The sequence below is a fragment of the Callorhinchus milii genome, unplaced genomic scaffold (assembly GCF_018977255.1).
Source record: "Callorhinchus milii isolate IMCB2004 unplaced genomic scaffold, IMCB_Cmil_1.0 Scaffold19, whole genome shotgun sequence".
Taxonomy (NCBI): Eukaryota; Metazoa; Chordata; class Chondrichthyes; order Chimaeriformes; family Callorhinchidae; genus Callorhinchus; species Callorhinchus milii.
In genome coordinates, this window is record NW_024704760.1 from 11666082 (window position 1) to 11797760 (window position 131679).

Below are 131679 nucleotides of genomic sequence, written 5' to 3' on the forward strand. Positions count from 1 at the left end.
CATTCATTTACAAGCCACTGACTCGCTAGTTTCAGTCATAATCTGTGGCAGGGCACCAGTCTGAAATGTCACGTTGAAGTCACTCAGATAGCTAGTCAAAACCCTCCTTTCTTTTAGAACCTATAAAGTGGTAATGACCACATCCAACTCCCAATCCTGGGACTGCCCCCAGATTGTTAAATTGAAAGCACAGCTCTTGTGTTCAGTCACCCACTCATCGTATGAAACCTACAGCTCAAATAGCAATACTGTGTCCTATAATGGAATACTGTAGTCCTTTCACATTAGGGATGCCGTGGAAGAAAAACAACAGAGCATTGAAGGAAGTTACAGGACTACCTCCAAGGGGGAATGGTCCTATTTCAGTTCACCAATGTGTATTTTCTTTCCTTTCCCACCATTATTCAACCACATGCAATGCAACCAAAAGAAATAGGGGCACAGAATGCCAACAAACACAGCGGTATCGGTACATAGTCCAGTCGAGATTCCAAGAAGTATGGTAAAACTTTTTATTCTAGTTTCTTTTTCATGACCATTAACAGGGACACAGGAGAAAGCCAGGTGTTTCTTTCTTGTAACAAAGCCATCTCCCAGCTTAGACAAACCCCAAACTGTGAGTAGAGGCGAAACAGAAACAGGTACTTGCCTCTGTCCCACATCAACATCAATTAGATTCCTGATCTTATTTGGTATAGGAACACAGACCAGTTCTTCGATTACGATCGCTTGATATCAACTAGTCTCCCTGTTTCTATGCAAAAGGCATATATACAGTACCAACGATTAAACATTGTTTTCATTTCCACCTTGATGCATTCATATACTTTTTTTAAAAAAAAATCAGCCGTTCTTTTTCATTCGGCATACACAGGGTGCCCTTCATGGGAAATAACAGTGATATTCTTCTTTTAGGCACAAATCTGTTAGTTTCTTGAATAGGGGGAGGGGAAAAAAAGTTCTAGGGCTGCAGTGTACTGCAGCGTCAGCAAGCTTGTACTGAGAGGTTTACAATAGGCAGTACACATGGCACTCACTCTTCAGTGTGTTTCAGTTGTACAGCTTCTCTTTCAATTTTTTTCTCCAATCACTAACATAAAAGGCAAATAAACTTACAAATTCCAAATTAGCATTGATGTAAGATGCTGTCAATTTTAAACCAAGCTCCTATAAAGTTGTGAGAACTAGAAGGCTTCCTGCTCATTCACTGCCCTGAGCCTGTGCGTGACCTTTTTGGGTTTGTGTTTTTTTGTGTTTTTTTTGTTTCATTTTGTATTTTTTTTAAGCTTTTGATAAAAGCACAGACAACTGGTAGAACTGAAGGTTTTGCTTGAAAGTAGATAAATTGCATTCCGTTTTCATTTTGGATTGGGGGGGGTAACGAGGGAGGCAGAGGCTGACTAATCTTGCGTAAACCCTCCCCCTCCCCGAGGATACTGCAATGGGTAATGTGCTTGCTGGGGGAGGGGGCGGGGAGGGAAGGGAGAGAGGAGGAAAAGAGAAGAAATCAGTCCATGACTCCAGGTTGACGGATCTTTCTCTCTGCAGTAAATCCCTGTAGAAAGAAAATTAGAAAATTAGTTCATGTTTTCCAATGTTTCTGTACCTATGGATAACACATTTGTTGGAGAGCACATCAATTCCAAAGCTGCCAATTATAGTTTGAAGCCAAATCTTGCCAATCAGAAAATTGTAAAGTTAGCCTACCATATATAATCACACACACTACTTCACAGTAAATGCCACTGGGTTGCACTGATCCCCAATGCTACTATTTGCAAGTCAAAGCAGCAGCAGTGAAGCTTAATTTGCATAAAGGCACTGCCCAGTGAAGAAAGAATTTGCATTTGATACAACACTTTAATGAAACTGAAACTCAAGAATGCTTTGCAGGTACTTAGGGTCAAATATAATAACTGTTTTTTGAGAGAAATGTAGTCATTAGCATCACAAATAGCCATGAGGTAAATGACATATTCCTCTGGAAGATGTTTGGCCAGGAGAAACCCTTCTCTTTTCTAATAATACCACATAATCTATCCAGGAAGTCCACCATAATCAGAACCTTGACTCACCATCTCAACGAAAGAATAGGACCTCTGACAATGCAGTGTTTTCCCAGTACTGCACTGCTGTATCATTTGGACTACGAGCTCTGGTACTGACTTGTGTCTTGAACCCATAGCTTAATGCCACCAACAGAGCCAAGCTGACAAATAGAAGAATGCTAGGCTAGGGAAAGGAGGTCAGGATAAGGAAAACTAAATGAATTCCTATATAGTGACTCACTAAAGTGGACAAGGACCAACTCAAACTCAGTTGGTTGAAAACACCGGTCCTGCTCAGTCCAGGGTAACCGTTTGGGCAAGGTAGCCAAAGGCCAAAAGGCCTGAACCAATCAGCACCTTCAGAAGAGATGTTATGTCCCACTTGTTCAATTTATGTTCTCTGCTACTCATTACAATCTTGGTGGTTTGGTTATTTGATATACAAAATAAGCACATGGGCTGCAGGTACAGAGCAAAAGCAACAACAACTTGCATTTTATAACGCCTTTCACATTGGTAGGACATCCCTAGACGGTGGATAGTCAAGTGTTTGCACCCAAGCTGCCGGCTGCAGTCCAGCTGGATGGAGAGCAAGGAGGGTGGTAGGAAGATGACCAAAGGTGCAGTCAAACAGGAAGGTCTTGAGACAGAACTTGAAGGTAGGCAAGGGAGGGGGCTAGGCGGAGGGACTTTGGGACAGAGTTCTTGGGGGTGGGTGCGGAAAGGCTAAAAGCTTGACTTCCAATGTTGGAGCAGGCAGGGCAGGGGATGTAGAGCAGGCCAGAATCCGCCAAGAGGAGGGAGCAGACAGGTTGATAGGGTTTCAGGATGTCACAGGTAAGGCGGAGCAAGACTATGGAGAGCTTTAAAGATTAGGACAAGCTAAGAAACTGAAAATATTTATGAAATAATCCTTTGAAGTTCTTTTGATCCTAAAGGTGAGGGTAAGGTGAGATCGAATAATGTCGATAATGCCAGGTCCACAAGAGCAGCTTATCCTCAATTTATAAGGAAAAAGTGACCAATTGCAAAAGAATTTTGGAGGATGATGAATATGGCAAAGCAACTTGCGATCAAGAGAATTCAGTAGGTTCGTCTGACGAAAAATCATCGAGCTGAAACGTTAACGCACTTTCCCCTCTCCATATATACTTCCTGACAGTGATCTCAGCAACTTCTACAAGTTTCTACTCTTCAGTTATTTCAAGTTGAATCTTCAGAACCAGATAGACCTTTGGTTATATGAATTCTCATTAAATATTTGAGAAGCAACCCTTTTGAAACAGCAGGTGTACTTTTAGCTTTTTAATAATTCAATGATAAATGTTGCACCAGTCTACATTCTGCTCATCTCTGGAGTATGGAGCTTCAGCATTCTGAGTAAGTGTTGACAAAGCAATGCCGGAAGCAGTCTTAGTTCTCAGGCCAGATGTCTCCTTCAATAACACTTTATTTCAGTACATCTGCACTCTTCATAAATTGGTTCATTTCTTTAACTTGAGATCATCATATTTAGTAAACTGGGCTAGCTGCTGGAGCTTCAGATGACTAGCTTGAAATTAGGCTGTTAGAACGACTTCACCTTGGTTCCAGTAGTGAGTTCACTAAGTGATTATTTGCATTTTGAAAACAAAATAATGCTGATGTTCAGCATTTTTAAAAAAATAAATACTATTGGGGGGAAAATTAGAAATGTCACTAGTGCTCAGCTAATAAGCAGGGGATGGGCAGTGGTGTTCCACAAGGATCGGTATTGGGACACACTGTTGTTCACAATATACATTAATGATTTGGATTCGGGAATCAGCCATACAATTTCAAAATTTGCGGACGATACCAAATTGGGGGGAGTAATTACAACAACTACTTGGATTTATATAGCGCCCTCCACGCCAGACGGCGTCTCAGAACGCTTCACAGTAACGGTTCCCGGGGCCGAGCCAGGATCCGGGGGAGGGGCCGGGCGAGGGGGAGGAAGGTGACCAAAGGCGCGGTCAAAAGGAAAGATCTTCAGCAGAGACGTGAAAATAGGAAGAGGAGGCGAGGCGAAGGGAGTGAGGAAGGGAATTCCAGAGCCTCGGGGCGTAGTGGCTGAAAGCACAGCCGCCAAGGACGGAGTGGAGGACTCGGGTGACAAGGAGGAGGCCAGACCCGGAGGAACGAATGCAGCGGATACTGTTTTGAGGAGAGAGGTTAATAGTTAATACAGAGGAGGATGGCAACAAGTTACAGCAAGACATTAAAAAACTTGCTGAATGGGCATTTAAATGGCAAATGTATTTCAATGTAGAAAAGTGTGAGGTGGTACATTTTGGTAGAAGCAATAAGGAAGACACATACATCCTGGAAAATAAAAGCCTAAATAGGGTAGAGGAGCAAAAGGATCTAGGGGTACACATACACAATTAATTAATAATACAAATATTCACGAAAAGTAGCAACCCGGGTTAATAAGGCATAAAAAAAAGCAAACCAGGCATTGGAGTTCATTTCTCGGTGATAGAAATGAAAAGCAGGGAAGTTATGATAAATCTCTATGGAATCTTGGTTAGACCACACTTAGATACTGTGCAGTTCTGGTCCCCACATTATAGAAGGGGTGTAGAGGCCCTGGAGAGGGTGCAAAGGAGATTCATGAGGATGATCCCAGGACTGAGAGGTTATCCCTATCAGGAAAGGCTGAACATGCTTGGACTCTTCTCTTGAAAAGAGGGTAAGGGGTGACCTGATAGAGGTCTTTAAAATGATGAAAGGTTTGGATAGGGTCGACATAGGGAAGATGTTTCCACTTGTGGGGGAGACCAAAACCAGGGCCATCAATATAAAATGGTCAGAAATAGATCAAATAGGGAAGTTAGAAGAAATTTCTTCACACAGAGAGTAGAGGGAATGTGGAACATACTGCCACAAGGAGTTGTTGAGGCAAATAGCATAGATGTATTTAAGGGAAAGCTGGATAGGTACATGAGGGAGAAAGGAATAGAAGGTTATGCTTGAGGAAGGGCAGGAGGAGGCTCATGTGGAGCAAAAACACCACCATAGACCAGCTGGGCTGAATGGCGTGTTTTTGTATTGTATATTCTAATGTAATATATCAAACGATGTGATGGGTAGCTTCACTGAATGGAAGGAATGTTTCGGGTTTGACTCCCTTATCAATATAGAGTTAATTCATCTCAGCCAACACTACAATTAGTTCAATGCCCCAGGTTCTGGAATGGATGAAAACAATGATTCCTACCAAGACAAACAATAAAGAACCTGTTTTAGATAGAGTTCAATTTAATTTGAATATTCTCTAACATCCTTCATCCCAGTCAAGAATTTGCTGGCAAAAGAAGACCAAGGTCCATCTCATTCGCTATCCACCATCCTGGTAGTCGCTTGACATGTCGTGTTAAAAAAAACTCTATACTGTATTCCAAGGTATTATTTTCTAGCAGAAATCTATCTAATTTGTTCTCGAAACAAACAACACTTTCTGCTTCCACCATCTCCCTGGGGAGTCTGTTCCATAAGTTTCCTACTCGCTCATTGAAGTAACGTTTCTGCAGATTTGTTCTTAATTTACCCCTTTTCATTATCAAGGCTCAGACCATGGCACCTTGGCTGAGGTATCATGGGACCGGCTTATTGAATGACTGTAAATACAAAACAACAACAACAAGATTCCATTTATAGAGCGCCTTTCACGTCGGGAGAACGTCCCATATCTCAGTATATAAAAAAACGTGGGTAGAAAATAGCAAAACAAATAAATGCAGGTCAGAATGTTAGACAGATTGTCCAGCCTTGGACTGAATACACCAAAAATAATCAAAACTTATCAGGCACTAGTTTGCTTTTACCTTGGTGGAATCGGGTCCCTTTGGCTGGCGAAGCACAACTAGTTTTGGGGCACTCGCGTCATCCAAGGTGATGCTCTTCAGACGATGGACTAAACGGTCAGGACGTGGGGCTGCCACAGCTTTAATACCTTCACTGTAAGAACATTAAATTGTGACATGACCATACAATTCCTAAGTAGTTATTGAACTGCAAGAAGTGTTGGATGTCCTGGACACCATCCATTCCTAATGTAAAAACCATGGTCTATCCAAGATGTTCTGCAGATGAAGATGGGATTACTTACGTCCTCACCATAAACCGATGGTGACAAGATTTTAGGAACGTTCATACTCTTAATTTTGAGGCATTCGTTTTCTACACCATTAATTCTTAAGATGCAATGTTGTGGTTTGGTCATGTTTTCTCAACTTCAAGTGTTTTGGGTGTAATAAAAGATTAAAACTGAGAAAATCCAATTTTGCTTCCTTATGAAAGGAAGGACAGAGAAAATCCTATTAAGGGCCTTTAATTTAAAATTGCATCATTTTAATCCAAATTGTATTCACAAAATTATGAAGTACATTTGCCTACAGAGCAGGTCATCTTATAACTACAAATGGAATGAACTTCATGATACCATCACTCAATAAGTTAGAGTCAGCTGCTCTTTACCAAATCACTGCATTGGCTAGGCTGTACTGCACATTGTATTACTCCCACATCTCACACTCTTAAGACGTATTAGAGATACTATAATATAATATTATAGTATTATAATACAGTGATGCCACAATGATCTTGAGAAAATCAAATGTACACAAATAAAGAGAATATGGAAATGTATTAGATCCTCACCTGACACGCAGCACATTGCAGGCACTACACTTTCCTGTGCGTTGGTTTAGGATGACCGAAAACTCCACCTCATCTCCAGGCTGCAACTCCACACCATCCAACACCTCATTTACGCGGAAGAACAGCTTCTTACTGTCACCAACTTCATAGTTAAGGAAGCCAAACTACGAAAAGTAAATAAAATTTAAAAAATCACCTTCAAGGTAATTATATTGCAAAGATTAGTGGTTGGGTTAAAGAGCTTGGTTACTGTATACAACTTCCTCCCTGAATGGCAATAATAATAAGAACATTTGCTACAGCACCTTATCACGTCTTCGAGATGTCTCAAAGTGCCTCACAGAATATACTGTGAAGTGAATTGACTGTATTTTTGTGGGCGAAACGAAGCAGCCAATTGGGTACAGCAATGTCCCACAAACAGTTGTGGATTGAGTGACCAAATTTTTAAAAATATATATTTTTTGAAGGGATTATTACCCCCAGAAAAGTGATCTGCCAATCGACTAACAACCAGGTTCCCACTTACTACTAGGTAAACAGACGTGTGTGGAGAAAGGAACATTTCGCCCTGCCCGGGAATCGAACTCAGGTCCTCTTACTTGAGAGGCGGGTGCTCTAATCAATACGAAAAATAAGCAACCCTTTGTCTGCCTGACACTGTCAGGATGGTATCATGCAGTTTGGTGAAAGAGTGAATGACTAGATAACGATGCAGCATATTCACAGAGAAATGTATACTCTCCGATACACCCTTCTGAAAAATGTAGCCTAAATTATGGATTACTATGGAAATCACTGCTGCAGTGCTCATCCCTAGCGGCCATTCTGTACTCAGGAAAGCTTTGTTGTCTCCGTCTTTTATAATGTACATCGGGCAACACTTATAAATTGGAAAAGTGCTCAAGTTAAGGGAGGCGAGAGCAAGCAACTGTTTTAGGAACAGTAAATGGATGAAATGCTGCTCACTATAGCATTTCTGACAGCATCAAACTACTTGGATCCACTCCATCTCGGCGACTTGTTTTACTCTGAACTTTCCTTCAAACCTCACATTCATGCTCTGACTCACTCAGCTTTCCCCCATCTCCGAAACATTGCCTGCCTCTGCCACTATTTCTACTTCTCCCGTCATACTGCTGCGACCCTAACTCACACATTCCTCATGTCCAGGCTAGATTTACGCCAACTCAGATGGCAGCCTGGCTCAGTCACTCGCACCTGAGAGGCCCGCCCCGCGTTGGGAGTTTGCACTCGTATTCTGAGCTGCTTTATGGTCGACCAAAATAAACAAACATTTTTTCGATTAAATATTTCTGGATTTATTGCAAAACTCAAGGAATATTCAATCAAAAAAAAATGGAAACGCACTACTGACCGAACACGGATTTACCTAGACTTGTCTGAATATTGGGGGACCTTGGGGGGGAGAGGGGGTGCACGGACAGCTATGCTTTCAGTCACAACAACAACAAGATTACATCTGTAGAGCGCCTTTCACGTCGGGAGGAAGTCCCAAGGCGCTGGACAGAGTACAGCATTTCAGACCCGAGCTGGGGTTGGGGGAATGCGGGGGGGGGGGGGGGGGGGGGGGAAAGGGGGTGGCCGATGGCATGGTCGAAGAGGAGGGCCTTGAGGCAGGACTTGAAGGAGGCTAAGGATGGGGTGAGGCGGAGTGACTGGGGGACGGAATTCCAGAGGTTGGGGGCAGAGTGGCTGAAAGCTCTCCCGCCAATGGTGGGGCGGGTGGGTTGTGGGACATGAAGCAGGCCAGAGGCGGCTGAGCGGAGGGAGCAGGCGGGTTGGTAGGGGGTTAGGAGATCGCAGAGAAAAGGTGAGGCGAGGCGATGGAGGGCTTTGTATGTGAGGACCAGGATCTTGAACTGGATCCTCTGAAGGATAGGGAGCCAGTGGAGGGCAAGAATGGGGTCACAGAGTTTGGTGCGGGAGAGGACACGGGCTGCAGAGTTCTGGATTATCTGTACCTGTGGAGGGAGGAGTTGGGAAGGCCGACACGTTTGCATAGTCGAGCCTGGAGGTGATGAAGTCATGAATAAGAGCTTCAGCGGCCTGAGGGGTGAGGTAGTGGCGGAGTCTGGTGATATTACGGAAGTGAGGGAAAGTAGAGGGGCTCATGGCTTGAATGTGGGGGAGAAGACAGTTGAGGGTCGAGCAAGACACCTAGGTTCCTGACTACACCTGAAGTTGAGGGACTCTGCCTCTACCCCTCCGTCTTTGCCCCTCTTCAGATTGCACCTAAATCTCTTAATAAAAAAATCACAATAATTTGGTCACTCAATTCACAACTTTTTGTGGGACACTGCTGTGCGGCATTGGCTTCTGTGTTTCTCCCACAAAATACACAGACACTACACTTTACGGTATATCCTGTGAAGAGTTTTGAGACCCATCAATGAAGTGATGAAGCAAGGATTATTTGTATTATTATTAACTCTCTGCTCACTGGATAACCCATCTTTTCCTTTTACCGCCGACTCTCCAGAACTTTGCCACTTGTGTCCTTTCCTGCATTGGGGTCCATCACATCCTCGCCCAGCTTCACTTACTCAGCAGATCACATCCAACATCCTCATAACCTTTAAATGCCTCCACGGTCCTGCCCCACCCTACCACCGCAACCTCCTCAAACACATCCTCTGCCCCCACCATTGGCGATCTGCCCCACCCTCTGGAACTCCAACTCGGATTCCCGTTGACTCACCCCTTCCCTCACCTAATGCAATGTCCACCTCAAGATCTTCCTCTTTGACAACACTTTTGGACATTTTACTCCCCTCACCTCCCAAGCCCTAAACACTACTGCATATCTGAATGGCATGATGGGCTAAATGGCCTATTTCTGTGCTGTATATTCTTTGTCAATAATTGCAGGTTTGAAAACAAATTCACATACATATTGCTAGTTGGCAACCAGTCCTACTCTGGGGTATCCTAAACCTTACCTCAGACACCACAATTAAGCAACTCAATATTTAAGCCACTTTACCCCTTATTTGAAACAAACTCTCTAATAAGGGCATCTCTCTCAGCGGTTCAATCAACTAACTGCTTAACCGCAATATCTGTACGTTTCCTCCCACTTTATGTAGCTTTAAAAAATCTCATTTGATGCTAGGTTGAAGATGTGAATTGTTTGTGGAGGTATCAAATCTATTATGCAGCAATGATTGTATTCTGCTTTTAACCTTTCTGTTGTGTATAAACCCTCTCGAGACCTGGGGTTACTTTGGTTACACAAACTCCCCGGAGTTCAATTATGCAAATGTCTAAAAAAATCATGGGTGCTGATATGTGAAATTCATTTAACATTACTTTACAGCCATAATCACAAATGTGAGTGGTTAAACAAAAACAGTGGTTCAATAGGTGAAACCAAGGCTGGAAAGTTAAATGAAAACTATGACAGTAGAAGAAGGTTCAGTGTAGCCCTAATCCCAGACTCAGTGGCTCAGAGCATTAAATGCTTTATGAATCCCAGCTGCTTATTCTTAAACAGTTCTCAGTAATCCTATGGCACTGATTTCTTTCAGCAAATAATATCTTGGGACATGACATGTGCAAGCAACTACCAAGATGGTGGAAGGTGAACTGGATAGACCTTGTCTTCTTTCGTCTTGCAATTTTTATGTTCAATACAGACAAAATCGCCTCCAATGAAAGACTTGAGCCCCGGTAGGAGAGTGTGAACAGCCAGTAGTACTACTGCAGGTGAAACTAAATTCAACCCTGAATGTATACAATTGGCAGTTTGCATTGGTGTTTTTAAAATGGAAAAGTGAAATATCGGAAGCTCAATTTCCTCAAAACTATAAGGAGAAACTCTAGAAATCCTTAACCCTGAAATGCCTGATGCCAGTGCAGCAATGTACAGAGTGAGCAGCCACAGGTGCACGCACTCACCTGATCTTTCACACAGTCCACTGTAGCCTTGCGTAATGGTGTGGCATTGTAGCCCATTTTCTGCCCTGTTTGGGTGACAGTACATAGCTGGAATTTGATGGTTTCCCCCTTCTGCAGGCAGTCTGCTTTGTTTGCTAGGCTGACGATACCAAAAGGGAACACTTCACCTTTCATGCTTCCTGCAAAGACATAATGTAAATAGCATAACAGCAATAACAACTTGTATTTATATAGCACCCCAGAGTGCTTGACAGTGGCGGAGTGCAACATCAAGCACAGTTTTTAAAATAAATTATCTTCAAAATGCAGTGCTGCAAGAAGTTTTCCCATTTTTAACCGTTAAAAACATTTCAAATTAGAAAGCAGCTAAGTTGTACTTGAGCTAACGGAAGCACAAATGTGCAAATTGTGTCTATTTGATGTCTTGCCACCAGGTACAATACAGATCAGTGGCCAGGAACTGAGTTTTAAGATAATCGAATACTTAAGGGAGGACGTTGGAAAGAAAGTCTAATAATAGGGTTAAGGAGGTACAGTGTTCACAACGTCCTGTTATCCTGTGTTTTTTCTTACAATGAATTATTTATCGTCTGTTGCAGATGAGTGGAGTCTAACAATGTCTGACACCAGTAACTTCCTCCTCACTCACTCCATCATGTTACAGAAGATGTCACACTGACCGAACATGGCGATGGATCATTATCTGCCATGAAAACGAGGGGACTCACTCGCTCACGCTCACTGATCCTCTGGACACCTAAATACAGTTAAACACTTGAACTGAATACAATTAAGTATTTTCTAATACAATTATCATCATTCTCCACATGTTTCAGTTGTTGGTCAGTGCACTGTCAAAAAAAACATAGGGGTATCAGGACTTTGTGAACACCCAAATATGTACACTAAAGAATAAATACTTTCAATCACTCCAGCCAAGTCAGTTTTGCTCAAAGATTTATAGAAGACTAACAGGCTGGTTTAAATGATTTTGCCCCTTTCCTACATCATTCCCTGAATGCTCAGTTGTCTTTGTCCCTGTGATTCTCACTGTTTGTATTCAAAGTTTCTGTCCTGTTTACATGTTAGTGAAAAACTTACCTTCCTCTACAATCTCAATGAGTCCCTGATACTCTGCCTGCTGTGGATCCACACTGCGTAATGGCCTGAGGACTTTGCCAAGGTATACTGTTGGATATATTTCATCACTGGGACCATTCACTGTAAAAAGAATCCATTATTACTGGGGAGATAACATTTTCATATAATTTCAGACTTATGAATAGCTAATATTGGTTAGATTATTATACACTAGCTGTACCCGTTACAGCTACGTTTGCAACCAGTTTCATGTAATTGTCCACCTGTCTTCTGGTATTTTTATTTGTCCTTGAAAAACTTGATCTTCACTTCTTAGGCATTCTTTAACCCTTAAGATTAAGAAACTGTGCTAATGAATTCGTTAAGATCCCTTGTGTTCACATATTTGCAACCATATTCTTTTGAGGACTCCTGTTTGGGAGGAATCCTGGTTGAGAGGACCCTTGTCGGTGTCTCTATGTCAATCGGCTAGGCAGACACACAGACAGACATTTTGTCTTTATTAGTATAGTTGTATCTCCCTAAAAGGATGTGTGACCTCTGTCTCAACTTTGTTGCAGAATACAATGCATAACTTTTTGGGGGCTTAATTAAAGCATTTTTTAATATGTTTATAATATAGCGCATCAGTGATGAGTTCCCGGAAAAAAATATGCCCATGACACTCTCCCATTCAAGACCTTTCCGATGAGGTATAAATCATGTCTCTACGTCAATTAGTTATCGCATTCTTGGCGGACAGACACACAAACAATGTGTCTTTATTGGTATATAGATGACAATGTATTGAAAGTGGAATATGGATAACAGAGGACTTGCATGCAATATATTTCTAAGTAGTTTTAAAGCATTGAACACATTTACGGAGGGATGCAGCAATTATCCAGCAATACTCCTTCACAATATTCAAAATTCAGATGCCATCTTATAAACTGATTTACAACAACAACAACAAGATTCCATTTATAAAGCGCCTTTCACGTCAGGAGGACGTCCCAAGGCGCTGCACAGTTGGGTCAGGACCCGAGCAGGGGGGAAATGGTCAGGGTGAGGGGAGGGAGCGAGGAGGGGGAAATGGTCAGGGTGAGGGGAGGGAAGGGAGGGAGCGAGGAGGGGGGAAATGGTCAGGGTGGGGGAGGGAGCGAGGAGGGGGAAGAGAGTCGAGAGGGGAGCTGAAGGCTCGGTCAAAGAGAAAGGTTTTGAGACCGGCCTTGAAGGAGGAGAGGGAGGAAGCGGCGAAGGCACTGGGGGATGGAGTTCCAGAGCCTCGGGGCTGAGAGGCTGAAGGCCCGACCACCGATGGTAGGGCGATTGGGGCGGGGGACGTGGAGCAGACCGGAGCCGGAGGAACGGAGGGTACGGGCAGGTAGGTAGGGGGATAGTAGGTTGGAGAGGTAGGAGGGAGCGAGGCCGTGGATGGCCTTATAGGTGAGGATGAGGATCTTGAAATCAATCCATTGATGGGGAGCCAATGGAGGCGAGCGAGGGTGGGAGTGATGTGGTCGCGGTGTCTGGTGCGGGACAGTACACGAGCTGCAGAGTTCTGAATGACCTGCAGTGTGGAGGGAGGGCCGGGAAGGCTGTCGAGGAGAGAGTTCCCATAGTCCAGCCTTGAGGTGACAAAGGCGTGGACCAGGGTTTCAGCCGCGTGAGGGGTGAGGTAGTGCCGTAGTCTGGCGATGTTCCGGAGGTGATGGAAGGCGGTGCCAGTTGTGGTGCGGATGTGAGGGAGAAAGGACAGCTCAGGGTCGAACAGAACCCCGAGGTTCCTGATGGCTTTGAGAGGTGGAGAGTGCAGCCATGGATGCTGATGGTGTCGGCGCCTGAGGTGCGGAGGCGCTGACGCGAGCCAATCAATCTTACATTACCCGATCAATCTTACATTGTAAGTACTTCCAAGAATTTCTAGAATGCAACGAGTTACATGTTATGCAGAGCGACAAGTAAAGCAAAGTCCCTCATCAATATTTTGCAAGGGAAGCAGACAGGATATTGACAACATGGTGACTAAGCGTTAGTGACTAGTTAAGACAGGGTCAAATTTTCCGGAGTTTACTGGAACACCGTACTCCCCCACCCCCACAAACCAACATAATTTAAAGGCAAAACAGAGCTTTGCCTGATTATGTCAGAGGCACAAATATTTCACAGAGGGGCAGTTCTTCTGAAAATCCCAATCTAGATGAACCCAATGCCTAGTCTGTGTGTGTGTGTTTGATTTCAAGATCCTCATCCTCACCTTTGATTTCAAGTTCCTCATCCTCACCTACAAGGCCATTCACGGCCTTGCTCCCTCCTACCTCTCCAACCTACTATCCCCCTACCTACCTGCCTGTACCCTCCGTTCCTCCGGCTCCGGTCTGCTCCATGTCCCCCGCCCCAATCGCCCTACCATTGGTGGTCGGGCCTTCAGCCTCTCAGCCCCGAGGCTCTGGAACTCTATCCCCAGTGCCTTCGCCGCCTCCTCCCTTTCCTCCTTCAAGGCCGGTCTCAAACCTTTCTCTTTGACCGAGCCTTCAGCTCCCCTCTCGACTCTCTTCCCCCTTCTCGCTCCCTCCCTTCCCTCCCCTCACCCTGACCATTTCCCCCCTCCTCGCTCCCTTCCCTCCCCTCACCCTGACCATTTCTCCCCTCCTCGCTCCCTCCCTTCCCTCCCCTCACCCTGACCATTTCCCCCCTCCTCGCTCCCTCCCCTCCCCTCACCCTGACCATTTCCCCCCTCCTCGCTCCCTCCCTTCCCTCCCCTCACCCTGACCATTTCCCCCCTGCTCGGGTCATGACCCAACTGTGCAGCGCCTTGGGACGTCCTCCTGACGTGAAAGGCGCTTTATAAATGGAATCTTGTTGTTGTTGTTGTTGTGTGGAGAAAGTTGTGTAAATTAAACTTTAGACTGATGGGTAGAGTCCATATCCAGGCCCTCCAGTTGGAACTTCTTTGCTAGTCTTTTAGAGGGCAAGAAATGTGTCATCATTATTGAACCTTAATAATCTAAATGGAATGAAGACAATTAAACCCAAATAAAGAATTCTTTGCCAAAATTAAAGATAATTCAGAAATAAGCTGTTCAGTTCATCCCTATTATATAGAATATCAAATTTAATTTGAAGCGAAATATTTCTCAGAGCAGCAATTTAATGCTTGACTTTAATCCCAAAGACCTTGGTTTAAAAAGGTTTACACCACTAGTTCAAAATATTTACCTAACTCAATGCAACTTGGCCTCAGTTCCACAATACCTGTCTTTACATGCACACGGTTTATAAAGAGCACATGAAGAATTGCTGCTCCACATACAGGGCACTACAAAAATGCAAGTTGTTGTATAACCAAACTGAAATGTAAATTAATATTAATTTTTGTAACTTTAAAAGTCAGGATACTGCTGACACAGAAGAGGTATTTTAATGCTTAGAGCCACGGCAACATTGCAAAAGAATCAAATTGGTGTCTTAAGGGGCCATGATAATAATGCCTCATACCTTTGGAATTTCAGTTCCTTAACTGTGTGATCTGGAACTGAGCCACACCAGCAACATTCAAAGATTAATCTAGGTTTATGCTGTCAGCTTATTCTAGCAGGAGTGGTCAAAACAGCCTCAGCATTTAAAACTGGGGAAAGGCAGTTTTGAATCTGCTACCCACAATAACAGCCTCGTGCACTCCCACGATTCAAGGACTTATCAGGCATATTTCCAATATTCCACCACTGAGGATAGCACCAGGTTTGGCTCCAATATCCTTTCTTTCCTCCCACTGCAACACACTAAGAGCTGATCGCTCGCAGGCATTAGCCGTCTAAATCAATATGAAGGATGGCCACCTGGTACAACAGGCAGCTGCGGTTGCTATTGGAGCTGTACTCGATGTTTCCAACCTTCAGGATTGTAAGGAGAAAGAAAAAGGGGGAAAAAAAAAAGTAACGTGGCTGACGATCTCACAGGCCTTATTTGTGGTAGCATACAAGAAAGTTTCTTTACTTAGAAAATCATTTTTGACATGGTGCCATCTCATATTGCAATGTCTCAAAGCACTTTAGAGTTTTCCACAAAAGTGCAGTGACTGTGTATTTGTAGGCAAACAACCTCAACTCCCATCAATATCTGAGACTGAAAGCAAGGATCAATAGTGGGGGGAAGGTCCTGGAAGTTAAGGCCCAAAAAACACTGCCCATTAAATCTTGCAACACCATGGAAAGAGCGACAGGAGTCTGGCACAATTTTAAATAGTTGGCGCTTAGAATTGCACTGCTCCCCATCATTCCAACATGAAGGAAATGGCTTCATCCTGAAGTGTTCTTTTATCTATCAGCCACAATGACGTTTCACCTTGCCACTCTTCCCTCCTATAAATATATTTAAAAACACTAGATGACCCAATGCTATTTGTGTGGAAAAATGAATGTGATTTAAAAGAAGACAACGCATTATGACTTGGCTCTTACCTGTTGTTATCTTGGCAACTTTATCAGCACTCACTTTGTTCCCTTTGCCCTTTGACAAGCTGTACTCCACAACATCACCAACCTCCAGTTCATCAAGATCTCCAGAGAACTCACTAAGGAAGGACACAGTTAGATGGAAGAGTTTCATTGTTAGAGTATTGCTTAAAATGCAATTGATTTTAGGAAGAAATAATAATAATAATCCTTGCATTTGATATAGCGCCTTATCTCGTCTTCAAGACGTCTCAAAGCGCTTCACAAGATGCATTGTAAAGTGTAGTGACTGTATTTTGTGGGTGAAACGCAGCAGCAAATTGCACACAGCCATGTTCACAGACAGGGGTGGATTGAAGTGACTAAATTATTACTTTATTATTATTATTGTTTTGAAATCCCCAAAGAAGAAATCTCTGGACAGTCAGTGCTGCCCAGAGATTAAAATATGTACAACTTGAGCATGGCTGCAACTTCTCAGAGCCCAAGCATCCAAATATTTGTAATCAACTAAAACGTTACAAGAACTTGGATTTATATAGCGGCCTTCATGCGGGATAGTGTCCCGGATGGCTTGACTACATTGTATAATAATAATATTTGCGTTTGATACAGCATCTTATCACATCGTTGAGACGTCTCAAAGTGCTTCACAGTAAAATGTAACGTGAATTGACTGTATATTTGTGGGCAAATTAGTTGGATCCAACTTCTATTTTTACAGACTTTTCAAACTTATCATAACCCCTTGCAATGAAGGTAAGTACTTAAGAGTGGAGTTACGTGGGATAAACTGGCTTTGAGAAAAATGCCCATCTCATTCACGAGTTCTGGAGTTGCTGATGTGTTGTTCTCAAACCCTAAAGCCAAAGTCCCAATGGATTGTGCTGCACGAGTCCCAAGACCCATACCAGTGCTCCACTGACTACCCTTCAAGTTCATAGATTCGTACAGCACAAAAAAAGAGGGCATTCGGCCCATCGAGTCTGTGTCGGCTCTTTGAAAAGAGCAATGTAATGTCAATCCCCCTCCCCGGCCCTTTCCCCATAACCCTGCAAACCCGTCCTCCTCAAATACCCATCCACCGTGTTTTTAAAAGTTATTATCGAATCAGCCTCGACTGCCCTTTCAGGCAATGTGTTGCAGATTTGAACAACTCACTGCGTGAAAAAATTTCTTCTCACCTCCTGTCTGCTTCTTTTAGAGACTATTTTAAATCTATGAACTCGAGTCACCGACACACCCACCAGTGGGAACAGTTTTTCCCTTTCTAACCGATCAAATCCCCTCATGATTTTGAAGACCTCTGCTCCAATGAGAATAATCCTAGTTGTCAGAAAGGCTTCTCCTCAAGGGCAGATTTTACCTAGACTTACCTAATGTGATCACTAGAAGTTATTCAGTTTGATTTAAAAGTATAACGGATGTCCCATGTTACACTATGTTTACACAGGTCTGCATGCTGATGATTAACTTTATTAATCAGGAATCTCATTCCTAGCATTTCAGCTTTCAACTCTCATCACCTTGTGCCAATGAGAACAAGCTCAGAGATCAAAAATGACACCACAACCTTATTTTATTTCATTTTTCTGGAACATAGATGTAAGCTGCTCCATTTTCTTAGATCATGGCTGATCAGTTAACAATACTATTTACCTGCTGTAGTCCCTGGGAACACTCAGCAGGTCAGACAGCATCTATTTCCAGCATCTGCAGTTTTTTGCCTTTTGTTTGTTTATAGATGCTGCCTGACCTGCTGAGTGTTCCCAGTGACTTACCTTTATTTCAGATTTCCAGCATCTGCAGTATTTTGCCTTCCATTTACCTGCTTTGCCAGACTCCGCCACTGTCTCACCCCTCAGGCTGCCGAAACTCTCACCCACGCATTCGTCACCTCAAGGCTCGATTACAGGAACTCCCTCCTCATCGGTCTCCCCAACTCTTCCCTTCACAAACTGCAGATCATCCAAAACTCTGCAGCTCATGTACTCTCACGCACCAGTGACCCCATCACTCCCACCCTCGCCCGACCCCATCACTCCCACCCTCGCCCAACTCCACTGGCTCCCCATCCCCCAGAAGATCAAATTTAAGATCCTCGTCTTCACTTTCAAGGCTGCCCATGGCCTCGCCCCCCCTACCTCTCTGACCTGCTGACTCCCTACCAACTTTTCAGCCTCTCTGCCCCCACACTTTGGAACTCCATCCCACAGTCCCTTCGCCTCCTCCCTTGCCTCCTTCAAGGACGGTCTCAAGACCCTCCTCTTCGATCGTGCCATCAGTCGCCCTCCCACGTCTCTGCCTTTCCTCAAACCCCACCCCTCCCCTATGCTCGTGTCCTGACCCCTGAGTGCCTTGAGACATCCTCCAGACGTGAAAGACGCTCTATAAATGTAATTTTGTTGTTGATGCCTTCTTTCCATAATCTTCACATAGCAAAGTACTTATGTGCTTTTCTCAAACATTTCCACCAAATGTGCACGAACAGTTCTTTGATGTGAATAACACATTACTACAACTCTGAATAAAAAGATGCATTACTACTATGGCTAGCTGCTATTTGAGTAACATTGGTCTCTGTAGGGAAACTATTCTTTTTGTAATGCTTCCTTCTTTATTTCTAGTGAAAATAGTTGAACAAACAATACTGCCTTCAAGCTTACTCCCATCTTAAGGCAGGTTGATAAAAATTAGGAAACTGGTAGATCTTACTAAACAACAACTAATTACATTTATATAGTGCCTTTCACGTCAGGAGCAAAGAGCAGCCTGTAAACAAGAGTGACCACCAATCTTGCAGGTTTGGGTACCGAGTTTGATTTGCTGCAACCTAAACCAATCTATCTGAACAGAGAAGGTAAGTCCTGTACTGTGAAGTAAAGCTACTGTGTGAGCTGGAGAGCCGCAGCCTGAACTGCTTCTGTGTAAACATCAAAGCCACATTGTATTTCCACTGACAAAACAAGTTTTGGTAACAGCAATCCAGAAAAACTGACAGGACTGATTTTGTCGAAGTTGGTATCTCACTAATATTAGAATTTGTCCAAATAGGACCCAAAAGGATAAAAGAGTCAGGCAAGGCCACAGCTCCTTGTGACTGCTGGTAGGGTACATAATAATCTTAAACCTAGCATTTGATATACATTGACCCTTTGATTTACAAAGACCATCTCAAAGCTCTTGACATCATTCTACTGTAAAGTGTAGACATTTAATTTGTAGAAAACATGTCAAAACATTGAAGATTTGGCTTCTCAAGATTCATTTTCCTCTTCTAGTTAATTAAAAACTATCTGGAATGAAAAGGAGCTTCAAGAAGGCACATCACCCCTAACAATAATGAAGATAATGAGCTGGAGGGTGAGAGAATAGGGCAAAGTAGCAACCCTCAAATGGAACTGCAAGTCCTTCAGAAACATTCCTCAATAAGAGTAAAGCAGGGTAAATGAGTAGTTGTCATGCAAGAGACAAGTTTTTCATTTAATATTTATAATTTATAAACCTTAAAAATTATAATTTATAAACGTTGTGGCAGTAGGAAGTGTACATCTTCTGATCTTTGCAAAAGCATGAAAATATCCATTATAACTAAGTATATTCGCTGGGTATTCATAGGTATATGTAGATCACTACATACTCTACACTAGAGAGAAAGAGAAATGGGTGAGTCACATAAAGAAAGGAAGGTACTGTGTCCGTGTTGGGGAGATGGGGGGGGGGGGGGGGGGTGGGGAGGAGGAGGGAAATGATAAAAAGACTGGCTCTACAAAAGACAATGAGGAGCACTGTGTGACATTATAGTCATGGCATGACAACTGGTGATCAGTACATTGTTGACCTGACATCCACACTATTTCCACAGGTACAGCAGGCCCAGTCCTGTTAGTGCAAACATTGATTCTCTGCTGAAGTGATACTATATAATAGGTATAATACTTGAATATGATACAGCGCCTTATTACGTCATTGAGATGTCTAAAGCGCTTCATAGAATATGCTGTAAAGTGCAGTGATTTTTCATATTAATATTTAATAGTAATATTAAAGCAACAATTCCAGAATTTGTAAGCGTCACATTGAATGTGACAATACTCTTAAAATATACCAGTGTATTGGTGTTTTGGTACACAGTTTCCAAATATAAATTAGGGAAATATTTTCAGTTAATTTCACTGAATGATAAATTCCATCATCCATCCTCAGAAATGTAACTGTCAAGACCATATTGTATAAAAGTATGTAGGCTCAAAAAAGAGAACATACTTTTTTCCCCCAGAAGTGGCATTATAAAAACAACAAATGCTCTGCTTAATATGCTCCAATACAGAGGAAAACTAGCTTAAATAGAAACATTTCACTTGCAGCTCATTCACTCATTATAGTTGTACTTAAACCCATTTTAATGGCACCATCTACTGGTAGGTGCTCACCCATATAGCTCACCTGACTTTTCTTAGTCAAACAAAGTTCATACCCTTTAAGTTTGTAATCACACAAAATGTAAAGTCTTCTACCAAGATATTTTCACCTCCAACTGAAATATTATGCCTTTGTTCTGAACACATTTTCCTTGCAAGACATTGAACATTCTACGCACCTCCTCCAAACTAATACATTGCTGTCTCTACTTACGGTGGTCTCCTCCAGACCAGGCATAGACCGGGAGACTATTTTGATGAATATCTTGAATCTTTAAACCCACCCTGAACACTGTCTTCTATCCTTGGCCTCTGACACTGCTCCAACCACACACTGAAAATTTCAAGAGCAGCAACTGTTATCTGACTTTAGTATGGTTTTGTCCACAGGTCTGATCAACTTGGCAGATTCAAACCTTACTCATCTATTCCCAGAGTTCCCAACTTTCCTTAATGCAGTCTCTGTTCTTCTTCCTAAATCACCAATAAATAGCACTTCACATCTGTTAATCAAGCTGACTTTTGGCATGTTATTTTTTTAAAAAAAAACCAATTTGCACTTATATAGGACCTTTCAAATAGAACAGCGATACAATGCAAGCAAGTTGGGAAGAAAGGGGGGGTACAGAGAAGGTGACTTTTTCACCATTTATATAAATGACTTGGATGAAGGAATAAAGAGTTTTATATCAAAATTTGCAGATGACACAAAGCTAGGAGGCACAGTAAATTGTGTAGATGAGAGCAGGAAGTTACAGAGGGATATAGACAGATTAAATGGGCAAAACTGTGGCAGATGGAATTCAATGTGGGGAAGTATGAGGTGATCCACTATGGATCCAAAAAAGCAAATTGTGAGAAACTAAGAACTGTGGAACGGCAAAGAGATTTACACAAAGCACTAAAAACAAGCTCACAGGTACAATAAGTTATCAAAAAGGATAATGGGATGTTGGCCATTATCTTAAGGGGGCTGGAATATAAAGGAGAGGAAATAGTGCTTCATTTATATAGCCTTGGTCAGATCCCATCTGGAGATTGTGTTCAGATTTGGGTATTGCACCTCAGGAAAAATATATTGGCTCTGGAAGGGGTGCAGCGCAGATTCACCACAATGATACCAAGACTTAAAGGATTAAATTATGAGGACAGGCTGCATAAATTTGGTCTGTATTCCCTTGAGGTTAGAAAGTTGAGGGGTGATCTGATTGCCTGACAAGGTGGTGGAGGCTGATTCGATAACTACTTTTAAAAACGCGGTGGACGGGTATTTGAGGAGGACGGGTTTGCAGGTTATGGGGAAAGGGCCGGGGAGTGGGATTGACATTACATTGCTCTTTTCAAAGAGCTGGCAGAGACTTGATGAGCCGAATGGCCTCTTTTTGTGCTGTACGAATTCTATGATTCTAGGTTTTTAAAATAATAAAGGGATTTGATGGGGTAGCTACAGAGAAACTTTTTCCTCTAGTGGGGGAATCCAGAACAAGGGGCATCATCTTAAATTTAGAGCTAGCTGGGCCATTTAGGAGTGAAATCAGGAGGCAGTTTTTCACCCAAATGCTGGAAATCTGTCCCATAAAAGGTTGTGGATGGGGTAAGGGCGGGCAATTGGGAGTTGGGGTACAGATCAGCCATAATCTTACAAAATGTCAGAACAGGCTCGAGGGGCTGAATGGCCTACTCCTGTTTCTATGTGACCAAAGGTATAAAGAGTCAGGTTTTTAAAAATTCAATGATTTCCTTTGTCTGGTCTTACTTGACTCTCCTACATCTGGACTCCAACACACTGCAGTTACAATGGAAGGTCATTAAGCTAACTGTCTTTGAGGGGCTGATTGAGCTGCTGTGGATTTCCAGCATTTACAGTTTTTCTTTTTATTTCTAAGATCCACCAAGAACCATTACATTAATAATAATGTGGTCACATAATCCACGACTGTTTGTGGGACACTGCTGTGCGCAATTGGTAGCCCCGTTCACTCACAAAGTGGTCAATACACTTTACAGAATATTTTGTGAAGCCCTTTGAGATGCATCAAAGACGTGATAAGGTACAAGATACCTTATCAGGTGCATTTGATAAGATCAAATGCAAGGATTATTATTATTACTATATCTTGGGACATAATCAAGTATTAGTCAGTCTAGTGCTTCGGGACGTCTTCCCGACGTGAAGGGCGCTATATAAATGCAATTTGTTCATTTGACTTTCGCACAACATACCCACTGTAAAATTCACCTCCAATCATGTTCATTCAGTCTCCACTGCACTTCCCACTTCTGCTTTTTTTTTTAAAACACAGCATAAGATTGTAGAGGAATCTCACCTATAGTGGAAGAAGATTTCTTGATCATGCTGAGAAGTTTCTATGAAGCCAAAGTTATCCTTCAATGCTGCCACATATCCTACAAGTCTCTTGGCATTGGGTTACGGTTTAGAATTTTGATTGCCACTGCACTCTGAAGACCTGTTCTTTTAACTTCACAAATACTAAATTCAATCTAGGGAACATTAGAGAAAAATAGTTATTTCACTGGCATTGTCAATAAAATAATGACCAGGGTTGACAAAGAAGGAACTTACAACTTACCTTGTCACCAAGCTGTGGAATTGCACACCCTTCCAGATCCTTTATGTGGTATGGCACAGTCATTCGTATTCCAGAGTCATCATATGTAATCATTCCTTCCTCTGAGTCCTAAAAAAAAGGCAGAACACACACAAGTTCAGTAACTCATTAACCAATAAAGGTGCCATTTTCTAGCCTAATAATCCAATGTTTAACCAACTCCTGTTTGAAGTTAGTAATGGAAAGTCATTCTGGAAATTCTTACAAATTCCAACTGTTAGTGTACAAACAGAAATTCACATGCTGAACAAATTAAAAATATCCACACACCAAAGTTCTCTCCAAAAAGCAGTGCTCCTAGATCAATTAAATATAAGCATAACTGCACCCCAAATAAATCCTTAAGCAGGTCATATTTTTGTAGTCAAACAATATTGCACATATTAACATTCCAGTTAATTTGAACATTTTGTAGGTTAAATTTTGTAAATCACAACAGGTGTCACACAATGCCAAAGTGTTACTGTCCAGTACGTACAGTTACATCTAATGTGCTACAGCTATTTCCTTGGGTTCAGACTGCCAAATATTTGCCTATCCCAAGATCAAACACAACAAGTTGGATTTATATAGCAACTCCACTCAGGGTAGCGCATCTTCAAAACCAAAGAGCAGGGAAACCAAAAGACAAATCCTCTACTGTGAACAAAAGCCTAGTGAACCCAGTCCCATGGGCATACATCCTCCAGCCCAGAAGGGTATTGATAAAATTAAAATGGAGTAATTATAGGAGTTACCTTACACTGATCTCATCTCTCATTTCTAATCATTTCTTTATTCCATGCTTCATTCAATCATGTACAAAAACTTTCCTTCAGCGAACCAAATTCTCTAAATTTGTTCTTGAGGTCTTCATTCACTCAATGGGAATACAATGGTATCAAGATATCATTGGTAACTACCAATACTGCTGATAAATCATTCCATCACCGCACTGTGAAACTGTCAGCTGACAATGAGCCCAAGCAGCACAACCTTGGGTCCACTGATTTGTTCACACCCTTACAGTGGTATAGCTCACTGCTTCTCAGAAAGATTTCAGGAAATCCCCACAATGTGTATGCAAGTGTCCACCCCGCCCCCACCCGGGAGTCAGTACTTGCTCACTTGACGAATCCCCCGGTTTAGCTATCCGAATGCGGAGAGGAATAAAGTCCTTGGCATGAATTCCCGGCAAAGCTACTGCTGGGTTTCTATTTTGAAAATGGGCAATGCAGCAATTATGTGCAGACATTCAGTGTGCTGAGACACAGCAAGGCAGACTATAAATATCACACTACTGCTTCAGCTAAACAGTTGGGAGCGTTTAAAAAAATGCATCCCACCAACTATACAATAGAGGCTATTCCTTGCTTATGGAAATCTCCACAGATATCACAAGAGAATGGCACTCAATCCTGCTTTCCAGTAATTGAGCAATGGATTTCTGTTTGTGCTCTTTCATTCAAATTACTTTTTATATAAAGGAGCTGCAGACTCAAAATCATCATAAAGTTTTTCTTCAGTTATTTCAGGGACAGAAAGGTTACCTCTCGTGGTATTCAGTCATTTTTTAAAAAAAATCTTCTAACATTGAACCTGAACTATTTTATCCCTGCAGCCAACCAGAATATCTGTATGCGCCAAGGATTATATTATAGTGCATTAAGTTAGGTAAATAACCGAAAGCGGTCACCATGTCAGACTGAATTTGTAAGAGTTACACGTTGATACGAGAACACAGGCCATCTCTGATGGACTTATACACAGCTTCTCTGGCTTATTCTGCAATTAATTCAGTCATCCCTCCAAAAAGATGGGAGATCGACAATTCATTTTAGAAGTTGTTGTACAAAAGATGAATACAATTTAACAAATTAACTTACAACTCAAGCTACTTCACAATCAATGACATGTCATGGTTAACTAACCAAGTTGTCTCAATTTTCAAGTTATTTACATTGAGCGAAATTCTTGCCTCATGACAAGGAACATTTTATAATCTTTCCGAAATGACCATCTCTCATTAATTCTCCACTGCAGGGCAATGTGCCCACTGGATGCTTGAGGCATTATACAGAAAGCACCATTTGAAAGGACTTAAGATGCTGAAATAATTCAGTTCAGGGAGGAAAGCATTTAGGGTCTCACCATGTCTTCCCAGGAGCACAGGCGAGATCAGAAATGCAGCAGGTCGGGAATCCAAGTTTAGAACCTGCCTCTCTAGGCTGTTACTGACAAAGTATACATTTTTGTATCTCAGTCTGGATTTCAAATACGAAAGGAAAAGGTTTGGATGAGCCGTAGGAACAGAACAGAATTGAACAATGCATCCCCAGAAAGTGTCAAAATTCCCACATTAAACTAGAGCCGAAAAACATACTGTTGTTGTGCATGTGCCAAGATACATAGTGAAGAATAAAACAACTTGGCTCTTTTTAACAAAAGGCAAAATACTGCAGATGCTGGAAATCTGAAATAAAAACAGAAGTCACTGGGAACACTCAGCCGATCAGACAGCATCTATGGAGAGAGGAAAGTGAGTTAACGTTTCCTCTCTCCATAGATGCTGCCTATCCTGCTAAGTGTTCCCAGTGACTTCGTTTTTTTTGGCTTCTTGTAATGTCTTTGGGCTATTGATAGGTCAACTTTCAAAATCATGACCCACGCACCCCCTAAACTGAATCCCTACCTTCTGATCACCATCAGATCTGATGAGTTGTTGGTTCCTGATTATCAATTTGTTACTTAAGATTGGAATAACACTACAAATAAATTAAAACTTATCAAGAGCCCAAAACTTAATATAAGCACCCAATTTGCATTAAGGCTTAAAATCATTTGCTTGTATGTTGATATAAATGCTAGAAGTGTTTAATCATGTGGATTTGATGTGTTAGGTATGCAGCACTCAGTTTACCAAGACATTAGGGTCCCTAACAATACTACATCAGCTTATTGGCCAGACAGTACAAGGTAAATTACCCAATCCTGTGCACCTTCCATGAAAGCAGATATTCCTCTATTTGAGCAGATAATCGAGGTGACGCTTATTGAAATAAGATCACTGAAGCAGCCTCAACTACACTCCACTGAATCAATTTCCTCACAGATTTCAGTTGAGTAACTCTTCCCAAGCAACTCGCCAATGAGGCAAAACCATCATTAATTCGCCATTTTAAGTCAGAAAACAATCTTTGTACTCATTACACTTAAACTACATCGTTAAAAAACTATTCCCCCCAACCCTTTAACACTGATTCATTAAGAGTTATCCATCCACTAGATATTCGTTGACAGGACTCTGCTTCCTTCAGATACATGGTGATGAGCTTTTTGGGTATGTGTTTTTTTGAAAAAGTAAAGTCCTTAAATACATGGATATCGCTTCAAGTTCAACATATGATACTTTTACAAGATGAAACCAGGGAAAGGAACAGCACAAAATATGTTTGCACTTTCATTGAAGGTATTCACTGCATAGTAAAGTGGATTTTCTCTCTCCCAGCCCTTATGCAGTCAACAGGTTTGAATATCTCTACAAACAAGGAATACTTTTATCATTCACCAGAATGTTATGAATAAAGTAAGAGCCACTACAACAACAACAAGATTCCATTTATTGAGCGCCTTTCACGTCAGGAGGACGTTCCAAGGTGCTGTACAGTTGGGCCAGGACCCGAACAGAGGGGAAATGGTCAGGGTGAGGAGAGGGAAGGGAGGGAGCGAGGAGGGGGTAGAGAGTCGAGAGCGGAGCTGAAGGCTGAAGGTCAAAGAGAAAGGTCTTGAGACCGGCCTTGAAGGAGGAAAGGGAGGAGGCGGCGAAGGCACTGGGGGATAGAGTTCCAGAGCCTCGGGGCTGAGAGGCTGAAGGCCCGGCCACCGATGGTAGGGCGGTTGGGGCGGGGGATGTGGAGCAGACCGGAGCCAGAGGAACGGAGGGTACGGGCAGGTAGGTAGGGGGATAGTAGGTCGGAGAGGTAGGAGGGAGCAAGGCCGTGAATGGCCTTGTAGGTGAGGATCTTGAATTCGAGATTAAGCTGAAAACAACAATATTCTTGTATTTATGTAGTGCCCTTCACACAAGGTAGCATCTGAGCACTTAACAGTGGCGCAAGCCTATGCCAAATTGAGGGATAGATGGCTGTATGTATGGTGGAAGAGGAAGCTCTTCAGACGTGATCTGAAAACGGGGAAGGAGAGGGCAAGGCAGAGGAAGAGAATTTCAAAGTCCCGGGGCGTAGTGGATGAAAGGATGGCTGCCAATGGTGGAGCGGAGGGACAAGGGCCAAGCTGGAGCCAGCTGAGCGGATGTGGCGAGTGTTGGAATGGGGAGGACGCAGGTCAGAGAGATAGGGAGGGAGGTGCAATGGCATGAAGGGATTTGTAGACAAACAGCAGGTCAATCAGCAAGAGCACCAGCATATCAAGGCACAATAAAGGTAGTTACTTGGTGAATAAATCAAATGAGGGGGATGAGAGATAGAGTTGTATAGTATTAGAGGAGTGTTGGATTTTTAAACAGATCCAACTGGCTATTTTCACTGGCCGGATTTAGTTTATATCGTCTCCATTCCTATGTTCCGAAACATCAAACAAGCACCCCTCGACCATTCCAGAAAGTTTAGAAAGATGTAAACATTCAGTCCGGCCTAATATGAGCAGCACCCAACATCAACTGGGTTATTAATCTTGGTGGTGCACTATTGGAGAGAGAATGCAGCTGAGAATTTAACTCAGCCTAGGAAAGCAGAATATACAACCTTTACAAATCTTCAAGCAATCTCAAGGTTTATGATGGCAGAAGGTTTTATTGCTTACCCTTAAATGCAACAAACTGAGAAAAAGGTTTCATAGATTTTCTGTAATATCCAATGCATTTACAGAACATTATGCTGATGTCACGAACCAGAGCATGCCTGTTACATTCATTAGGTTAAGTAGGCAGGGAGTAATCCCAAAAAACAAGCCAATGACGAGTCACCACAGACTCTTTATTTAGTACTTAAAAGCTACTCATGTTCACTCCAGTGGATTAACATCCTTGGAATTCGTCAACAAGATGATTCAGTTAATTTCATAGTGTTATGATTAGTATTTTCTAGTCAAATCACGCTGAAACCAAATGCACAAGAATATTCTCCAAATGAACGGCAGTGGTTGCAAATAGTTGAAGCCTCACACAATTTGTGGAACACAAAATTGCAACACAGGTATGGATGGAAATTAGCCCCCTACCTTCTCTTTTTTCTGAACAACATCAAAGATAAGAGGACAAGAAAAGAAAAAGAGATTTTTAATACAGCCAGGGTTGGGCAGTGTAAATACGTTTATGTTAAAGGTACTCTACTTTGATTAAATATTTTGTTTTGCTATCATCAAAGAATTCTATGATAGAAAGAAATTTGGAGCAAGGGGAAAGGTAAAACTTTCTGGAATTATTTAGAAAGCAACTTTAGCTGAGAAATTAATAAAAATCCTTGATATATAGTGCCTTTCATATTGGAGGAGGTCTCAAAAGTGTTTCAAGGAATCACTGTAAAGTGCAAATCAAATGCAGCTATTTTGTTAGCAAAAGTGGCAGCCAAATTGCAAAACAAAGTCCATAAAGTGGATGATCCTTTTTTTCTGGGATATTGTTGGCTTGGATAAAGAGAGAAACTTTCTTCTCTTTTTAAATAGTGCCATGGGATCTTTAACACCCTCCTGGATCGCTCTACAGTGTCTCATTCATTTGTCAAAGGACAATACCTTTGACAAATGAATGACTCCTAGTACTGTTTCCAAGTGTCAACCTGGACTGAGAATTCAAACTCGTGATGTGGGGCTTGAACATTCTGACTCTGGGTCGAGAACGCCATTAACTAACTCATGTTGACACCTGAAAGCTGACTCCTCATATTTTCAGAGTACATCAGCAGTCAACAAGATCATACTCCTTAAAACTATCACTTGCCTGACAGCTATCGTAAATTAACCACAAAGGAGAGATTTGAAAAACTGTGATTTCAACCAAAGATCAAACTAGGTTGACTTTTTCCAAAGCTGTTAACCTGCTCATTAAGGTAATAATAATCCTTGCATCTGATATAACGCTTTTCATATCTTCTAAACGCCTCAAAGCGCTTCACAGAATATACTATATACTGAATTGACTGTATATTTGTGTGCGAAACGCAGCAGCCAATTGTGCACAGCAGCGTCCGAGATCAAATTCCATTACATTAACTTCCTCATGTTAAGAAGTACAGACTCACTTCACATCATATACCCCACTGCCTTAAGCATCTCATTTTTGTACCCCCCAGACCACCCAAATGACTGAAATAGTGTGGATCGTTCATCTAACATTATCCATAGCATTTATAATAAATGTTTATTAAAATTTTCTGCATGACAAAACCACATTGTTTAAAAGGGAAGCAGTATAACATGCTGGTGTACCAGATGATATACATGGAGGATCATCCACACTATTTCAGTCATTTGGGTGGTCTGGGAGGTACAAACATGAGATGCTTAAGGCAGTGGGGTATGATGTGAAGTGAGTCTGTACTTCTTGGAAGAAGACCACTTTATACTGGAAGCTTTATACTGGATATACACACAAAGGGGACAAAATTAGCAACTCCACTGGTCATTCACAGGATACCTGTGACTGATACAAATACAAAGCTTCAGATAACTGAAGTCTAATTTTCTGCACAGTTCCTACCTCTGACATGGGGCATTACATTTTTTTTCCCCCACTGAAGAGTGAATGTTCATTCAGCAACCAACAAAAAAAGGAAACTAAAACCACTGTAAAATCTATCAACAGAATGTATTGTCCATCACAACAAAGATTCTCATTCTCTTAACAGTTCATATATTTAATAACTTACCATGGAAGTGATTGCAGCCTGTGTCCTCTACAATTAGGAGCAGTCATGTATAACTGCAGTCATGTATAACTGCATCTGCTGCAATGATTTGCATAGAAACGCGCAGCCCAGACGTCGTCCATTCAGCCTTATCATGTGTGTGCGCCCTTGCTTTCTGAAAGTGACCCATTCAATCCCTTTTACCTACTTTTCCCCTATACCTTTGCAGCTTGCTTCTGCCCTTTATATAACACTTACCAAGATGATGTTCGTAGATGGGGAAAACATTGTGAATTTTAAGACCAAGCTTAGATCTACCTGTTTAAGTACGAGGTAAAAATAACTGAATTGCTTGGAGATGTGTTTCAATACGATAAGGCACTATAAAAATACAAAGCTGTTTCTTTAATGGTAAAGCTCATTGATTCTCCTCTTCCCTGATCACATGCCTCAGCTCCAGCTTCTGGTTCACATTCCCACCTTTCCATCTGCACGACCGCCAGTAGATGGCAATCGTCAGCACAAACATGCATTTCCATTAATAACAGGTCTAATAATGAGCACAATTTGAGTCCAGCTTCCAACACCATCAGCTAGTCTATATCACAATCAGTGAAGGGTGTCCAATCACTAATTGCTGTGATCTGTAAGCATTCAACTGACGTTCCACCTATAAGGGAGACTATAAATACACAACCTTTTGTCCACACCAGTAGTAGCATTTCAACCATGGGTATGAACAGTAGAATCAGATGGCACGGCCTGCGACTGAAGGGGGTAAATTCAGAACAAATTTGCAAAGACACTACTTCAGTGAGTGAGTAGTAAACTTATGGAACAGGCTCCCTAGGTAGACGTTGGAATCAGAAAGTGTTGTTTGTTTGAACAAATTTCTCCTAGAAATTCATATCTTGGGATGTAGTATATTGTTTGAGACATAATATGCCAGGATGGTGAAAGGCGAACTAGGTGGACTAGTCTTCTTTTGCCAGCAAATTCTTATACTCTCATGATATTCATAATATATTAATATTCAAATAGGAATCAATATTGTGATGGCAGAAAATAATTTCAAGGCTTCAAATAAACTTCCCCTTTTCTCATTACTGAAGGTTAACAATCAGTCCTGTAATCATACATGGAACCAATTTACAAGCCTTCACTTTTTCCTCAAAATGTCGCAGGTAATTGAGATTTGAGGATAGATTTCAGTATTTAAAACCTTATTATTTCAAGATGGGAGCTTTCTTAAATAAAAATGTCATGTCATGGATCACAGCAACTTGCACCTCAACTGCAGGCCCAGAGGTAACAAAATGCTAGTTTCCAATTACCTTTTCTTTCCCCTTGGTTGGGCTGATGGATTTAGATATCGTGCCGGCAGCTTCTTTATCCACAATTCCATAGAAACGCTGTTCAGACTGTGTATGAAAAGACACAGTTCCTTTTGGGAGTTTTTTAATTCGAATTGCATGGTTTCTCTGGGCTGAAAGAACATCCTTTAAGAGACGAGAGAACATCTTCACATAATGTACAACTACAGATGAATGCAAATAAATCAGATTCCAAGAACATTCTGAGCTATAATGAGAATAATTCAGAACTCAGATCAAATTAGGAACTGGTATACTGTTAATTTATATTGTTAGAATTAGTGGAACACAGTTTTATAACAGGAACAAGCTAAACCAGTCACGTTCATTAAATCATGCTACATCTTTTAATTCCAGTGGATTTCAGGCAAGCCTCACATTTGGTTTAAGATGTGATGCCTTTCACAGCCCTATAGGTGAGTGATATTTATTTATCCAAGGAGAGAATAACTAAATAACAATAAAAAAAATTTGGTCACTCAATCCATGACCACTACTTTGCGCAATTGGCTGCCAAATTTCACCCACAAAATAGTCAATTCACTTTACAGAAATTCTGTGAAGCGCTTTGAGACATCTCCAAGACGTGATAAGGCACTATATCAAATACAAGGATTATTATTATTACTATAATGACCATTTGGGCAAAGCGTTGGAGGTCGAATAAACCTCCAAAACTGTAGAGGAGGAAAACAATCAAAATTCCTTTAGGAAAGGAAGGCGGGGAGACATTTAAGGAGGGGAGAAATTTGGAGAGGAGAAAATCTTTTCGACGATCTCTCCACTTTCAGCGTGGACCTGCAAAGCTGGCAAAGATGAGAAAAACTGAGTTAGCTGCTAATGCGTTAACTATGCATCTTGCAAATATTTAGTCTATACCGTCCTCTCAACTCATAATTCTATCCACATCTACTCAACACACTCCTCTGCAGTGGAAAATAAAAAATAATCCTTGCATTTGATATAGCGTCTTATGTCTTTGAGGTGTCTCAAAGCGTTTCAGAATGTAAAGTGTAAAGTGAATTAACTGCATACTTTGTGGCCGAAACACTGCAATCAATTGCTCACAACAGTCATGGATTGAGTGACCAAATTATTATTTATTCAAAAAATTGTGGAGCGCAACTAAGCAACTAGATTAAAAACACATACTTCAAATGGACAACAAGCATCATTGACATTGTAAAAGTGCAACCCAGTATTAGTTAAACAGACAGGAAATAAAAAATACTGGAGACTATGGCATAGAATGTTGCAATTTCCCATCTAATTTCTCATCAGTTGCCTGTGCACTAGTGCCAGGGTGAAGCAGCTGTTTCTGTTTGTAACCAGATCTAGAGGTTGTGTAAGGCAACTCCAATCTATTTGCTCCATTTGGAAGCATTACTTGAAATAAAAAACAAATTCCTCCATGGAACAACATTTGAGAATTTATAATTAACAAACAGCAAGCTGATATTTTGTATCCACATATGAATACATGTGTTTATGGGACAGTTTGATAGCATCTGGAGATACACAATTTTAAATTATGCATTTAAATGTTAAATCGGTGGCAAACTTAATTACAACATATTTATGGAAGAATAGGTCTGGCTCACGTCTTTCTGAATTTAATTTCCCACATCCCATATACCTATAATAATCCTTGGATTTGATCTAGCGTCTTATCACGTTTTCTCAAGTTCTCAAAGTGGAATGTACTGTAAAGTGGAATGTGACTATGTTATGTGGGCGAAATATTATTTCTACAGTAGTCTAACATCCAGCTGCATAACAAAAGATTTGAAAGTACTTACGGGAACAACAGTGAACTCAACTTCATCTGAGATGTGGAGCTGAAGACTATCCATGATCTCACTGAAGTGGAAAAACATGCGGGCATCACGATCTACACATTTAATGAAACCAAATCCATCCCTCATGGCTGCAATCACACCCTACAGGGCCAAAAAAACATGTAAATACAAAGCAGAAACAGAAGGAAAAAATATTTAGCAATAATAACTACTTTTAAAACTGCGGTGGATGAGTATTTGAGGAGGACGGGTTTATAGGTTTATGGGGAAAGGGCTGGGGAGTGGGATTGATATTAATTGCTCAAATCAAAGAGCCGACACAGACTCGATGGGCCGAATGGCCTCTTTTTATGCTGTCCAATTCTATGATTCTACAATTCTACTTTTATACAGAGTGTTTCACATCGGGAGGACATCCCAAGATGTTTAATACTGGCTTGGCACCCGAGCTGGGGATGGGCGTTGAGGGGTATGGAGCAGAAAAACATGATCAGAGGTATGTCTTGAGATGGAAAGAGGTGAGGGTGTGAGTCAGAGGTACTACAGAATGGTGTTCAAGAGAATAAGGGCCTTGGAGCAAACCCACTGAGAAAAGGGAACAGCGGGCTTTGTTGGATTTGAGGAGGTCACATAGGTAGGGTGGGGAAAAAGAGATGAGAACAAGAATCTTGAACTTGATCCATTAGATGAGGCAGTGAAGCCGGTTAAGGATGGGGGTGGTTGGCTCGCAGAACCCAATGCAGAAAACTGCAGCTTTGGGGATAGTCAAGCCTGCGCATAAGCGCATGGATGACAGTCTCAGCGTCTGGAGGGGAGTGGTAGTGGCTGAGGCAGGCAATATTTAGGAGGTGGGGGAAAGCTGAGAGGATCAGAGCACATGTGACATTTAAAAGACAATTGGGAGTGAAACAAGACAGTAAATGTTACGTAGCATCTCTGCCAGGTGGAGTGTGCATCTATGCAGATTAATGCTGTCAAGATTTACAGAAATCCTGTACACATTCCACAGGTTTCCAGGCACCTTCTGCAATTTGTACTTAGTTTTATTACCCCAGATGAATTGAATCATATCCAATTTTAGCACCTTTCTCCTTGCTTCAAGTCCAGTTCCTCAGAATGCTGCCTCTTTCTCTGAAACCACCTCTGAAGTGAAAACACTTACTTCCCTGACACTATGACCTTGCCTGAGTCTACTGGTATCTAGTCAGTTATACAGCAGTTAAGGTATTACATCCTTCAAAGAATTGGATTAGGGCATGGTGCAATCAATTTACCATTTCTCTGCTTTCTCCAGTCAACTCAAAAGAATCCGGGACGATTTCAATGTTTGTAGCACGCTCCAGCTTGTCCCGCCGATCAGTGGAGATGTTAAACCTGACATGGTCACTTTCTAGAAGGGTCACTTTGGATCTGGTGTCTTTATCTCCAAAGGGAAGTTCTTTGGAAATTGCAAAGTTCACTTTAATGCGGCCGGGCAAAGGGTCAGTCTGCAAAACACAAACAAGTGTAGCCGTTCAGAGCTTTATATAAGCAAATGGTTAGAAACCACTATATGCACACAGCATAGATCTTGACCAAAACAAATAGTCAAAGATAAAAATAATTTCATCCATTCAGTGAATGCAATGTCAGATTTGCTAACATTACAAATAGGTGCATTCATCCCTAGTATTATTCTTCAGAAACCACAAGTGGAATTCAAAATCTGATTCATGTGAAGATACACTACATGTCATTTTGAGTTAAATTGAATACTTAAAAAAAATTCTTACAACATGCATTTCGCCCACAAAATAGACAATTCACTTTACAGTATATTTTGTGAAGTGATTTGAGACGGCTCCAAGACATGATATATATCAAATGCAAACATTATTATTACATACAATGGGAAAATTCTATGAGCAAGTCACTTTGCAGCTAGAGGCATTTCTCACCAGCTGATAGATGCAATAATCGCAATTCAAATTAATTAGGATAACGGGGTCTAAAACACAATGTTCAGAACGTAAGACACAGGCAGTGAGCACCGACACTAACAGGTCACAGCAACACTTTGCAGGTCAGAATGAAGCATTTCCAGTTACTGTCAGGAACAGCTGTATACGCCACAGTAAAGTGGGAATGAGAGTGCACACAGCTGATCCAAATTGGCCCAATTTAAGTTCAATTGCAGAACCTGTTCAAATGACATCATTGCACTTGAAATATTTTAATATTCTTTTTACAAGCACAAAAGTTTTTTTTCCCCCAAAAGTTGTCCAAGGATTGGTCAATTAGGAACCCTTCTGAATTGAGACGGTTCAATAGCTTACTTGGGGAAAGAACAGATCTGCAACAGAACAACGTGCAATTTCACTATTTTTGTAAACATGCCCAGCAATTACAGGTTTCAAAGAAGGAAGCTAAATCAATGGTAATTTGGGTGATTTGAGGCATATCTATATCTGTCCACACAGGACAGCACTTGCCTTCCCCGATCAAAATAATAATCCTTGCATTTGATACAGCCTTATCATGTCTTCAAGACGTCTCAAAGTGTTTCACAAAACATACTGTAAAGTGAATTGACTGTATATTGTGGCCAGTAAAGATAGCCACTTAGTTGATGGATCATAAAATCTTACCCACCTAAAATTTGGTGGGTGAAAAAGAGAGCAACCCAGTTGGTCTATGGCAGACCATTCCACTATAGATCAAATAAATATGGGGAAACAATCATCAAAATCTTACCTGGGTTTTACTTGTTACTTTTGGAATAATTTTGGTGACAACTCCTTCAAACAGTTCAATGCTCACATCTTCAAATATTACGGTTCCTTGTGGCAAAAGTTTCACATCAGTGGCGACTTCTTTTCCCTAGAAAGAGAAACATAAGTTGCCAGGATGCTCCCTCAAACCTCACTGTCTGATCAACTGAACTTGCACACACAGTAGATGAGGGAAAAGGAATTAATGTTGACTTCTTTTCAGATGTATCTTCCTTGCCTACGTGGAAGCATTTTACCTTTGCTCAATAGCCATCAAGAAAGCCACACAAAACTCAATATCCCAACCATTGTTTGAATTGCTCACCAGAGCCGTCACCATTAACCAGCTGGCTGACTGAAAGCAACATGTTTTAGTGAAGTCAGCAGCGACGTGACATTGAACATTGTCCAGCGATGATTATCATAACTTGATCAATCTCAATTTTGGACTCAAATCGCTCCATTACAACAGGGAGCAACTGCAATACTAACACTATATCTTCTGTGCAAAGAGAATACAAAATGAAATGTCACATTGCATATTTAGGTGGTTGTCAGACCCAGCTATTTTTTGGACAGCTGATCACAACAAAACTGGGAGGGGTATCAGTAACACCCCTCGGATCTCTTAAGAGCCTCTGTGCTTAGAGAACCACTAAGCTGATATATTGTACTGCTCTCATTATATGGCTCTTCAGAGGATTTCTCCTTGCACATTACCAAGCTATTTCAGGGATTTTGATGCTAGCCCGGTTCAAGGAATAGAACTGAACTTTGGCACTGAAACTCTTTGCTTCTCCCCCACCTCGTTGGCTTTGACACACCTTCTGGATTCCATTTGTGTCCAATGACTGAAATTATCCCCCCATAGATATGGTTAAACTAAACTACTTACATTTCTTTCCTTAATTGTAAATTCCACGTCATCTCCTGGCTGCAGGGTTTCCAGGTTTCCTTTAAACTCACTATAATGGAAGAAGATCTCTTTCACAAGGTCACCTCTTTCAATAAATCCAAATGCTTCCTAGAAGACAGTTGAGAGTTTACATTAAATACATCACTTTCTGTGCAAGAAGTTTCAAACATTGAATCAGTGGCAACAAAACAAGGTGAGAAGCAGAATCTCCTTACAGCTGAGGTGATTTCGAGGCAACATGCTTGCTACTGAGAGTCAGAATCTAGTGAGCTTTCTGTAAACTCAATAGTCCAGTTCCTAAGTCAGGCACGTCCACAGTATTGCAAACCATTGCTATTTTCAAACCAGTCAGCCTGGCTCACCAGCAGGACTTGGAGGGGCAGACTAGGCACTGAGAGCAGGGATTCTTCTCACTCAGCTCCTGTGAACCCCGCAAGCCAAAGCCCCAAAGGGCAGGGTGATCCTAGCTGGAAAAGCCGTGGGAAGCACTTAATGGCAAGTTGTGAGGCCTTAGTTGACTCAAGTCCAGCAGTCCCCCAACTTACACTATGGCGTGCCTACAACTCCCTGGAATTAGGCAAGCAGAGGGTGTCCCTCCAGGGAGCTCCCCTCTAGGAAGAGTTCACTTTGCATTCCATTCAGGGATATTTCTATGGTTAGGTGCCATACATACATGAAACTCAGTCCAATGTGGCTATTGATAAGCATAGTGATGGATTTCTGCATGTGTCAGACACCACCACCAAAAACAAGTGCTGCTAATATAAGTCTGCATCATACCCATAAAAATCATGATCCATACTTAAGCTGTTCATCTCCAAATTCATATTACCAGTGACATTGAAATTTTCCACTTTACACTTCAACTCAAGAGTGTATATATAGCAACATATTAAATGACAGATTTCAAAACACTGTGCAGTGTCCAATGGCCGAGTAAGTTTATCCAGCAATCAGCTGATCCACAAATAACAGGAAAGTCCCAGGTTTGATCTCTAGTCTGGGCTGAGTTCCCCGATAATAATCTGGATTACAGAAAGGGTTTAAAACTGTTCCCAACTGCGTATGTGTGAGTTTGTGAGTTTGAGCGAGTGAGTACATGTGTGCGCATTAATGTGGTGTGTGTGTGTGTGTGTGTGTGTGTGTGTGAATATGGTGTGTGAGTGGGTGCGAGCGTGTGTATGAATGTGGTGTGTGTGTTTGGTTAGTTAACATTGCTTCAAATTAAACAACGTGTCTGTTTTAACCGGCTTCCACTGTACATTACATTTCTAATGTGTATTATGCTTCATTAAGACAAGAGTAATAGTTGAGACGATTGAAAGAAAAGTACTTACTTTCATGGCACAAACTACACCCTGACACCGTCCTGGTTTCTTCTTCACGAGTAAAATGTTGTGAGCATTTACAGCACCAGTGCTAACAAACAAAAGAGCAAGGTTAATGCCACTCATTTACTATAAATGATCAGCAGCTCGTGTCCTCTCACGCACTAGACTCTGTGACCCCATCACTCCCACCCTCGCCCGACCCCATCACTCCCACCCTCGCCCGATTCCACTGGCTCCCCATCCCCCAGAGGATTGAATTCAAGATCCTCGTCCTCACTTTTAAGGCCATCCGTGGCCTTGTCCCCTCCTACATCTCTGATCTGGTGACTCCCTGCCAACCTGCCCACTCCCTCCGTTCATCGGGCTCCGGTCTGCTCCATGTCTCCCGTCCTACCATCGGTGGCCGGGCTTTCAGCTTCTCTGCCCTTACAATCTGGAACTCCATCCCACGGTCCCTTGGCCTAGTTTCCTCTCTTGCCTCCTTCAAGGCCGGTCTCAAGACCCTTCTCTTTGATCGTGCCTTCAGTCGCCCTCCCACCTCTCTGCCTTCCCTCACCCCTACCCCACCCCGCCCCCATGCTTAGGCCCTGACACCTGACTGTTCAGCGCTTTGGGACGTCCTCCCGATGTGAAAGGCGCTCTATAAATGTAATTTTGTTGTAGTAGTACAATAAGACAACCACTCTGTGGAAGTAAAGTGTGTAAGTGTTAATATCCTCTCCAGAGGTTTTCACTATTTTTATTATTATAATACAGCGCCAAGTTAGTGACACACTAAACGTAGTTTTTCCAATGAGCCTACATTTACAGGGAGGAGGGTTGAAGCTATTCCAACTAATTTCACAGGCATCGTTATAGCCAGAGGAGACCTTGAAATCCAGGTCTCAGAGGTTAATCAGGACCTGATACAACCTACGATCGATCCTGCCCAGTTTTTACCGAGTAAATCAGAGAGCTGTGTGCAAGTAGACTGGAGTGCATTTAATGAATGAGTTATGCAATGTCATTTCAAATTCTATATTTGTTTAACGTTCAAATACAATTCTGTTAATGTTAATCCTTTCATTCGGCATAGCACATTATCAAGTCATCAAGACATCTCAAAGAACTTCAAAGGATTTTACTACGAATTGTAGTGATTGTATGTTTAGTCCAGAATGAAGGTAGGTGTACTTCACTTCTAGTTAGCCTGGTATCCACACTAGTCCCACTCTATAAGTGACACAACTCTACATTGAAAGGTGCCTTAACAGGGGCTCTCCTCCAGTTTCTAATTCCATCCAGGGTTGTCATAGTAACAGGAGGAGGCCATTCAGTCCCTCAAGCCTGTTCCGCCATTCCATTCGATTATTTGTACCACAACTTCAATTACCCGCCCCTTGCTCCATTGCCCTTGATATCCTGACCTAACAAATATCTATCCACCTCAGTCTTGAAAATTTGAATTTCAAGGCAGATTGAAGGGATTCAAGCAGTTCGAGCTGGGAGCAAAGTTCAGTAGCAACCATGTGTTTCAGGATTTTTCGTAACAAGGGAAGACTGGAGATGGACTGGCAGTTGAAGAGTCATTGGATTTCGAGAAGAGGATGGAGGAGGCTTGAGGATAACTATTGAGGAGATGATTGGTGGTGAAGCACAAAGGATAAGCACCAACACATTCTCATGAGCTCCGAGATACAATAAAAACATAGGAGAGCATTCGCTTACGCAGTAGACACTATACTTTAATAGTAAACCCCTTGAGACTTCCTCCGGACATGAAACGTGTTATATTAAATGCAAGGATTACTTTTGGTTCATCAATCTTCCACTCCCATTTCTGCACCTTTTCTATGCCAAGGATCAAACCTCTTGAAAACCAAAGCAGAACACCGCTGATGCCAGATTTTAGAACTTTCAAGGCGACTTTACCTACTGACTCAACATGACCCATACATGGCAGGCGAGGCCTTAATTATCTGGTTGCTGACCAACCTGCTTACCTTTATACAGTGGTGAGTTTGCATTCAGACTAAAAACAGCACATGGGAGGCAGGCAATCCAAACCATGCTTTTGTGGCAGGTGGAAACGAGAATCCCACAATTAAAGTGCATAACTACTGTGGTTGAAGTATGTTTCTCAATTACATTTTCAAGACACAGGCCAACAATTTGTTCTCACCAAGTTGAGTGGTATTGGAATGCAGTAAAGAGGGTTCCCAAAATGATAGTTCAATTCTGTGAAACTTCTACAATATATTTGGGAAGACTTCTGCCTAAAAGCCATACATCCTATATGCTAACAGTGGTCAGCAGAGCTTCAAACCATTGCCTCGCAAGTGAGAGAATCTGGGTTGATTCCTGGGCAGGGCAAAACATTGGCCAAGTTTCCTTACTCTATGCCTGATTACCTAACAGTAAGTAGGAACCCGGTTGTTAGTCGATTGCGGATCGCTTTTCTGTGGGTAATAATCCCTTCAAAAATAATAATATGGTACTCAATCCACGACTGTTTGTGGAACACTGCGAGCGCAATTGTCTGCCATGTTTCGCCCACAAAATATACAGTTAATTCACTTTGCAGTATATTCAGTGAAGTGCTTTGAGAAGTTTGGAGGTATGATAAGGCGCTATATCAAATGCAATGATTATTATTATTAGGGTTCTTTTCACTGGCTGTACAGATCATTATTCTTCATGAATTTCAGCATTTCTAATAGGTTTTATTGATTTTCTAGACATGTTAAATCCGGTCAGTAAATTGTGTTGATACAGTACTAATGTTGTAGCAGCACTACATAACTTCAACCCAGTCCTTTCAATCCTCAAGGTATGCAGCAATACAATAAAATTACATTTGTACAGCACCTTTCACATCGGGAGGATGTCCAAAGGTGCTGGACAGTCAGTGTTTCAGACCTGAGGGTCGGGATTGGGGAGGGTAGAGAGCAGAGGGGGGGAAGCGAGGTGATTGAAAGCACGTTCGAAGAGGAGGGCCTCGAGGTGGGTCTTGAAGGAGGCAAGGGAGGGGGTGAGACAGAGGGACTGCAGGATGGAGTTCCAGAGGATGGGGGCAAAGTGGCAGAAGGCCCGCCACCAATACAATATTACAATTGCATAGCACCTTTCACATCAGGAGGATGCCCCAAGGTGCTGGACATTCAGAGATTTGGACCCGAGTTGGGGGCCGGGATCGGGGAAGGGCGGTGGGGGAGGCAGGGGTAGGAGGGTGGCCGAAGGCTCAGTTGAAGAGGGTTTTGAGAAGCGCCTCGAAGCAGGCAAGGAATGGAGCAAGGTGAAAGGAATGTGGGGTGGAGTTCCATGGGGTGCGGGCAGAGAGGCTGAAGGCCTGGCTGCCGATGTTGGAGCAGGTCAATTATTAAATAAATAAGTGTTTTAAGAAAATGCCACCTCAAACATATTTTAGGAACATTAAAAGCCTCAGGAATTTTGCAGTAATATTGCTTGGAGCATTTGTATATAGCTCATTCGTAGTCTGTAAAATATAAAGTGAGAATTTTAGAAAAGAAATGGCCATACGTACTGTTTATTTGTTTCCATGGAGAAAGATACTTTATCTCCCGTTTCAAGCTGGACGTTTCCTTCAACATCTTCAGGTGTGTATGTCAGATAAAATACTTCCTAAACCATGGGAGGAAAAAAAAGGCTTAGATTTACGTTCTTCCTTGGTTCAATTATATGCTTATAAATTCCAACAGCTTTACAATAGATTTCATGCCTCTAATGGTGTGCAAATGTTCTTTGAAGACAAAGATAAGAAATTATGATCGAGTCTCAAAAGTTATTCAGCCAATTGTAATAAATGCAGTGATACCAATTGTGAAGTTATGTCTATAAATGACTAACAGCCATTTGCAAAAGACTTGAGCAATGACCTGTCTGTCTGAAGCAAGATTCTGCAGAGTTCTACAACGGAAATGGAATGATTTTGGGAGCCATCATGGAAAGTTAAAAGAATGCTGATAATGCCTTTCAAATTAAAGTTTAATGGGACAAATAAATGTTAAAACCACAATGGTAAAAGTTGTATTTACGTGTGTTGTTTGACCCGCAATTGTCTTTTCTACCCCACATCCATTCCATGATCTGCTCTGCCTTCCCCACCTCCACAACATTGCCCGGCTCTGCCGCTGTCTCACACGCAGGCTGCCGAGACCCTCATAAACACATTCATAACATTCAGGCTCGACTATGCAAACTCCCTTATTGTCAGGCTCCCCAACTCTTCCCTCCGCAAGCTGCAGATCATCCAGAACTCTGCAGCTCGCGTCCTCACCTGCACCAGGCTCCATGACCCCCATTACCCCCACTCGGCTCCCGATCCTCTAGAGTATAGAGTTCAAAATCCTCATCCTTGTCTTCAAAGCCCTCCGCAGGTTTGCTCCTTCCTATTTCTGTGATCCCACACAGACCTGTCCACTCGCTTTGCTCAGCAGACTCCAGCCTGCCCCGCCATTGGAAGTCGGGCCTTCAGTCTCTCTGCCCCCACCCCTTTGGTACTCCACCCCATAGTCCCTTTGCCTTGTTCCCTCCCTTGCCTCCTTTAAGACCATCCTGTCGACCGCACATTTGGCCACCCTCGTACCCCAACTCTCGACCCCTCCTGATCCCTATACCCTGCTCGGGTCCAAGTACCTGACTATCCAGTGCCTTGGGATGTCCTCCTGATGTGAAAGGAGCTATATACATGTAAATTCTTATTGAAGATCACTTCCTTTGAACTAAATTTTAAAATGGCTAAGGCTACAATTATTTTTGCTATGAAAAGTTTCCCCATACTGTGCCAATTGCCTGATCATCACCCAAATGATGTCATTGTTTAAGTAGTCAATAGGGCAAAAACATACAGTTCATGTCACTAATCGCCCCCTGCATTGGCATTACATGAGTTGACAAATATCTGGAGCTTACTATATGGCAAAACTAAAGGTATAAAAATAAATACTTTCTCATACAACACATTAAATTACCCAGCCAGAACTGAACTTTCCCCTGCAAATCCTTGTCCCCATAAACACACTTTTTACTATCAGAAGTAACCAAAGCAAGTGTAAGAAGGGATGGGTTCCAGTCACTGTTGAAAGCAAGGATGTTTCACTATTTAAATAATTAATCGAAGGAAATAAAACCATGTACAACAAATCAAGGTTACTCTAGTTTCAAAAATTCTCAGAAAGTCCTTTTCATTTCAAATTAGTTTAATAAAAAACATTGCATACTCCTACATGGTAGTATCAATCCAGCTTTTCTCTCAAATCTGTACTTAGTTAGAAGCACCAACTAACAAAGCCGCCAAAAGAGATGCAACTTCACAATTCCATTCAACCTCCATGCGAGTTTTCCCTGCTGGAGAGATATTTTCCACCCTCAGTTTAAGGTTACCCAAACCTCTTTTTATAGGAGGTGATGAGACAAGATAAGTCCAAAGAGTGTGGGTCCAAATTGCCATAGGCGTATCCATGCAACAAATGTATTTCCAGGAAAGAACTGTATGAGTGTGGGTAGAAACCTTGCTGAATACAAATCTAAATGGATTTTTTGAGATCACCCTGTTCCTAATTTGTACTTCACAGGATTCACTACAATGTATAGTGAATAGTTTATAGGTGAATACAGTAGCTAACTTGTGAACAGCGAAGTCCCAGAAGCAGTTTATGAAGTGAATAACCAATTTTCCGTGGGGAATTTTTGGCCAAGACACCAGGGAAAAAAAATCCCTAATTTTGAGTAGGGCTTTAACAAACAAACTGGCCCTAGGTTTAGTGACACTTAGGACAAGTCCTGGATTTAATAACAAGCATAGCACCTTTCACATTGGGTGGACGTCTTAAAAGCACTTCACAAGATATGCTATAAGGTGAGGTGGCTGTGCATTTTGACGGCAAAAGCAGCAGTCGATTTGTACACAGCAATGTTCCACAAACAGCCATCTAGTGAGTGACCAATTTTATTTGGGGGACTGTTGGCCAGAATACCAGGAGAAATTCCTTTCTCTTTTCGAATAGTGCAATGGGATATTTAACATCCACCTGAACAGGCAGACAGGGCCTCGATTTAACATCTCATCCGGAGGAGTGTATTTACGGTGCTCGAAGATGCTGTTCGGAGTGAAGTTATTGTTTTGCACAGAGAGGGTGAAAGACTGGGAGTGTAGCCAGGGACAGTGTGTGGTATATTAAGCAACTAGTGTAGCTAGGGATAGTGTGGAGTATATTACACAAAGAGAATGGTTGTAAACCGATCTGCATCGGAGGGAAAAGTCCAATCCCACAGGTTTAACGTCTCATCTGATGGAAGGCACTCCAACAATGCCACACACCCAGCACCTGCATTGTGAGCTCAAAGTCCTGATGTACCCACAATTTTCTGATTCCGAGGCAAGACTGCTACCTACTGAGCCAGGCTGACACCTAGCCATGTAGTGAGTGTCCAGTGTAGATTGTACAAAACAAGAAAAGCCTGTTTTTTTTTTGCCTGCTGTTACAAAAAGAACACAACAGAAGAGCCATACACAGGAGCTCACAAACAACAAGTTAGGTATTTGGTCCAGGGAAGAATTAACTTTGCAAGGACAATAACAGAGAATAACCAAGTAATAACCAAGCGAGTAATAACCAAGTTTGTTCATCTTGTTCCACATAGCTTGCACCACGTACATAGACAAATCTGCACCCTGGAATTCCAAGATCAAACAAAATATTGCAATTAGAGAAAACTATTGTTTAGTGGCTATTTTGCAAAAGCCCTGTTTGTCAACATTTCAGTACTTCAAGATGCTACCCCACGTAAAGGGTACTATTTAAATTCAATTAACTGTAGATTTTTGTAGTACTTCATTGTGCTCTTTGACATTGAAGTGGCACTTGAAGCAGCTTCTCCTCTCAGAACTTGTCTATTATAAATGACTACTTATCTTAGACACCTCCATCCCAGATGACCCATGCTTCACAATATAAACTACCCACCAGTTGGGTACATTGGGACTTATTTTACCAAATAAATGAAAACTCCCACCGTAATCATTTTAGCAAGCTCATAATTCATTAGAAGATATCGGAACAGTTTTCAGTGTGAGTAGATTACAAGAGATTACAAGAAATATCCTTGCTTCCATTAATTCACTGACAATAATTTAGGCTAAGATTCAAATAGTTTTGAGATCAGTTGGAAAATACACAATATGAGATATGAGGTGTTCCCTCATTTAATGATTGCTTTACTATGGAAGATCATATAGATATTTGATATTGGCTGTGACATCCCCAATGATTTCTTCCATTAGACTGCTGGAATGTTTTCATTTTATACTAGAACCCAATTATAACTTTGATTATAATGGGGTCTGATGTGCAGTAACCAGGAACTGGACAGAATGGACAACCTGATAACATGAATTTAGCCAAATTTCATATGTTCACTGATATTATGATGTAGATGTGATGAGTAGAGAATACATCTAATTTTAAGGCTGCCTGGGATTTAATGGACTTCCAACTGCCACCTTATAAACGGGTTCTACTGTTTATAAATGTTCACTAAGAAATTGCTAAATCTAGGAAAAGTTCTGACCTGCAGGTTCAAATTATTAAATGTCCTATAAGAATTTATCCTTTTTTTAATAAATTGGCGAGGTGGCAGTGTGGTTCTCATCTCCCAGTCCCCACTCGACCTATCGCCTCACTCCTCCAGAACCTTTTCCTCTAACATCCCTCCAACCTTTCCCTCAAAATCCTCCTTTTCTATCGTCCCCAAAAACCCTCCCCCGCCTTCCTCTCTGACATCTCCACCCTCCTATCTTCCCTCTCCCTCTGCTCTGAACACCTCCTCATCCTCGACGACTTCAACCTGCACTTCACCCCCTTCCTACTGTCTCCTCTGGCTTCTCCTGTCCTAATCTCTCCCTCCACATCCATGGCCACCCACTCAACCTGGTGATTACCCAGGGACTCAGCAACTCAGAACTCACCATCACCAACAAAGCCATCTCGGACCATTACTTCATCTCCCTTAACTCCTTAATCCCTCTCCCCACCACCACCCCCAACCCACATCATCTCCTACCGCTCTTAGAAAGAAATCTCTCTCCCCCCCACCCCATTGTCTTAGAGTCACCTGAACTCCTCCCACTCTGGGCTTCCTCCCGCAATGACCTAGTCTCCTCGGTCACTCTCATCCACAACTCCCTCGCCCCCACTCCGATTCCCTTGCTTCCCTCACTGCCCAAGCCGTCTTCTACTCATGGAAGTCACCCTGGTACACCAGCCATCGCCACTTACTTAAGGCTCAGGTACGTGCCGCTGAATGCACCTGGCTCAAATCAACTACAACTTGCACTTATATAGCGCCCTCCACGCAGGGTAGCGTCTCAGAGCGCTTTAAGGTTTTCAGGCGGGACTTGAAAAAGGGGAGAAAGGGGGCAAGGTACTGAGGGAGAGTGTTCCAGAGTTTCAGGGCATAGTGGCTGAAAGCACAACCTCCGATGGTGGGGTGGAGGGTGCAAGGGACGAGCAGGAGGCCAGTGTTAGTCGAACGGAGGCTCCGTGTGTTGGACTGGGGAGTGAGGAAGTCAGAGAGGTAGGGAGGTGCCAGAGAGTGAAGGGATTTGAACATAAGTGTGAGGATCTTGAAGTCAATCCATTTGGTGATGGGAAGGCAGTGGAGCCTGGCCAGAACTCCTACTTATCAGTCCATCGGCAGATTTGGCTGGACCTTATCAAATCTTACCGCTCCGGCCTCTGCTAAAACATTCTTCTACTTCAAGACAATCTTGGATGCCAAGGACAACCCTAGGCTCCTCTTCTCCATCACCAACCAGCTCCTCCACCCTCCCTCTCACACCTCACCCATCCTCATCTCCAACACCAACCTCAAGGAGATGCTGGACTTCCTCAAAGCCAAAGTCGAGGGGATCCCCTCAGCTGCCTCTGCCCTTCCAACCACTACCCCCTCCCCATCTCCCCCTCAAACCCCGGCCACTAGCCATTGCTCCCTCCACACTTCGAAGCTGTCTCCCCTCCTCTCTCATTGCCACTATAAACCACAAGAAACTCGACCCCATCCCTATCCCTCTCCGCTCCACCTTCTCACAGGCACTCTATCCACTGGCACTGTTTCCACCCTTCTAAAACAGCCGTCATCACACCTATCCTTTAAAAACCCTCCCTGCTCTCAAATTATCAACCCATCTCCAACCTTCCTTTCCAAGGTCCTGGAACGAGTCGTTGCTTCCCAGCTTTTCTCCTTCCTCTCCCGCCACTCCCTTCATGAACTCCTCCATTCGGGTTTCCGTGCCGCCTACAGCACAATTTTGGTCAAAGTGACAAATGACATTTTGTCCATCTGCAACCAGGGCTCCCTCTACCTCCTCGTCCTCACTGCTGCCTTTGATACCATTGGCCACTCTATCCTCCTCCATCTTTGCTCTCACTTCAACCTTCATGGTTCTGTCCTTGACTGGTTGAGATCCTACCTCTCACAACGTCTACACTTCATCTCCACAAATGGCTTCTCCTCCAGGCCCCACACAGTCTCATGTGGAGCTTCTCAGGGCTCTGTCCTTGGTCCCCTCCTTTTCAATATCTATATGCTCCCTCTTGGTGACATCATCTGCAGACATGGGGTCAATTTCCACATGTATGTGGATCACATCCAAATCTACCTCTTGCCTCCACCCTCAACTCCAGGACCCACTGCTGTCCTGACAGAATATCTGTCAGACATCAAGCCTGGAAGAGAGCAAACTTTCTACAGTTGAACATCAACAAGACCGAGACACTCCTGATTGGCTCCCCTCAGCGCCTCCTCACCTCAGGCGCTGACAGCATCACCATCTAAGGATGCTCACTCCACCTTGCTAAGCCAGTCCGGAACCTCGGGGTCACCCTTCACCCCCCTCCTCTCGATTCCCAGCTCGGGTCCGAAACACTGACTGTCCAGTGCCTTGAGACATCCTCCCGACTAAAAGGCGCTATATAAATGTAATTTTGTTGTTGTGGAGGGAGAAGTCTCCTTGGCCTGAAAGACGATTGTGCCTAAACTGCTGATCATCATATCTATGAAAGGATAATTTTACAGCAGAAGTACAAGGTAGTGAGGACACCCAAAGGTTGAAGACCAACTTAGTTATTGCACAGCTTTGTTTTTATAGCTCTGGTGTCCTGTGGACCTGTGCTAACAAGAAGCGTGATACTCCCAGCTTTTGGCACCAACTACCTGCTTCTCACATGCTTATTATAAAAACGTCCATCCAGGTTTTCAGGTCACCGGTCAATTCCTGTATATGTATATGGCTAGCAGCACTTCCCATGTGCTGTGCACAGGAAGTTCAGCTAACACCACAAAGGAAACAACATCAGTGATGCTTCTTGCATATAAGATGTAGGAAGCAACACCAGTGGTAACTTGACAACCCGGAAGTCTGCCATTTCTCATATTTCACTTAATGTAGCCTCAGATATTGGACCTATAACTGTGTTGTCCTGGCAAGGCGATGAGTCTTTGGAAGAACAAATGTCAAATGATCATGGATTTACCCTCTTTCGCCCCCTTCTTGCAGAGTTTTAGAACCTTGTCCACTGACAATTGCACAAAAAGGAATGGCTTCCATATAGCAGAAGAGCCTTTTTTTTAAAAAAAAATGTTTTCATTCACATCAGTCTTCAAACTTTGAAACCTACTGGTTGGACCATAATGGCCGTATCCGGTCCTGGCCCATTTGCGTGGGGTTCAGTTTATCATTCTGGACTTCAGTTTACCATTCTGCAGGAATCCAGCCTTCAATCATTTTGACTCGTTTTTGCTCAAGCTTCTTTGCAAGCAGATGTGGAGCAGCCTTGACCATATTTGTGATGGTTCTTCCAAACAGCCACTCTGCACTTCATCCACTGAATGATTTGTTGAAAACTTGCACAAGATCTGACGGATTGGATTAAGTTGCGATGGCTCTGATCAATGCTATTGGGACTTGACAGAGAACCATTTATGGAACCTCAATGTGGATAGGAAGCCAAAATTGTTCACTGATCTGAGCAAGAGCAATCATGCTTAGATCAAACTTATTATCTGGCCCAAAAATATAAAATGAAGGAAGTTCAGTAATGAAGAGAAGTGCTAGTATTACCAGAAATCCCATTTACTATCAGGCAAGATTTGTTTCTCACTCATCTAGAGAAGAATCATATCAACTTAAATGCTCGAAAACCTTTTAATGAACTGAATACAAGACCTTGGTAGTCGGCATCAAATTCCCACAAGGCAAGAAAAGCCTGCTGTGCCTATCAGGATATCAAGCATCTCTTCAGGTCTAAAGATGCAAAGCAGGCCTCTTAAGCAATCTTTTCAAAGGACATTTAAAATAGATCTCTGTGAGAGACCCTTCCAGATACTGACTTCTACTGGATCCCTTCCAAACAGATTTGTTGGGAGTGCCCCTTTCTATGCGTGGGTCGGGAGGGGGAAGTGAAGAGAACAACATTATTAGGCCAAGAGAGGAACTTTGAAAATCATCAGTGAAAACTCACTGCTTAAAAAGGAAAGATTTTAGGCGTGGATGAAGCATTCACAGCATGGTCAATATTTGACAGGAATCATCTCAGTATAAGACAATAAATTGAAAGATACTTCGGCCAGACCGAATACCTTCTCCAAAGTATGTAGCCATGTCTTTCAACAGCAAATTTTAGATTTTCACTGAAAATCTCTGTATTGGATATTTTCATAGAAAAAGACCCCATTTTAAAAAGCAACACCCTGGAGCTTATTGACTATAGATCTGCAGTGGTGTGAGTAAGATGCTGACGTCTTTGCCTGATTAGTAGTCTACAAGTTTTCCAGGCACAAGATAAGTATATGAATTAAACAAAAACAAAAAAGGCAATCCTTCAAATGCTTAATGTCAAGCACAGCAAGTACTGGAAACCTCAACTGTGGGTCAATTTCTGCAATGTAGAAGAACTCTCTACAACTCATATAATGAAACAGATCAGTCTTAAAAACTAATAGCTTGAAACTTGGGACCCTTTAAAAGTCATACAGATATCTAGAATCACAGTACCACTAAAGCAAGGCTTATTCTACCATCCAGGAGTTGTTTTTTTTATATATAAAAAGAGGCTAAACTAACCAGTTAGGCCAAAAGAAAGAAACAAATAGTTATTGGGGTATGGTATTTATTTTTATGGGGCGGGAGTTCCTACACTATGGGAGCCATGCGATTTAAAAAGACAACCTGGCTGCCATGTACACATGCAAGGCAAAATCCAAGTGTCTCTATATGGGTGACCCAACCTGAAGATCATTACCTGCAAAGACGAAATCAAATCTTACCCCATTGCGTTCATAGCACACACTGCCTGAAGTCTGACCAGGAGATGACGGTTTCAGCCCAGATTTGTTCTCAAGGTTAAAAGGTGCAGCAGAGACAACCTGGACATACCATGACATAACAAAGAACAGTGTCAAGAGGGTAAACAAAGGCTTTCCAGGGGTTGAAAATTCCAGTTGTCCAAGGCCCAGGGCTTAGTATTTTAGGGATTAGACCATCAGAAAATATTCTTCCATTTTCTTATGGATGGGTGAGGAGACTGCACAATCTTCTACTGTTATAGCACCAGATTCCTGCCACTAAGTGTCTTATTTATATAGCACACTTATATAGTAGCAGTAATATGGCATCAAAACAGTAGTGGTCAGACCTGGAACAGTCCAAGGTCCCAAAAATATAGCTAGTGATAGTTCCTAAACCACAACACTCAACTTTTTTTTCAACCCCTGATTTCCTGATCATCTCATGAGATGGCAAAACAATAATTAAACTCTTACAAGGCCAGTGACTGCCAGGAAACACATCACTGTAGCACCAACAGTAAGAAACTTGCAGGTGCTGTGCTATTACAAAAAGGTAGGTTACATACCTTTAGGTATAGTTTTCCCTCATTCCTGAAATAAAGTTGTCCTCCACATACCATGGGGTGGGGGGGGGGGGGGGGAATAAGGCAATCCAATAGGGTTATCACTAGATGCTGCCCCTTTAAGAGATGTGTCAAGCCCCTTTCATACATCCTAAAGGTATAAGGTATTCCTGTCTTCTCTTGCCTTTCCTCTCCTCTTGAAAAGTCTACGAAGACATCTACCATAAATGTATGTCATGTATGTCAGGTAATCCAGAAAAGAAATAAACCTTTTGACTAATTCATAAAACTATGATCAACTTTTTTAAAAAAACACAATTAAACGTGATACTGAACCTTTGGAATAATGCACAAAAAAACAGGTACTGACTATTGGGCGACGTTTCAATTAGTACAAAGGGGAACTTTGGAGAACCCTAAATAGACACTTTCATTGTCCTTCACACACAATGTGTCATCCCCCCATAAAACCTTAAGAGGTAAAGACATTAGAAGGCCCTAAGCTATTTGAAACCAATGCGAAAAGGTTTAACCAATGCCCGTACCCATTAGCAATACACTATCAAATTATATATAGTGAAAATGGAAGATTGTACCATGCGACCCTGAACAAAACATTATCATCCCACCCCCAATTAAAGCTGTTGCAGAATGATCCACACATGCTTCGTATTCCACAAGCTGGTAATAACAAGAAATAAGATAACTATTCTCTATTAGCCATTTTAACTTTTACTTTTCTGGAAAATATGAAATCAACACTTGCTCTCTCTGCCCAGAGAAGCACTATTCATGTTTCAGAAAGCCACCTTGATTTGAATTTTATGTATACCTGCCCAAAGTTTTGGAATGCATCGCTGAAAACCAACTTTGTTCATACCTCTCCCTCCACTCCCTATTTGAACCCCTCCAGTCCATTTTCGCACTGCTCACAGCACAAAGACAGCGCCCGTCAATGTAGCAATTGATGTTCCCTCTCTCTGTGACCAAGGCTCCCTCTGCCTCCTCATTCTCCCTGACCTTTCCACAGTTGATCACGTCATTCTCCTCTACCATCTCTACACTCTCAACCACCTTAGTGGAACCGCACCCGCATGGTTTGAGTCCTACTTAACTAACCACCAACAATACAACTCGGCAAATGATTTTTCCTTCTGTTCCCACGCAGTCATCTGCAGGATACCCCAAGGCTCCACGCTTGGTTCTCTTCTTTTCATCATCTACATACTCTTTCTCTCAGCGAAGTCACCCACAGACACGGGGTCCACTTCCACGTGTATGCAGATAACACCCAAATCTATTCCCCCTCCGCAAGCTGCGACTCCCAGTCTGCTGATGTCCTGACAGCTTGTTTTGACGGACATCAAGGCCTGGATGAGCTCAAATTTCCTGCAGCTGAATTGTGGCAAGTCAGAAGCCATATTCTTTGGGCCCTGTCAACGTCTTGTCTCCTGCGGGTCTGAACTCCTTAACCTCCCCAGGGTCTCCCTCAGACTCACTGAACCTGTGCGCAACTTAGGTGTCAGTTTCGATCCCCAGTTTTCCTTTCTGCCCCACATCCGTTCTCTGACCAGGATCACTTTCTTCCACATCACCCACCTCTGCCTGTACCTCACAACCAAAGCAGCCAAATCCCTCATCCAAGCCTTTGTCATTTTCGGATAGACTATTCCAATGCCCTCGTTGCTGGGCTCCCCAACTCCACCATACACAAAATTCAACTAATCCAGAACTTCACCTCCGGATACTCACTCACACAAAACCCTGTACACCCATCACACCAGTCTTTCCCAGGCTGCACTGGCTCCCAATTACTGAGTGGATCAACTTCAAGATCCTCTCACTTCTTTTCAAATCCCTTCATGCCCTTGCACCTCCCTACCTATCTGATTTGCTTACCCCCCCTCACTCCACCACCCGTTACCTCCACTTGGCCGGCTCTGGCCTCCTGTTCATCCCTCGTCCACTCCAACATCGGTGGCCGAGCCTTTAGCCATTATGCCCCCAAAATCTGGAACTCTCTCCCTCAATCCCTCCATCTTGCCCCCTCCCGTCTAAATTACTTCCTTTTTGATCATGCTTACAGTCACCTTTCTGGTTCTGACCCTCTGGCTCGGGGTCAGATTCCACCACTATCAAGTACTCTGGGACACTAATCCGTGTAAAGGGCGCTATATAAATGCAAGTTGTTGTTATATAAACTTGATTTATGCTGAAATAAGAGGTACAAATTCTGACATAAAGCCAATGAAATTCAGACAACAGTTTTAACTCAGGTTGTGACTAAGCAGAGGTCTGCTCAGATCCAGATGATTCTGTACAAACATGCTTCTCATTCCCCGGCGGATGCCAAAAAACCATGAAAACTGCACTATTCTGAGGGTGCTCTAGAGGTGAAGTACCATAACTAAGCTATAGTGGCCTATATGGCCACTGTTACTCTGTGATCCTTGCATACATTCAGACACTGACCCACATTCCCAATTTAAACCGACTGATGGAAGCACAAAATACAGGTTCTAGACATTATACATCACAATGGAACAAAGTTCCACACCGTCTTCTAAATCATACACGTAAAACTACAGCGATTGTACACATAGAAGGAAACTACCCTGGCAACAAATGCAATGAGTAGTGGATTCTTTCAAACCTAAATTGACCTCAATCGCTCCTTTTCAAAACACAATCAGGAGAGGAGCATACCACAATCTCCTCCCTTCTGGGAAGCAAAGGACACTCTTCACTGTTCGTTGAACTCTAATGGAAGCTAAATAAGCAATTAGAATTAGCCTGACTCCATTTTGTCACCTTTCCAATGACCCTGGATATTTAAAAACCTGAGGTCCACCTAAACAACTATCAGAGAACGCCAATTCAACAAGAGTTATTTGTGAAGAGCTCATGTACCATGCGGATGGTAATTACATAATTTGGCAGCCAAACGACTAGCCGTACTAGCTGTAGCTGTAGTACACAAGGCCTTCACAAATGACTCGTTGAATTCATATTCTCGACTATGGCTTCTGGATTCGTACTTAAAATTCCACAACCAAAAAAAATCACTCAATCCACGACTGTTTGTGGGACATTACTGTTCGCAATTGGCTGCCAGGTTTTGCCCACAAAATATACAGTCAAATTCACTTTTCATCTGGCCCACCTGCCCTCCATAACCCATTACATTTCCGGGCTGGAAACACAAAAATATTGCTTATACGACCAGTGGACGTTTCTCAATTAGGGCATCCGGCCCTCAGCGGCCAAAAGATCGGATCCCCCCTGGTACGGTATTAAATGCCAACTTACACGGATGGGAGGTGGTGGTAGTGGGGGGGGGGGGGAAGAGAAAGAGAGGGGAAAGAGAAATATGTACCAGGAAACACCCAGTGAAACACCCAAGCAAACTATGCGCTTATCAAAGTTACGGATATGACTTATCTATCTAACTTTTGTGCTGTGGACATTACTTCTTCCTCTGACTTGCTCTCTCACTTGCAAAATCAACTCTACAGGTTTCCCAACCCATCCACATTTTCCCCCATTAAACCTCAGGCCATAAAAAATAGTGCCTCTTTTAGTCAATGGGTGAATCACTAAACCTGGATTTCCTCCATACTCCATTTCCTCCATGTGTGTAAGAAGAACAAAGAAAGAAAATTAAAGAAATAAAAAGGAAGAGAGAACAAAAGAGAAAAATATAAACAATGTAGATCTAAAAGCATAAAATAACCCTTTCGTGATATTAAAGGCAAATGATTAGACCTTTCATAACCTAGTCCACATCATGCCTGGGGAGGGGCAAAGCCCCATTATCAGGTCTAATGCTCACAAGCCAGTGTTCATACAGAAGCATGCTGTCCGTCTACTCCTCGCACTTGTCTACAAATCTCTTCACACCCTGGCACCGTCCTATGTTTTTGATGTGCTTTTTCCCCACTCCACTTGCTGCCTCCGGACTCCTGCTTGTACCTCATGTTCTCCGTTCCACCACCGGTGGATGCGCTTTCAGCCACTATGCTCCGAAGCTTTGGAACTCTCTCTCCCCCAATGTCTCCACCTTGCCCCCTCCTTCCCCTCTTTTAGATCTTAACTGAAGACTTCCTCTTCGACCATGCTTATGGTCACCTCTTGCCTCCGACACTGTTAAGAGCTTCAAGACTCTGCCCGGTGTGAAGGGCACTATATAAATGCAAGTTGTTGTTGTTGTCTACCGAGAGTCAACAAAATTACAGGCCATATCTGAGTACCAACCCAAAGTTGGGCTGTGAAAGTACATATACGTTATGTAGTATACCTTGACTTTTTCTAAGATACATCCAGATTATAAAGGCAGTTTGAACCTCTAGCCAGTTAAAAGGTCTCTGGACAGTCTTAGTCAGGAAATCTTATGCTAGACTGAGTAAAGAATCATGCTAATGAAAGTGTAAAAACCTTCTTTTTCTTAATGGGGATTATGTATTACTGGAAAGGTACCACAGCAAAATGAAAACAAGCCTGGTTTAAAATACTCAACTTTTACTAGTCCAGCTCCTAAGAGATGAGCCAATGAGCAGAGTTCATTAACACTTGCATGCAATTCTTTCATTAATCTTGTATCTTCAGGCTAGAGAAAGAGCCTAAACCAGTCTCAAAGTTTAGTCACAACACATCTTCCAATAAGTGTCAGAAACTAGAACAGGCTCTACATGACCAAAAGTTCCTACCATTAACAGGGAGGTTCCAGAATAGTCAGCTCTCAAGTTGTTGTGGAAGAGTCTCCAGTGCTGTTAAGTCCTTACTGATGTCACCAACACTTGCGCAAGTTATTTTTTGCGTGTGACATCTGAAACTCTTTGAGACCCTTCCTCCTCCTTCACCATCCACAACCCAAGTTCTTCTAATGCAAGCATTGCAGCGCTCAAGATGGAAGCATTTGGCTTGCCAATGATTTTGCGATTGCCATATAAGCAGAACTAGTCTATTGTGTCTGTACAACCTCAGTCTTGTACAGTTTTGGTCCATTGACAATTCACCTGGCCAGTCAAGTCCAAAGCACCTAGAGCTTCGTGTTCCCCAAAAGGCGTTTTGAATTTCAGCTTACATTTACATGATGCAATCTTCAATAATGAAGCACTGATGCTGGTGCATATTGGATTCCCACACAGTATTTGAGCCAGTGCATCAACAGCATAACTTCTCAATGTTTCTTCTCCAATTGTGTCTTGCAGTGAAGTGAAGGAAAGGGAAAATGTGGGTGCAGATTTGGTAAGGTTTTTTCCTTAACCATGCTGGTTATAGTTGCATCCACTATCATGAGTTTCCAGTTCAAGTTGAAATGCTCTCCTTTTGGACTTTCCATAGAATTTGAGAAGAATGTGAAGTTGTGAACAGTCACAAGGCACCTTAAATATAGGAAAGCTCTTTGTTGCCATGTTATTACTATGTTGCAAGTCTTCGCATACAACTAGGGCTTTTCACAGTAGCTGATGCTCTCAAATTTGAAAGCAAGTCAAAAATAGAAAACAGAAAAAGTTTACGAGAAGTCCTGCAAACATAACTGAGAGGAGAAACAGCAAAGTGGGCGAAGATTTATGTAACATGATGCAAGAAGGGAACACATGATGCAGGACATAAAATACATGTCCTTAAAGCTTACCTTTATCTAGTCATCGCAGCTCGAGGCCTGTACAGTGGCTCCAATTTGACATGCAACTGGTACTTGTAAAAGTTGTCCCCGAGAGTATAAGATTAGGAAGGATACACAAGATAAACTTAACAAATAAGGCTACCTCTGATACTGTCAGTTCTGTCACCCAATCCTGCAGTTTCTTTACCTTGCGCAACATATTTTTTAAGACCTTTCCCAAACGTCTGAGCAGAATTTGTTCAGCTTGCATGATGTTTGCAGCCTATAACACAAGCTAATGATCAAAGCTGGTGACTGGCTAAGCCTGCTTCAAAACATATCCAGTTCTGAATATCGGTGAAAGTGAAATTACAGTGGAGCAACTAAAGCAGAGTCTCAAAATTAGACCAACCCCTAACAGATGAGAATCTCTTCAGCATGTGGATAGTGCAAAAAGGTGATCTATGAAAGGGGCAAGCATCCAAAATAAAATATCCCTTGTGGAATTGGTCTAAAGGGCTACCAATGGTACGTGGAGGAGAAAGAATTTAAATCACTACCCCCCACCCCCCACTCATCAATTAATACTCATCCAATCTTGCAAAGTAAAAGCAATTCTGACAGTTTTCAAAAACCTGTTTTACACTTTAAGGCATTTCACACCAAAACACTGAGTTAATGGATTAAGAATTCTACTCGAATTTGAGCTGCATTGTAATGCAACAGACAGTGCATTGAAACATTGCAATCAATACTATAATTTCACAGAATAGCCACTAAATATTTTATGGTAAGAGCGCCAACTTGGCAAGTTATCACGAGGGGTTCGGTCCAAAATTGTTTGCAGATCTATGAAGAAGCAGTGCATATGGAGACCAATACCTGTCCAGTGATCCTCTCTTCGGGTAAGATTTCAGGCTTCACCTTCAAAAGTTTCACAGCAATCGGTTTCCCAGTCCGTCTGTCAGAAGATACTTCAAACTCCACATCATCTATAGAGACAGAGATCATAAAGGTAACTCGTTGTGCATAGTGCAGTCTTTACTTTTTTTTTTACTCGAGAGGTTATTTGAATACAACATTTTAAATATAGCACAATTTGTGTGATAGATATCTCAAAGCACTTGACAAACAATGTCAGGGAAGCTAAATTAAAACAATGTTAAAACAAAGAAGGGTCAAAATTGTTTTGGGAAGGAGGGAAATAAATAAGTCAAGGCTGAAAGAAAATTTCCAAGTGCAGAGCACTCAGCCACAAATGATGGGAGCAAAGGAAGTTAGGCAGTAACCAATGTAGCAGATTTGGAAAAGCAAAGAGTATTGCCTGGAGAAAATTACACGGGTAAGTATGGGTGAAATTGCAAAGGGACTGAGACCAAGATAAGGATCCTTAAACTCTATCCTCGGATGTCCTCATAGCCAATGGAGTTGGGCGAGGATGAAGGAGTAATTTGCATGCAAAGCCTAGTACAGGGGAGAATCAGGCTGTCGGTTGAAGGTTCTGGAGTGAAACTGGGAAGACCAGCAGAAAGAACATTGAAAAAATATCCTTGAGATGACATATGCATAGTTAAGGGTACGAGCAGCATTGGGGTAAAGTAAGGACATAACTGACAATGTTCCAGAGGTGGTTATAATAATAATATTTGATATAGCGTTTGAGATACAGCGTCATCTACAAGACGTCTCAAAGCGCTTCACAGAATATACTGTAGAGTGAATTGACTGTACATTTTGTGGGTGAAATGCAGAAGCCGACTGTGCGCAACAGTGTCCCACAAACAGTCGTGGATTGAGTGACCAAATTATTCTTTTTTGTGGGGATTATTATCCCTGGAAAAGCGATCTTCCAATCGACTAACAACCGGGTTCCACTCACTGCTAGATAAACAGAGGCGTGAGGAGTAAGGAAACTTGCCCAATATTTCGCCCTGCTGGGAATAGAACCCAGGTCGCTCGCTTGCAAGGTGAATGCTCTAACCACTGAGCTACAGGGCTCCAGATGATAGGGAAAAACAAGGCGACTTCAATCTTTAATGATCAGCTGCATCTCATCTAGTTATTTGATAGCCAGGCAGCAAGTCAAAATAATTAAGTATAGTGGCAGCGTTTGGCATCAATGTACAAAATAATCCTTACGTTTGATATTGCACCTATCACATCACGATGACTTCTTAAAATTTTACAGGATATACAGTTAAATGCTATGTATTTTTAGGTAAGCTTTGCAGTCAATTTTGCACACAGCCATGGAGAATACCCAATTTTATTTAGGGGACTGTTGGCCAGGACACTGGGAGAAACTCCACGTCAGGAAATTGACTATTTCCGTGTTTTTTTTTAAAAAATTCGGCAAAAATGGCTAACTTTTGGGCCCCTGTCATATCAATTTTTGAATGCTGCAATTTTGCCAATTATCTTGTGCTAAATTTAACAGGTTTGCGCTTTTGTCAAGATTTGCATATCAATTGTGACCAGTTGACGCAGAAACTGGATTTTTTGTAGTTGCCAATCCTGTTTTGTATAACAATCTTTGCATTTTGATATAGAGCCTTACCACGTCTTTGAGACGGCCCCAAGGGCTCCAAAGAATATACTAGTGAAGTGAATTGACTGTTAATTTTGTGGGCAAAATGCAGCAGCCAATTGGACACAGCAGCGCCACACAAACAGTCGTGGATTAAGGGACCAAATTATTATTAATTTTTTTTGGAAGGATTATTACCCCTGGAAAAGCAATCCGCAAATCAACTAACAACCGGCTTCCTACTTATTGCTAGGTAAACAGGTGCGTACGGAGCAAGGAAACTTGCCTAACATTTTGCTCTGCCTGGGGATCAAACCCAGATCCTCTCTCTTGCGAGGTGAGTGCTCTAACCACTAAACTGCAGGACTGTACAAATTCAATCATCATTGAAATTCATTTGACGGATTGCGAAATATCATAAACTAATAGACATTTTCTTATTTCCATCAGCCCTATAAATGAGTGATACCACTCCACAAACACTGTAATTACAAACGTATCAGAAAGCTTCTGTGAATGGCCAGAGCTGATATATTATCTGTGCCATCAGCACCATTTCTCACCTCCCACTTTCAGATCTTGCAGATTGCCGCTGTATTGTGAGCAATGGAAGAAGAGTCTGGCTTGACGTTCAGTGCACTGGATAAAACCGTATGATGACAGCAGCTTCTCGATAACACCCGTCTCACGCAGAGCTCCTGAGGTACCGTTAGCAAATCCAGAGTGGCCATTGTTATGCAAGAGGTTTGGATCAAAGCTCATCTGGAAAGCAAAAATGGAACATTAGATCAATCAGTCTTAAGGAACCAAGCACATCAAAACACAAAAACATAAAACAAAATGTCAAAACATCAACTGCAACAGTAGATTTAACAAATGCCATACTGAGCATTTTCAATGCTCTTCAGTTTTAGATGTCACGCGCACACGCGCACAATTTTAGCGACCTTGGATTGAACAGCATGTTCCCAGTACAAATGGTCAATGGTTCACCTCCAATAAAACAAGTTCAAAACGAGTGCCCCAAGTAGGGATTGCGTTCTACCAAATACAAATAAAAATCTATGTGGTTATTTTTATAATGTTTGACAACAGAACACACCTTAGTATAGGGAAGACACAGTTGAAAACTCTAAAGCAATTCTGAAACTAATGCATCCGATCATCTACAGTCGAGTTTGCATAATGTTAAGTCGCCTATTATAATAATCCACATAATGTTATATTAGCGGCCAGCCCCAGTCATACTTGGTATGGTGTATACATTTGGGGATGTGTAGTGTTATAGCCATATAATGTTAAAATGTGCCTGTTATGCAAATTTGCAGGCCGATTAACAAAAGATTGAATAATGTTATATCCAGGGGTGTGGTGCTGCTGGAGCGTCGCTCTGCGAACCTGAAATCCAGAATGAAGAGAGAGTTGGATGGTCCAGGGAGCGCACAGGACAGGGTGATGGACAACCAGATGGCCCAATGAGAGTGTGGGGCAGGTGGATAGAATGCGGATAATCCTTCGTGGCTGTTATTATTTGCGATTCAATTTCGAAGCTAAAACAGCCAAAAATGATTATTAACCCTTATTACAGTGAAATTAAAGGAACATATTAAATGCATTACTTTTGTTTTCGGATCCTTGAAATTATAAATACCCTCAGAATAGTCTGGAAGTGTTTGCAAGTGTTTATAAGGGAAGTTTCCCTACTGTTATAGACATGTAATGTTATACATTTCGTCCAGTCCAACAGAGTACATTAAGCAGACTCAATTCTACATGCAAACTGGAAAAAGATACCAGCATTATTTTTAAGAACTGGAGCTAACAAATTAGACATTGATGGCTCAGTTAGCATAATAAGCTGTTAGAAGTTGTTGCAGTGATCAGTCAGTTCACAACAAACTGCAAAAACAATCAAAAAATCGCTGTAAGCAAGGAAGGAAGATTTCCTTAAAGTTTAAAAACAATCACATGACTCCAGCCATTCACCAAGCTTTTAAAATCTAATTTAACTCAAGGAGTACTCTTGTGGGTTCTACCACAGGTGACAAATATTGATTCGACTGAAACTGAATGATCTCAAAGTGTCAGGTATCAAAGTGTCACATCTACATTAATTAGTAAAAACAGTACCCCAGAGAATATCCGTCTAAAACAAACCATGAATCATTCTAGAGTAGTAGAACGGTTTGAAATAGTCAAACTGATTAATTTGAACAATTGAAACTCTAACTAATTTAAGATTGAAATTCTTAACTAGTCCTGAGTAACTGTTCCGAGGGGTGGGGTTGGAAGGGGAGAAAAGAGACAATTAGCTATGGCAAAACCATAGTTGACAGCTATTCTATTAGTCTGGCATTATTCAGAAAAATACTTTGAAAAAAATGAAATTAACTAATAACTTTGTTCAAAAATGTCCCAGACAATTGACCATTGTCTAGCATGAGACAATATTATTTCCAATTATCTGGAAACTCATGGAAACATACAGCACAGAAAGAGGCCATTCAGCGCCGGCTCCAAAATAGCAATCCAACTCAATCCCACTGGCCCGCTTTCTCTCCATAGCCCTGCAATTCCGTCCTCCCCAACTACCCATCTATTTCTCCCTTAAAAGTTGTTATTGAATCGGTTTCCACTACCCTTTCAGGTAATGCATTCCAGATCCCAACAACTCGTCGGGTGAAAAATGTTTTCCTAACTTCCCCTCTGTTTATGTTAACAACTATCTTAAATCAGTGTCCTCGGGAACAGTGGGAACAGTTTTTCCCGGTTCAACCTATCAAATCCTCTCATGATCTTGAAAACCTCTATTAAATCCCCTCTTAATCTTCTCTGCTCTCGGGAGAATAATCCTAGTTTTGCTAACCTCCTCTCATAACTAAGGTCCTTCATTCCTTGTACCATCCTGGTAAACCTCCTTTGCACCCTTCCCAATGCCCGAACATCTTTCCTAAAGTGCGGTGCCCAGAATTGAAAGCAGTCTCCAACTGAGGCCTCACAACATTTTATAAATATTCAACGTAACTAGCTGTACCCGTTGCAGCTTTGCTTGCAACCAAAGGAACTTGGAAAGAAAGGTGGGGCAGTCTACAGCCAACATCTAAGTATCTAAGTCTGTAAACAATCTTTCAAATTGTTGCTAAATTAGAACCTTTTTTTACAGTTGTGATGCTCATGCCAGTGGGTAATTAGACCAGAAGCTAAATTTTCTCCTCTTGATAGACAATATTCAATGTCCAACAAGTGATAACTAAGTTATACCAACCTTTATTCCAAACACTTCCATTTCTCACTTGGGTTTTTAGATCATGATCATGTTTTTAGATTATGATGCATTTGACTTCAATGCCAATTATACCCAGTTCAACTAAGTTCATTCTAATTTGGTCTGAAATACATCTTGCTCAGCAAGCCACCTAAACAGAAGTGTTTAAGTTTTTAGGTAAATGTTATTTTCATCGAAAATGATTCAATTAGGAGATTACAACTGAAACATTAGTCCATGCAAATGTTTTCCAAACCAACACACCCAAATACACACCTTGGTTCCCACATGCAGTCAGCATATTCCCTGAATCTGCAAGCCAGCTTTTGCACTTACTGATCTCTGATACAGAGGTATCCTCTTCTGCTTTTTAGTACTGATGGAGGCAGAGCGCCCAGTTGAAAGAGGGCGAGAGAGAGCTCGAGAAGATGGAGGAGCAAGATGCTCTGAAGGCACAGGGTACACTTTCTCCATCTCATAAAGCTGGAGTATGAAAGTACAACATGATATAGAAAGGAGACCTGTAGACTGCTTCATGTAAACAGACTATTACAACAGGTTATGTCACTGTCTGCAACACTACACCTTATTTCATAGGGCAACAGGAACTGAAAGGTATAAAACTTTGCCAAAAGCTAATCATAAAAAAGTCAAGCATGTTAAAATTAGGCAATAATAACTTAGTACTATTCAATAAACTGTAAAATTATCAAGTTCCTTCCCCTCCCAATCTCAGCTATGTTACACAAGTGTAAAGAGTGCAAGCCAGAACTTTCATTTTACCAGAATACAAAACTCGGTCTTACTAACAAATCAGAAAAAAAAGAAAATTCGTAACAGTCAAACTACAGGGGTGAGGAATTCCATAATGTGCACCTGAATCACAAGACAGACGAGACCTAAAATCAAAAGGATGGTGTTGAAATAAACTTTCATTTAATCTAGGTAGACGAGAAGGCGAGAAAGAGAACTGGAAGCTGCAGGAACTCATTGGTGGGTGCTGGTACCTAATGACTGCCATTAGGTATGAGATGTTTGGTCACTCAATCCATGACTGTTTGTGGGACACTGCTGTGCGCAATTGGCTGCCGTATTTCCCTACAAAAAACAATTATATGTTACAAAACAAATCCTCTGAAAAGCTTTAAGGTATTTTGATGACATAAGGCAATATATCAAATGAGGGAATATCATCAGAATGAAATATATCAAAACCACAAACAACCTGCTGATTACCCCCAGCCTCATCTAATAATGATGGAAATCTTTCAATGCACAAGTGCCATATATCTGCCCTTATCATTTACACTTTCAATATCCTCTAGGATTCTCCACCCGTCTTGCTGACTAAGGAGATATTAGAGTTGATTCCTCCATTGTGGTTTCAAGTCACGAGGCTAATAGAAGCAGTGAATGGGATAGCAGCTGCTGTAAAGGCTGGCTACACTTAAAAGTGCTTGAAGCCAGCCTTCTAGCTGCACCTTGCTTATGGAATCTCTTCAAGTCAAATCAAACCAGTGTCTTCCTTCCTCTCCGTATCAACTACAAGGTACAGCACAAATCCAAATAAATATGTTCAGGAGAGCTTACCAGCACAGCTGCAGAATCAGATAGGCATTACGTCATTATGAACAAACCTCGCACTACACTTGCACTGCTCCTGAGAGTATGGAACAGTATTATGCACCATTTCTCCCAAAGACATTTAAAACGCAGCAAACAGGAAAGAAAGAAATTGAGAAATTCACATTGAGAATACTGTCGTCTAGTCCTTTAAATAAACAGCAATTGGTAGAAATTTAAGAAATACTGAGCGCAAATAAAACATACCACTGAGCAGTAACAGAAACTGTCGGATTTGTATGCTTTCCTGATTTTTCTTCCCTTCTGATTTTGTCTCCCACTGGAGATGTACCCTGTGCCCCTCCAGATGGCCTGAATGAAATTAGAAACACCGTGTAGGGGATTAGGAAATACTAGGTCACCAAGAAACCCGCCTGATTTCTGCACATCGTTAGTCACTGCAATTATGTTTTTCTTTGGCTAACTTACTCAAAACATAATGGAACTGGAACTAATAAGTGTCAGAAAGAAAAATTTAATTTCAATGTAATAAATTGGTCATTTCTATCTACAACTGTTTGTGGGACACTGCTGTGCGCAATTGGCTGCCATATTTCGCCCACAAAATACAGTCAATTTACTTTACAGCATATCCTGTGAAGCGCTTTGAGACGTCAAGAAGACGTGAAAAGCGCTATCTCAAATACAAGGATTATTATATAAAATTGCAGTGCTCTACACTGTAATTTAAGTGGATTTTTCTCCTCTGCAATTTTAGATCAGAAAACTAAGTCCTAAACTATTGTTTCCAATAGTTTATTGGGCCATAGTTCTCCATTATTGAGTCGCATTACTATAGAGTATATAATGTAAATCTATAGAAGGTACCCAGATAATTAAGAGCTGAAACTCAAAATAGAAAACTCAAGATTCTATTTAACAATCCTAGCACTCAAAATTTTAAATATCACATAAATTAAGAGGTATTTTTATGGATCATAATTCAGAACTGATCAGTTAGTTCAGAAACTAACAATGGTGGATGGTATATAGATTTCCGGAAATCATGAATCATATGTCTATATGGTTGGTAAGTGGCATCTGATAATTATAAGCTTATTCAATTAGCAAAAATAACCTCTATACATACAATCCTCAATCTTACATCTATATAATCATGGATCAGAGTATTTAGTTATAATAGGGGAGTTGGGATTGTGAGAAGAAGAATTATGAGAAAGTCTTGTTAATGGAAGTAAATCCACCATACGACAGGAGAAATAACAAGATCTAAAAAGTTGTTTTATAATGGACAAAGGGCAAAATATTGCAGAAGCTGGAAATTTGAAATAAAAGCAGAAGTCGCTGGGAACACTCATGCGAAAGGCCATCGACCTGAAATGCTAACCCACTTTCCTCTCTCCATAGATGCTTCCTGACCTGCTGAGTTTTCCCAGCAACTTCTGTTTTAATTTTTGTTTTACAATGGACTTTACTAATAGCGACATAACATAACAGAGAATTCTGATAAATGAATGCCAGTTAACTTGCTGGATAACCCCGTCTAAAATAGATTGTGGTATTCACATGAGTTAGCCCCAGCGCCTTGGGACACCTCCCTGTGTGAAAGGCGCTATACAAATGTAATTTTGTTGTTATCCACGTTAGCTGCCGAACCAACTTTCCAGCTGTAAGACGCTACATAAACTGAGCTCGAGGGTTATACTTATTATTATTATTATACTTGGTAAGGTCCAAGTCGGATCCTCAAACCTTGAGTTTATTTTAAGGTGACTTCTACTGCACCATTTTTGTTTCAACTTTAAGTTATCTGAGTAGCTTCTGACAACAGGAAAAAACTGCCCTGACCACAACGTCATATTGCAATGCTTAATTGAGTTATGGAAAAATGTTTCCAACAATGCTGCACATGGTGTGCCTGTGGTGAAGTTAGCTTCTGCCGAATAAAGAACACCGATGGTAAAAAAAACACCAAAATTGGGAAGACCAATCCTAATAACTGTAGCTCTAGTTTCTAAAAGTCTCAGGTTTTCTGGAGACCGATTTATGAACTAAGCTGGTTAAACGCTTCTGGAAACCCCAAGCCTTGGCACTCACCAACCTATGCCTAAAGCTTTCTGGCATTCGCTAGGCGTGTCACTCCAGGGCATGTGTCGATTCCATTCCAGATTTAGGACGTTTCCATGTGGAGGAGGCGTATATATGTGGAAGTCTAAGTCTGGTTTGGTTACTCTTAAGCTATTCATTAGCTGGGTGTGTAGATATGTATTAAACTCACTCTTGGAAGGATGGACGGATAGACTGGACACTCAGTCCAACATATATGTTGGCCTCTTTGAAGAGGTAGATACTGGAGAGAAACTGACAACTGCAAGAAACACTTCTTGTGGAAATAAAAGAAATTTGGGTGGGCAGGGGGTGGGTATATAGATGGGAAAGTGAACTACAAGAGAGATAATAAGATACCAGAAACCTATGGTGAGAATTACTGATACCAAGCTCTAAAATTCTTGCTTGGTGATCAGTTAACCACATCCTTATTAAATCAATTCTTCCCTACACCCACCAAGCAATAAATAACCAACCATTTGATTCTACATATTCACCGATTCCTATTGCTTCACACCGGGAGTAGAAAGTGTGATCAGAGCCAACCCATTTCCACTGCATTTCACAGCACTCCCACAGACACTGAGCGGCAAACACCGCGGAACCGGGAAATACACGTTCACCATTGTGACATCACCGAAAATGAAAGAATAGCAAATGCACAATACATCACTGTCATACGCCGCTGTGGCTTCAACGCCACAGAAATATCTTGTAGAGCTAAATTGAGCTATACAAGATTTACCAGGCAATACTCTTCAGTGAATTCATTTGTTAAAAATCCATAATAAAAAATAATAATTTGGTAACTTAATCCAAACTGTCTGTAGGATGCTGCTGTGCACAATTGGCTGCCGCATTTCGCCCACAAAATATACAGTCTATATACAATCTACAATATATTCACTTTACAGTATACTCTGTGAAGCGCTTTGAGACGTCTAGAAGACGTGATAAGCCACTACATCAAATGCAAGATTATTATTAATTGCAGGCACGACTCTTCAGGGAGAATAGCACTCACCCGGCAAGTATTAAAAAGTGATTAAGAGGGAGAAAATGGAATATGAGGGCAAACCAGCGAAGAACATAAAAGACAGACTGTAAGAGTTTTTATAAATATATAAAGAGGAAGAGGCTGTCAAAGGTAAATGTGGGTCCGCTACAGACAGACGGGGGGAATTGCAGTAGGGGACAAAGACACGGCAGAGTCATTGAACAAGTACTTTGCTACTGTCTTCACCTTAGAATACACTGAAACCCTACCAAGAATGGAGGGGAAACCAAGAAGACAATGTTAGCGAGCAACTTGGAGGAATTAATTAGTAAAGAAATGGTTTTAGGTAAATTATCAGGTCTTAAAACTGATAAATCTCCTGGACCTGATGGCCTACATCCGAGGGTTTATAAAGAGGTGGCTACTGATAGTGGATGGCTTGTCTTTGATCTTCCAAAATTCTCTGGATTCTGGAACGGTTCCCATTGATTGGAAGATTGCAAAAGTAACACCACTATTTAAGAAGGGTGGGAGAGAAAAGATAGGGAACTACAGACCAGTTAGTCTGACATCAGTGGAAGGGAAAATTCTTGAGTCCTTAATTAAAGATGTCGTTATGGGATTCCTGGAAGACCATAACAAGATTAGGCGGAGTCAACACGGCTTTACAAAAGGGAAGTCATCCTCAACTAATCTTTTAGAGTTTTTTGAAGATGTATCTGCAGGTTAGATAGGGGGGAACCAGTAAATGTAGAAAATTTAGATTTTAAAAAGGCATTTGACAAAGTGCCACACAAAAGGCTATTGCACAAGGTTAAGGCCCACAGGATTAATGGGAACATATTAGGGTTAACATATTGAAGAGTGGCTAACGGGTAGAAAACAGAAAGTAGGGATAAACGGGTCATTCTCGAATTGGCAGGAGGTGACTAGTGGAGTGCCACAAGGATCAGTGCTCGGGCCTCAGCTATTTACAATTTACATCAATGATCCAGACGAGGACATTGAATGTAACGTATCTAAATTCGTGGATGACACTAAACTCGGTGGGAGAGTAAGCTCTGAGGATGATGCAAAAAGATTGCAACCGGATATAGACAGGCTCGGGGAGTGGGCGAGTAGGTGGCAGATGGAATTTAATGTGGGGAAGTGTGAAGTTATTCACCTAGGTAGAAAAAATAGAAAAACAGATTATTTTCTAGAGGGGGAGAGATTAGATAGTGTTAGTGTTCAGAGGGATTTGGGTGTCCTTGTACACCAGTCTCAAAAAGTTAGTTTGCAGGTGCAGCAGCAACTAAGAAGGCGAACGGCACGTTAGCGTTCATTGCAAAAGGTTTAGAGTAGACAGAGAGGAAGTTAATAATAATAATAATAATCCTTGCATTTGATATAGCGCTTTTCACGTCGGGAGGACGTCCCAAAGCGCTTCACAGAATAGACTGTAAAGTGAATTGACTGTATATTTGTGGGCGAACGCGGCAGCCAATTGCGCACAGCAATGTCCCACAAACAGTCGTGGATTGAAAATGACCAATTTAGTATTGTTGTTGGTTTTGGAGGATTATTATTACTCTGTGTGGAGTAAGGAAAGGTGCCCAAGGTTTCGCCCTCTGCCTGGAATTGAACTCAGGTCTCTCACTTGCAAAGTGAGTGCTCTAACCACTGAGCTACAGGACTCCTAAAAAGATTGACTTGGCTCAAAATTGATAAGTCACCAGGACCAGATGGGTTTCTCCCCAGGTTGCTGTGGGAGATACGGGTTCAAATAGCGGAGGCTTTGGCCATTATATTTCAATCTTCATTGGACACAGAAGTGGTGCCAAGAGACTGGAGAGTGGCTAACGTTACCCCCTCTACAAAAAGGGGCAGAAAGACTAACCCGGAAATTACAGGCCAGTCAGCCTAACCTCTGTAATAGGAAAACTACTGGAGACCATAAACCGGGACAGAATAAATCTCTACTTAGAGGAACACGAGGTAATTAGAGACCCCCAACATGGATTTGTTAAAGGCAAATCGCCTAACAAATCTAATAGAATTAGAAGAGGTGACTGCGGGGGTTGATGAGGGAAATGCGGTGGACGTTATTTACATGGATTTCAAAAAGGCTTTTGACACAGTACCGCATAAGAGATTAATAAAAAATTAGGGGCCCCCAGTATTAAGGGGACAGTGGCAGTTTGGATTAGGAACTGACTGAGTGACAGAAAGCAGAGGGTGGTGGTTAATGGGTGTTTCTCGCAATGGAAGGAGGTGTGCAGCGGTGTCCCCCAGGGATCGGTATTGGGACCACTGCTCTTTCTAATATATATTAATGATCTGGACTTGGGCATAGAGAGCACTATTTCCAAGTTTGCAGATGATACCAAGTTAGGTCGGGTAGTAAATAGTGAGGAGGACTGTAACCAACTGCAGGCAGACATACACAGAATGGTGGAATGGGCTGACATGTGGCACATGGATTTCAATGTGGATAAGTGTGAGGTGATACACTTAGGGAGGAAAAATGATAGGAGGCAATATAGACTTGGAGCTCAATCTTAAGGGGGTGAACGTACAGAGAGATCTGGGTGTTCAAGTAAGCAAATCATTAAAGGTAGCGGGCAGGTAGATAAGGCAGTAAAAAAGGCATTTGGTGTACTGAGCTTTATTAGTAGGGGCATAGAGTATAAGAGTAGGGGTTATGGTTAATCTATACAAAACACTGGTTAGGCCTCAGCTGGAGTACTGCGTCCAGTTCTGGGCATCTTACTGCAGGAAGGACATTAAGGCACTGGAACGGGTGCAGAGGAGATTCACGAGAATGATACCAGGAATGGGGAACCTTAGCTATGAGGACAGGCTGGAGAAGTTAGGACTTTTCCCATTAGAGCAGAGAAGGTTACGTGGGGACCTGATAGAGGTCTTCAAGATCATGAAAGGTTTCGACAGGCGAGATAGGGAAAAGCTGTTTCCGCTGGTAGGTGTGTCTGTGACTCGTGGTCACAGTCTTAAGATATCTACCAAAAGAAGCAGAGGGGAGGTTAGAAGAAATTTTTTCACTCAGCGAGTTGTTCGAATTTGGAATGATCTGCCTGAAAGGGCAATGAAGTCCGATTCGATAACAGCTTTTAAGAGAGAACTGGACAGGTATCTGGGGAAGGCAGGTTTGCAGTGTTATGGGGAGAAAGCTGGTGATTGGGGTTAGTGAAAGTGAATTGCTCTGTCAAAGAGACTCGATGGGCCGAATGGCCTCCTTCTGTGCCGTAACATTCTATGAATCTAAGTACAAGAGTAGGGAAGTCTTGCTGCAACTGTATAGGGCTTTGGTGAGACCGCACCTAGACTACTGTGTGCAGTTTTGGTCTCCTTATTTAAAAAAGGACATACTTGCCCTCGAGGGGGTGCAGCGGAGATTCACAAGGTTAGTTCCTGGGATGAGGGGACTGACCTATGAGGATAGGCTGAATAAACTAGGGCTGTATTCTCTAGAGTACAGAAGAATTAGGGGATTTCTCTCTTAAAATCTGTTATCGAATCGGCTTCCACCACTCTTTCAGGCAATGCATTCCAGATTCAAACAACTCGCTGTGTGAAAAAAATTCTTCTAACCTCCCTTCTGTTTCTTTTAACAACTATTTTAAATCAATGTCCTTGGGTTACCAACCCACCCGCCAGTGGAATTTATTTCTCCTTGTTCATCCTCTCGAATCCCCACATAATTTTAAAAACTTCTATTAAGTCTCCTCTTAACCTTTTCTGCTCCGAAGAGAATAATCCTTGCTTCTCTACAACAACAACATTTCATTTATAGAGCGCCTTTCACGTCGGGAGGACGTCCCAAGGCGCTGGACAGTTGGGTCAGGACCCGAGCAGGGGGGAAATGGTGAGGGGAGGGAAGGGAGGGAGCGAGGAGGGGGTAGAGAGTCGAGAGGGGAGCTGAAGGCACAGTCAAAGAGAAAGGTTTTGAGACCGGCCTTGAAGGAGGAAAGAGAGGAAGCGGCAAAGGCACTGGGGGGTGGAGTTCCAGAGCCTCGGGGCTGAGAGGCTGAAGGCCCGGCCACCGATGGTAGGGCGGTTGGGGCGGGGGATGTGGAGCAGACCGAAGCCAGAGGAACAGAGGGTACGGGCAGGTAAGTAGGGGGATAGTAGGTCGGAGAGGTAGGAGGGAGCAAGGCCGTGAATGGCCTTGTAGGTGAGGATGAAGATCTTGAATTCGATCCTCTGGGGGATGGGGAGCCAGTGGAGGCGAGCGAGGGTGGGAGTGATATGGTCGCCAAGCCTGGTACACGAGCTGCAGAGTTCTCTAGCCTCTCCTGATAACTGAAGTCCCTCATTCCTGGTACTATCCTGATAATTCTCCTCTGCATCCTCTCCAATGCCTTGACATCCTTCCTAAAGTATGGTGCCCAGAACTGAACAGTCTCTAGCTGGGGCTTAACCAGTGATTTATAAAGGTTCATCATAACTTTCTGACTTTTGTATTCTATGCTCCTATTTACTTCATGGCAGAGGTTTAAAGATAACAGGACTGTAATTGGGCAACAGCACTCTACACATTTAATTCAGTTTAGGACAGGATGCTTTGAGTCCTAGAATAATTTGCTTTCAGGTGGAATCATTTTGACAGCACACAGAAAGAAAGAATTGAATCGAGTAGAGATTAACTTCTCAAAATGATGATTATGCAACAAAAAATTGCAATGGGATGAATGTACTTGCTATTTGCATCAAAGTGTGATTTAGGCAAAGGCATCAGTCATTTGTGCCAGCCATGTTCTCAAATCTCCATGATGTGAAATAAAATACTGAAAGCCCGGCCACCGATGGTAGGGCGTTTGGGGCGTGGGATGTGGAGCAGACCGGAGCCAAAGGAACGAAGGGTATGGGCGGGTAAGTAGGGGGATATTAGGTCGGAGAGTGCAAGGCCATGAATGGCCTTGTAGGTGAGGATGAGGATCTTGAATTCAATCCTCTGGGGATCTATAAAATTTCAAGGATTATCACTGTGGAACACTAGGAAACACTTAATTTTGTGAAAACATTCATTAATTAGTTCAATGTACTTGAGTGTATCCCTAGCAAAGTCAAGGTTTGACTATTAAACTTTAAATTTTCTCATTTTGTTGGAAGCCAAATCATTCACAGCACAAATACATGGAGATAATATTTGCATTTGATACAGCACCTTATGTCTTTGAGACCTGTCAATACACTACACAGAATATACTTATACTGCAAAGTGAATTGACTTATTGCACCATCCGACCATAATTAAACTTGAAAAGCATTCCTCTGATTCAACGACAAAAGAGTATGAATTTCTTATTGACTAGGGGAGTAAAGAGAGGTTTAGAAGAACTTCTCCCAGAGATCTGTCCAGAGTTGGGAATGATGTGTTGGGGTTGACTGTTCAGAGCCGATAGGAGCATTTAAAAATTAATTGGAGACACTCATACTATTAGAAGGTAATTTACAGGGAAAGGGTAAGAAATTGGGATTAAGATGGATGGGAAGAGTAAACGCCATCACAAAATGGGTCAAAGTTCCGCCTACTGTGTCAAACATTGGGGAGATAATGCAATCAAAATTTAAGGTGCCACATATGAAAAAAAAACTAGAGAAAAAAAACACCCAGCAAATCAAAAGTGGCAATGGAATTTTTATTGACAGCTGAGTCAAATCCATTAAACCTAGGGTCTTTAGTCCATTCTTAGTAAGTAAAGAGGCCATCCAAAACCCATTAAATACACAGACAAAACAGTCCTATATTTGCACAAGAAAGCAGTCATTCTACCAGTAGTAAAAGGTCCACTCTTGTACTCAACTGAATGAACTTCAAAACACAGCTGCAATTCATAAGCATCACTGAAGGCCTCTGAAAATGGCAACTAACATTAAAATTACAAGGTCTTCCCACCACAATTAGTTTAGATGTATTCATATTGCGATCATAATTACAATGGATTGTTTAATTTAAATAGACTTCTGTTGTGGACTGCATAGAGTGGAACAGCCTACTCAGCAATTTGGCTGTGTTGGCAGAAATCCCAGATTATGGTGGAATACAAAGATTGGTAATGACTGGTAAATTCCAGCCCATAAATCTGTCATCATTTCACAGAACTGTGTGACAATGCTCAAAAGGATACCCCTGAATAGAGTAGTTTATTTTTTTAATTAGATATGAACCACATTTTCTCTCTACTAGATCCAATGCAAAACTACTCATTTGCACTGAATACTTCCACAAAAATCAGTTTAGAAAAGTATAGTAAGTTATTATAAATCTCTTCCTATTTTAGCACAACTTCAATTATAACCAGAAGCATAGTACATCCACCTTCCAGCTCAATGAGCTAGCTTCACGCATATAAAATGGCAGACTTCCAAGTCTTCAGGTAGCCACGGTTGTCACTTCCTGCATGCATGCAGGAAGTACCACAACCAGCTATCGCACAGAAAGCGACCAACTGGTGACCCAGAAAACGAACATTTTTCACCCTTCACCCAGAACACTATTGATTCTATTGGACCCAGCGACCATGTTAACAGGATTTCCATGCATTACACTATTTTCTATCTGAATAATAATTCTTGCATTTGAGATAGCGCCTTATCACGTCTTCAAGACATCTCAAAGTGCTTCACAGAATATACTGCAAAGTGAATTGACTGCATATTTTGTGGGCAAAACACGGCAGCCAAATACGCACAGCAGTGTCCCACAAACATGGAATGAGTGACTAACTTGTTTTATATATATAAAAATTTTGAAGGGACTATTACCCTTGGAATAGCGATCCAACAATCAACTAACAACCGGGTTCCTACTTACTGCTAGGTAAACAGAGGCGTGTGGAGTAAGGAAACTCGCCTAATGTTTTGCCCTGCCCGGGAATCGAACCTGAATCTTTCGCTTGTGAGGCAAGTTCTTCAACCACTAAGCTACAGAACTCTACGTGAATCATCTAAAATTAGGGATGTATACACACACACACAATAAATATATATATATATACACACACACACATACAATCTATCAAATACAAAAAGAGGCGAAGTAGATTTGATGCAAAGCTTCAACTTAATTTTCCATTGAAACTCAAAGCTAAGTGATAAACATACAAGGGGACACTAATCATAATAATTCTAATACTAGTTGCTGTGCACAAAACTGTGCTAGATCTTATACTAATGTCGGTTTGAAAGCAATTTACACAGGCTTTGAGATTAAACAAAAAGCATCTTCATTTTTTAAAGTCAAGACACTCATTCAGAATGAAGTTTGGTCTGGTTAGTGTAAGTTCGTACGGATCAGCAATGCTCTACCTGCACAAAGCTTTCGTCATATAGCATACAACCACTGCAATATGAGCTCAAACTCAACTCAAGTTGTGGTTGCGACCCTTCTCATGATGAAGAATCTTAAGGAAGGACAAACTTTACAACTTTATCACTACATTAACAAAGCTTGAGGAACATGAGAAAATCAGCACATGGACATCAATTCCTTGAGCCTTTCACAAAGTTTCAAAATCCCAAACAAGTTGCCTGTAAGTTTCCAGGTTTGATGAGTTTGTCAACATAGCAGTCAGAAACCAGGCACTTTTCTTCCTCCATAGCCCAGGTAAGCTTAAAAAAAACTACAATTAGTTTACAATAATAATCATTGCATTTGATATAGCATCTTATTACATCTTCACAGGATAAGTTCCTTGAGAAGTCAAGTTTAATAGGTGAAATTGGTGACTTGGTCAAGGACCAGATTTGAAAGAAATTGAGAATCAATGGTTCCACCAGCTGGAGTACACAACATGATGAGGCTGATGAACAGGCTGAAGAGACAGAAGCAAGAAAATGCTGGTGGAAGTCAAATAGAATGGCTTCAGAGTCCATTTGCTTCGGCTTTGTCTAGTAACAGCTATTGTGTACAATGGCACGGAAAGATAATTCTATTGTAACAGGAGACTGGAACTGTCATTTCACCAAAACGTTAAATAGGTTTGACAAAATTTCATTTTTATACAATATATATGTGACATATCCTCTTCCTTCAAAATTAAGTGAGAAAATTGACATATATAAAAATAATAATTTGCTCACTTAATCTACTTGGAACCGCTACGCGCGTTTTGCCCACAAAATATCCACTCCACAGTAGAGTTCTGTAGCTTAGTGGTTAGAGCGCTCACATCGCAAGCGATTGCTGGTTTGATTTCTGGCAGGGCGAAACGTTGGAAACGTTCCTTACTCCATACACCTCTGTTTACCTAGCAGTAAGTAGGAACCCGGTTGTTAGTCGATTGTGGATCGCTTTTCCGGGGGTAATAAATCCTTCAATTTCTTGCAGCTGAATGTCGGCAATACGGAAGCCATACTCTTTGGCTGCTGTTATCAGCCTCTCTCTCTTGCGGGCCTGAATTCTTCAACCTCCGCGGGCTCTCCCTCAGACTCTCCGAATCCGTGGACAACCTAGGAGTCAGGTTCTATCCCCAGCCTTGCTCTTTCCTTTCTACTACACATCCATTCTCTGACCAAGACTGCCTTTTTCCACCTCTGCCACATTGCCCACCTCCGTCTGTACCTCACAACCAATGCAGCTGAAACTGTCGTCCATGCCTTCATTACATCCTGGCTGAATGTTCCAATGTCCTCCTCGCTGGTCTCCCCAGCTCCACCATACACAAAATTCAATTAATTGAAAACTCCACCACCCAGATACTCACCTACACTAAACTATGTACCTTCATCACACAAGTCCTAGCCAGGCTCCACTGGCTCCCAATCACCAATCGTTTAAAGATCCCCTCACTCAATTTCAAATCCCTTCATGCCCTCACACCTTCCTACCTATTTGACCTACTTACTCCCCCACTCCACCACTCGCTGCCTTCGCTCGGCTGGCTCCGGGCTCCTGTTTGTCCCTCCTGCCCTCCGTCCCACCAACAATAGCCATGCCTTCAGCTACTACACCCCAATCCTCTGGAATTCTCTCTCTCTGCCTTGCCACCCCTCGCTCATCACCTTCAAATCCCACCTAAAGATCGTGCTTACGGTCACCTCCCCACTCCCTCTCCCCTGGGTCATTGTCAGACTCTGCCACTGTCAAGCTCTGCTCTGCATGAAAGGCACTATATAAGTGCAAGTTGTTGTTGAATATTTGAACAGAAGCTCATTCTACGAGATGGGTTAAAGCAATTCCAATGAGCTCCAATTAGACAAAATCTATTTGACCTTCTTATATTTAAATTAGGCACCTCAAGGGTAGTATCAGCTACTGATGTCATTACTTGACATTATGATCCTTTTAAGCATAAGGAAGGTTGTGCAACTGTAGGTCATGAATATTACCGATTGCAAAGTGAATTGGCACAAAGTCATTGCCGCTGAAATTAGCAACATCATTAAAAGATTTTGTGACACTGTAGAGAAAACCCAGGCAGAGGAAAACTGCCTGTTATAAACTTCAGAAGGATTTTTGAAACCCATAACCTTCTGGACACAAATTTGGTGCTCCGATTCCCCACGTTTCTGTTCAATGATGGATCAACTCTACGTGGCTGACATAGCTTTGGATGGCTGCAAGAGCTGTTGTTCTGTAAAATGTACATCCTTCAGAGAACATGGCCCCCACCTGCAGGCAGCTCTCTCTTTCTCTCTCACACACACACACACGTCTACTTGGAGCTGAACTGGATCCCAAGTGTCATGCCTGGCAATGGAATGTCAGAATCGAGCCAGCCCTCGATAGTCCCGTTCCTGAGCCAGGCAGGTCCACAATACTCCAGGGCTCTGCTGATGACAACACAGCCACCCACCCTGGCTCATCAGGGGACCTGGAAGGGCAGGTCAGTCACTGTGGGCAGGGAGTCATCCTACTCAGCTCCTGTTAATGCTGCAAGCAAAAGCCCTAATGGCTAGGGTGGTCCTAGCTGGACAAGCAGCGACAAAGCTTGCTGGAACAATACCAATGGCAAGCTCTGTGGTTTTATCTGGTTAGACTCCAGCAGTTACCCCATCACATACTCTGCAGCCCCAAGCCTTGGCTCTTGCCAACCCGCGCCTAATACTGCTTGTACTATAATCCTCTGCTCACCCCCTTCGCTAAGGTAATGATGTCCATCCCCCAACCCGTCTGCATCACCTGGCTGTGGCTTCAACTCCTATGCCCAATCCCACTGCTTGCCCCTCTTTAAATCCCATTTGAAGACTTACCACTTCGACCACACCCATGGTCACCCCTCTCCTCCCTTGCTTAGTATCCATACTCACCACAGTATAGCACTCTCACAGTACCCTGTGAAGGGTTCTATATAAATGCAACATATTGTCAATGGGTAAATTGTAATCCATAACTCGTACATTATAGAAATTGCATAAAAGGATTTACTAAAATTGCATTTCCCCTTTGAATACCAAATCACGCTTGTAGAAAGTGTCTTATTTTATAGAGACCAATTAGAAATCAAGTGGGTATATAGGCAAACATGACAGCTAATTTGCACCCACAATGTGCTACGAACAAAGCAATGAGAATGGACTACAAATCAGAACAGCGAGAAATATTCTACATTTCACAAAGCAGACGGAACCAAATTAATGGCTTAATCAACAAAAATTATCTGGAAATAAAGTAAAGCCATACTTAAAGTAAAACTGTACGTCATAATTTACCACAACCCCTAACTTACATGGCATCAGAAAACTTGGATATGTGCCCTCCTATTTCTATATCCAGGTAATTTATATATAGAGCAAAATGCTCATTATAAACAGTTATCCAGGCAAGATCTGCAGCCATTTGCACCAGTAACATATCATCAACAACCATGAAGTGATTGGCCAATTAATCCGAAAAATCATTGACCAAAACAAGGTCTTGTGTCTTCCATGAATAGTATCATGGAACCTTTAATATTCAAGCGAAGATCTATTTAATGCCTAATCTAAAGGACAAGAGTTTGGACAATACAGTGCTCCCCACATACTGCTCTGGGAGTGTCACCCTAGCCTATGAGCTCACATTCCAACATATGGGCTTAAAATCTCAACATTCTTGACCTAGTACCAAAAATGCTACCGACTGAGCCAAGCAAACAAACTAACGCATATCCATATGTATCGGCTGTAATTGCTGATCACTACAATCAATAGCCCCCTAGAATACCCAATTAAAAGTTTAAAATGTACCAATGTCAGCTTCTAACTTATAATTGAGGTATTCCTGCAACTGAACAATTCGAAAACCAGAAATTTATCTCCTGCACAATCACGTCTTCCTAATGTTGCATTGTCGAGGACGAGTTTTGTTTCTTTTTAATAAGTGTTCTAACAGATTACCTACCTTGTAGTGATTTTGAATATTGCACTTGTCAGTAGTTTGTACTGTTGTCTGATGTTCTGTTTAGCGCACGTTCGGAGGTTGACAATGATGGGCGGACAAGAGACAGAGAAGGATCTATCAAGCTAGCAGAGAATTCCTATTCTTGCTGCACTGGAGAGTGCTCTAGGGCAGCACTGAGAAGAGTAGAAAGTATAGCAGCGTTGGGAAGTGCTCTTTGTAGGCTGTTGAGTAGGCACAAACTTCTGTTTCAGATCAAGTTTTCTTTAGCTGCAGTTTGCTCTTTGGTTGTTTCAGCTTGTTTTTTTCCTCAACGTGATCCGAACTGGAAGCAGCAGTTTCAGATGGTATATTCAGTTCTATTTCACTTCATACTAGAAATAAGAACAAAAGCATTAGGAAACCAGCACTATAAGCTCTGTGAGAGTATAATAAAATACATGTGCAGTTCATTATAAGCAGTCATACGGAGTGCTGGGCAAGTTGAAGAAGGATATTGGACATACTCAATTATAATTTATTGCACACCTCTACATTTTTTTGGACAGCTGGATATCAGACACATTGAAGTCTACAACCTCAACAGTATCCAACCCAAACTCCCGAGTTCCATATATGCAAAGTTATTCAAGTTGCACCATCAAAAAGTAAAATCCATAATAGCCTTTAAAATGGAATTTCACAAATATTTGAAAACTGAAAGCTGGGCAGTGGGATTTGTATGGAAAGCTCTTCCAGACTTGGCACAGCAGAATGGACTGAATGGCCTGCTTATGTGCTTTAAAACTCATAATCTTAAATCAGGGTTACTAGACTTTAGATGTTAGTTAAATGAACAGAGGCTTAACCTAGATCTTAATGACCTGGGCACTCAAATATGAGTTCTTAATTGGACAGCACAAGATTATTCAAGTTTCATCTAATTATTGCTCCACCTCATGATGACTATACAAATTTCACCCACAAAATAATCAATTCCCTTTACAGTATATTCTGCGACGCTCTTTGAGACATCTCAAAGACTAGATAAGGCACTAAATCAAACTCAAGGTTTATTATGATAATTATTAAAGCTGGAAACATTACGTGCTCTATTGACAAGATCATAGGTAGTATTAAATGCCTGCAGAGCAGAAGAATCCATTTAAATTCTCGTGCCTGCAGAGTTAGCGGATCTTCACCAGGAGCAGCAGCTGAGGTATTGCCGTTGGCCTCCTGTTGCACAACAACATTGGGCAACAGCAGGATCAGGCTTCAATACAATTTGTTCCCACCTAACAAGTTAATAGTCTGACATCATGATGTTGGTACATTTACTCGAACAAGTTACGAAAAGGCAGCCAGCATGAGTCGGCACAACATCAGAAAGGCAAAATCCCAACAACTGAAGTCAGCAAAAATCTTTGTTTCTAATTTCTAGTCAGAATAAATTGTGTTAAAGTAATATTTTACCATTTTCTAGCAAAAGAACACTCTTTTGTCCCAACACTTTTTGGGGGGTCAGCTGGGTATTTTTAAGCTTGGTGATTGTTTTCTGCGTGCATCTTTTTATTTAATCAACCAATTGTCTAACACATACAGAAAACTATATTACCATATCCAATCCAGATACATGTAGCTTATATACAAAATTAAGAGGGGATTTAACTGGGTAAATAGGGAGAAGTTATTTCCACGGATAGGGGAGTCAGTGACCAGGGGATATAGTTCTAAGATAGTCATAAAAACAGCAAAAGGAGAACTGGAAAAATATTTTTTCACGCAGAGTTGTTGGGAATGTGGAACATCCTGTTGTCTAGGCTAGTGGATTCCATTATGGCTTTTGAGAGGAGAGTAGAGAGGCATTTGAGGGTAGAGGGATATGGCGGGGTATTGGATTATGAGGTGCCATTTTAGCAAGATAAATATTCATTAAATAAAAATGTGGTCACTCAATTCACAACTGTTTGTGGGACACCGCTGTGCGCAATTGGCTACTGTACTTCACCCATAAAACATACAGTATATTCACTTTACAGTATATTCTGTGAACCGTTTTGAGATGTCTCAAACATGATATCAAATGCAAGGATTATTGTTTACACAAAAGGTAATCAACAGCCAGAATTAATTAGCAGTAAGGGTGATGGAGCTTACAGAACGGTTTAATGTTATTATGGAAATACAGTGCTATTCAGATTCTGGAAGGATGTGATCAAGTGAGTGACTTATCCAAACTTATGATCATGACATACCACTGCATTTGTACAGAGAAATGAGAACTTATTTAGAGTATTTGTTCAGTTTGGGGCACCCACCTTGGGAGAAAATCCACTGACAATTCATCATAATGGGATAAATAGACTTTTAGCTATGAGAAGTTAGGTAAACTTGTTACATTCTCCTTTGCTGATGAGGTTATGATCTGGTTCAGGTGCTTAAAATAAAGAGAATTGACTGGGCACACCCAGACTAACTCTTCCTTCTAGTAATCTAATGTAGAATAATCCTAATTTAAGAGATAAACTGTGGAAATGCATTGCCCCCCCTGAAGGCAATAAATACAGCAGTGACACCCTGAGACAAACAGCCTCCTCACATTGCTCCATTCCCACCTCAGCAGAGCTTCCAGCATTCACGTAACCACATTCCCAGTGGAATGAAAATGTCTAGTCTCTTCATGAGAGAATAAGGCTACAGGGAGCTCATCACTTCCACAAAAAAAATGAGACCAATGTGTGTAAAACCGAGCACAGCACTTTTAAAACAAGCTCCTTAGAATGTTCAAATGAAATAACGAGAGCTCAATGGAGTCAGACACAGGTTAGCAGAACTTCTGTAAACTACAACACAAAGGAAGTCAGTTGCCCAGGTGTGACCTGCACTATTTTGTCTGTTATAATGCACCAATTTGCTATCAATAAGCATGCACAAGGTAAAAGCAACAGGGTCATGATACATAAATCATTATTTAGGCTGCACTTGGGAAAGCCCCCCACCCCCACTGCACTATAGGAAGGATGTCAAGACCACAGTGGATGCAAAAGAGATTTACTAAGATACCAGAAATGATATTTTAGTTATGAGAAGCATGATGGAGCTGGGGCAGTTTTCCCTGGAACAAAGAAATTGAGAGGAAACCTGAAAAAAAATGTCAGCCTGGCTCAGTGGGTAGCAATCTTGCATCCGAGTCAAAAGCTTGTGGATTCACACTCTACATTTGGACTTGTGCACATGGTGTTCCTCCCCCTGGCTCGGTCCCAGGATCCGTTACTGTAAAGCGCTCTGAGACGCCATCCGGCGTGGAGGGCGCTATATAAATCGAAGTTGTTGTTGTCTGGGCTGACACTCTGCTAGGGGAGCGCTGCATTGTCTGAGGCGTCACCTTCAGATGAGATTAAACTAAGGTTCCATCTGACTGTTTAGGGAGGCATTAAAGATCCAATGGCACTATTCAAAAAGAGAAGGGAGTCCAAAAATGGGCCAGGTGGCCTCCTCCTGCCCTGTAAAGTTCTATGATGCTATCTTACTCCAGTAGCTCATGCATACACCGCACATTCAAATAGCCAAACCATAATTGGTGGCAGTGATGTGCAATATGGTTTTGCCTGGAGGCTGACAAACTACACTAATAATTAGTAAACTCAAGCACCTACTTATTTAAGATTTCTGCAATTCCAAGCATCTTGTTAATAAGGTTCTATCAAGCTAAATCTTGACTTCAATTAGATACAATGTGCATTGATTTGATAAAAAATAATTCCCATTCTACAGTCAAATCTGCTGACTCATGTTAAGAATAGGCACCCACATGCTAGTTACCCTCCAAAACCTTTCTGTATGGGAGCTGTGGCAATTTTTCTTGCCACTCTTATCCTCTGTTTCCTGAAGACACTATTAATCAATTTCAGTACATCATCTAAAATAGCCCAATCTTGTCCTCTCTTGATTTACACTATCATTAATGAGTTTCCCTTTCCATGACGTGAAAGGCGCTATGCAAATGTAATCTTGTTGTTGTTATGTGGAGATAACGGAAACCAGAATTCAAATCTAAAACCCTGTTCTGTATGATTTTGTAATTATTCAAGATTTTTTAAAAAAAATCTATCATGGAGGTGTATTACATATCAAATGAACATGTGTTGTGACTGTGCAGGTGAATACAGCAGTCAATGTGTGCACAATGTCCCACAAAAAGCTATGATGTCAATTGATATTTAATCTGGGTGGGATTAATGTCCAATTGAACAAGCAGATGGGACCTTTGTTTAAATCTCATCTGACAACATCTCTAATCACGCAGCATTTCCCCACCCACTGCTCTGGTGAGTCAGGCCATACTGCAAGCTCAAAGCCCCAATGTGGGCCATAAACTGTTAATCTTCTGACTAACAAAGACAGGCTCAGTGATATGTAAAAAAGATGAGGAAAGGGCAGGGATGTAGGATACTAGAGTAGATTGCTCTAGTGGGGAGTTAGCACACCACAACATTGATGGGCTAAATGTTTCTTTTCTGTGTGTTGGAATTGTGACTTTTTTTAAACGTTTCATACCATTTCATTCCTGTAATTACTATGGACATAGGTCAGTTTAGGAAGAGGCAAAAGGCTAATAAGCAAATAACAGTGCCTTAAATTAACTAAAAGTAGAATACACATTAACAACTGCACTATTCACACTAAATGTATATAAAGATCATACATAATGATTAATTGATAGGATTCTTCTCAATAATAATCCTTGCATTTGATATAGCGCTTTTCACATCTTCGAGGCATCTCAAAGCACTTCACAGAATATACTGTAAAGTGAATTGACTGTATATTTGTAAGCAAAACGCAGCAGCCAATTGCACCCAGCAATGTCCCACAGTCGTCGATTGAAGTGACCAAATTATTATTGTTTTTTTTCTTGAGTGATTATTATCAGGCATGTGGAGTAAGGAAACTTGCCCAAGATTTCACCCTGCCGGGAATCAAACCCATGTCTCTCACTTGCGAGGTGAGTGCGCTAACCACTGAGCTACTTGCTCATGTTTAACAACTGAAGCTTTTCAGCAAAGGCAGAATATCTTGCAATTGACTACGCAGATTGGACACAATCTGGTAAAGGAATTCTCCAAATTACGCACATTGAAAGCTTTGTTCTGGTGACAGCTAAACAAATTAAAACAATTCTCTCCTGGAGAAGAGAATTAGTTATACTGCCTGAACATCTTAAATGAGTGTATTTTAAAATTCAATTTGAATTGATCACAGTCCCATAAGATGATTTGGCTTTGATTCAATTTTGCAAAGGCCTTCTGCACATAAATCACCCGGATGCCCTGTCACAGTATCTGCATTGCAACTCATTGACCAACTCCTACCCCCTCCATTTTAGTTTTTAAAGGACATGTATTAGCCCTCAGCAATCATGGCCCTGCTCTAAAATGCACGATTAAAATACCAAATATACCAACTGCAAAACAGCTGTTGTCAGTGACACCTCAGGGAGTTAGTTTGTGCAGAATCCAGATATTAAACAAACAGAAATGGAAGAATACATAGGAACGAAAACGCTCTACAATGTGCTGGTTATTCGAATAAAACCCAGTTGCACCATTGTCCTTCCTGCCTGTAATCCTTCTCCTGCTCTCGCTCAAAAAAAAACAAACGCCACCTTAAAAATGGACGTAAGCTGTCAGCCCGGGGCTCAGCACATTCTGATTGAGAACCAGCTTCAAGTATTGTCTCACTCGTTCTCGGGCTTTGCAAAACAAAACGCAGGCACCACCCGAGGCAAAGCTGCGCAAATTCCACTGACTTTTTGGCCATACGTGAGGTGGGGGGGGGAGCGCGCGGTGCTGGCTGGGAGTTACACACCCGCTTCGAGCCCAACTGGAGCAGAACCAAGCGCCAGAAACTACACTTCCTGTCGGGCACCGCAGCGCGGGACGGCCCGTCCTGTCCCGCCCGCCCGCCCGCGCCCCGCATGGAGCCGCTCGCCGCGTCCCTCAATTGCCGCCCCCCCCCACCAGCCACCACCCGGCAAACTACAACTCCCGGCACGCACTGCGTCGCACCCGGAAGTCCCGCCCATGAGCCTTCGCCCCATTGGCTCAGGGCTACGTCCGTCAAAACGCCAACCCACCCCCACAATGGCTCACCCCCCCCCCTTCACCACCGGCAAACAAAAAAAACGGCTTCGTTATTGAACCCAAACGGCGGGCGGCCCGGCGTGACGCACGCCAACGTACAGCGAGGGACGGAGGAATCCTCCATTTTGAATATAGTTGACGGGGGAGGAGGGGGAGCGGCAGGAACCTGAACAAAAACATAACAACCCTCTCTCTGTCTCTCCTCCCCGCCCCCCCGACATCAGCAGCATGATTATCATCATGGCGCAGATGCCGAGCCCGAGCCCGCACCCGCCTGCGCTCACCCCACATAGCCGCCGCCTTTTGTCTCCGCGCTCCCCGCAACCGCGAGGCCGAGCCGTGTCGCCACCCGCCCTCGGATGAGGAGAGGGAAGCGAAAAGCGAGCGAAAAAAGCGAATCGGCCACTCACCCCAACAGCAGCAGCACTCCAGCGCCGCCATAAGCAGCGCGGCACGTGACGTAGGAATGAGCCCCGGTCTCGCGAGAACGGCCGCGTCGACTGCCAAGTCCCGCGAGAAGTGGGCAATTCTGGGGCGGGGCTACAGCCCCAGTGTGGCGCGGAGTGGGCGGTTTTCACGCCCAATTGGGCGGGTTTCTGTGGCGTTTCTGCGTGAAAAAAATCTGCATTGGGCGGGATGGTGGGTGACCTCATTGGTTTTAAGGGTTTCAATGTAAAACGTCTTTTTTTTCACCTTTCGAGACCTTTTCTTGCACAGTTTTAAAAGCAGTCACCTATTTTTAAAATTATTTTATCACAGAATTTTTATTTCTCCCACAAAATATACAGTCAATGCACTTTACAGTATGTTCTGTGAAACCCTTTGAGAAGCCTCGATGACGTGATAAGGCGCTGTATCAAATTATTATTATTATTTGATTCCTGCCCACTCCATTTACTGTTTACACAGGGCTACATTGTCATTTAACACAGTAAGCCGGAGAAAGTCAGACTCACAACTTTCTGTGATGTGCCCTAAATAGTAACAGTGAATCATAGAAATTTATAGCACTTGGAACAAAGAACAAACTAACAGCTCTTCCAGAGAGCCATCACTTGGGCCATTGTATCTGTGAAGGTTCTGCAAAATAATGCTTTGATTAGTCCCCTTCTCCAGCCTTTTCCACCAAACATATAGAAATATGGAGAACCTTTTCAAATAAACATCTAATTCCTTCTTAAAGGCAAATATGAATTCTGCTTCAACTACATTTCAGATTCCTTTATTCTTTTCCTCATTACTTTAAATCTATGTCCTCCAGTTATTGCCTCACCAAACCATGGAAATAATTTCTCTCTGTTTATAATATCGAAACTTCTCAGAATTGTAAAAACCTTTAGCGGTTCTCCTCTCAGTTCTTTGTTCAAGGTAAAGCATTTTCCTGTAAAAAGCTGGATGAGTCTTTAGTCTTTGCCCATTAACTGATCACCTTATCTTCTACCAGGTGAGTGCAGGTAATCCCATTGCTTCTAAAACAGATTTGTATCACAAATAATAATAATAATAATCCTTGCATTTGATACAACGCATTATCTTCGAGATGTCTTAGAACACTTCACAGAATGTAGTCTAAAGTGAATTGACTGTATATTTGTGGGCGAAACCAGCAGCCAATTGCACACAGCAGTGTCCCACAACCAGTCGTGGAGTGAGTACCAAATTTTTATTATTTTTTAAATAAAATTTTTGAAGGAATTATTACACCCCAGAAAGCGATGCGACAATTGCAGTAATAACAAGTGGGTTCCTACTTACTGCTAGGTAAACAAGAGGCAGGTGGAGTAAGGACACTTGCCTAACGTTTCGCCCAATACTCTCTTGTAAGGAGGCCTCACGACAGTGAAATCAAACCCTCTCAGAGGAAAGAGATTGTGATCTCTGGTATATTTAGTAGCAGACAGCTGCCTCGTAATTCAGTAATATAAACAAAGTCAGATGGGGACATTCCATACCGTGTACATTGAGCTAATTTTCTCCTGTTAATTTCAGCACAACCATACTGGAGTTGTTTGTTTTTCCACCTCGATTTCCTCCCTTCTCTTCAAATTAACCTTGAAATTGCTTCATCCTATTAATATATTCACATCACAATTCTCCTTTACATTTGTGTTGAGTGCATTCAACTGACACGCATGTAGGGTTCCTTTGAGCTGTGTGACCAAAAACTGAGGAACTTATCCTGAAGAGAAAGGGCAAATACCGATCGTGCACAACATTGTAATTCAGGTCTCCTCAATTCGGGCAGTGTAGATAGCCCTCTACTTGAATGTGTTATGTTTAAATGAAATGTAGTCATTTATCAAAGTTTGACAAAATAAACAATAGTATATTGTATAGTAAGGAAATGATTTTCATGGGAGTGATTATTTGGACTATTATATATGGAGCCACTTAAGTTAGCTGAAAATCAACTAAAAGCACAACTAAAAGATGACTTACAGAAGCTAGGTGTGAATATCACTCTTTGCTTGGAGTCCAACCCCAGTGCTATACTGAGTAAAGGGCCTTTGTAAATGCAAGTTGTTGTCGTTGACGATTAATTGTGTTCTGTTGAGACGTGCTGCCACAAGCGGCTACTGAAATCAGGTAATCACACTTCAAAAGAATTTAAACGCTTTAGCTAAGACGTCCAATTAGATCACTTTATTCTAATTCTCTGTTCTTTCCCTATAACCTTTCATATCTACCCGCTGCAAAAGTGATGATATACAGTAAAAGGATATGGGGAAAAGAACTAGGATTTGGAATGCCACCAGCTCAGGTGTTGAAGTTAGCAGAGCCCAGATAGTTTGGGAAGAATAGCCTCCTGTGTTGAAGGTTCAGACTAAAGAATAGCCATTATTTTCTGTTTTCTCCTGAAGACTTTGACTCAACCAACCTCACCCTGTAAAAAAGCATATCAAAGCTTTAGAATAAATCACTCATGTATTTTAATATAATAATACTTGCATTTGATATAGCGCTTTTCACATCTTCTAGATATCTCAAAGCACTTCACAGAATATACAGTAAAGTGAATTGACTGTGTATTTTGTCGGCAATTGCGCACAGCAGTGTCCCACAAACAACCGTTATTACCCCTGAAAAAGCGATCCACGAATTGACTAACAACCGGGTTCTTACTTACCGCTAAGTAAACAGAGGAGTGTGGAGTAAGGATAGTTACCCAATGTTTCGCTCTGCCAGGAATCAAAGACAGGTCCTCTCGCTACAGGACTTTAACCAGGGAAATATGTGATTTAAAGACAATGACGAAGGTAAGATCGAAGAGAAGTGTTTTCAGGAGATTTTTGAAGATACAGGGCTTTGTAGGAACATTCCAGAGGGCAGGGACCGTCCTGCCTGAAAGCAAGCTAATCATAGTAAAGAGTAAGGAGTTATAAGAGCGGAGGGTGCAGGCTGGAATATAGGGCTGGAGATTACAACGTGTGAAACCATGAAGGAATTTGATAGGTCTTATTAGGGTATCGATCCAGGACTAGCCAAGTGGCTATTCTTTATATGTGAATCTTGACATCACAGCCGAGCCTGAACCAGTGTTCACCCACCTTCGCAATACAGTACATCACTTTTCAAAATATAAACACAATGCTGGACAGGTTCTTCAGCTCTGGAAGATAAAGACACTCATGTTTGGGTGAACCTCACACACTGAGTGATGTTTGATGCTTTTGCAACATTCTCACTGGTTCAATTGCAGGTTCTCAGCTGCTAAATTTTTCCTTTCTAAATCATTTTCCAATGTGATTACAAACATCTTTCCAGCAATTATGCTGCTTTTCTTTTCTTCCAAATTTTAGTTCAGGTGAGGAGTACTCTCATCCCTGGTTCAGAAGATTGTAATTTCAGTCTTCATGTCAGGACTTCAGCTCATAGTCCAGACTGCTGCTCAAGTGCTAGAGTGAGATTCTGTCTTTAAACTAATGTCCCGACTGCCTATTTAGGTTGAATTAAAAGGTCCACTCATACTATTGGAAAAGAGTTTCTTTCAGGGTCCAGGACAAAAACCCTGCAAATAATTTGGTCAAATAGCCTGTTTCCTTGCCATATCACTCTATGTAATTCTATGTATCATATAAAGGACAGCACCACCAACAATGCAGCACCCCCTGTACTACATTGGAATGTTAGTCTAGACAATATGCGCTCAAAGTCTTGACGTGAGGCTTGAACGTACAACCGTCTGCCTCAGAGGCAAGCCTGAGCCAGGCATATTGTTAGCTATTTGGGTTACCAAAGCTATTGGTTAGGTAAAGACAGAAGACATGTCTCACTGGGAGTGTTTTTCAGATGATTAACATGAGTTACATTTACTTGTGTGCTTACATCCTGACATCACAGTGCGGACTGCAGCTGTCATTGGATTAACTCCCAGCATCAAACATCCATCAGAGGAACAGAGGCTATGGTGTGGACAACTCTCTGAGGCGCTGGGTTTGATGTACAAGGGAGGAGGCAGTTTCAGTGTGTGTGTGCAGTTCAGTAATGAAAGTCATTATATGGTCATTCAGCCCAACTAGTCTGTGCCAGTGTTCATACCCTCTAACCACTCCTGAATTTCTCCCATACCCTTCTCCGTCAATTGTACATCTAACTTCCTCTTAAATGGAGTCCTGTAGCTCAGTGGTTAGAGCACTTGCTTTGCAAGCGAGAGAACTGGGTTCGTTTCCCGGCAGGGTAAAACCTTGGGCAAGTTTCCTTACTCCCCACACCTGATAATAATCCTTCAAGAAAAAAACCCATTAATAAATTGGTCACTTCAATCCACAACTGTTTGTGGGACACTGCTGTGCACAATTGGCTGCCGCATTTCACCCGCAAATATACAGTCAATTCACTTTAAAGTATATTCCATGAAGCGCTTTGAAACGTCTTGAAGATGTGAGAAGGCACTATATCAAATATAGGGATTATTATTATCTATACTACCTGAAGCAACCAACACTTTAAGCAGTGAGTTCCATAATCTTACTACCTTCTGCAGCAGCCACACCGACTGCCCCATTCCCCACCACACTCGCCAGCCACCCCGGGCCAACCTCTCCTCCCTTATCCCCATTTCCCCCACCCCTGCCTCAAACCTGGACCCCCCTCCCCTCCCACGCACCCTTCTGTCAACCGCTCCATCCACATCGGACTAAAAAATAATTTCTCTTTGACCGTGCCTTCAGCTCCCCTCTTGACTCTCTACCCCCTCCTCGCTCCCTCCCTTCCCTCCCCTCACCCTGACCATTTCCCCCTTGCTCGGGTCCTGACCCAACTGTACAGCGCCTTGGGACGTCCTCCCGACGTGAAAGGCGCTCAATAAATGGAATCTTGTTGTTGTTGTTGTTGAAGTAGTTCCTCTTAAATTCTCTTTAGATTCTCTAATTGCTATCTTACACCTACACACTATATATATCTTAAGTGGTGCCTCTTTGGAGCTGAAGTGGCTCCTAAGTGACATGCTTGTCAGAATAAAGCTATCTTCTGTGATGATCTCTAGTCCAGTTCCTGAGCCAGGTAGATCCGCAGTATTCCAGGGAACTGCTGCTCACAGCACAGCACAACCCAGCCTGGCTCAGCGGCAGGACAGGTCAGTCACTGGGGGCAGGGAATCATTCCACTCAGCTCCTGTTAACCTTGCAAGCCAAAGCCCCGAAGGGTAGGGTGGTCCTAGCTGGACAAGTAGTGGGAAAGCTTGCCAAACAGTGATATCAATAGCAAGCTATGCAGCTTTAGCTGGTTAGACTCCAGCAGTTACCCCAACGCCCACTCTTGGGTCCTGAAGCCTTGGCTATAGCCAACCTGTTCCTAATACTTTCTGGAATTAGGTAAGCAGGAAATATAATAATACAAGATTACATTTGCATCGTGCCTTTCATGTCGGCAGGACGTCCCAAGGTGCTGGACAGAGTACAGCATTTCAGACCCGAGCTGGGGTCAGGGGGGAGAAGGGAGGGGAAGGGGGTGACCAATCGCATGGTCAAAGAGGAGGGTTTTGAGGCTGGACTTGAAGGATAGGATGTCACAGAGATAGGGTGGGGCGAGACCATTGAGTGCTTTGTAGGTGAGGACCAGGATTTTGAACTGGATCCTCTGAAGGATAGGGAGCCAATGGAGTCAGGTGAGAGTGGGGGAGATGGGGTCACGGTGTTTGGTGCGGGAGAGGACATGGGCTGCAGAGTTAGTTCTGGATTATCTGCAGCCTGTGGAGGGAGGAGTTGGGAAGGCTGACAAGCAGGGCATTTGCATAGTCAAGCCTGGTGGTGATGAAGGCATGAACAAGAGTTTCAGCGGCCTGAGGGGTGAGGTAGTGGCGGAGTCGGGCGATGTTATAATAATAATAATCCTTGCATTTGATATAACACTTTTCACGTCTTCTAGACGTTTCAAAGCGCTTACACAGAATGTACTGTAAAGTGAACTGACCGTATATTTGTGGGCGAAATATGGCAGCCAAATGCGCACAGCAGTGTCCCACGAACAGTCATGGATTGAAATGTCCAATTTATTATTGTTTTGTTTTGGAGGGATTATTATCAGGCATGTGGAGTAAGGAAACTTGCCCAAGGTTTCGGTCTGCCGAGAATCGAACCCAGATCTCTCGCTTGAGAGACGAGTGCTCTAACCACTGAGCCACTAACAACTGGCTTGTATATCTCCAAGGAGAGAGAGCAATTCCATTCTAACAATCTATCTCTGGGATTTTCATGTGTAGATGGGATGCATGGAAATCTCAGCTTAGTTTGGATACTCTTAATTATTGGTGATGAGTTTCCACCTGTCAAGACACCCGGCTGACCAAAAAAAAGTCTTATTACCCGGGCCTCCTGGTTATTGAGGCTGAGAAAAACTACACTATTTTTACCTGAATGCCAGATTGAGGTGTGATCTCTCATTTGCTACATAAGCTGACCTTGTGGACTGTGAGAGTGACAAATCATTGGAAATATTTTATGTACTGGGTGTACACCAACAACTTGCACCCTGCACACAGGTAGTATCTCAGACACTTGTACATGCATCAACACGTGATGAGCAAAAGCTCACATGACCCATGTTCACTAGTCTAAGCAAGGGCTTAGGGACCCCACAGTGTGCAGACCCCACGAGAAGGAAGCTAGATGCCACAAGGCTTTTTCTCCATCCAGACTTCCTAATGTTCTTTCAAGCAAGAATTCAGAACTCGAGTTGAATAAAGTGAAGACAATCATTCGATGACAGAAAGCAGGTCACAACGACCGACTTGTTGCTCACAAACTTGCTGTAGGTCATGGTCAGAAGTGGTAAAAATGTGAATCCTCCTTCCTCAAGATGAAAAGATTCTTCCCTAATGAGAAGATAAACCTTGCATTTGAGACAGCGTTTATCCAGTCAAAAAATCTCAAAGTGCGTCATAGCTCACTGGTGTCCAGTTTGTTAACCATTTTAGCCATTTTTAGGCTATTGTGGCAGTCAATTTGCACAAAAGCAAAGTCCCACAAGCAGCATTGAGGAGAATTAATTTATCTGCAACTCCAACTGTGAGGAGATGCTGCACATGAGACACTGTCCGGCGTGGAGGGCGCTATATAAACCCAAGTTATTTTTGTTGTTGTTGAGACCAAAATCAAGGGGTTCCGCTCAGCCAACTGAGAACACCTCCCATCTCCCCCTCACACTCTGGCTTCTGTTCATCCTTGCCTCCACATCTTCAAACCTATTTCTCCCTACTCTCTCACCATTATAACCCAAATGAAACCCATCAGCTGTTCCCTTGACCCCATCCCTACCCTTCCTTACTCCCAGCTCCACCTCCTAGCTTCTCTGCTCACAGACCTCAACAATCTCTCTGTCCACTGGCACTGTTCCCATCCCCTTAAAAAACAGCATAATCACCCTTATTCTCAGAAAACCTTCCCTCAACTCATCCCTCTTCTCAAACTACAGCCCCATCTCTAACCATCCTTTCCTTTCCAAGGTCCTTGAATGAGTCGTTGAACATGGAATGAGTTGTTGCTTTACAGCTTTGCTCCTTCCTCTCTTGCCACTTCCTTCATGAACCCCTCCAATCGGGTTTCCGTGCCACCCACAGCACAGAAACAGCCCTGGTCAAAGTGACAAATAACATTTGTCCATCTGAGACCAGGGCTCCCTCTGCCTCCTCGTCCTCCTTGACCTCTCTGCTTCCTTTGATACTGTTGACCACTCTATCCCCCTCCACTCCCTCTCCTCTCACCTCAACCTTCATGGTTCTGTCCTTGACTGGTTTGGATCCTATCTCTTACACCACCTCCACTTCTTCTCCACAAGTGGTTTCTCCTCCAGCCCCCGTACCATCTTATACGGTGTTCCTCAGGGCTCTGTCCTTGGTCTCCTCCTCTTCAATATCTATATGCTCCCTCTTGGTAACATCATCTGCAGAAACGCGGTTAAATTCCACATGTATCTCTATCTCTCTGCCTCCACCCTTGACTTCAGAACCACTGCTGTCCTGAGAGAATATCTGTCAGACATCAAGTCCTGGATGCGAGCTAAATTTCTTCAGTTGAACATCAACAAGGCCGAAGCCATCCGGATTGGCTCGTCAGTGCCTCCACACCTCAGGCATGGAGACAGCTTCATCATCCAGTTGCACACTCCCCCTCACTGAGCCAGTCCAGAACCTTGGGGCCTTGTTTGACCCTCAACTATCCTTTCTACCCCACATCTGTGCCATAACCTGCCCGTCTTCCCCACCTCTGCAACATCGCCCGGCTCCACCACTGTTTCACACCGCAGGACGCCGAAACCCTCATTCACGCATTCATAACATCCAGGCTTGACTAACAAACTCGTTTGTCGGCCTCCCCAACTCCTCCCTCCATCAGCTGCAGATCATCCAGAACTCTACAACCCGTGTTCTCTCCTGCACCAGGCTCCATGGTTCAAATCCTACCTTTCACACCATCTGCACTTTATCTACTTCTCCTCCAGCCCACGCAGTCTCGTGCTGCAGTCCTCGGCGCTCGTTCTTGGTCCTCTCCTCTTCAATATCTACATGCTACCTCTTGATGACATCATCCACAGATGTGGGGCCAACTTCCAGATGCGGATGACACCCAACTCTACCTCTCTGCCTCCACCCTCGACTCCAGGACTACAGTCCTGACAGAATGTCTGTCAGACATCAAGGTCTGATCATCAACAAGACCGAGGCTCTCCTGATTGGCTCCGTCAGCACCTCCACATCTCAGGTGCTGGCATTATCACCTTCCAGGGAGGCACACTGCACCTCACTGAGCCAGTTCAGAACCTCGGCGTCTTGTTTGACCTACCCTTTCTACCCCACATCTGTTCCATGACCCGCTCTGCCTTCCTCCCACTGCCACATCGCCTGGCTCCACCACTGCATCACTCCTCAAGCCGCCGAAACCCTCATCCATGTGTTCATCACATCTAGGCTCGACTACACCAACTCCCCGCTCGTCAGCCTTCCCCTTTTTTCCAAAAGCTGCAGATCACCCAGAACTCTGCAGCCCGTCCTTTCCTGCACCAGGCTCCGTGACCCTATCACCCCCATCCTTGCCTGACTCCACTGACTTCCCATGACACAGATGCTATAGTTCAAGATCCTGATCCCCACATTCAAATCCCTCCACGGCCTCTCTTTCCCCCTACTCTGCAACCAGCTAACCCCATATCGAACTGACTCTCAGCAGACTATAGCGCCTCATCACATCTTCGAGATGTCTCAAAGCGCTTCACAGAATGTACTGTAAAGTGAATTGACTGTATATTTTATGGGCAAAACCTTGGATTATTTTCTCAACACAGTACTCGCCCCCCTCTCCAGTATTACCTCCTGCCTATCGCTCAGCAAGTGTGTTTAAATCTAGTCTTTGGTTTCACTACCCAATGAATTTACGCACTTGCTTAGCACATAGTTTCATCAGGATAAATAAACGCCCAGACAATCAAAATCATCCTTTATTACCATCTTAAGTACATTTACAAACCATTTCAGAGACTCCAGCAGAACACTGGCATTCAATAGCTTGAACATTTAACATCGCAAAGCTTTTGACAAAAATGCATTGAGGACACGCTTTGACAATTGCGAAGTATGACCTTGAGTTTGGTGTAGACAAAGTTTTCAGCTTCAACGTTATCCTCTTCCAAATGAAAGATGTGAAACCAGTGGTTTCAATGAGAAGATATTTCAGCTACCAACACAGTGATTAGGAGACCTCTGTGTTGCCCACTTTGAATCTTAGCTTCTTACTGTTCCAGAGATGCCTGGAGAGATTCCTGGCACATACTCTAAGCACACAGGTTGGGGCAGCTGTCGCTGGCTCCTGAAGGCACCTGGGCTCTGTTCATCCCTGGGAGATAATGAACTCACCACGTGTGGCTCTACCTCTTTGTTTGGGGTGCAGCATGGTATTGCAGTGTATTACAATCTCACATGGTCAGTCCTTTCCCATTCTAACCCTCCTCCAGTGTAAAAGCAGCAATGACACTGAGAGTCTCTGTGGTTTACACATAATCACAAACTGCACCTACATAGATGAAGTCTCTAAAGATTTTACATGATCATTTCACCTCGGAAAGATTAAGGTGATCTTGAACTTGATTCCACAGAACAGCTCCTTATTAACCAAGTTTGCAAGACAGCAATTGTCCTTTCTGACAATTGCTGCCCTGTCTTTGATTTACTTACACAAAACACAAAACTCTGGTCATTTGAATTTGAGACCTCTGAGTTTGGTTCGTCTCAGTGCCACTCTTCGCAGTGAATCAACCACTGAGTTCTCAAGAAGAACCAACCTTTGTTCTTTCACCCAATGTAGTAACATGGGATCTAGTGACTGCCAAGCACCAGGCAGGAGTGTGAGACAACTGAAGTGAGATAAATAACTGACCATTTTTTGGCAAAGTTGGGGAAGGAAGAGAAAGTACAGGTTGACCAAAAAGTTGATACCATTACAATGGTATAAATATTAAAGAATTTTTTTTTAGATAATAGGGTAGATATCACTACTTTTTGGTCACCATGCAAAAGCAGTACCCGTAAAATGCAAACGTTTTGCTCAAAAGCAAGTATTTGCTCCTGTCTACAGTGTTTGGGTTTGCTGTTTCCTTCCCTCCTTCTCTCCCCTCCCCCATAGAAATCTCACATCTGTGTTACATCTGTAATAACACAGCCAGCTGTGAGTTTGTGAGACAGTTCATGTGGTGCGGAGGCACAGTGCAAGAGGCCATCTCAGCACCCTCACAGAGAGCAAGAGATTGAGCGAGATCAAGAGTGTGAGAGAGACACACACATAGGCGTACATTTGTGTGCATACACACGCACAGGCACACACACACACATAAAGGCAGAGAGAGATGCTATTTTGCACATGGAGCCTGTCCAGCGTTCTCGCATGTCTTTTCTTTCAACGAAATCTCCTTACTCAGCATAACCAACTCTCTCAGCTCTCGGTTTTCCAGCTAAAAAAGGAGAAATGTCCACAGGAGCTGCAGTTACACGGCGTCATTCATATCAAATCACAACAGAGTCTTTCACACACTGAGAAAGAAACGAGAAATGTAGAGGTGACCAAAGGCATGAACAAAGAGATAAAATCTTTAGAAAGTAAGGAAATGCAGTGAGGTAAAGTAGTTCTGGAAGTACTTTTAAGAGAAAGTGGTGCAGTGATTGAGGACTTAATAATAAAAATAATCGTTGCATTTGATATAACGCCTTATCATGTCTTCAAGGTATCTCAAAGCGCCTCACAGAATACACTGTAAAGTGAATTAAGTGTATATTTTGTGGGCGAAATGCGGCAGCCGATTAGGAACAGCAGTGTCCCACAAATTGCTGTGGATTGAGTGACCAAATTTATTTTTTTTCTTCAAGAGATTATTACCCGCTGGTAAAGTGATCCGTCAATTGACTAACAACCGGGTTCCTACTTACTGCTACTGCGCGGTAAACAGAGGCATGTGGAGTAAGGAAACTTGCCCAATGATCCGCCCTGCCTGGGTTCTCTCACTTGCAAGGCAAGTGCTGTAACTACTGAGCTACAGGATTCCACTTAGTGGGGCAGGGAGTGGGGAACAAGCAGTAAACCGCAGACACAATGGGCTGAGGCATTGCGGTGAGGAAGATTGGACAGAAAGAGTGAGAGAGACTGAAGAGGGAAGTGAAAATGTGAAAGAGGGTCTCAAAAATCATTGCACTGAGGGACAAGGAGCCAGCGGACCTCAGCAGCATATAAGCTGGTAGGACAGAATGTGACCATGAAATTGTGGATGAGATGAAGTGGATCCAGAGAGGACAGAGGGGAGAGCATCACAGAAATCAAACTTCAAGAAACGCAATGGACAAGGGCTACAAAAGCAGGGTGGATTCATGCATCGTGAAGAAGGGCCACCCCTCCTGATCTCAACTCCCAGGTGGGTCCAAATCCCTGACTGTCCAGCGCCTTGGGACGTCTTCCCGATGCGAAAGGCTCTGTGTAAATGTAATTTGTTGTTGAGAAGGAAAGAACAAAGGATAGATTGGCAGTAAGTGGGTTTAATGGGTACATCATTAGTCTTTACTATCAGGGTAAAGACTTCAGAAGCCTACCTCCAGCTGCGCTACCTTCTCCTGAACGCGACAGGAACGATGGTCGTCCATCTGAACAGCTCTCCTCATGACTGTGCCCATGTCACAGATCTGCTCCACTTTTGTCTGCAGCTCCTAGAAGTTTAATAATAATCCTTACATTTAATACAATGTTCAGAACATCAAAACAGTTCAAAGCAGTAATTATTGTATAGTGACTTATGTATTTGGAGGTGAACACATGGATTCTTTGTCATCCACCTTGGTAAGCAGACAGGATCTCAATTTAACATCTCATCCAAAAGCTGAGACACCTGTGACGTAAGGCGTGAACGATGCTCCTTCGGACGTCTTCCAGACAGGAAAGGCGCTATACAAATATAATTTGTTGTTGTTGAACCAAGACACTATGGAAAATAAATGAAAGTATAGAAACAACCTAGAATCAGTCAGGGAAACAAAATACTACCAACGAGTGTCAGGCTCTGCCATTGTTAACCGCTCTGAGACAATACCCCGGCGTGAATGGTGCTATATAAATGCAAGCTGTTGTCATGTTTCATGCCATGTTAACCTCAGAGGGGACCTTAGTCACTATCCCTTGGCTTCTGCTAGGGATGATGTTGGTGGATGAAAAGATGAGTTAGTCAGAGGCAACTTTACTACTGTGTATACCCTGGAGCGCTCGATGTTAATATAGAGGGATGTTTTGCTGATTCGTTGCAGGTAGATTCACTGACAGGTACACAATAACTTTGCCCATCACTAACCCACTACAGGAGACGTGAGGAGCAGTGCTTGGGTGCCCAAATATTATTAATAATAATAATCTCTGCAATTGATATAGCACCTTATCACGTCTTCGAGAAGTCTCAAAGCGCTTCACAGAATATACTGTTAAGTGAATTGACTGTATTTTTTGTCGGTAAAGTGCGGCAGCCAATTGCACACAATCAGTGACCAAAATATTTTTTTGTTGAAGGGATTATTATCCCCGGAAAGGGATACGCCAATCGAAAAACAACCAGGTTCCTAGTTACTTCTAGTGTGCAGTAAGGAAACCTGCGTGTGGAGTAAGGAAACTTGCCTAAGGTTTTGCCTTGCCCGGGAATCAAACCCAGCTTCTCTCGCTTGGGAGGAGAGTGCTCTAACCACTAAGCTACAGGACTCCACAAAGGGGGAAGGGTTCCATTTCCAGCACTGGAGCACTTTGATGAGAACCCCAGCAAATGGGTTGCAAACTGTGCCAGACTTCACAGTTAGGAACCTGTCTCATTCTCTCCTAATGTAAAGATTATTACAGTGATAACATCGCATTGGTACAGACACTGCATCTTGTTTTCTAGGAAAAATCCTGGAGTAAGGGAAGGGGGGAGTATGGGAGTAAGCTGGAGTAAGATGATGCAGTAATTACCTGGGAGTGCTCCTGGTGTAAGTTGTTGACCAGTGTTATATCTGTTTTTTGCTTCATTGCCAGAAATTGCAACATCTGTTTCCTGTATTTACTCATTATGAGTTCCAAGGCATAGTGATGCTCCTCCAGGGAAAGCCACAGCTCTGATAGGAGGAAGCAGCACTTAAGACAAGATTCAACATATACAGAGCTTTAAAATGGCAAAAACATTCTCACCAGATAATCTTTGCGGTGCGCTCAAATACTGCCATGTTTCACCCCCAATTATACAAAACAGAATCTCCACAACAGAGCTGCTCTCATCCCACACATATGGTGTGGAGAAGCTTCTTCATGTCTCCACTAATCCTAAGGGGCATCTATCATATCTTGCTATGTATCATGTTCTGAAATTAAATGACAAGATAAGTTCTACAGAATGTAGATCCATATTGTTCATGTACATATACAAATTGTGCATGTATGTATACACTGTGCTCTATAAGCATGCATATATGGATGTGTTTTGGGCATGCGCGCTCAGGTGGCGTGCGCGTGCTGTAGATGCACGTGTGTGCGTATGCTGTATGCATGTCTACATTGCGTGTGTGTGATACATGTGTGCTCTGTGTGTGTGTGTGTGTGTGTAGTGTTTGCGCGGTGCATGCTTCTGCATTCAGTGTACATGTGTGCAAAGATGAGAACGAATGCTGTGACATTTACTTTAGTGGAGTCCTGTAGCTCAGTGGTTAGAGCACTCGCCTCGCAAACGAGAGACCAGGGTTCAATTCTCAGGCAGGGCGAAATGTTGGAAAGCTTCCTTACTCCACGTGCCTGTTTACTAGCAGTAAGTAGGAACCTAGTTGTTAGTTGATTGGCGGATCACTTTTCTGGGAGTAATAATTCCTTCAATAATAATAATAAATTAGTCGCTTCAATTCACGACTGTCTGTGGGACACTGCTATGTACAATTGGCTGCCACATTTCGCCCACAAAATATATAGTCAGTACAGTTTACAATATATTCTGTGAAGCGCTTTGAGACATCTCAAAGATGTGATAAATTGCTGTATCAAATGCAAGGATTATTGGCATTATTTTCACAGCAAGTTTCAAGAATAGCAGCAGTCAGTTTTCCCTCTAATCACCCAGAGAATGCATTAATCCCAAGCTTTGGGTGCTAGTACATCACGTCCCACTGCCCTGGGGATGGTGTTGGGAGATGGAGAACAGCGATAAGCTCAGATAATAAACATCTTGGTTTTAAGGATGCAATTCCAGAACTTCACTTTGCAAGACAGTTCTATTCAAGGCAGGAGAGCGAGAGAGAGAGAGACAGTGGCTGCAGTTAGGCATGAGAAAGCAAAGCTTTCAGCTAAAGACAGTCATTTGTAGAAGTTGATCTGCCTTAACAGGAATCCTCAGAGCACTATCAACAATTAGCACAGAATTGTCTGAATTGGCAGTGACATCCAGTGGCAGAAAACAAGCAGTGCATAAAGCCTCTATGAACGAGAAGCGTCTGGGGCTCGATGTGAATTTCTTTGATTAACAATTTGTCACTAGAACACACAGTTTGATAATGAAAGACGCAAGACCTTTGTTTTCCTGGTGCAGCTCCCGGATCTGTGTGTTTTCCTGCAAGAGGATGGCGTGTGGTTTGTGATTCGCTAGCTGGTTCAACTCTACAACATCTTCATGGTTCTGAAAACAGAAAGGGCAACATTATTGGGGATGGAGAAGGTCAAAAAAGAGTCAGTGAGATGGGCGAGAAGGATGTACATCCCCAATGCGAATGTGAGGCCTCCTAAAAGGTCCAGGGAAACAAAGTACCCAATCAATGCACTTTACAGCACATTCTGTGAAGTGCTTTGAGACGTCTCAAATATGTGATAAGGCGCAATATCAAATGCAAGGATTATTATTAAACTAAACTAAATGAGGTAGATTATGAATCAAAATGTCTCAAAGTGTTTCACAGTAACTATTGTTAAGTTCGGTGATTGTGCATCGGATACATTGGCAAATGTATCAGCCAATTTGCACAAGCACTCTCGGACGCTACCCTGCGCGCGGATGCTATATAAATGCAAGTTGTTGTTACGCACAGCACAACCTCATAAACACCCAAGAGGTGAATGGACAATTAATTGGGAGGAGTGTAGGCGAGCGGACCACCAGAGTCTCCCATCTCTTTTCAAATAACATAATTTTGCCCTCAAAACACAGTGAAACAACTTAACAGTATATGCTGTGAAGCACTTTTTGAGATGTCTTGATACATGATAATAATAATAATCCTTGCATTTGATATAGCGCTTTTCACGTCGGGAGGACGTCCCAAAGCGCTTCACAGAACACACTGTAAAGTGAATTGACTGTATATTTGTGGGCGAACGCGGCAGCCAATTGCGCACAGCAATGTCCCACAAACAGTCGTGGATTGAAAATGACCAATTTATTATTGTTTTTGGTTTTGGAGGGAGTATTATTAGGCTCTGTGTGGAGTAAGGAAACTTGCCCAAGGTTTCGCCCTCTGCCTGGAATTGAACTCAGGTCTCTCACTTGCAAAGCGAGTGCTCTAACCACTGAGCTACAGGACTCCACTGAGATGCTATATCAAATGCAAGGATTACTACTATTATTATTATGGGAATCTTTAACATCCAACTGAACGATCAGAGAGGCCCTTGGTCTTAACTTCTCATCCAAAGTAAGCAAGTGCCAACAATGCAGTGCTCCCTCAGCACCAACTGGAATGTCAGCTTCGACCGGGAGCTCAAAGGTCTTGATATCAGACTTGAACCCACAACTTTCTGACTCAGAAGAGAGAACCAACTGAGCCTAGCCGACCGGCTATATATGGGTCAAAACTTACCCTGTCTGGGAACCCTGTTCCGACTTCTTTCATACTCTCCACGCGCCTGTTGAGTGTGGTCGTCTGTTCGATCAGAGACTCGGCCGCATTGTCGTGGTCCTTCAGCCGTTCCACCAGAGCCTTTGCATCCGTCAGCACCTTCTCTATAGTACACGTCATCCTGCAGAGTGCAAACAGGAGATGAGCTTTGGTGTTTGTGGAGTCCTGTAGCTCAGTGGTTAGAGCATTCGCCTCGCAGACGAGAGGCCCTGGGTTCAATTCCTGGTCAGGGCGAAATGTTGGGCAAGTTTCCTTATTCCACAGGGCCTGTTTACTCAGCATGAAGTAGGAACGGGCTGAGAGGCAGTGGCGATTGCCCTCCCCCCACCCCCGGCTCCGTCCCTGTTAAGCCGTCCCACAGAATTAATAATAGCCCTTACGTTTGATATCGGCCAAATCACGTCTTCAAGACGTCTCAAAGTGCTTAACTGGAAACACTTAAAGTGGACGGACGGTGTATTTTGTGGGCGATTGCGCACAGCAGTGTCCCACAAACAGCCGGAGGCCGACGTGACCAATTTATTATTGTTTTTTTTGGAGGAATTATTATCCCCGGAAAGTGATGCCAATCGACTGACGACCAGGTTTGCATTTACTGCTCGTGAACGGGGACGTGTGGAGTCAGGAAACCTGAACCCGATCCTCTGACTTGTGAGGCGAGTGTCCAACCGGAGGCTCAGGACCGCTGTCACAGGGCGCGGAGGCGGTGTTGAACGCACCTGTTGTTGAGGACAGACACAGACTGCGCTTTTGCTGATGTTTATATATCTGCTGTCGGGGCCGCCACTCGCCCTCCGCCCCCCAATCCCGCGCCGCGCGCGCTACTGCCGGCGGCCGCTCTCCGCTCTCTCCAGTCCCCGAACCGCCGCCATCTTCCGCCCCTCCCGCCTCGCCCCACTTCCGGCTCCGGTACGTCACTTCCTCCTCCAGCCTGGGTCCTGGCCCCGCCCCGTTACCCCCTCACTGTGCTGGGGGTCCTGGCCCCGCCCCGTTACCCCCTCACTGTGCTGGGGGTCCTGGCCCCGCCCCGTTACCCCCTCACTGTGCTGGGGGTCCTGGCCCCGCCCCGTTACCCCTCACTGTGCTGGGGGTCCTGGCCCCGCCCCGTTACCCCTCACTGTGCTGGGGGTCCTGGCCCCGGCCCGTTACCCCCTCACTGTGCTGGGGGTCCTGGCCCCGCCCCGTTACCCCCTCACTGTGCTGGGGTCCTGGCCCCGCCCCGTTACCCCCTCACTGTGCTGGGGTCCTGGCCCCGCCCCGTTACCCCCTCACTGTGCTGGGGGTCCTGGCCCCGCCCCGTTACCCCCTCACTGTGCTGGGGGTCCTGGCCCCGCCCCGTTACCCCCTCACTGTGCTGGGGTCCTGGCCCCGCCCCGTTACCCCCTCACTGTGCTGGGGTCCTGGCCCCGCCCCGTTACCCCCTCACTGTGCTGGGGTCCTGGCCCCGCCCCGTTACCCCCTCACTGTGCTGGGGGTCCTGGCCCCGCCCCGTTACCCCCTCACTGTGCTGGGGTTCCTGGCCCCGCCCCGTTACCCCCTCACTGTGCTGGGGTCCTGGCCCCGCCCCGTTACCCCCTCACTGTGCTGGGGTCCTGGCCCGCCCCGTTACCCCTCACTGTGCTGGGGTCTGGCCCCGCCCCGTTACCCCCTCACTGTGCTGGGGTCCTGGCCCCGCCCCGTTACCCCTCACTGTGCTGGGGGTCCTGGCCCCGCCCCGTTACCCCCTCACTGTGCTGGGGGTCCTGGCCCCGCCCCGTTACCCCCTCACTGTGCTGGGGGTCCTGGCCCCGCCCCGTTACCCCCTCACTGTGCTGGGGGTCCTGGCCCCGCCCCGTTACCCCCTCACTGTGCTGGGGGTCCCTCGCCCCGTTACCCCCTCACTGTGCTGGGGGCCCCGTTACCCCCTCACTGTGCTGGGGTCCTGGCCCCGCCCCGTTACCCCCTCACTGTGCTGGGGTCCTGGCCCCGCCCCGTTACCCCCTCACTGTGCTGGGGTCCTGGCCCCGCCCCGTTACCCCCTCACTGTGCTGGGGTCCTGGCCCCGCCCCGTTACCCCCTCACTGTGCTGGGGGTCCTGGCCCCGCCCCGTTACCCCCTCACTGTGCTGGGGGTCCTGGCCCCGCCCCGTTACCCCCTCACTGTGCTGGGGGTCCTGGTTGCTGGTGCCCGGCTGGAATCACAATGAGTTTACTTTCCAGGGATGTCCCACTGATCCTCTCAGACGCAGTTCGTCCATTAGATTTCCTCTCAGATATTACCTTTCAAATCTTATCGAATGATTCTTTGCAATTCAACCCTCCACACCCGGGGTTTGAGGTTACACGTTTCCTTACTCCACACACCACTGTTTACTTGGCAGTCAGTAGGAACCCAGTTGTTCGTCAATTGGCTTTTCCGGGGGTAATAATCCCTTCAAAATAAATAATAATTTGGTCACTCAATCCACGACTGTCTGCGGGACACTGCTGTGAGCAATTGGCTGCTGCGTTTCGCCCACAAAATATACAATCAATTCACAGTTTACTCTGTGAAGCGTTTTGAGATGTATCGAAGCCGCGATAAGCCGGTATATCAAATGCAAGAATTATTATTATCGGCCTTGGTGCTATAAACAGCACCGTCTGTAAAGCTCTGGCAGGGTCCTTATGTGGAGTGAGTCAGGACTGTATGGACCAGTCTAGGTGGAGCCCTGATGGTTTTTTCAGGTTTAAGGTTTAAACCATTTTCAGGTTTAAGATCTTTTGCTCTACCTCAACAATGTATTATGACACGAGGCTCAGAGTAACCCTCCAGTGAACTGACGAAAATCTTTCCATTCCGCTTTACACACACTCACATGATCGCAGCTGCCATCGTGGAGTCCTGTAGCTCAGTGGTTAGAGCACTCGCTTTGCAAGTGAGAGACCTGAGTTCAATTCCAGGCAGAGGGCGAAACCTCGGGCAAGTTTCCTTACTCCACACAGAGCCTAATAACAATCCCTCCAAAACAAAACAATAATAAATTGGTCATTTTCAATCTACGACTGTTTGTGGGACATTGCTGTGCGCAATTGGCTGCCGCGTTCGCCCACAAATATACAGTCAATTCACTTTACAGTGTGTTCTGTGAAGCGCTTTGGGACGTCCTCCCGACGTGAAAAGCGCTATATCAAATGCAAGGATTATTATTATTATTATTATTAATGGCCTGAATCCTAGTAAGCTTTCTGCTATCTCAAACGTGTCCCTAACCCAATCTTGTGGAGAAGACTTCTATTTTGCTTTGGTCTGGATTCAAATCAGATTTCAAATTTGGAAGTATTGCCACACCTCAAACACAGGGGAGGTGTCACATTTTTTGGGTGTGATGTACACCTCTACAGGATTTATTATTATTATTATCCTTGAAGCATATTAATAACAACAAAAATCCTTAGATTTGGTAAATCACCTTTCATATCAGCAGGACATCCCAAAGTGCTTACGGGATATACTGTAAAGTGCAGTCACTGTGCGTTTTGTGGACCAACGCGACAGACAATGTTGAATGTCAATGTCCCATTACATGGATTGCAGCTATGAAGTGTATGACAAATTTTATTTGGGGGATTATTGGCCAGGATACAGGAGAAAACTCTCTTTACTTTTCGAATAGTGCAATAACAACAACAACAACAAGATTCCATTTATTGAGCGCCTTTCACGTCGGGAGGACGTCCCAAGGCGCTGTACAGTTGGGTCAGGACCCGAGGAGGGGGGACATGGTCAGGGTGAGGGGAGGGAAGGGAGGGAGCGAGGAGGGGGTAGAGAGTCGAGAGGGGAGCTGAAGGCACGGTCAAAGAGAAAGGTCTTGAGACCGGCCTTGAAGGAGGAAAGGGAGGAGGCGGCGAAGGCACTGGGGGATAGAGTTCCAGAGCCTCGGGGCTGAGAGGCTGAAGGCCCGGCCACCGATAGTAGGGCGGTTGGGGCGGGGGATGTGGAGGAGACCGGAGCCAGAGGAACGGAGGGTACGGGCAGGTAGGTAGGGGGATAGTAGGTCGGAGAGGTAGGAGGGAGCAAGGCCGTGAATGGCCTTGTAGGTGAGGATGAGGATCTTGAATTCGATCCTCTGGGGGATGGGGAGCCAGTGGAGGCGAGCGAGGGTGGGAGTGATGTGGTCCCGAAGCCTGGTGCGGGACAGTACACGAGCTGCAGAGTTCTGAATGACCTGCAGTGTGGAGGGAGGGCCGGGAAGGCCGGCGAGGAGAGAGTTCCCATAGTCCAGCCTTGAGGTGATGAAGGCGTGGACCAGAGTTTCAGCCGCGTGAGGGGTGAGGTAGTGCCGTAGTCTGGCGATATTCCGGAGGTGATGGAAGGCGGTGCCAGTTGTGGTGCGGATATGAGGGAGAAAGGACAGCTCAGGGTCGAACAGAACCCCGAGGTTCCTGATGGCTTTGAGAGGTGGAGAGTGCAGCCTTGGATGCTGATGGTGTCAGCGCCTGAGGTGCGGAGGCGCTGACGTGAGCCAATCAGGAGGGCCTCAGTTTTGCGCACGTTGAGCTGAAGAAAGTTGTCTCTCGTCCAGGACTCGATGTCGGACAGGCAGCTGTCAGGACATCGGTGGTCGTGGAGTTGAGGGTAGAGGAGGAAAGGTAGAGTTGGGTGTCATCCGCATACATGTGGAAGTTAACCCCATGTCTGCGGATGATGTCACCACAGGGGGAGCATATAGAGGGTGAAGAGGAGGGGACCGAGGACAGAGCCTTGAGGGACACCGCACGAGACAGTGCGGGGGGGGAGGGAAAGCCATTTGAGGAGACAAAGTGAAGACGGTGGGAGAGGTACGACCTAAACCACTCAAGGACAGGGCCTTGAAGGTTGAGGTGGGAGGACAAGCGGTGGAGGAGGATAGCGTGGTCGACCGTATCGAATGCTGCCGATAGGTCGAGGAGGACGAGGAGGCAGAGGGAGCCCTGGTCACAGATGGTCAGGATGTCATTGGTGACCTTGACCAGGGCAGTTTCTGTGCTATGGGCAGCACGGAAACCTGACTGAAGGGGTTCGAATAGTGAATGGTTGGAGAGGAAAGAGCGCAGCTGGGAGGCGACAACTCGTTCCAGGACCTTGGACAGGAAGGGGAGGTTGGAGATGGGCCGGTAGCTTGATAGCTGCGACGCATCAAGGGAGGGTTTTTTTAAGGTGGGAGTGATGGTGGCAGTTTTTAAGGGAATGGGAACAGAGCCAGAGGAGAGGGACAGGTTGACGATGTCTGTGATATGTGGGGCAAGGAGGTGGAGCTGGGAGATAAGGAGTGGAGTGGGGATGGGGTCAAGGGAGCAGGTGGTGGTTTCAGGGATAGGATGAGTTTGGTGACAGAGGGTGGGGAAACGGGTACGAAGGTGTGTAGGGGAGGATGGGTAGGAGTCGGAGTGTGGGAGGGAAGGGGTGGGTGGTGGGTGGATGTTGGAGGGGAAGTGACCGCGGAGCGGATTCCCTTGATCTTGGATTCAAGGAAATCCAGCATCTCCTCGCAGTGAAGGTTGGAGGAGATGACCTGCGCGGGGTGGCGGGGGGGACGGAGGAGTTGGGATGTGGTAGAGAACAGTAGCCTGGGGTTGTTCTTCGCCTCCAGGATTATCCTGGAGTAGAAGGACGACTTGGCCGAGGCTAGAGTGGAGCGGTAGATTTTGAGGAGGTCCAGCCAGATTTGTCGGTGGACCGTTAGGCCAGATTTGACCAGGTGCGTTCAGCGGCCCGCACCTGGCTCTTCAGTGAGCGGAGGTGGGTGGTGAACCAGGGGGAGGAGCGAGAGTAGGAGACAGTACGGGAGGTGATGGGGCAAGAGTGTCGAGTGTGGAGGAGAGGGTGTTGTGGAGGAGGGTGAGAGCAGAAGAGGGGTCGGTGAGGGTTGAAGGCCAGAGGGAGAGGAGTTCAGAGGACTCCAAGGCAGCGGTTAGGGATTGAGGGGGTAACTTCTTCCAGGGCGGTAGAAGATGGTGGTGGGTCTGGTGGAGGTGGGGAGGGGGGTGGAGGTGGTGAAGGAGATGAAGTGGTGGTCGGAGATGGCCTTGTCGGTGATGGTGACATCCGAGACACTGAGGCCCCGGGTGATCACCAAGTCGAGTGGGTGGCCGTGACTGTGAGTGGGGGAGTTGATGTGGAGGGAGAGGTTGAGCGAGGAGAGCAGGGAAGAGAAATCTGAGGAGATGGAGCAGGAGGGGGTGAAGTGCAGGTTAAAGTCGCCCAGGATGATGAGGCGATCAGAGCAGAGGCAGAGAGATGTGAGAAGTGTTGAGATATCAGAGATAAAGGTGGGAGAGGTTTTAGGGGGCCGGTAGAGGAGGAGGATTTTAAGTGAGAGGAAGGAGGGGTGGGAGAGGGTGAGGTGCTCAAAAGAGGGGAAAGAGCCAGAGGAGTAGGGGGATAGGGCAAGTGGTGTCCTTGAGATAAGGGCAACACCACCGCCACGGCGGTTGGGGCGAGGGATGTGGTGGGAGGTGTAGCCGGGTGGTGTGGCCTCCGTGAGGGGGAAGGTGTCGCCTGGGGTGAGCCAGGTTTCCGTTAAGGCCATGATATCAACGTTCTCATCAAGGATGAGATCGTTGATGACCAGGGCCTTGTTACAGAGGGAGCGGACATTTTGCAGTCCGATGTGGATGGAGCGGTTGACAGAAGGGTGTGTGGGAGGGGAGGGGGGTCCCGGTTGTGAGGCAGGGGTGGGGGAATGGGGATAAGGGAGGAGAGGTTGGCTCCCCGGGTCTGTGTCCGGGGTGGCTGGCGAGTGTGGTGGGGAATGGGGCAGTCGGTGTGGCTGCTGCTGGACAGCCAACGCCGAGTGCCACGGTGAGCCCGGCGGAGGATTCCCAGGCTGGAACAGAGGGAGGTTGTGGGAGGGTCAAGTGGGGATAGAAGGCGAGAGGGACGGAGAGAGAGGAGGAGAGAGCGGGAGAGATGCAGAGGGGGGGGAGGGTTTGGGGGTAGAGAGGAGGGAGGAGGGAGGGGGTGAGCGGCAGCCATATTGCGCACGCGGGGACCGGGAGCGAGCGGTCAGGTGGACGGACACATTATCCCATAAGACATCTTTCGCCCACAAATATACAGTCAATGCACTTTAAAGTCTATTCTGTGAAGCGCTTTGAGACATTGAGAAGATGTGAAAAGCGCTATATCAAATGCAAGGATTATTATTTAATGTTCACCTGAACAGTCAGGCGGGACCTCAGTTTAACAACTCATCCAAATGAGCACACTCGCAGCATTGCATTGAAGTGTCAGATCAGACTATATGAGCTCCAAATCCCAACGTGGGGCTTGAACGCACAACTTTCTGACTTAGGCGAGAGTGCTACCAACTGAGACCAACTGACACACAATCGGAACATGAGGATAAAATTGCTGGGAGGTACAACTCATTCGAGATCCCCTACCTATCAAACAGGCAACAAAGGAACACATAATCCACACTGTTGAAAGAGGAACAGTGAATAGATAAATCAGATATCATTATTTCATACAGATACTGGTGAGTATGTGGAATAAGGTGAGCAAAGTAGTAAGAGTTTCACTCACAAAATGTATGGCCAATTCACTTTACAATATATTCTGCTTTGAGATGTCTCAGAGATGTGATAAGGCACTACATCAAATGCAAGGATGATTATTATTATTATTTATTATTAATCAACAACCAGGGAAGTGGTGGAGGAAGATTGCGTCAGTATATTCAAAACAGAATAATTTAGGTTTTTATCAAGAAATGCAATTGAGGTGTAAGAGTTTGCATAGGATTTTAAAAAAATGATTATATTTACATTTTTGTTTTGGCCAGAAAGATTGCATTGTTCTTTCCTGATTCCATTTGTTGAGCAAAAGGGTTTTGTTACGGTCTGCCTTTGATTACAGAAAGCATAAGCTTGGGTGGTGAATCCTGGGCTACTTTAACTGACCAAGCGTGCAGTGTAATGTGAAATTGTAGCTGTAATCTTGACGAGGACAGTATCTGGGTTCCTCAGGCGCACACGAGATGGCGCTACAGTCAGTCTCTGCTTCAGGATCAGTAAATGATAATAATAATACTCCTTGTATTCAATATATGAATATATATCACGTCTCAAAGCGCTTCACAGAATATACTGCAAAGTGTATTGACTGTATATTTTATGGGTGGAATGCAGCAGCCAGTTTCACACAACAGTGTGGCAGAATTCCACAAACAAACGTGGAATGAGTGAGCAAATTTTTTTTAAGGAAATATTACCCCCGGAGAGCGATCCGCCAATCGACTAACAATCAGGTTCCTACTCACTGCTTGGTAAACAAAGGCGTGTTAAGGTTTTGCGCTGCGTGGGAATCAAATCCAGGTCGTCTCGTTTGCGAGGTAGCGCTCTAGCCGCTAAAATAGAGGAATCCCAGGTCACCGAGGAATTGCGCACACTGATGATATCACATTAAAAAGAAGACAGTTGGGTGTGATGTAGCAAAGTGAGAGCAATGGTGTCTGCTCGACTAAATTGGTAGTATTCTCAATTGAAAGTTGTGGGTTGAACCCTGATGTTGGTATCTGAGCTCATAGTCCACGTCAAGTGCAACCAAGCAATGAGAACTATTGTTAAATAGGAAGAGGTGATGGTAATGTAGTAAGGGTTTATTACACTTCAAGTTGCTGAAAATATCGATCCTTTCATTATAAATAAGTAGTGAAAAGAACCACTGCTCTTGGCAGTTTGTGTACAACCGACCTTGTGTCACAGTGAGGTTGTTCATTAATGAGATCTAACATTGCCAGAGAGTCTTTCAGGAGGTCAGCATTGTTTACTCACCTCAGACAGAATCTGTGAGCAACAGTTTCATTTGAAGGTTGAGGAGTTTATTGGTGAAGCTCCTTTGGCAAAGTGCAGTGGGGCCCGTTAGTGTAAATCACACAACAATAACAACTTGCATTTATATGGCGCCCCTAGTAGGGTAGAGTCCTAGAGTGCTTGACAGTGGTGGAGCACGATGGTGAGCTGGGGGGAAGGGGTAGGTGACTGTAGGCATGGTCGAATAGGAAGATCTTCATGCGTGACCTGAAGATGGGGAAGGAAGGGGCAAGACGGAGGCATCTGAGCTCATAGTCCAGTAGGCGCTGCATCAAATTCAAGGATTATTGTTATTCTGAAGATGCGCTCACTGAGATACAAGCCCAACACTTTTACTGCTGAGCCATCTGAACGATACCAAGTTCTATCCATCTGCGATCAGGGCTCTTTCTGCCGCCTTGTCCTTCTCGATCTCTCTCCCGCGTGAAAACCTTCCTCTTCGACTGTGCTTCCGGCCACCTCCACCGCTCTACCCTCGGCTTGGAGTCAGGCTCTGCCATTGTTAAGTGCTCTGAGATGCTACGCTGCGTGGAGGGCGCTATATAAGTGCAAGTTATTGTTGTTGTTGCCGTAGACACTGCTGACCATTCTATCTTCCTCCACCACCTCTCCTCTCAGCTCAACCGTCACGGACCTGCCCTTACCTGGTTCAAATCCTACCTCGCCCACCTTCTCCACTTTGTCGCCACTAATGGCTTCTCCTCCAGCCCTCCAGCCCCCGTGCATATGTGTGGCTATTGGGACAGGATTGGGATTGACTCTCCTGCCCGGGTGAGGGACCAGAGGGCCTGTACCTCAGTGAGGCCCGTCTTCAGAATAATAATAATCCTTGCATTTGATATACCATGTCAAATGTCTCAGTTTCACAGTTTTCTATAAAGTGACTGTATGTTTGTTAGCATGGCTCAGTTGGTTCCACTCTCGCCTCCGAGTCAGAAATTTGTGGGTTCAAACCCCACATTGCAACTTGAACTCATGTAGTCTGAGATCCCATGGCACTACTCAAAAGGAGAAGGGAATTTCTTTCTCCGTGTCCTGGCCAAAAATCTCCAGGTAAAATTGGTCATGGCTGTTTGTGAGACATTTCTTTGTGCAAATTGGCTGATACGTTCATCCACAAAACACAGTCACCACTTTACAATGTATCATGTGAAACGCTTTGGGACGTCCTCCCACTGAGAAAGGGTTGAAACCGAATGTAAGTTATAATATTATTTATAGGAGACTACGGCGGCCAATTTGTACATATTAATGTACCACAAACAGTTATGAAGTGAATGATCCATTTTATATGAAGGATTGTTAGTCAGGACACTGGTAGAAACTCCCTTCGCTTTTTGAATAGCACCACAGGAACCTTAATATCCACCTGAATAGACACAGACGGGACCTTGATTTAACGTCTCATCCAAAGGATGGAAGAAATGGTTGTGTGTGTGGGGGGCAGTGGGGGGTTGGTGGTGGGGGGGATAATCAGAAACGAAACAGACTTGTGCTATTAACTGATGTGAACTTGCCAGGTTTTATATGCATTCCTCACTTGAAATGAAGTAAAGTTCCTTTTGGTGCTGGTCATGTGCCTGCCTCAAACAAATCATTTCACAAAAGGCACAGGTTCACATGGGTCCAGCTGTGTAACATCATATGTCAGAGAGGGTCGTGCTGTGCTCATCCTTGACCCTTGCTGCTCCCCCAGCTTCTGTTGTAAATATCCCTCATAAACTGTGCGATAAGCCTTGGATTGTGATCCATCACTCGATCCCATTATCTGTCCTTTTCTGTTTGTGCCTCTTCACTGTAAACATCCCGTATCCAGACTGAAGCAACAGTACTGGCCTCCTACCTTGCTGTTCCTTCCATTTATTTATTCAGAGCTGTTACTGTCAGATATCACATTGCTCTGTCCTTGATAGCTCTTTTTTTCCAAAAAAAACAAAGCCTCTGTTTTGTCCTGGCTTCCCTATCAGTGACATTTCCTGTCAAACATATTGCCACACATCAGGCCTGAAAGAAAGGCCGGAGACCATTCAGCCCTCATTAGTTTGCAAGCATTTTATTATAATAATAATTATAATCCTTGCATTTGATATGGCGCTTTATCACATCTTCGCAACGTCTCAAAGTGTTTCACAGAATATCATGTAAAGTGAATTGATGGTATATTTGGTGAGTGAAATGCGGCAGTCAACTGTGCACAGAAATGTCCCGGAATCATTCGTGGATTGAGTGATCAAATTATTATTATATTTTGAAGGGATTACTACCCTGGAAAAGCAATCTGTGAATTGAGTATCAACTGGGCTCCTACCTACTGCTCGGTGAACAGAGGCGTGTGTGAGAAAGAAAACTTGCCTAATGTTTCGCCCTGCTCGGGAATCAAATCCAGGTCCTCTCGTTTGCGAGGCAAGGGCTCTAACCACTACCCACAGGACTCACTGAAGGCACTGAAATGAGGTTGAGCAGTCCCAGTGCAAGTCCTAGCAATCTGTAGTCCTAAGATCCAGCCACATATCTTGCACTAACATTTCTCTTCAGCTCAATCAGGTCATAGGCAAATGGGAATGATGTTATTTCTGGATGGAGGCTGCACTCTGAAGTTTGAGGACTTACCTTTTTCATAGATGAATTAGCCCTCACTGTATCCTTACAAACCCCTCAGTCATTTAATCACAGCCAAGTGCATTTGTGCTGTGCTGGTCATCCTCAGAAGAGAAATGTCTATATTGAACCTAACCTGTTCCCTCACGTTCCTTGTTTACAACTAGCTGAGTTACTATGTGCAGCTCCATTGCTGACTCAGGCCCTCCCCACAATGCCCAGTATGTACACAAGTGAACTTCTATCTTTGCCCAGTCTGTAAAATAGATGTAAACTTCAATACAGTCCAGCGATGCAGGCCAAAACTCTGCTAAACAACAAACCTACTGCTCCACCAAGAACAGTCAGGATCACGATTTCTACGAATGTGTTGTTTGTGTCCTCGAATGGCCCCAAGTTTTGTCTCCAATCAACCTCAGCGCTTCATTGCACAAACAGCTGTAAGGCTCGAAATTCCACTTTATCTTAGCCTCTAGCACTGTCTTAAAATGTAAGGCCTCTCAAATTAATGAAATATACAGTCCACAAAATATACAATCAATTCACTACAGTATATTCTGTGAAGCACTTTGAGACGCCTTGAAGATGTGACAAGACGCGTTATCAAATGCAGGGATTATTATTACATTCGTAAATTCAGTCTTAACCTGGAAGATGTTTTTCTGCAGTTCTTAAAAAGATAGAAGTTAAGAACTTTCACAATCTTTCGCAATCCTAAATTTTAAGATTGAATTGTCCATCTGATGTGAAAGGCACTATATAAATGCCACTTTGTTGTGATTGTTGTTGTGCTACAGACTAAGACTGGGTGGAATTGCAGGCTAATTGATTCTGCTCCATATTTCTTCTTCCCCAAATGTCTTTCTTCCTCTTCTCAGCGCGATTCTGGATACAGACATGATTAGACAGACAACGGAATAATCAACAGCTAGATCGAGTTATCAGGGAGGACGGTTGAGGCCGGGGTGCTGGTTGGTGAACAAAAAATCTTGCATTTGGTATTGCACCTATAAAAAATACAACACAATTTACATTTAAGAACATAGGAACATAAGAATTTGCTGGCGAAAGAAGGCTAAGGTCCATTTAGTTTGCCTTCCACATCATGGCAGTCGCTTGTCATGTTGTGTCCCAAACTATATCTCTATCTCTCTGTCTCCATCCTCGATTCCAGGACCACTGATGTTCTGACAGACATCAAGTCCTAGACGAGAGCCAGTTGAACGTCAGCAAGACCGAGGTCCTTCAGATTGGCTCGCGCTAGCGCCTCTGAACCTCAAGCACTGGTAGCATCAGCAACCAAGGATGCACATTCCACCTCACCAAGCCAGTCAAGTACCCAGACATCTAGGCTTGACTGTGCCAACTTGTCGGCTTTCCCAGCTCTTCCCTCCGCAAGCTGCAGATCATCCAGAACTCTGCAGCTTGTGTTCTCTCCCACACCAGGCTCCGTGACCCCATCACCCCCACCCTCGCCCGGCTCCACTGGCTCCCCATCCCTCAGAGGATCAAGTTAAAAATCCTCATCTTCACCTTCAAAGTCCTCCACGGCCTTGCTCCCTCCTACCTCTCTGACCTGCTAACCCCTTATCAACTTGTCCGCTCACTCTGCTCAGCAGGCTCCGGCCTGTTCCATGTCCCCGGCCAGGCCTGCCCCACTATTGGTAGGCAGGTCTTCAGCCTTTTTGCCCCCACCCTCTAGAACTCCATCCCACATTCCCTTCTCCTCGCTCCCTCCCTTACCTCCTTCAAGGCAAGCCTCAAGACCCTCCTCTTCAACCATGCTTCCAGCTACCCTCTTACCTTCTCTGAACTCCACCCTCCCAGATTCTAACACCCACCCCCCGCTCAGGTCCTAATGACCCTGAATGTTCAGCGTCTTGGGACGTCCTCCCAACGTGAAAGGAACTTTACCAATGTAATTGGTATTCTATACACTGTATATACACTGTATCCCAAGATATTATTTTCCAGCAGAAATCTAATTTGTCCTTGAAACAAACAATACATTCTGCTTCCATTGACTCCCTAGGGAGTCTGTTCCATACAATTGCACCAAAGAGTGTTTCTTCAGATTTGTTCTGAATTTAAACCTCTTCTTTATATGCACTTTTCATGTCTGGAGGATGCCTCAAAGCTCTTTTCCCATCCGGACGGCCACCTGAGTTAGTTTTCATTCTTTGATTACTGCTTGTCAGTGTTTCCAATCAAATTTGTTTTCTGCAAGGGCTTATGTTTCCTTGGCGGAGGCTGAGCCTGAGGGATGAGAAGCTTGATATCACCACACCACATTGTTACTTTATATTGTTTATCTTCCATTAAAATTCCCTGGATAGCTAAATGAGTTTTGCATTGGTGTAACCAAAGGTTGAAGTACTGACTAAAACACTAGTCGTGCTGCACCTTTCAGATCAAACTACAATTTTCTATGGAGCCTTTCACAATCTCTCAACTCCCTGAAGCATTTGCAGAATTAACATCCTGAGTTATCTTCATTAGATTTACAACTGGGTAAAAGAGGAAACAAACTGGTACAGTTAACTGGAGAAGCCCCAAAACAGCTGTCCAAAGGAACAAAGGCATCTTGGGAGAGGTTAAAATTCACAAACTACCTACAAAAGAGGCAGCTGATAGGTCACTGTGAAATGCTGGAAAGATGTGTCACACATGTCACATTAAAGCACGTATAAGTCTGAGGCTCGAGATTCCACCTAGTCTAAGGCAGAAAGGTTCATTTTGTCTAGAAATTTGATAGTGCAGAACTGTGGAAAGTACCTGAATTCAGTTTTCATCTGGGAGCCGTTCTTTGGTCCCAACTTCTAAATTAAAGTTAAGAATTTTAGACAAGTCCAAATTTAAACAGATGAAGACAAAGTCAACAACCCTCTGACCCACAGTTGAGAACGCTACAAACTGAGCCAGGCGGACACTTCACTGTTTCTCTCTGTCACATATTACCCGCTCTGTCACACTTGAGTCTGTCACATGTGCTGCTGTGAAACATGTTGTATAGAACTCCTAACCACCAAATTATAGAATGGGCTTGGAGTACGTGGTAAAAGCACAGTACTTATCCTCAATAAAGCAAATGGATGCCTAAAAGTGACAGGAAAGGAAATATTGTTAAAAATAATAATAATCCTTGCATTTTATATCCTTGAATTTGATAGAGCCTTATCATGTCATAGAGATAATAAGTCTCAGAACATTTCACAGGATTTACCGTAAAGTGGTGCAACTATGTGCATTTTGTGGGTAAAACGTGGCGGCCAATTTGTGTTCAGCAATGTCCCACAAATAGCCGTGGAGTAAGTGACCAATTTTGGGGTACTGTTGCCATGACAGCAGGAGAAGCTTCCCTCTCCTGTTGAATAGTGCCACAGGATCTTTACCGCATACCTGAACAGGCGAATGTGATCTCGGTTTAAGTTTCCTTCCAAAGGACTTCACCTCCGACAATGCAGCCACCCCAACCCCAACATTGCACTGGAGCGTCAGTGTAGACTTATGTGGATTCCAGGTTCTGACTCAGAGATGAGAGCACTTACAACTGACAAACAGAATTATAAACTTCATCTCAGTGGCTAAAAATCAGATCCAATACCCGTTTGTTCCACAGCTCTCAGTACGGTCCCTCTGTGTCTGAGGGTAATGCACTCATTTTTGTTGTGAAATTTATTTTGTCCAGAAAAAAGAAGCAGAAATGGAGATGGCATTGTAGGCTGGTTTTAACAATCTGGGCCATTGAGGGATCAGCCGAGCAAGGCTCAATTAGCGACAGGATATGGGGACACTCGGCACTTCTGAGAAGGAGAAACACGTACTGACCCTGAGGAGCTTTCTGTTAGAAGAGGACTCAAGCACTTCACAGCATGTGAAGGAAGCCCAGTTACAAGGTTACAGGGTTAATGTGCTAATGCTTTTAATCCACGCCAGTGAAGTTGCTGCATCTCGTCAAAGAGATTAGAACATTATAGTTTAGCCCCCCCGAACACTGCAGCTTTTCCATTGCCAGAGAAACAGATAATACCCAGCTTTAATGTGGCCTCTCTACCTGGACTTACCATGTCACAATGCTAACCGCTCCCAATGGAAGGTAAGAGGAAAGTAAAGTGATGTTTTGGACAGATTGCAATAGAGGCCTAGAATGTAAAAGTGCTTCAAGATGTTTTGATGTGACAAAGGCACTATTAAAAATGTTCCTTATTTCTGCACATTTGTTAAAGGATATTATAAACCTGATCTCCCATTAAACAAAGTTCTTGTTAAAGGGTATATTAATTGCATACTCACCCATACTAAACTCCATACTCCCATTGGACCAGTCCTCGCCATGCTCCACTGGCTCCCCATCATCTAACAGATCGATTTCAAGATCCTCGCACTCACTACCTCTCCTACCTGCTCACTCCCCAACCTGACCTGTTGCCTGCGTTCAACTGGCCCCAACCTCCTGCTTGTCCCTTGTGCGCTCAGTTCCGCACTTTCGGCCATTGCCCCCTGAAACTCTGGAACACTCTTTCTCTATCCCTCCGCCTTGCCCCTTCCTTCCCCATCTTCATGTCATGCCTGAAGACCTTCCTCTTTGACCGCGTTTACGGTCACCTCCACTCTCCCCCCTGGCTCGGTTTCATGCTCCGCCACTGGCAAGCGTTCTGTGACACTACTTTGCATGTGCGGCGCTGTGTGAATGCAAGTTGTTATTATTCACCTAAACGTTAAGCTTGCTGCTATTGACCTGTAGCCGTCTGCAAGTGCTGTAACACTCCAGAGATATTTTGAGAGTTTGCCCATTGTAAACTAATCTACTTTGTTTCTGCCATTTCCGTTTGTGTGGAGCTACCCTGCGAAGTGCCTGCTTCTTTTAGAGTTGGATTTACCGTCAACTATAGCGACTGATTTTGTAGGTTACCTCAGCAGCCATTGCATCAGCAAAATCCCCACAAAGACCCTTACGGTGAATGACAAATTGAATCTAGAGGATTGCTGGTCAGCGCATGGAAAAATCTCCCTTTTCCTTTCAAGTATTGCTACAGAATCTTGAACATTCACCTGAACAAGCAGATGGGACCTCGGTTAATATCTTATAGGAAACAACAAAGCTTGGGAGCATGATCTGGTTCATTGAATCTGTCAGATCAGGCTATCATGGCTTCCTGTAGCTCAGTGGTTAGAGCACTCACCTCGCAAGCGAGAGACCTGGGTTCTATTCTCAAGCAGGGCGAAATGGTAGGCAACTTTCCTTACTCCACACGCCTGTTTGCTGAGCAGTAAGCAGGAACCCAGTTGTTAGTCGATTGATGGATTGCGAGGATAATAATCCCTCATGACTGTTTGAGGGACGCTGCTGTGCACAATTGGCTGCCACATTTCGCCCACAAATATACAGTCAATTCAATTTGCAGTATATTCTGTGAAGCGCTTTGAGACGTCTAGAAGACGTGATAAGGCGCTATATCAAATGCAAGATTATTATTAATAATAAATTTGGAGTTTGCTTCACACACCGGGCTGATTTCTGACCACCAACCTGTACAAAGTCTAGAGACAATCCCAAGCATTAGACTGGCTGAGTTGCTCCATGAACGTGATGCAGATTGTCTGAAGATGGCTGGTTTTGATCAATTTGTCTGCTACATTGGTATCTAACAGCAGAGGTAAGAACAGGAAGAATTTGCATTTGATGTAGCAACTATAATATCAAACCGTTTCAAAGTGCTGCATTAGTAATTGTTGTTGAGTGTAGTGACTGTATTTAATGGGTGAACGCGGCAGCCAAGTTGCACACAGCATTGCACTGCGATCAGCCCTAAAGTGAATGATCAATTTATCTGAAGCATTATTGGTCAGGACATCGGAAGAAACTCTCTTCTCTTTTCAAATAGCGCTGAGGGGTCTTTAATGTCAATTTGAACACGCAGACAGGATCTCAGTTTGACATCGCACCTGAAGGAAGTCACCTCTGAGTAAGTAGACACAGCACCAGTATGGCTGTGGAAGTCAGGTGAAACGAACAAATTTTATTTGCCATGTCAAATGATTCATTTTTTGGAGCTCCTCCTTTGCCTTGATTTTCCTTCTCATTTCTCCGTATTTTCAAGCAGTGGGGATTGGCTGTGAGGTGCTTGCTTGCCTATGGCAGCATTGCAACCAACCTCAGTAGTTCTAATGTTCTCCTTTGCATTCAGATTTACCACTGCTCGATGCTGAATGGCCATACACTGCACGCCAAAGACTTAACAGGGAGCTAATCCCAGTATATACATAATAACATGTGATAAACCGCCCTTCGGGAAAAAGGGGTATTCATTGATCGGCTTAATTTCACGTTGGTTTCAAAAGTTATCACATCGAAGATCATAATCAGTCACGGGAGATCATGTTGGTGGCTTATTTATCCTCTAATGCCCCCCTCACTGAGAGTCTCAAGTGCATGGGTTAGACCATTGCTTGTGTTGAGTGCGTATAGTTGAGAATGCAAACTGGCAGTAAATTCATTACTGATATAATTGCTGCCAATTTTCTGAGCGAAGCTACATTAGAAATACTAAACCTGCCGTCACGGAGAAATCAACCTCGCTCCCTTTCACAAACATGCGTCCTGGGAACTGTAAGTGTTTATGTGTTTTTATAAATAAACACTGAATTACCAGCTCACAAGGGGGCCAGAGAAGCTCTCGCGCTCTTATGACTCCAACAAGTCCGCAGTAACTACAATTTACGGTCTAATAATTTGAACTATTTACAAAGTTCAATTCAAGTTTACATCAGTCAAAGATGGTGTATTTTTGGAATTAGTGAACAAGCTTTCTTTTTTTGATAATTGTTTGATTTTCTCCTTGGTTTGTCATGGCTGTCAGTCATTTGTTAATAATCTATTTATTTCTGGCTTTTTTAAACATTTATTTACAAAGGCACAAACAAAGTTACCAAACAAGAAGAGCATTTGACTACAACATCATCAAATTGCACTTATACAGCGCCCTCCATGCAGGGTAGTGTCTCAGAGCACTTAACAGTGGCGGAGCCTGACTCCGAGGTGGGGGGAGGGGGGAGGTGGCCGTAAGCCACGGTCGAAGAGGAAAGTTGAAAGAGGGGAGAGGGGGGGCAAGGCGGCGGGATAGAGAGAGAGTGTTCCAGAGGTTTGGGGTGTAGTGGCTGAAAGCGCGACCTCTGATGGTGGGTCTGTGGGTGCGAGGGACGAGCAGGAGCCGGTTCCAGTCGAGCGGAGGCACCGGGTGGTGGATTGGGGAGTGAGGAGGTCGGAGAGGCAGGGAGGTGCCAGGGAGTGTGAGGATTTGAACATGACTAAGCAAAAGAATCCTGGACACTACATATAGTATCTTGTGTGAAGGTACAATATCTAACCATCTCTATAAGGAATTACAATGGGATGCAATGGGAGGTGACTGCAGCCACGGTCAAAGAGGCGTAATCTGAAGATGGGGAAAGAAGGGGCAAGACGGAGGGATGGAGGGAGAGTGTTCCAGAGTTTTGGGGTGTAGTGGCTGAACTGCAGAGCTGACACAGGGTCTCCATTGCTTTCCCCTATCATCACAGGTCAAATTACATAAATACCCAGTTGTGTCATCTGGTGCCCGAGGCCAGCTTCACTGGGGTGAGAGTAACGTCTCAGGTGTGTAATCGGCCACTCAGTGCAGTGGAGACTGGAGGCAACGCAGGCCCTGGTTCCAAATAGACAGCAACGCTGTAAGGCTGAGCTCTTGCTCCAGATCAGCATCTGTACCCGATGGCAGTAAAAACTAAAGTTAAAACCTTAGGATTTCACAGTAATAACAAGGATCTTAAAGTCAATATATTATATAATATAATAATAATCCTTGCATTTGATATAGCACTTTTCATGTCTTTGATCGTTCTCAAAGTGCTAGAATAGACTGTAAACTATTTTACACCCTGACTCACCCTGACCATTTCCCCCCTCCTCGCTCCCTCCCTCCCTTCCCTCCCCTCACCCTGACCATTTCCCCCCTCCTCGCTCCCTCCCTTCCCTCCCCTCACCCTGACCATTTCCCCCAATGCTCGGGTCATGACCCAACTGTGCAGCGCCTTGGGACGTCCTCCTGACGTGAAAGGCGCTTTATAAATGGAATCTTGTTGTTGTTGTTGTTGTTGTAAAGTGAATTGACTGTATATTTTGTGGGCAAAACGCAGCACAGCAGTGTCCCACAAACAGTCGTGGATTGAGTGACCAAATTATTATTCATTTTTTTTAAAAAAGGAATTATTACCCCTGGGAAAGCGATCTGCTAATCGACTAACAACCAAGTTCCTACCTATTGCTAGGTGAACAGAGGCATGTGGGGTGAAGAAAACTTGCATAACGTTTTGAACCTGGGTCATAGAATCATAGAATTATACAGCACAGAAGGAGGCCATTTGGCCCATCGTGTCTGTGCCAGTTCTTTGAAAAGAGCTATTCATATCAATCCCGTTCCCCCGCTCTCTCCCCATAACCCTGCAAACTTATCCTCCTCAAATAATTATCTAGGTTGTCTCACTTGCGAGGTGAATGCTCTAACCACTAAGGTACACGACTCTCTTCAACTGCGCCTTTGGTCACCTTCCTCCCCCTCCCCCTGGCTCCTCCCCCTGGCTCGACCCCGGGATCCGTTACTGTAAAGCGTTCTGAGACACCGTCTAGGGTGGAAGGCGCTATAAAAATCCAAGTTGTTGTTGTTGTTGAAAGCTTGCTACTCCGTGTTCATATGTAGAACTGGTTTAACTTGTGGCAGAACCTCACTGCACACCCTGGAGTCCCCAAGCCTTGCCTTTGGTCAAACTGCACCCAATACCTTCCGGGATTAGGTCACGAGACCACAAGATTTAAGCAGGAGCTGTGTCCTTCTGGGGAGAGAGTGCACATTCCATTGCAGACAAAAAGACATTTCAATGCATGTGTTGCATATTGCTTTAAGGCTTAATTGGACATTGACCAATTGAGAAGAAAGCAGGAAGCATAAAAAGGATTCTGGAAAAGGACTGGGCAGTGTTGAAGAGAATGGTTGAAATAAAGGAACTGTTGAAACTCTCTTCTCTTTTCAAATGATGCCTTGGAATCTGTAATATCGAACCTGAACAGTCAGGCGGGACCTCAACGTAATGTCTCATCCGAAGGATGGATCATTGACAATTCAGCGCTGCCCCAGCACTGCAAAGTATTCCAGCACATTGGTACCTGATAAAGTAGGCGTTTTTGTAAAATCACATACTTGTAAAATCTTACAGCTTGTGCTCACAACAGACCTGACAGCATCTCAAGATTGTTAAAAAGCACAGACACACATCTGGCTCCTTTATCTTTCTTTGCATAATCCATTTACGTTTGTGTAGTTTTAAAATATATTGTAAATATACTGTAAATACAATATACTGTATTATGTGAGCGAAACGCTACAGTCAACTGAGCACAGCAGTAAGTAGAAACAACCGGCTTCTAACTTACTGCTAGGTAAACAGGCGTGTGGAGTAAGGAAAATTGCCTGACGTTTTGCCCTGCCCGGGAATCAAACCCAGATCCTCTCACTCGCAAGGCGAATGCTCTAACCACTGAGCTACAGGACCCCATGAGAAAGATAGATGCACAAGCTCTATATTGAGATATACTGCATGTGCTTATAATGGAGATAAGTTCCCTTTTATCGCTGATGCTACTCATGGGGAATGCCAGGAACATGACTTACACCAACATAGCCTCTGTCTCTCTCACACATTCAGCTCCTCCACCACTTCATTCACAGCAGATACTGTAAATACAATATACTGTATTGTATGGAGGGACTACAGTAAAACTTGCACAAGTCGTCGCTTTATAAATCGTGTAATTGCCTGAGTTGTACAGGCACCTGAGTTTCCTCCCAAAAAACGCTTAGATTTCTTTGAACTTTATCAGTTGGATAAACGACTAAATCGTAGCAGTTTCTTTGTCCCAAATCATCCTAAATCCTTTGAGAATCATCTCCTAACTCGTAACCCAGCTACAGCACTTACCGGGTATAAGTATACTTGTTAGAAACAAGCATCCATTATCCCATTCGCACTTACAGCTGCAATGATGTCCTACACACGCAGTACACTACAGTACTTTGTTGAAACAAACGCAGAAAAAAACAAATTATATTTGTGCAGTGCGTTTCACATTGGGAGGGCGTCCCAGTCATGGATTCAGACCCGAGCAGGGGGTTGGGATCTGGAAAGGGGGAGGACAGGGAGGGTAGGGGTAGGAGGGTAATTGAAGGTGCGATCGAAGAGGAGGGTCTTAAGATGTGCCTTAAAGGAAGCAAGGAAGGGAGCAAGGTGAAGGAATGTGGGATGGAGTTGCACAGGATGGTGGCAGAGAGGCTGAAGGCCCGACTGCCAATGGTGGGGTGGGCCAGGCGGGAGACATGGAGCAGGCTGGAGCCTGTTGAGCGGAGGGAGCAGAATTGATATCAGGTCACAGAGGTAGGAGGGGGCGAGGCCGTGGAGGGCTTTGAAGGTGAGAACAAGGATTTTGAACTCTATCCTCTGGAGGATGGGGAGCCAGTGGAGTCGGGCGAGGGAGAGGGTGATGGGATCACAGAGCCTGGTTTGGGAGAGGACACAGGCTGCAGAGTTCTGGATGATCTGCAGCCTGTGGAGGGAAGAGTTGGGGAGGCCGACACATGGGGAGTGGCATAGTTGAGCCGCAATGTAACAATAACAACTTGCATTTATGCAGCGCCCCTCATGCAGGGTAGGGTCCTGGAGTGCTTGACTGTGGCGTAGCACGACTTTGAGCCGGGGGGAGGGGGAGGTGACCATAGGCACATTCAAATAGGAAGGCCTTCAGTCACGACCTGAAAATGGGGAAGGAAGGATCAAGGCAAGGGGATAGTGTTCCAGAGTTTCGGGGTGTAGTGGCTGAAAGTGCGGCTACCAATGGTGGAATGGAGGGTACGGGGGACATGCAGGAGGCCGGAGCCAGTCGAGCGGAGGCAGCAGGTTGTGGGTTCGGGGATAAGCAGGTCGGAGAGGTAGGGAGCTGCCAGGGCATGAAGAGATTTGAAAATAAGTGTGAGGATCTATATGTCGGAGGTGGAGGAAGGCGGTCCTGGTCAGTGACCGGATGTGGAGAAGGAAGGACAGCTGTGTGTGTTGAACCTGAAGCCTAGGTTGCACACTGTAAGTCTAAGGAATAGGCGGTTGAGTAGGTCAGAGCCACAGGATAGAAGACGTTGACAGGAGCCAACAAATATGGCTTCTGTCTTATCAACATTAAGTTGTAGGAAGTTTTCGCTCGTCTAGGTCCTGATGTCTGTCAGACAAACTGAGAGAACATTAGCAATGGAGGTAAGGAATGTATTGAATAAGGTTCGGGCTACCCGCGGTGTGAGGCAGTGGAGAAACTGGGCGATGTTGCGGAGGTGGGAGAAGGCGGGTCATGGCATAGATGTGGGGTAGAAAGGATAGTTGAGAGTCAAACAAGATACCAAGGATCCGGAGTTACTCAGTGAGGGGGAGTGAGCCCCATGGATGGTGATGCTGTCAGTGCCTGAGGTGAGGAGGCGCTGACGGGAGCCAATCAGGAGAGCCTCGGTCTTGTTGACGTTCAACAGTAGAAAGTTAACTTTCATCCAGGACTTGATGTCTGACAGACATTCTGTCAGGACAGCAGTGGGTCCTGGAGTCGGGGGGGAGGCAGAGAGGTAGAGTTGGGTGTTATCCGCATACATGTGGAAGTTGACCCCATGTTTGTGAATGATTTCACCAAGAGGGAGCATGTAGATATTGAAGTGGAGATGACCAAGGATAGAGCCCTGAGGAACACCTTACGAGATTGGTGCGGGGGCTGCAGGAGACGCCGTTCATATAGACAAAGTGGAGATGATGGGAAAGGTAGGATTTAAACCATTCAAGGAGAGGACCATGAAGGTTGAGGTGAGAGGAGCGACCATGAAGGAGGATAGAGTGGTCGTCAGTGTGAAAGACAGCGGAGAGGTTAAGGAGGACGAGGAGGCAATGGAGTCCTGGTCGCAGATGGACAGAATGTCATCTGTCACTTTGACCAGGGCTGTTTCTGTGCTGTGGGCAGCATGGACACCCGATCGGAAGGGTTCATAGGGGAAATGGCGGGTGAGGAAGGAGTGAAGCTGGGAAGCTACAATTCATTCCAGGACCTTGGAAAGAAAAGAGAGGTTAGAGATAGAGCAGTAGTTTGAGAGCAGGGAAGGTTTTTTGAGGATGGGGGTGATGACAACTGTTTTTAAGATCTTGACCTGTCATTAAGTTATCAGTCAATACAGGTACAACTAAAAGCAAATTAGTGACAAGGATCTTGTACTTGTTTACTGTATTTCTTGCATGTTAGTTGTATAAAATTGAAATGATACATAAATTTGCAAAAGTCATATTTGGTACAGTTTATTCCATTTGCCTGTAACTCATACTTTGTGTACAACATATTAAATGTTATGGTCCCGACTGATACAACTTATTGAGTTTGTCTGTAGTAATCAGACAGAGAGTCTTCCTCGTTTGGGCTCACCCAGCTCTAGCAATCGATTTAATAATTATACTAATAAGCTCTGCATTTGATATAGCGCCTGACCATGTCTTCGAGACGTCTCAAAGTGCTTCACAGAACATACTGTAAAGTGAATTGATTGTATATTTTGTGGGTGAAATGCAGCAGCCAATTGTGCACAGTAGGGTCCCACAAACAGTTGTGGGTTGAGTGACCAAGTTATTATCAATTAAAAATTTTTTTTTGAAGTGATTATTATCCCCAGGAAAGCGATTCGCCAATCGACTAACAATTGGGTTCCTACTTACTGCTGGTAAACAGGCGTGTGGAGTAAGGAAACTTGCCCAACGTTTCACCCTTCCCGGGAATCGAACTTGGGTCCTCTTACTTGTGAGGTGCGTGCTCTAACCTTTAAGCTTATAATAGCCTGGGACCATGAGCCTGTGTGGCCTCTCAGTCCAGGGAACACTGCCTGGGGGAGAAATAAAGAAGAAAACACAATTTAGAACTTGTTCACAATGAATTCCCACCATAGAGCAAAGCAGGAAGCTTCCCAGCTGCCAGGGTTAGTGTTGAACAAGAGTTGTCAAAAAACAGAACGTCCTGTTGAATAATCAGCCTCCTTTGGCTCTGTGGGTGTTTCTGCAGATTCGTCACTGTAATCCTCACACTGATAATTATAATAATAATAATAATCCTAGCATTGGATATCACACCTTATCGCGCCTTCGAGACGTCTCAAAGCGCTTCACAAAATATACTGTAAAATGAATGGACTGTATATTTTGTGGGCGAAACACAGCAGCCAATTGCGCTCATCAGTGTCCCACAAACAGTCATGCATTGAGTGACCACATTATTTTTATTAAGTTTTTGAAGGGATAAAGTGATAAACCCACAGAAAAGCGATCCACCAATCGGCTAACAACCGGGTTCCTAATTACTGCTTGGTAAACAGTGGTGTGTGGAGTAAGGAAACTTGCCCAATGTTTCGCCCTGCCCGGGAATCGAAATCAGGTCCTCTCGCTTGCGAGGCGAGTGCTCTAACCACTGAGCTGATCGATTCCAAGACGAAATAACCACTTTGGGATCCTATAAGATCTGCCTTGATCTACTGCCCTAAAAGGCTCAATGGACTGAATGGCCTTCTCCTGTTCCTATGTGACTGTCCCATAGCAGATGTAATTGCACACAACATATCACACTAACCATAGAGTTATTTAAATAACAATAATTTGGTCACTCAATCCAAGGCTGCTGCATTTCGCTCACAAAACACTCAGTCAATTCACTTTACACTTTATCTTGTGAAGCGCTTTAAGACTTCTCAAAGACATGATAAGGCACTATATCAAATCCAAGGATTATAATTATTATTTTCATTTCTGGGATGATCAGATTGTAGCATAATTCGAATTAAATTTATATCTAAATTGAGGGCCTTTTTATCCAAACCTTGTGATCGGTAGTGATCTTGTGAATCTTAAGGCTCATTATATTTTGCAAAGTCTTTGAGACCTATTGTTTTAATGTGAGCATTGCTGTAAAAATGCATGTCATTATTTATGGTTATATGGCGAGGTGCTGTATGGATGCACAAATATATATTTAAAGGGATTTAGGGCCACTCGTGTGCTCCATAAATGTATGTCGATCATCCAAATGCTCAACACTGTGAGAATGCAATGCACTTTCTAAACGTTACTAGGTGTGAGAAAAGGAGAGACAGGCTGTGTATATGAAGGAGGAAGTGAGAAATAAACTGGTTGAGATTTACAGCGGGAGACAAGTTGCCTGTGGCAAGGTTCATAAACAATGTGCAATAAAATATACGAACATTAGGATGGCAGAATCCCATCGAAATGCTGACATAAGGTGAACTGAAGCTTTAACTAAAGAATGTCCTTTGCAGTTTTCTTCTGCAGTGTAACATCTGCAATCCCAGTTTACATATACAGCAACCACTTGCAGTCAGCAGTTTCATTCCAGCTACATAATATTCACTGCATTTTAAAGTAAGATTACCCCAATATTAGTAGAGTATTTTATCCTGGTTTCCTGGCTTATCTCTCTCTCTCTCATTCAAATCCACTCCCAAATCATTCATATTAATTGGCGGCTCATCATTGTATTTAGTGGGGTTTGCTGATGAACATTAACCTCTGTGTTTTCCTGGGTTTATAAAGGGGAGGTCTTGCCAATCTAATTCACTCATTTTCTTTGACAGTGTGACAAGGGAGCTTGATAAGGATACGCATAAGGCTGTGGATGTATATCTGGATTTCAGTATGGCCTTTGATATAGTTCCTCTTGAGAGGCTGGTACTGAAAGTAAACAAAGCAGAAATCAGTGGAGATGTATTACAATGGATACACAACTGGTTGACCAGAAGAACCCAGAGGGTGATGGTACAGGGAATGTCCTCAGATTGGGAAAGTGTTAGCAGTGGAGTTCCACAAGGGTCTGTTTTGGGACCTCTTTCGATTAATAATTTTAATTTTCAGAAATGATCTGGAACTAGGAGTCACAAGCACAGTGGCTAAGTTTGCAGATGACACCAAGCTGATGAAGGTGGTAGATTACGAAGCTGAACAAGATTGGTTACAGAAGGATTTGAACATTCTTGGGAATTGGGAAAATAGGTGGCAAATGAAATTCAACGTAGAGAAATGTGGAAATGGGGACAAAAAATCCTGGAAGGGACTATTATTTGAATGGAAAGAAAATAATATGTATGGAAAATGAAAAGGACCTGGTGGTCCTGATTGACAATAAATTGAAGCTCCCCCAACACTGCTCTGTGGCAGTGAGTAAAGCAAACCAGATGTTGGGATGTATCAAAAGATCAATAGCAGCCAAAATAGTGGGGTAATCCTGCCACTGTATAAATCATTGGTGAGACTGTACTTAGAGACTGTGTACAGCTCTGGTCCCTGCAGTACAAAAAGGATATTGGAGAAATTGAGAAGATACAGAGGAGGGCAACCAAAATGATTGAGGGAATGGAGGGACTGGACTCTGAGGAGCGACTAAGTAAATTGGTTAAGTTCACGTTGGAAAAGAGAAGATCGAAAAGCGACATGATTGCTGTCTTTAAGATTTTAAAAGGGCAAAACAATATAGATCATGACGGGCTGTTTCAACTTGTCCAGAATAGTAGAACCAGAGGCCATGACCTGCAATTCAGAACAGGATGTAAATTCAGAACAAATCTACACAGATACTATTTCAGTGAGTGAATAGTGAACCTGTGGAACAGACTCCTTAGGGAGACGGATGAAACAGGAAGTGTTGATTCTTTCAAACACAGATTAGATAGTTTTCTTTTAGGAAATAACATTATGGGTTACAGTACATAGGTAGTTCGGGACATATGTGCATGCGACTGCCAGGAAGGTGGAATGCGAACTGGATGGACCTTGGTCTTTTTTCATCTAGCGTTTCTTATGTTCTTATAACAACAACTTGCATTTATATAGCGCCCTTGATGCGGGTAACATCTCAGAGCACTTAACAGTGGTGGAGCCTGACACCAAGCCTGGGCGAGATGACTGTAATCTTCATCGAAGAGGAAGGTCTTCAGATGTGATCTGAAAATAGAGAAGGAGAGGCAAGGTGGAGAGCTGAAGAAGAGAGAGTTCCAAGGTTTCGGGGCACAGTGGCTGAAAGCACGGCCGCTGATGGTGGAGATTAGGGGATGAGGGATGAGCAGGAGGCCGGAGCCAGCTGAGCGGAGGTGGCGGGTGGTGGAGAGGTGGGGAGGTGCCAGCCATAAAATATTGTTTTTTGTTTACTTTTTTAATCCCATTTAGAATGTTGTCCACCTCTATGAGGTCCCCTCAGAAATATATCCTTTCAAGTGGAAGAGCCCTAGCTTATCTAATCATTGCTCAATGCACATTCCTCTAACTCTAGGGATCATCCTTGATCTCTCCTCTGGCTCTAGGGCCTGGGCAACCCCTTATATTGTAGGAATTTTATGCAAAACTTTAGGTGCAGCCTGACCTGGGCAGTATATAATAATAATAATAATAATAATAATAATAATAATAATAATCCTTGCATTTGATATAGCGCTTTTCACGTCGGGAGGACGTCCCAAAGCGCTTCACAGAACACACTGTAAAGTGAATTGACTGTATATTTGTGGGCGAACGCGGCAGCCAATTGCGCACAGCAATGTCCCACAAACAGTCGTGGATTGAAAATGACCAATTTATTATTGTTTTTGGTTTTGGAGGATTATTATTAGGCTCTGTGTGGAGTAAGGAAACTTGCCCGAGGTTTCGCCCTCTGCCTGGAATTGAACTCAGGTCTCTCACTTGCAAAGCGAGTGCTCTAACCACTGAGCTACAGGACTCCAATATCCAGTTCTTACTAATATCTATATTTCAGTCAAACTTACATTATATTTACAAATGCTATACAATCAAATCCATTAAAACTAAAGCAAATAGTTTTACTTCTTAGTTTTTTTTTAGTTTTAACCAGTGTTTTAAAAAAATGCATTCAGGACTCCATGAATGAGGGAAGGCCTTTAAATGAAATTCACCCACTATTTATGCAACATTTCAAGAAGGAATACAAAGTATATAGCTTGAGTATGGCGTCTGGGGATCTGAATTCAACTGATTTGGCAATGTAGTCCATTCTCCTGTTTGTCTTGTTTATTGCTGCTTTTTTTTGACACAGTGAGCAACAACTAATCTCTCCTACGAGTCAACCAACCCTCCTCAAATCTTTCAACATTCCCTTTGGCAAGTGCTATCCCATTCATGGAGTACATTTCACCCATAAAATACACACTTTACAATAAATTCTGTGAAGCGCTTTGAGACGTTTCAATGATGTGATAAGGAGCTATATCAACTGCAAGGATTATTATTATTATCATGTATTATTACTTGTGTTTCCTATTATTTCCTGTACTCTGTGCAGTATCTTTTTTATGTCTTAAATAGGTTTTGAAAAGAACATGTTACCTTCGATGGCCTTTATTCCTCAAGACCTTCAGTGAATGCACGCTAATGTAAAGATCCCATTACAATGCACCAAAAAGGCACCGTGTTAAACAGATCAAGAGATATGGGATGAGGTGACAGAGGTTACAGATATAATGAAGGAATGGACACACTGCACACAGAGTAACAGGAAAGCAATATGAGCCAGGGGATTTGATGCATGCTGTCCATCAGCCATCAGGTTCCCTGCAAACCTCCTACAGATCCTGAAGGTCAGGATGTTGTACACCAGGTTTCCTCACAGTGGACACAGCAGAGTGTCCTCATAGACACCAAGGTTCACACCGAGACATGGATGACTATAATAGCTCAAAGGACAGTTAGTGCAGATGTGTTATAATAATCCTTGCATTTCATTACATATAGCACAACATTGAAACGTCCTCAATGTTTTCTATAAAGCGTAGTTACTGTGTATTGTAGATAGATGTAGAGGCCAATTTTTGCATAAGAATGACCCATATTCAGCCATGGCGTAAACAGCCAACCTCTAGTCCTGGGGAATGAAATAGGTCAGGTTGAACAGGTTTCGGTAGGGTAGCATCTAGGTAACAGTGACCACAATATTATTAGATTTAGATTACTCATGAACAGGGACAAAGTACAGTCAAGGGTGAAAATGCTTGACTGGAAAAGGGCTAATTTTGATGGGCTAAAAAGGGACCTGGAGTTGGTGGACTGGCAAGTAAGACTAGCAGGTAAAACGACTCATGAGCAATGGGAGATCTTCAAAGATATGATAGCTCAGGGTCTAAATAGATATATTCCCACAAAAGGGAAATGTGCGACAACCAAGCTGGCCTGGATGACCAGGGATATTCTGTCTAGGATGAAAAAGAAGAAGGCGGCATACAACGATTGGAAGACGCAAGACACTGAGGAGCGCATTATAGAGAATGCAGGAGTGATCTTAAAAGAGTGATAAGACAGGCTAGAAGATCGCATGAGAAGAGGTTAGCGGGTAACATAAAGGGGAATCCTAAAATATTTTATAAGCACATAAAGGAAAAAAGGTTAGTTAAAGGTAGGGTGGGGCCAATCAAAGGCAATGACGGCCATCTTGTTGTGGAGGCAGAGGCTGTGGCTGATGTACTGAACGAGTACTTTGCATCTGTCTTCACAACGGAAACAGATGCCCCAAATGCCGCAGTATTGGATGAGAGGGTAGAGGACATAGATCAGATTACTATAGA

The 131679-nt window shown here is 43.5% G+C and overlaps 2 protein-coding genes across 3 annotated transcripts; both read right to left on the reverse strand.

Moving 5' to 3' along the window:
• Nucleotides 1–498: 498 nt before the first annotated feature.
• On the reverse strand, nt 499–85172 carry LOC103183886 (cold shock domain containing E1, RNA-binding). The gene is given in 22 exon segments (XM_007901626.2): nt 499–1555; nt 5897–6029; nt 6732–6895; nt 10653–10831; nt 11754–11873; nt 16196–16308; nt 22938–23037; nt 23040–23112; nt 23202–23309; nt 31417–31581; nt 33255–33395; nt 34529–34741; nt 35988–36113; nt 36900–37028; nt 38258–38339; nt 41775–41872; nt 50576–50674; nt 57650–57759; nt 59858–60056; nt 62896–63042; nt 78576–78946; nt 85105–85172. Coding segments are annotated over 20 exon segments (2538 nt in total). The 5' UTR covers nt 63034–63042; nt 78576–78946; nt 85105–85172; the 3' UTR covers nt 499–1507.
• A 2210-nt stretch (nt 85173–87382) lies between these two features.
• LOC103183884 (suppressor of IKBKE 1) lies at nt 87383–102439 on the reverse strand. Of its 2 annotated transcripts, none has more exons than XM_042342195.1 (6): nt 102266–102439; nt 101508–101667; nt 100228–100333; nt 98650–98792; nt 97257–97370; nt 87383–87578 (listed from the first exon to the last, which is right to left on the reverse strand). In XM_042342195.1, exons 2-6 carry the CDS (start codon nt 101664–101666, stop codon nt 87564–87566), a joined length of 537 nt encoding a protein of 178 aa, XP_042198129.1. In that variant the 5' UTR covers nt 101667; nt 102266–102439; the 3' UTR covers nt 87383–87563. The 2 variants fall into 2 exon arrangements, with proteins under 2 accessions (XP_042198129.1, XP_007899812.1); XM_007901621.2 differs by lacking the exon at nt 87383–87578 and adding an exon at nt 94607–96130.
• Nucleotides 102440–131679: the final 29240 nt, after the last annotated feature.

Bases quoted from the DNA above. Each gene is read 5' to 3' on its own strand.
- LOC103183884 (XM_007901621.2), bottom strand. From the start codon at position 101,666: ATGACGTGTACTATAGAGAAGGTGCTGACGGATGCAAAGGCTCTGGTG. The intron at 98,793-100,227 runs GTCTTGCGTCTT...TCCTCCTATCAG, and splicing joins GCTGCACCAGGAAAACAAAG to AGCTGTGGCTTTCCCTGGAG. The intron at 96,131-97,256 runs GTAGGCTTCTGA...CTCCTTTTTTAG, and splicing joins AGAAGGTAGCGCAGCTGGAG to CTGGAAAACCGAGAGCTGAG.